The sequence below is a fragment of the Pocillopora verrucosa genome, chromosome 9, assembly GCF_036669915.1.
Source record: "Pocillopora verrucosa isolate sample1 chromosome 9, ASM3666991v2, whole genome shotgun sequence".
In the NCBI taxonomy this organism is placed as follows: domain Eukaryota; kingdom Metazoa; phylum Cnidaria; class Anthozoa; order Scleractinia; family Pocilloporidae; genus Pocillopora; species Pocillopora verrucosa.
In genome coordinates this window covers 6,739,532-6,883,710 of record NC_089320.1, presented here as the reverse complement: position 1 = coordinate 6,883,710, position 144,179 = coordinate 6,739,532, and the positions used below count along the sequence as shown (strand labels likewise).

General features: G+C 37.8%; 6 protein-coding genes and 1 pseudogene across 31 annotated transcripts in view; all 7 read left to right on the top strand.

Moving 5' to 3' along the window:
• Nucleotides 1–766, top strand: part of LOC131777631 (uncharacterized) — a 74,271-nt gene extending 73,505 nt beyond the window's left edge. For all 13 annotated transcript variants that reach the window (XM_066172084.1, XM_066172094.1, XM_066172081.1 and 10 more), the window contains one exon: nt 314–766. In XM_066172084.1, coding sequence (XP_066028181.1) covers nt 314–365 — 52 coding nt within the window. In that variant the 3' untranslated portion in view covers nt 366–766. The remainder of the gene's footprint in view (nt 1–313) is intronic.
• Nucleotides 767–1,181: 415 nt separating this feature from the next.
• LOC131788594 (uncharacterized) lies at nt 1,182–12,582 on the top strand. Of its 4 annotated transcripts, none has more exons than XM_066172137.1 (12): nt 1,182–1,276; nt 1,349–1,404; nt 2,420–2,672; nt 3,923–4,321; nt 5,402–6,768; nt 7,797–7,949; nt 8,337–8,380; nt 8,793–8,850; nt 9,431–9,513; nt 9,793–10,641; nt 10,882–11,035; nt 11,922–12,582. In XM_066172137.1, exons 3-10 carry the CDS (start codon nt 2,420–2,422, stop codon nt 9,836–9,838), a joined length of 2,403 nt encoding a protein of 800 aa, XP_066028234.1. In that variant the 5' UTR covers nt 1,182–1,276; nt 1,349–1,404; the 3' UTR covers nt 9,839–10,641; nt 10,882–11,035; nt 11,922–12,582. The 4 variants fall into 4 exon arrangements, with proteins under 4 accessions (XP_066028234.1, XP_066028231.1, XP_066028233.1 ...); XM_066172134.1 differs by having other exon boundaries at nt 1,183–1,276; nt 8,337–8,392; nt 11,922–12,581; XM_066172136.1 differs by having other exon boundaries at nt 1,206–1,276; nt 1,346–1,404; nt 8,337–8,392; nt 11,922–12,581.
• Nucleotides 12,583–19,687: 7,105 nt separating this feature from the next.
• On the top strand, nt 19,688–34,081 carry LOC136283374 (uncharacterized). Of its 4 annotated transcripts, XR_010718741.1 has the most exons (7): nt 19,719–19,737; nt 21,592–21,646; nt 24,050–24,102; nt 30,328–31,758; nt 32,228–32,348; nt 32,883–32,968; nt 33,493–34,081. XR_010718741.1 is itself a non-coding variant. In XM_066172145.1 (3 exons), the coding sequence occupies exons 1-3, from the start codon at nt 19,722–19,724 to the stop codon at nt 32,275–32,277; spliced, it is 1,497 nt and encodes a 498-aa protein (XP_066028242.1). In that variant the 5' UTR covers nt 19,688–19,721; the 3' UTR covers nt 32,278–32,440. The 4 variants fall into 4 exon arrangements, 1 of the variants encoding a protein (XP_066028242.1); XR_010718740.1 differs by lacking the exon at nt 19,719–19,737 and having other exon boundaries at nt 19,957–21,646; XR_010718739.1 differs by lacking the exons at nt 21,592–21,646; nt 24,050–24,102 and having other exon boundaries at nt 19,688–19,737.
• Nucleotides 34,082–41,743: 7,662 nt separating this feature from the next.
• On the top strand, nt 41,744–49,323 carry LOC136283373 (uncharacterized). Its single transcript, XM_066172144.1, has 7 exons — nt 41,744–41,840; nt 41,934–41,986; nt 42,654–42,888; nt 44,706–45,819; nt 46,267–46,387; nt 46,917–46,999; nt 47,523–49,323. Exons 1-7 carry the CDS (start codon nt 41,780–41,782, stop codon nt 47,578–47,580), a joined length of 1,725 nt encoding a protein of 574 aa, XP_066028241.1. The 5' UTR covers nt 41,744–41,779; the 3' UTR covers nt 47,581–49,323.
• Nucleotides 49,324–63,075: 13,752 nt separating this feature from the next.
• LOC131780480 (uncharacterized) lies at nt 63,076–70,266 on the top strand (annotated as a pseudogene).
• Nucleotides 70,267–81,338: 11,072 nt separating this feature from the next.
• LOC131791907 (uncharacterized) lies at nt 81,339–123,374 on the top strand. 6 transcript variants are annotated; one of them, XM_066172075.1, is made up of 11 exons: nt 81,339–81,480; nt 86,448–86,500; nt 93,599–93,710; nt 112,409–112,551; nt 112,915–115,847; nt 116,899–117,823; nt 118,275–120,826; nt 121,219–121,346; nt 121,654–121,774; nt 122,207–122,289; nt 122,821–123,374. In XM_066172075.1, exons 5-11 carry the CDS (start codon nt 112,956–112,958, stop codon nt 122,870–122,872), a joined length of 6,753 nt encoding a protein of 2,250 aa, XP_066028172.1. In that variant the 5' UTR covers nt 81,339–81,480; nt 86,448–86,500; nt 93,599–93,710; nt 112,409–112,551; nt 112,915–112,955; the 3' UTR covers nt 122,873–123,374. The 6 variants fall into 6 exon arrangements, with proteins under 6 accessions (XP_066028172.1, XP_066028174.1, XP_066028175.1 ...); XM_066172077.1 differs by lacking the exon at nt 93,599–93,710; XM_066172078.1 differs by lacking the exon at nt 81,339–81,480 and having other exon boundaries at nt 86,346–86,500.
• A 474-nt stretch (nt 123,375–123,848) lies between these two features.
• On the top strand, nt 123,849–137,533 carry LOC131791906 (uncharacterized). Of its 3 annotated transcripts, XM_066172105.1 has the most exons (11): nt 123,849–123,916; nt 123,992–124,032; nt 126,068–128,997; nt 129,835–130,765; nt 131,217–132,535; nt 133,436–133,465; nt 133,862–134,038; nt 134,653–134,705; nt 135,586–135,643; nt 136,335–136,417; nt 136,968–137,533. In XM_066172105.1, the coding sequence occupies exons 3-11, from the start codon at nt 126,106–126,108 to the stop codon at nt 137,017–137,019; spliced, it is 5,595 nt and encodes a 1,864-aa protein (XP_066028202.1). In that variant the 5' UTR covers nt 123,849–123,916; nt 123,992–124,032; nt 126,068–126,105; the 3' UTR covers nt 137,020–137,533. The 3 variants fall into 3 exon arrangements, with proteins under 3 accessions (XP_066028202.1, XP_066028201.1, XP_066028200.1); XM_066172104.1 differs by lacking the exons at nt 133,436–133,465; nt 133,862–134,038; nt 134,653–134,705; ... (1 more) ...; nt 136,335–136,417; nt 136,968–137,533 and having other exon boundaries at nt 129,835–130,711; nt 131,217–132,908; XM_066172103.1 differs by lacking the exons at nt 133,436–133,465; nt 133,862–134,038; nt 134,653–134,705; ... (1 more) ...; nt 136,335–136,417; nt 136,968–137,533 and having other exon boundaries at nt 123,859–123,916; nt 123,995–124,032; nt 131,217–132,908.
• Nucleotides 137,534–144,179: the final 6,646 nt, after the last annotated feature.

Sequence of the window (144,179 nt, the reverse complement as noted above, 5' to 3'; positions counted from 1 at the left end):
TCTGAGATTACCCTCCTTTTGAGTTACCACTTAAGGTGGGTAACTAGCCTTGCATTTTATTTGTTTAATTAATTTTCCCTCAGAAAGTAGCAATTGGTCCTCTACTTGGTTGTAATAAGGCTTGTCTGGCTTATGGATGCTCTTCTGTGTTCTTGCAAATGAGGAAACCATTCCACAACTTGCTCTCTTGCATGTAGGGAATCAGGTTTCTGCTGTGTGTGATGTAACTTGTTAGTTAACTACAAGCAGCCAAAAAAAACTATATGTATGTCAGTGATTAGTAATTGTATGTTTCATATTTTTTTTGTTTTAGTCGCACATGCCCAGTGTGCAGACACCCATTATACAGCCCAGCTCCTGAGTGAAAATTGCTGCATTTTATGATGGTGACAATCAGCTGCATGTCATTCAAAAGAAGAAGCACTTTTAAGGGAGATGAAAAATTTTGGCAATTCTAATGTTAAAGTTTATATTTGTACATTGTTTGAGTTAAGGCTATTACTTTGCCATATTGGCAAAATGGATTTCAGTTAGGTTTTGGTAAAATACATGTTCTTTGAATGCTAAATATCTCTGATAAGGGAACAATTTTGTCTGGCTTTGCAAAAAAATTAAGACCATGCTTCTAAAATGGAAAAAAAAGGCACATAGTAGTTAAATAATTATCTTATTTATTGAAGTTCTGGCTTGTTGCTTGAAATTTATCTTTGCATAGTAAGAAGAAGAATTTATAAGAATCTTGTAGTCACATTATATTTTGTTATCAGTTTTATATAAGTTTAATTAAATATGAATATCATAAATTAAGTTGTTCTGGCTTTTATTTGGAGCGGATTTTTTAAATTGCCATCTACTTCTTCAGTTTGTGTGTGTTTTCTAAAGTCTCCACTCAGATTAGTATCAATAGTTTTGTTTACAAATTTTTTCCATATTTGGAACCGGCCCCAAGTATACCCCCCACACACCCCCTTGCCCCCGCACCCTCATGATTTTATAGTGTCTGTAAAGAAGCTTTTCTCGAAAGTCATAAAGTCCACCCAATTTGCTAGTTCGGAAAGAAAGGGAAAAGAAAAAGAGAAAACCCTATCCTTTAAGTTTTACTGTAATTTCCCCCGTAAATTTCATCGCTGCTCTACAGACAAAGGCTATCTTGTATTTTTACTCTTACGTCATCCTTATTGGTCCCAGTCGTCGGCACCAAGCGAAATGGATGGCGGAGAGACGTATACGGGCTCAGAGGAATCGCTTTATACGGGCTTGGAGGACAAAGATACAGGTTGAATTAAAACTGTTCAAATAGGTCTGATTAAACTGTAATGCATGTTAACTGTACGTAATTCGTCAGCAGCTTGAGGCATCAAAAGTTCCGACAAGGAGGATAAGGTCCAAGTTGCATGGCACACGGTAAGCGAAGAAGCCACGTTCTTCTTGCTTTTTCGTTCCATATTGTGAGAAAGACATTTGATGGCAAAATGTCGACCAAATATTGTTTCAATCTCGGCATAAAGGATTTTGTTGCCGGAGAAAGAAGGAAGATTGTCTAAACACGGGTTCGATATATTTGTAAGCATCATACCGAAAATTGCAATTGAATGTAGTGGACTTTGTTCAGGCGAAAGTGTGATCTAACTTCGGCGACAAAGATAATATCTATTATCTGTTAATCCATACAGATTACGACCTAACTTATTCTCGAGAAACCGTGTGACATTCATTCGTCAATCTTAACCTCGTATTGACATGCTTAAGCTCTCATATATTTTTTTTTAAATCCAAGTTTTCGCCGAGTTTTTCTGGACTAAGCGCTAGTAGCTTAAAGACATCTGAGGGAAGAAGAAAGCTATCCAATTAACGTACTGAAAGTTAATTTACCTGCTCGAAAAAGGACCTCTGTTGTCATTATTCGTGAATGTCTCCTTAAGATCCACTGATGAGGATCTATATATATATTTCATTAAGTGTAAATTAAACGTTTCCGAAAGTGGTTTGCTTACCGGTAATCAGATTTGAGACACCAGATGTTAGAACGCTTTGAATATAAGTACACTTGATCATGAGATAGTTGTGATGTCTTTATATAGCATATTGAAAACAATATTGAACCAGATCAAAACACAGTCCTGAGAAATGTAATTTGATATTTGGCAAATCAATTTTTGTATTTTGTTATCTCAATGAAGTCATTTTTGTACAGCAATAATAGTGATATTGAATTCTGATACACACCTGAAATATACAGATTGGTACAGCTCTCAATTTATCTGTACATTACCAGTTCAAAATAATGTGTTACCTACTATAAACAGTTCATTAGTTTCACAATCTTTGAGAATTATAGTAAATAAGGATTGTACATGTGAAATGTGAAAACTTATTAGACAGAATATGTTTTATTCAATTGATGTCATTGATTCCTTAGATGGCATCTAATGTTGAAGAGGAGGTAAAACAATATGCAAGTGCTGGTAGAGAGGAGTCCTCTGAAGAACAAGGAGAGCCAGCAGCAGTGTACAATGTTAGCACAGCTATTCAGAAAAATGCTTTGGAAGCTATGGACATGTTGCAATTGGAGAAACAAAGAGTTAAGGAGGAGAATGAAATATTTAAGGAGTTTTTCAGTAAGATTATGGAATGTGGTGGAGATGAATATCGTCAAATAATAGAGAGAGGAGGTTGGTGATGATTCATTCAACATGATTATATAACATAGTGTTTGGTGTTCTTAATTGAAATATTGATATGGATACCTTTTGATATATGTGTCTTGTAGTATCCATGTACTTCAAACCAGATCTTCTGAATCAAACTAAAAATCTAAATTTTTACAGTGGCTCCCAAACGTATTTATGAGTAAACCCCCTTCACCCTTCAGAGTGAAGGAGAAGGAACCTAGTTAATTTCTCACAAGAGATTTACTAGTTCAACCTATGGTTTAATAAGGCTTCTGTTTTTGGTGTCAATTTTTAGATTAAGTGATGTTACCATGACATCATCATCTCTGATGGAAGGTGGATATATTCTTATTTTGGGCCTAATACTGCAGGATCTTTGTAAAATGTCTTTTGTTCTTTGCCTCATTATGGAAACAATAATGCCTGACCTTTTGAAATGACTAAACTTTTCATTCATACATTTTTGCCATTATTCAGTGTCTAATGTGTCATTTTACTAAATACATTGGATTAATTCTGATAGATTTAAACAAAAACAGGCTATTTGATAGGAATTGTAAGTGGTCATCAATGGAAAGACACTAAGTCTCGCTTGAAAGATCTCCTTTTTCTTACTTGCTTGATATTAAATCATGAAGTAGCTCTTTGCCAAGATGGATATCTGAGCTTGCCTAAACTTTTGAATCTTTTTCTATTTGGCAATCTTTTCCTAGGTGATTTCTTTTCTGTTGACTTCTTTTTCACACAAAGTAGGTCAATGGATAGTATGGGTATGGTTGCTTGAAACCCTAGAGTCTATTAGATGAAAACTGTGTTTTATGCTCTTTTTATACACCTTGCTTGAAAAAAATGAAGCAATTGTATCGAGCTACCATGTTAGTTTTGCTTGATGACAGTTTTAAAGCTAAAGCTATGATTGCATCCAGATCTGATGCAATCAAAGAGTTTGTGGAGCCTCCTTACCTGAGAGCCAGACAATTTTTTTGTTTGGTTCTTGTCATGGTGATGTCTGGTTCTATGAACAGTAATCGGGCTGTATTCAGGCTCTGTCAGGGTCCAAATTTTAGTACAGGAAGATCTCATTGTTTACTTTTCTTTTCTAGTTTTAAACTTCACTGTAAATCAGTTGTGAGAGTTAGTGTTATACTGCAGCTGATCAGGTCATCTTTTGTCATCACATGATGAATGGTGCTGATTTGTGCATATAATGTGTGGAAGGAATTAATCATTTTGATTTATTTCTTTTGCAGGTTTGAATTTACTTCAACATAAAGTGCAGGAGATCATAAATCCAGTTGGTAAAGCTGAAAGAGAGTATGGCCGAGGCACCACCATCAATAGCAACCATACCTGTGAATTGGAAGATGAAGTTGCATTCTACATGTCTCAGTGCTGTGAACAAAGAGAAGAATTAACACAAGTAAAAGAGAAGTTGAAGCTCTTTGAAGAGGAGAATGAAGATCTTCAAGCTGAAGTAGGAAGACAATTGTTTCTACAGGGCAAAGAAAGGCGCCTCAGAAATATTTGTCAGTCCCCCAGTAAATATGCAAGTGGAAAGAGTAAGCCTGGTAGAGCTACAGGTGCTTGGTATAGCTCTTCATGTACAGATGTTAAACTATCTGATGGTGCAGGTCTAATGGAGGAATCAGGTAATGACTTCCTTTATTTAAACTTAGTACCACTTGGAATGTCAGGGTTGTCAAAATAATTAAGCCAGTAACTGGCATTTTTTTTTTGTTTACTCAGAAAAACATGCCAACCATTCCCAGTGTTTGTGGGATAATATTCAGCTTGGAAGAATGATATTGCACTGCCTACTTTGTATTACAAACTGTTACTCAAAATCATATATCTTTCTTCTACTACAAACTTTGCACTTTGAAATACATTACTTAAGTTGCCTTTAAGGTGGCACCGAGGTTAAATTCAGTGAATTTTATCTCAATTTTTGAATGAACTTGACTCAAATGTCTAAAAAGGGGACTCAAGCCTTGATGTTCAAAGTTTTTGAGAATCTAGGATTGAGAATTTGGGAGGAGTTTGAAAGGACTGTCAACTTACTTTTGAGTGGTACTGATGTTTGATTTTACCTTGGTATTGGTCAGCCACTATTTTTTCCATTCCTATCACATTTTCAACAGAATTTTGTGTGAAACTACAGAAATCTTTTGTGTGTTTGTTGGGTTGTTGGTACATGTAGCTAAGTACTAACTAGGCCAGTTTGATCAAGAGAAGGGGTACTGGATACTAATAGCCTTTGAGGCATAAATTTTCATCACAGAACAAGGAAGGCGACCTACTTTACAGCAAATCCATGGCTATAAATGCAAGCTTGTGCCTATGTACAAAAGTGGCTCTTTTAAACTTGCACGAACAATATTTAGGAGTAATGTTAATTTATGCAATAATTATCTTGTCTGAAAGATGATCACCATTAAGCATGCTTGATTGGTAAAGGTCATGGCTTTCTGTCTTTAGCTTTCAATAATGCACCTCAAAAGGGAGATTTTGCGTAGTCTGGAACCTTGTTGTATTGTGATTTAGTCAGTATGTCAAGTTACAACTAAAACTTGGTGCTGTACCTTGAAATTCCTTTACAATAAATAAGATTCTCAAAATTTCACCTTTCTTTGGATAAGTATACATACATGCATTATACCATTCCAAGAAGGTATTGATTTGAATGAGAATAACACTTGCATTTGTAATCCATCGTTTTGATCTTGTAGAGAAACTTGTTGAACCTTTTCACAATGGTGAGGAATCATGTAGACGGGAATGTTGTTCACCTCAAGAAAGTGAACTACTTAATGAAGTGTTGGGAAGTGCTTCTGGTGTCGATAGTAAACAATGTGATGAAGTGGAAGAAGGGAAAGAAATATTTGACAGCACTGAAGTTGATGAAGAGGACAAAGTGTGTGACAATTCCAACATAAACTCAGTTAACAGTGATAGTGAGGGAGCTGCTGTCACTTTTCATACAGAGAATGTGAATGGATCAAATTTTTTTGGTGATGTGGATCTGTCAGAAGAGAGATATGATTCAGCCTCAAGCTTGTCTCAGTCATTTGATGTGCCAAGTATTGGATTGGAATCCCGAGAGAAGTCTTGGTCACCTTCATCTACAGGTGAACAATCTGAAAGTGAAAAGCTGAAAGGAGCATGTGCTGCTAATGGCAAAAGGGACAAAGAAGTTACACATGATTTCTCTTTTCCTGATGGTGCAGAGACACAATTTTATGCTAATCATCACTTAAATGACACTGTAGATGGTGCAGATAATTTACCAGAGAGAGCCCAAGATAGTTTAAAGCAAGAAGACTTAACTAGTGTGAATCGAGATTCACCTCAGAGGCAAAATGTTTCAGGTGCAAGGTTCACTGCTCAAAAGGACACAGCAACAGATCAGTCTGACTCTCATGTGAGCAATCAGTCAAAGAAATGGGAGCATTTAGGGACCAGGCCAAGAGACAGACCTCCTAAAATAGACAGATGTCCAGAACCTTCTTTGCTAAACTCATTGGAAGACTTGGCCCCTCAACAAGGTGCTGGACCTGTGGCTTATGGAGTGGCCAACACATTCTTAGCGAGACACTCAGAAGACAAACATCTTCACGAAAGTTTATATTACACTAATGCAGAGAAGATGTTGACTGAGAATTCTTCATTACAAGGAGCTTCTCATGTAGATAGTGTGATAAACGTGACAGACTCAAATAAAGCTCAACTGTACTTTGGTGAATGTCAAGTTCCTTTCAGGCCAGATCCATATTCTCAAACATATGCATCATTGTTCCCTCAGACTAGTGGAGCATTTATTGGAGGAAATAATAGTTCAAACCATGTCACTGAGTTAGTGGAGTCTCCAAGCAACTGTCTGTATGAAAGGGAACAGCATGCTGATGAAGATTGTGCATTGGTGAAGACAGTGCCTAGGGAGAGAGAAGAAAGGGAAAAGTCTGGCCAAGAGAGACAAGAGCATGAATTCCAACCAGAAAGAGCACCACAGAGACAAAGGGATGAAAGGGAGCCACAGGTAGCCTTTAGGGGGCAAGAGTGTCAAGAGGCATTGGGAAGACCCATCATGTGTCAGGAGGTAAGAGACTGTTCTGAATACAATTGTATGTTATTGTATCAGAGTTGAGTGAGGAGTTGTCAGTCAAGTGTTTTAAGTCAGGTTGGTACCACCGTGTGGAATTAATTTGGAACCAAAGTGTGTACCAAAAGTGTACTTCTTTGTATACTTTTTGTATAGTACCAGTCTTCCTAAGAGGACATTGTGATTTTTACATTCTGTATACAATTTTGCATACTTTTTGCATAGTAATAGTGTTGCTGGAGCAAACCCTGGTGGTTAAATATATTTTGTATGGTATAACTGTGTTGCCCTAATGATAAATATTTTATGTATGCGTTCTCTATACAGAGCATTGTTACTCACCCTGTGTCCTTTTTTGAAAGTCTAAGACTTATTGGCAGCTTTTGACAAGAGGTAGTGGCTGTAGCTGAAGCTGAAATGACTTGCTATTGATTTAGGGGGCTTAAAATGGGGCATCAAATTGAGAAATCAAAGAGCAGCCATTGAGCTCACAGTGAAATGTGGAGGTGAACACAAGAGAAATTTCTTATCTACAAGCAACCATGTATTATTTTGTTTATCATATAAACACAATAGCCCCTTACTGACAAGAAAAGTCAACTTTTTTGATGAATGAATGGCTGTGCTGTTTATTCATCAACCGGACCAAGTGGTGCAAAAAAATATTTTTTCACATGTGCTGTTATATGGCTTTTCTCAGGGCTGGAAATCCTTGTATGGCATGGTGTCTCTTAAATTGCAATGTTTTTGAAAAGGGATATATGTATATATCCATGGAATTAAAGTGGGTTTGTGGTCATCTCTTGAATATTGCATCAAAATTATACTTTTTATCTAAAATTGCAACTTCTGGATTCTTTACTAAAATTTTTGGTAACAGCAAATATGGCCAGATATGCTAGTGTATGGGAGGGCATAGATTTTGATTTTGAGCAAACAGGGTCACTGCCTATTGCAGAATATAGATTTCAGATGTGGATCCCAATTGAAGAGGCTTTGGTTAAAAAATTACTGTTTCCTTACAGGAGAGGTATATTGGGATGCCAACCACCTTAGTTGTAGATGCATTAGACTCCACTCACAACAATGCTCAGGCCTTTGTACAGGGTGTTAGAGATGCAAGCAGGAGGATTTCAGCAGGGAACCCACAGTTCAGAAGATGTTCTGTTCAGGAACATGTAAGCTATTGATGATTCCTGTACAGTTGGATATTAAAATTAAAGGTTCTGTCAGTCATTATGCAACCAAAATTTGCATGGGAGGCTCAGAAAATCATGAATGCCAGAACTGTTTTTGCAATGTTGTCAAGTCTCCAAAGAATAAACCAGTCACAAGAGAACTTAACTGGGTGCTTGGAGATCTCATTCAATAATGTGTATTACTTGTTAAGGGCTCCCTCAAATATTGTCAAGTAGAACAAGGGATTTTTTGTGTAGTCTACCCTGGTGTCCTTAAATGCCAAATGTCAGACAAAAAAAATTTGAAAATGATCAGTCTAGTGTGTTGAAAAAACTAGCTTCTGAAGTAAATTCTGAATTATTTTTTTAATTGTTATCTTATGATAGTATGATCAAGATGCTAGCCCTGCAATCTGTACAACTTGTCACAGGTATCGACATCTGTAAGTATAAATCAGCAGCAAAAAAACATAAGATTTCTATTCTCCCCTGCCCATGTGTACTTTTGAACTTGATTCCATTTTGATACAAAAAGATACACAAAAAACCAGGAAAGAGTAATGGTGGGAGATATAGTGGTATGCTGGTTAACCCTTTAACTCCCAAGATGTCATTAGTAATTCTTCTTACTGTCTGCCAAACTTTCAATTCTCATTCTGTTAGTTTGGAGAATTTGGTGTCAGATCAATTAGTAATCCCATAATTGATATTTTATGGGAATATAGTTGACCCGCTTTGACTCTGTCATGTGCCAATGTTAATGTCATCTGTAAATAACTCATTGGTAAATAAAGGTTTATGTTCATGAATTCATGTGGTATCTTTGATCTATCTTTTCTCCAGTGGACCATGCGGGGTAGGAGTTCAGAGCTGCCATGATGAGTGCTGCATCTGTCAGATGGTAATTTTATTGTTGCTATTAAGCATACAGTGACAATTTGTGAGCTTAGTGGACATACGGTTGAACCTTAGTCTATGAATCACATGGTGTTAACCCGCAATTTTCTCCAATTTTCCAGCCATGCACTATTATGTAACACTACATCCAAATTCCTTCATATCTGTCTGTTCTCGCCCGCCCCCCTGCCCTCTTTCCTCCTTTGTAAGAGGGTTAGCTGTTCCACTCCTGAGATATAGATATCATTTCTCTACACTGTGTGCCCCACAGATCTCTGAACATTTTGGCTTTAAGAATATGGTGTTAAAAAAAAATCAATTTGTTGATGTTCTTCTTTCCCCTTCTACTTGAGAAATAACTTCCTGGAATGTCAGGGTTATTTTCATTAAGTGGAGGTGGAAAGAACTGATCCTTAAAATGTGACAAAGAATAAAATTAAAGTTTTATTCCCCTCTGTTGAGATCGACTAACCAAAAAGATATTAGCTGTTCATCATTCCATTAGTTACTTTTTGCCTGCAACTGAAGATACCTTTTTTACGTGAGAACAACACTCTTTTTAAATTGGACCTCTGTATTTGCAGGATACATCTAGCGGTTTACATATTTTGCAGTGCTCACACAGGGTTCATGTGGAGTGTATTGTTTGGCTGATACAGCACAACATGTAAGTTTGTTACAATTCAGCAAGTTCCAGCAATCCTCCATCATAATTGAATGGCCAAACTGGTACATTCTATTTTGTAGTTATACTTAGGCATTCTCTTTCTTTTGGTCACCATGCAGTCTCTGCAATCATGCTGATCCACTTCATATTCAAATTATAGGAGATGGTTAACCATTGTAAAAATTTTTAAGACCATCTTCACTGTCATTTGCAAATAAAAATTCTCGTGCGTAAGCTGGTAATTTATGTCTGAAAAGTATGTGTGTATTTATTTTTCAGATTAAATTGCCCATCTTGCTTTGGTGCCTTTTTTCCATCAAGTTAATTGTGCTCCAAGGTGTAGTCCAAGGTTGTTTAGGTAGTAGAACTTCTAAAGAGTGAATCACTCACAAAGTTTGGAAAGTTTCTTTTTAGCATCAGTAAGATGTATATGTCTTCGTTACTTATAAAACTTTCATTTGTTTAAACTATGTAATAATTTAAGTAACAATTAATTGACATGTATGATATGAAAGAACATAAGATGTTAATGTAAAATGTTCAGGTAAACAAGTAGTATCGTTATGAAACCAAGGTAAACAATACCCATAGAATCATTCATTCTATGTTGATACTGGACTTCTACTTGGATGGTCATCTGGTTATTTCGAAGCTAATTCTAGGTCAGATAGTGACTTTAATTCATTAACTACTCATTTCTTAACAAGTGACTTTGCACTTAGTATGAGAGAGCTTCAAGTACTAAGATGTGGGCCTCTTCTATCTCTGCAAATTAATTGACTAATCATTCAAGGTTCAGCATTGAGTTCTTACTTGACTGAGATGGTCCCTGAATCTCAAAGATCTGCAACACCTGCCACAAATGCTGGGAGAAATCTTGATAAAGATTATTGCCAATATAGAAGTTCTGAGATGAACAGAAACTATGATAGAAACTCATTGGAGTTGCCTGACATTTTCCTGCTTGAAGTGGAATAGCTAAAAGAGAGGAGATTGAGAAGTGTTTGATTGAAAGAAAGGGTGTGAAATAGCAGCAGAAATTGCAAGAAAGGAGGCAGGGAGCTGGAGAAAGCCAGATGATGGCAACAATGTCCAGAGGTGGTGAGAAGACCCTTGCATTTTTGAAAGGTAAGAGTTCTTGTAAAGTGAAGTGTCTACCATGAAGGCCTTTTGCTTCCATTCTTCAAGGCCTCTATTAGTTTGCAATTGCTACCAAGAGGTTGTGCATTTTAGCAGCAAATTGAAGAAGTTGTTGAGATGTTCCTTAATTACAGGCATAAATTGATTTGTTTTCCTCTAGATAGCTTATAAAGATATAATTCTTCTTGAGGTTTGTTTTAGATAATAACAGTTCTTTTTCCTTACTAGAATTCTCTTAATTCTATGAGCTTCCTGTTGCACAACCAACAGCTCTCACAACCAACAGCTCTTAGGTATTGCTACAAGCAGTATAAAAGAGCAGCATGGATGAGGATTTCAGCAGAGAACCCACAGATCATGGTACAAATGTACTGGTGAAGAGGTAAGCAACTGATATTTACTTAGGAATAAAAAGTTAGCCATTGATATACAGGTTATGTCAGGTCAGGTAGTAACCATGTTCAACAATTGCTTGAAGAGCTGTTACTGTAAAACTCAGAAAACCTATGAACATCACAAATATTTCTGGAATATGTTATAAACTTAAGAAGGACAAACCAATGATGCGAAAGAGAGCTGAACTGTCAGCTTGCAGATCTCATTTTGTTTGTTATATGATTGGTCGATCATTACAGAATAAACAGTGAATATGAACCCTAGGTAGTGGAAGGGAATTGCTAAAGTTGTGTGAGGAAGCTCATATACATTCCGTTTTTAGTTTGATAGAAAATGGATGGTCTCTAGTGAGACCTTGAGCTTTTGTAAAAATTAAGAATTCATTTTCAAGCTTTTGCTGATCCATGGAAACCACTTTATAATTTCACAATGCTACTGAAAAACAACATGAAAAAGTTACTGTTTGTTTTGATTCTGTTTTGTTTTTCTGTGTTAATTTCATGGGGTTTATCCCTTTTTGGTATGGTGAAGTTAAGTCAATATAATTTTTGTTGTTTAAAACAAGGAATTTTTATGTAGTTCTTTTGATCTACAATTGATCCCATGATGTGTTTGGGAATGAGGTTAAGGAGCTTGCTGTTTATCGTATTTGGTAAAGCTTTTACTGATTCAATTACAAAGAAATATTATCAAGCCATATGCCCATATAGTGGACAAAGCATTTTTTGAAAACAAGTAGTTTCATGTTTGAGAGAAAACTAGCTTTTGAAATCTGAATACTTGTTTTAAATGAAAGGTCTCGAGATAAGGGTCTGTTTGTTTTCAACTAATTTATTAATTTTTGTTTGTTTGTTTGTTTGTTTTTTTAATAGCATGACCAAGATGCAAGCCCATTTGGTACAACTTGTTTCAAGTGTATATATTTTCTTTTACGAAGTAAAATGAGAGAAGAAAAGATTATTACGTTTAATATAGTGGAGATCACACCTATACTATAAAACAATCATTATTGTCTAACCTGGTGAATCTCATAGTGTTCTTTAAAAAGCCTTCTATCATTTTTTATTTTATTATTTCATTTGACATATTTTTATTTATTTCCTCCTTAGTTTAAATATATTTAACAAAGAAGAGAACGTGTGATAAATAAGTAGGAATATTATTGTAAAATGTAACACGATGAAGTGGCAGAGGATAATTAAGACTATAGACATGGCCTTGTTTTAAGTTATGTAGGTTCTGAGGTTAAAGTAAAAAGTAGTATTAATGACTTGTATTCTGCTTAATGTCTCTTGATTGGGGTCCCTCCTGATTTTAATTATCTTATATATACTCATAACACTTCCTTTGGCAAGTTTACAGACAAATGGTTAAACTAGATTGTGATTTGCGTAGGTGATTCCATGATATTACTGTGATTCTATTATTTTACAGCCCAGTAATTCGATGATATCACAGCCCAGTCGAACAGAAACCTAAATTAGGGAGGTTGAAAGTGCAGATTATATATGTGTATGCTGTATGCTGTATGCTGTGGGAAAGGGGGTTGGGGGCAGATACAACCTTTAATTTTGGTTCCGTTTAGCTGTAAATCGAAATACCTTATATGATGAAATTTCAATCATAACATAGCTAGTAAATTTGTCTGATTAAATTCAATTGCGCGAGCATGCGTCATATTCCTATTGTGCACGCTCATGACGTCAGCAAACATATCCCTCGAGAAAAATTTTTCCATCGGGTTAAAAATGTTATAAAACAATTGGTTCATACGTCAGCTGTGCGTTCATCGAGATATGAAGCACGCGGGAAGTTTGGAGAGCAACTCTAGCTTCTTGAGTGCTCTCTAAACTTCCCGCGTGCTTCATATCTCGATGAATGCACGCTGACGTATGAACCAATTGTTAATGAGCGTATAAAAATAGTTTAATTCATGGTGAGTTCTTTTTCGTGATACATGATCAGTAAGTACGAACAGACCCAATTTGTAGTTCAAAGTGAAACCTTTTTAGTACGTGGTCCCATCGTTTTCAAAGCAAGAAACAATTTGGAAGCGAAAGAAAAGATACACGTTGCAACCACGTTGCTGTTCTTTGAAATGTCTGCGATAAATAGCATGCATTATTGTGGTGAATCAAGGAGGGAACGGTTATCAGTCCTCCCTTCCCCCCACATTTTTTTGTGAGGAAATTTCTCCGGCGTAGCAAATCATTTTATCGTTTGATCAAGAACGCGCTTCGCGTAGGGATACCTTGCAGGATTTTAGTTTTAAACAGCTCTCTGCTGATGCATTGTCATAAATTCATTGCAAACACATTGGACACTGTCACGATTGCACATTTATTTGCATCACCAGCGAACTATGTAAAAGATATCTAACAAATTTTTTTTAAGGGAGATGCGTCAGACTTGGTGTATGACGAATCCCTCCGCCCTTTTTTTATCCCTTCATGCTTCACCCGAACGGGGGATTCCCATTGAATCATTTTCTCATTTGCAATTGTCCGTGTAAGGTCCATAACAGGTCGGCATACATGATTATAATTTTTTTTTTATGGTTCACAATGTGTTCCATTTCTAAAACGTTAACACGCATCTTCCCTTAGTTACCCATTTTAAAGCACGTTCATCCCCACCTACCCTAAATTAACCATGTTCTACAAAGTAAAACCCCCATTTACCCAAAGTTAACTATGTTCTACCACATTAACCCGCATCTTTCCTAAGTTAACCATGTTTTACCAAGTTGAACCACATTTACCCTAAGTTAACCATGTTCTACTACATTAACCCACATCTTTCCTAAGTTCCTAAGTTAACCATGTTCTACGACATTAACCTTTATTTATACTTATTTAACTAGGTGTACCACATTAACCCACATCTACCCTAGGTTAACCATGATTTATCACGTTAATCCTCATGTGCCCTTAGCTAACCATGGTCTACCACATTAGCCAACATTAATTACCACATTAATTCACATTTACCCTCAGCTAACCACGTCCACATTAATCAACATCTTCCCTAAGTTAACCATGTTCTACCACATTAACCCACATTTTCCCTAAGTTAACCACATTGTACCACGTTTACTCATATCTACCCTAAGTTAACCATGTGAATATGAAAGTGATCTTCGTAGGGAGCTGGTCATTATGTTGGTTCCAAATAAACCCGTGAAATGGTGATAAGCAACTATGAATATATGAAAGTCACATATTTGAACTGCGGATAAAGAAGTGAATATGAAAGCGATCTTCGCAATCTTCCATGTCCACCCTCGTTTACTCTGAGCCATGACAACTGATCAGGGTTTCACTATTGTTTTCTATTGTTTCACTTGCCTGGAACATGAACAGGGATGCTCCTCTTTATGCTCCTATGTGATTTGCGAAAATATGCACAGTGTCCGTTCTCGCCCTTCCTCAAGACCGTCAGGGGTGAAGAGGGAAAGATCACTCGGTATCTACCAAAGGTTGAAGGGCTCTGAGTTCTTATCGTCGGCAGGAATTCCGCAAATACGTGGACCGTGGACGAATTATGAGTCAGTTTTGTCAGGAAGTGTGATGAAAGTTATTACTCTAACAAATGTAGAACCCCCTCCGGAAACATTTCCACAATGCACAATTTCGTTTTAAGTTCTAACAATGATAACAATGTTAACTTGGAGAAGATGGGGTTTAACGTGGTAAAACATGGTTACCTAAGGGTAGATGAGAATTAATTAGGAGTAGATGTCGGGGGTTAATTAAGAGTTGATGTAGGTTAATGCGCTAAAACATGGTTAACTTAGAGTAGATGTGGGTTGATGTAGTGGAACATGATTAACTAAGGGTAAATTTGGGTTAATGTGGTAGAACATGGTTAACTTAGGGTAGATGGGGGTTAATGTGGTAGAACATGGTTAATTTAGGGTAGATGTGAGTTAATATGGTAAATAGAGAATAATACATGGGCGCGCGTAGATATGGAATTTCTCTTCGAGTGTTTAACTCGATAGCTCACGAGTGAGCGCAGCGAACGAATGAGATGTCGAGTTGAACACGAGAAGAGAAATTCCATATCTACAAGCAACCATGTATTATTTTGTTTATCATATAAACACAATAGCCCTTTATTGGGAAGAAAAGCCGACTTCATTAATGAATGAAAATAAATGAATCGGCAATCCTCGAATAATAATCGTATAGTGCGTTGGCGCTGACTCTTCAGATGGAAAAATGCGTTGAATCATGATTACAAAAACAACAATGGTCGTAATTTTGAATTTACAAAATTCTCATTAATTGAATTTGTCCTTACCGACAGAGGAAGTCTTTCAGGTAAACGGCCAAAGTCGGCCAGTAGCAAATCTTCCAGTTGTCGATTTTCATTCTCAGACGAGAGAAATTCTAACACCAAAGCCACTCAATACGCAACTTTCGGTTTTTCTTTTAGTATATTGGTTCTCTTCGCTTTCTAGGAAAGTTTGAACCTCATTGTCTGCCAGCGATACGGATTTTTTAGTGTTTTAGCCGCCATAATTCGAGAAAAACTCCGACAAACAACTTGTATTGAGAATCGTGAAGGCTTTACCGTTCATTCATCAACCTGACCGAGTGGCGCCAAAGGCGAGTAACATGTGAGCAGCTGATTGGCTATATCAACACACGTGAAAAAATACGATATTTTTTCACGTGTGTTATTACGGCTTTTCTCAGGGCCGGAAATCCTTGTATAACACCGCAGTTTATGTGATAAAACATGGTTAACTAAGGGTAAATGGGGGTTAGTGTGGTAGAGCATGGGTAACTAAAGGTATATATAAGTAGAAGTAGAAGATGGTTAACTGAGGATAGATATGGTTTAATGTGGTTAAACATGGTTAAAGAGGGGTCTTTGTGGTTTAATATGGTAGAACATGGTTAACTTAGTGAGGATGTAGGTTAATGTGTTAGAACATGGTTAAATTAGGGTAGATGGGTGTTAATGTGGTAGAACATGGCTTAATTGGAGTAGATGTGGGTTCACGTGGTAGAACATGGTTAACTTAGGGAGAATGTGGGTTAATGTGGTAGAACATAGTTAACGAAGGGAATGTGGGAATTAATATAGTAGAACATTAAGAAATCACTGGTCGAGGCAAAAACCCGCATTTCGGCAATGCAGGAGGAGATTCGTAGTTTGGAGGCTACGGTACATTCGGCCGAAAATATCTTCGGGAACTGTTCTTCACTTTTACTGCTTAAACCGATGTTTGCCAACTTAAAATTTAGCACGCTTAGAATACAAGTTGGCGATTACTTGAAATCCTATGGAAAATTCTGTTTTTCAGTTCTCTGTACCAGATTTTCATGTAGTTAAACCAGGTTTAACAGCTGTGTTTTGCTGGTGTGGATGAGGTATTAGTTTTATTTATTGAAAGTGGGTATAGAAATTTTATTCTGAATATAAATGTTACAGTCCGCACTACAAAAAGTTTAAAAAACACACACATATTTATCCATATTAAATTAATTTATTCAGTCAAGCAAAGTTGTTTGTTTTATATGTCTGTGGAGTTAAGATTTTTAGAGTAAAAAGGTTGATACAAATTAGTAGAAGACAAACAGTCAATTACTATTTTAAATTACTAGTATGTATTTTAAGATACTTGAACATTTTCGGTGACAAGTTTTTGAAGAACTGATATGAATTACTTGTAGCATTGATATGAAGTTTACAACATCTGTTACAGAAGATATTTTACATAGCTGCACGAAGTTATGAGTTATGCCAATTTATCAAATGACCTTTACTGGCATGGATGTGCAATCCCATAGTGGTCAAACTTTGTTGTGACCACTGTGGTGACGAATGTTGTTGTTGATAAGAGTACAGATTACACCAAACCACTTTTGCTACACTTGGTCCATACGTGATGACCTGGAGCCAAATATTTCTCCGTCTGGCCCTGCCACTTAGGTACTTAGTACATACTGTTATATTACATCCATTTTGAATTCAATGGGGATCCTTGCAATCTGATCGATAAAAACTTATTCATTGACGATTAAAATATTTTGAGGTTTTTGAATTTGGGTAGCCTGTCCAGTAACTGTCCAGTATTTTATACTGTGAAGTATTAAATAAGAAATATTTTTTTCTGCCACACTGCCAAATCATTTTTCAACTGTTATTTGTTTCTTAGACTAACCTCTTTGTTAGTCTAACTCTTTTTTCCAGTCGGCGTAATCAGCAAGGTTCTCGGCTCACAACAGGTATTACCTTTGACTATGAATCAAACAGGGGCTCCTGATGTAGAATGATGTTGCGTAAATTATCCCATAAAATAATATTAACTTTCTTTAAGTATGCTTTTCAAAAATAGAAACACAAAACAATTCCAAATTATATATATATTCTTGATAAGGCTCGATATCTTCATTTTCAGTCACATACTTGCTCTGATAAAACATAGATAAATTCTGTACTTAATTCCAGAGTAGAAGCGGTGACTTAATGTGTCAAACGATGTCAGCATCATGATTCTTTTCGACGCCATTTGTTGCCGGTAAAAGCGGAAACTAAGACCGACACGACCAGACCGAGTAATCTTTATTTTCGGTGTGCCAAGTCCTCTTGACGACGAACGACTCAGCATTGTGGTAATCTCCTTTCCCCAAGACACTGACATTTGAAAATAGACTGTGCCATGGACCGAACTTGAAAATAATCAACTCGTAGAGACCAGACAAGTCATGACTCTCAAAAAAACTGAAAATAAGCTCCCTATTTGTGATTGTCTAGCGCGCACCCTTCCTAAGTATGTAATCTAGAGTTGATTTGGTTTTAACACAATTTTGGAATTATTAAGCGTTTTGGTAATCTGAGGAAATATTTGTCAACTATGTTGAAGGCCGAACGGGATAAAATCTTGCTCTCGGTCAGGACGTGCGGACCTCGCCTAAGTGTAGCTGTACCCTTCCCCTCCAAGGGGAAACGGAGGCGGGGATCGTCTACGTAAACCTGACACTAATCATGTTCCGTGACGTCACTCTCTTGCAAGAAAATATCTAATGACTTTTTATTGATTAACCAGTTTTGCTGATTCTTTTTTCAATTCTGATTGGCCAGAGTTGGTAATTTATTTTCATAATAACGAACAAGTTGGTGAACAAAATTCTTACTTTTTAGCCAACGTGTAGCCGTACCTTCCCCTCAAGGTTTCACATTGGGGGGGGGGGGGGAAGGTACGGCTACACGTAGGCTATCAACCTTTTTTTCGAAAACAGCGATCTACGACGAGGTTTTAAGGCAAGTTTCCGGGACTTTTGGGATAGAGACATTTCAAGAAGCACAGCAGAAAGCCATAGATGTATTTTTCGAAGGTAACGATGTCTCCGTTTCGTTACCAACAGGCTATGGAAAATCTTTAGTGCATCAAGCAGCGCTAGTTATCGATCGCCTCTCTTCTCCAGAAGAAACCGGTCACTAAATTTAAAGTGCCGCCCGTTAAAGCTCTCACAGAAGACCAGGTGCACTATCTTCATGTACTTGAGCCAAGAGGGATGTCCGCCTTCAACTTTCGATCTCTTTACGAACGGTGCTGCGAAGCTATATTAAATTAAAGGTAGTTGTTCCTTGCAGCGATTCTTTCGACTGAGAAAAGAGTCGCTGTTTCTTCAAGGTTGCAGCGTAACTATCTCCGAAAGAAATCTGTAAAAACCCTGAGATTCTGTGGCAAATGATCCAACTTTTTACGACGACCGTGGCACTGTTTACAAATGCAAGCGTGGGACGCTGAAACCTAGTTTCGTAAGTGAGATGCTAATCAAACATCGTCCTCCTCTTACTCGATACCAAAATTTGATTGCAATCTTTCCCTATACCCTTGATGCAAAGAACATATTGGAACTCGGACGCTGAATTGTAAATTTACCCGAAATTCACCTCAATGCTGTTGTTTATCTCGATAACCTTCACGCGAACACGTGCCACTTCTCAAAAAGATGTCATCAAGTGACATTATTTTGCATAATTAGAATGACGTCACAGAACACGATTAGTGTATACGTTCTCTCGCCTCTGTTCCACCTGGGGGGGAGGGTACGGCTACACGTGGGCAGGAGGTGCAACGAGGTTTGATTTTTCAAACACATCACGTAATCGTACATGTAGGTTGCAAAAAAACTGTCTAGTATGCGGAACACTTCGTCACACTTTGCAAATACTTTCTGCTTGCTTCGTTCTATAGTAGAACCCCGCCAACTCGAAAAAAATTGACCTTTTTTTTCAGTCATTTACTATCAGGCTACTTGAAGTTTCCGTCAACTCGAACTAGTTTTACTTATACTTTACTTTGGCTAACATTTATCCAGATGAGTCGAACTTTATTGAAGTAACAAATTAGGTCATAAAGCTGATTGACACTTTCTTATCTTTAGTTACGATCGATACCTACGTTATAGCATTCATGAATTAGAAGGATACGATTATACAATAATGTTATCGGTATAATAGCTCAATGATATTAAATCAGAACAAAATATTATTGTGTAAAAGGTCAAGGTACGCCACGTAATTATTTAAAATGCGGAAAATATTTTCATTTGCTTAGTTAGCAATATTTCATGCTGTTACAGCAATTAAAACAGACTTCTGTTACTCGCTGCAACGCACAGATAGTGTAGGAGACGACTGGAAGAGCAATGTCAAGAGGACATGGTAAAGTCATTCTTGTCTTCTTTTTCTATAGCGGGTGATGTCAAGAATTGGAAACGCAAAAACAGAATTTGATAGCTTATTATTTAAAATATAATCCAAGTTTACTTTGGCAAGGGCGTTAAAATTGCTCTTAAACCCATTTAAAGAATAAGATTACATGCTGGAGTGGGTCAGCTGGACTTCCACGAATACATCGCTGAGAAACTGTTTTTCTTATACTCCACTTTCCAACTCAGTTGTGCGCACTGCTCGATATACAGGTGGTCCACGTTTGTAGTACACTGTCATTTCAGCACGGCCATAAATGGTGCATACGTTTGCCGTTTTTTCAAGTGACGCTTAAGTATCGTGACGCTGACGCTCTGACGCTGACGTTCAATTTTTTTTCCACTGAGATAAGTATTTATCACTCAGTCTGGTTCGCTTAGTCAGAGGTCGTTTAATTCATGGGTTGCTTATTACATAAAGCACCGAGTCTCATAAAATCGTATTTCTAGTCATGCATAATGTTGAGTTTGAACACTTAGTGGCAAATTCCTTTCTTTAACCAATGCCAAATCGTGTCAGTTCTTCCTTTAGCGCTGAAATGTGTCGTGGCGGAATGAGGAGCTTCTGTTCATCAAAGATGCTGTCGCTGTCTAGAAAAGAGCTCAGTCTAGCGAGAGTAGTTTATTCATATAGCGGAGATATATCAAACCTCTGTTCTCTGACCTCTGTTCGTAGTAATATTAACTTTGATTTACTATTTATGACGAACCCAACGTCGATTACGAATCTTTCTCAAGACTAAACATAAACTTCCCTTGCGGCTATAGGAACTAAATGGAAAGATTTGCCTTCGCTAGCACGAGGAAGTAAATCGCGATTAAAATACAAATTTGAGTTATTCAAAATGAGGAACTCAAGCATTCCGTTCTCTTAAACTTCCTAAAAGATTAAAACGGCACAGATCGATTTAGAGGCAGTTCAGGCTTCAGTTTAAGTCGCATTCATCTCTATATTTTTATATTTGATTTGAACAGGCTCGTGAAAGGAACTTAGTCTGATTTCTTCAGTTGTTCAGAACTGCGAGTCCAAAATTAGACACTGACTCAGCAATATTCCTATGTTTATAAAGTCTATAAAATGCATATCATAAATTATGAATACAATTCTATCCCGCTTATACATAAACACGTAAAATATAGCGATTTGAACCGACTTTCGGAGTCTTCATGACGCCATTGTCAAGGTAAATGTTTGGATAATGAATTCTGCGAGTGTTAATAACTGCTATAAATTTACGTGATAAAGAATGCGAGATTAAATTACATAAATACTTTAACACGGATTGAGTCGGATTACACGTTCAGAGTTGGTTCTAGTTCTCTGGTGAATAACATCTCGTACAGTAAGCAATCGAGTTTATTTCTGCATTCTTTAGAACATCGAAGCGCCTCAGTAGGTCTTCAGGGACCTTGCCTCGTTTGTCTTGGTAGTGTCTATATATAGAAGATGACCGTTGTTTATGTCCGCCCACACTTACGTGTAAGTGTCCGCGCGTAAAGCCCACATAACCTGCATCAGACAGGTTACATTGAAAACGATAAACAACGCGTTGTTGGTTTACGATCTGTGGCTTTTTCTTTTCAACTTTTAGGTCTTGATTGATTTTACGGCTGGCGAACACAGCTTGGACTGTTGTCTGTACTTTCAGGCTGAGGTCCTTGAGTTGTTTCTTGACATAATTTGTTGATTCTTGGCCCTTTAGCTTTCATCGAGCCATTTAACAAGAGCGAAGTTTTATGTGTGCGTTGCTGATAATATAAGTCACATAGCTAACCGTTCTGTATGGGTTTTTGGTAACCCATATAGGTGTACCAAAGTGGGCTAGTGCTTGGCTGGAAGCTCAATAGGATGGAATCGATTGGTACGTAACCATTAAGACTTTTTGGAAAAGAAATTTACTACAATTGATGATGAACTAGCATGCTATTGTTGATGTTATCGTTCGTGTTAAAGTCTTTAGAAGTGATGCACCATTTTAGAGCAGTTTGAATGATTTCGCTGTGTCACATGTTAATCCAAAAGAAAATTATTATTATCCGTGGTAGCGTTATTGAAATTTTGCACATCAATGTTATTCAGTGTCAATTGATTCTAATGAAGCATTTGAGTTCATTTTTAAGAATAACTATCCTGATTTATTCAATTTTGAACCTGGGGTGTTGCATTTCCAGCCCTCTATGGCTTTACTCCACCTCAGTAATCAGTTCATGTACCATATGACTATAAGTGGAAACTGTAGAGCTTTCTTTTTTCATTCATCTATTTATCTATTCATTTTCTCCCCTCACGGCGGGGAGAAGAGGTGAAGACAAAAAATGAAATATAAACTTGAGATCAACTTTAAAATGTATGTTTTCCTAATATTTCGGTTCGGGAACTGATGAACCCGTCATAAGGGGCTAAAGGAAAAAAATGAATGGTTCATTAGACCGCCAACTGACCATCATGTGTTGAATGGTGTAGCTCAATGGTTCAATTTGACTCTTGCGTGGAAAAAAGGCAACATGTCGAGACCTGTGATCGTGAAATGGGATAACATATCATTGGTCAGTCGATATCTTGCTCTGCAAGTCACATTATCATATAGCTAGCAGCGCACGCGAGCAAGATGAAGTGAATCCTGTGTTCTGATTGGCTACCTGAGCGGGCATGATGGGCCCACCCTCGCCCGTTCGGGATCCCCCGTATTAATCCCACGCAAGAAAACTTACAAAGCTCGTAACTTTTGGACAATGTTTTCAAATATACATAGAAAAAATAAACGACCCTCTTGGGTTTATTGTGCTGCAAACACAGTTGGCTTTCACTATCGGCTCTCGAAATAAACAGGCCATTCTTGATTCTTGTCAAAGCGAAATCTTTTGCTATACAATGAATCCTTTAATGATTAAGCCAAGAGAATATAAACTGTCTGATCCAATGATATAGAGAGAGCTATTAATCAACGTTCTCGTTGCTTCTGCGTCCGTCAATTTGATGCCAAAAGCACATCAGTATTACAATAAGGTTTTGTAGCCAATGCTTCTCAACCTACGTCTTTAACAAATAAAAAGCCGCTGATTAATATCAGTGAGCCCGCAATATCCCATAAATATTGGTCAGAGGATTCTTTGGTGCAACAGCTGTCACTTTAACATCTCAATGTTCGCGCAGTTAAACGATTGCATAGGAGGCTTATTACATTTAGGACAGTTATTACATTTAGGACTTCAACAGGTGTTAACACTTCGATGATCTGCCCTTGGTTTTGAGTCCCTCCAAAGGGAGAACACAAAATTTGCTCGTAACGTTGATGGAAACTTCAGATAATATTCGTACAAACTCGGACTTGTCCATCACCACTGTTCGATTTTGCACTGTGACGAATCTCTTTCTAACTATTTTTGAAAAAATAGGCAGTCCGGGTTTAACAAATTTAGCTTCTCTTTTCGTCATAGGTCGCTTATTTAAAAGGTAATATGCTCTCTCTTCGAATAAAATTTTCTTCCTTGAAGTTTCCACTATGTGCAGATCACACCTATTTAGATATTTCTGCAGCGAAAAGTTATTATGCGCCAGAGACGTCTTTCGTAGTGTCACGGCAAATACTGCAAAAATTATATCTTCGGAACTTCTCGGCATACTTCGCTTATTCAAACGGTAAAAATTTCTATCCTTAAAGAAAAACACCTTTCCTCTAAGTTTTCATGATGCATTGATCATTCCTTTTGAGTCTATTAAGAGCTAATGTCAGCATGCATCAAACAAACAGCGGCAAGTCACCCAAAATTTGCTTTCACTCCTACTTTCATATTTTGTAGCCAAATATGTTCTAATAATTGTGGTGTAGTTTTTTTTATAAAAATTTATTTCAGTTTTCGAGAAATAATTTTTTCGTTCGACCGCTCAAATATGCAAATTTTCACTATGAACATTACCCGAGTTGTGTGACCTTATGTGACGAATATACCAGACCTACGGTATTTCTGTGAACATAATACTTTGTTTTATCATCTAAACTTAATCTCCTGTCATTATTGAAGCTGGCAAAGAAATATTCTATTCTATTCTTAGGCTCACAGAGTTATTGGTCCTTGGAGAAGAAAGTCAAGAAAGGGGAAAGGATGGACCAATGAGCTTTCTTTAACATACGGTCAAAACTTTTTCCGACTGATACTGTGATACTGATAAGTGTTAGCGTTAATACGGAACTTCTAAATTGATGAAGAATTCGGTTGGAATTCATCAGAAACACGATTGCTAATTCTAATATTTTGGCCGGCAGATCACAAGGCAACGATAAGGACTGCATTACAGACTATATGTGAGTTTCTAGAGGTGAGTAGAAGCTTTGTACGTCCTCTTTAATGGACCTTTTGAGCTTCAAACGTCATCGATTGGACACTTGCTCTCGACTTGGTCTGTAATAGATAAACAACAGTCGTGACTAGAATGAACTATTGCTTGGCGTGAAGAATGGTTCACTACTATTGCGCTTATAACTGCTACAATGTTTCCACAAATTCGGATTTTTCTTTTCATAAATACCCTAAGGAACTCAAGCTTCAGAAGTTAAATATCCATGCTATATTTCTTCACCTGCCAGTAACGAATTCGCGTTTTAAGTTTGCATGAATAAATAACCCGGGCCCAGTTGTTCAGAGGGCGGTTAACGCTATCCAACGGATACATCCCTATCCAGTGGATAAGTGTTAACAACATGTGCTATCCAACGATTAGAGATTTATCCAGTGGATAGCGTTATCTACCCTTCCAACCACCGGGGCCAGAAAAATATTTTCGTCTTGTCTCGTCTCGATTTTTAAATGTAATGGTTGTTTTTCAGTTTATCTTTAAAAATGTTGGCTTTAATGATAAAAAAGATCCAAATAAAGCCTCGAGAGTAACCTCCAGTACCAAAGTGTGCTCTGAACAGTTCCAAAGTATGTGACGAGTTCGGTGCTCTCCACTTTTAGCACTAAAAATACATTTATATGGTTCAGAGCCTCCTAGCCTTAAGTTATAAAAACATTGAGGTGACTCTGTACATGATCTACATATTTTGTACAAAGCTATCAAGAAGATGAAGCTGGATATGCTAACGTTGATAAAAAATAGACAGTTTAAATGATAATAAAGATTCGGCGGTGGAGGACGTATATGCAATAAAAATTTGTGCTAAAATTATTATATAAAATTAGTTAATAATTTGATACCCATGATGTGACATACTAATTTCATAAGAAACGTTGTTTCACGTGATCAAGTCGAAGATTTTAAAACGTGTAGATTAAATTTGACGGACACCGCGAGATTGGCTGCGTTTCTGGGGACAGTTCGAAAGTCAAATTAATGAATCCAGTGCCCCTCAAGTCGCGAAGTTTTCTTATTTGAAATCATAAGTTGATTTGGAGGTGCGAAATCTCATCGATGGTTTTTTGGGACTCTTTTTCTGGTTTCTTTAACCGTACAAACAAGGAAAAGAAAACAAAAAACACTCGAAAAAACTTTTTGTGTATGCTTCTTTGATAGCAAAAGAATATAACCAGTTTTGCCAGAAAATCCGCCGCATACGTTGGGTTGAGGAACCGAACATCCCTCTTGCCGTAAATATTATTAGACGTTTTGGTGAGTAGTATTGCTGAGTATGAGTATGAATCACACTGATAAAGAGCGATTCGCAGCCGCGTCGTCTTGCATCGCGACAGAAATCTTAACTTTACTTTTCCCGCGTAAACGACGGCGTTGTAGTCCCAGTCCTTTATCAGCCACCGCGTTCTAGAAGCCGTCGCGTCTCGGATCTTAAAGTCCCTAATAGTGTTGTAAAGCCGGAATGTGAACAGTATACTTCGCTAAATAAAATGTTAAGTATTTTTTTCAAAAGTGTTGATGGCACATATATCTTTTACTGCTGTATTAAACAATAAAGGCATCGGTGGCATTCGGAAAAGCACCAAGAAAAAATAATATTTACGTTTTGTAACTTACAAAAAACCAATCGTGTTGTAAAGCCAAAATGTTACCAGGTTATACTTCGCTACTTACAAAGTTAAGCAATTTTCCAAACGTTTTGAGTGGAACAATATTTTTACTGCTATATTAACCAACGGAAGCACTGGGAAAGGCATCGGTGACACCGGGAAAGGCATCAAGAAGAATGATATTTACGATAAGTAACTTGTTGTATGACGAAAAAAGTATCTTGACTTGTTTAAGGCGTTAATCACAGTTGGTTTGCTTTTCACTTGAATTTTGCGATCTCGACTTTCGATTCCGGAAAAATGAAAAGCTAAGCAACTCTAGAAAAATTTCACTCCCGATTTTTATATTTTTAGAGTCATTAATAAGTTTGTATCCACAGCCTTGAGATAAGAAATTTAAAATTTCCATCAGCTGTAGTTCTTTTAGTGTTTACTATATATATTCAATCGCCTCATTTCACGTGAAAAAGGCATGTAGGAAAACACTGAGCTTCGAGAAACAGCCAAGTTAAGGCTAATGTGTTTACCATGCTTAAATATTTATAATCAGGGCTACTCGTTTAGGAAACCTTTTTTCAAAGATCCAGACGTTGAAATAGTTCTGTTTCCCGTTCGAAGGGTTTATTTTCCTATTTAATGTATCAAATGAACTCGGGATGAAAACTTAACTTTCGAACCGAAGGGCAGGTGAAATGTTGTGTTGGTGTCTCTGTCCCCCCCCCCCCCCCCAAGTCTTTGCGAAAGGTATATCCAGACAACCTGCACGGAAAAACTGACCACAGCTATAGCTATAGTATAGCCTGAGAGTATGCATTAAGTTTAATACGCCACAAGTACATTTATTGTAAATTTACTGCTCTTGGGGCACTAGTGGTTTCTAACCGCTGTGTGGATTCTTTGTGCGGTAAGAGCTTGAACTATTTCACACCACTGATGGTTAACAAAGAAAAACTGTGAAATTATGATGACTTGTTTACAAGTCCTTTTCTGTCACGTGATCCGAAACGACTATCAGTCGTGATCACGACAGATTTGACTGCAAAGCACAAACAATCGATCGCCGAGCCTAAAGCTGCCAAAACATTTCCTAAAATTCGTATTTGTATTTTCTTATATATGCTAAGGATCCTAAGCTTCAGAAGTTAAGTATCCATGCCATATTTCAGCAACAAACTAGCCCCACGATTGTGTTTTAATCTGCACGAGTAATTAGTTAGAAAAAATAATTTCGTCGTGTCTCGATGTCTAAGCGTTGTGGTTGTTTTTCAGTTTCTTTTAAAACAGATATGGACTTTTAGAATTTAAAAAAACAAAAGAAAACATATGATTAAATGCAACATTTAGTGCCAAAGTGTATTCTGAACATTTCGAAGACGACGATTTTGAGTTTACAGACAGCCGAGCTAGGAGATTGAAAGATGGCACCTGTCAACCAGAGGTTATTTCAGTAGGAATTAGTGTTTCGTTTCCGGCACGATAATATTAGGAACGGCTGTCACAGTTTCAGGAAAAGTCTGAGAATAATAGATTAATTTAAAGCAAGGAAAAGTCTGGGAATTCCACTTTAAAATTTACATCTTTAAGAGAAGACTGGGAAAAGTGAAATTTCAAGTAAATATGATGTTGTTCATCTTGTCTTGGCCATTTCCATGATGAAAGATGGTAACACTTTCCTTTATGATGTTGATTATGTACATTGTTTAGAACGGTTGACAGCTTCCTGACCATAATATCCTTCCCCTTTGTAATGCAAGTTGAATTTGGTTTGTGAATGTAATCATACATTTACTTTTTCTTCTGTACATTTCATGGACATGAATGGGTAAATAAGCTGATGTTGAGCTTTTTAAGGAAATCAGTCAATTTTTCCCATGTTACCTTGAGGAATTATGAATTCACGTACACTACATTTAACTTGCAGAAAGTTTTAATTTATGGATAGAAAGGGTGGCTGTCGGGGGGGATGTTTGAGGTTATTATCAGGATTCGTTCTTGAAATTGTTAATTCAATTGGTCAGAGCAATTTACATTTGTCAGGGAAAGTCAGGGAATTTAAAAAACTCAGAACTGTGGCAACCATTATGGTAGGGGGTACTTTTTTATCAACCTGTATACTGTGCCATCTAGTTGCTTTTCGTGTATCTCCTTTAACATGTGAAGAAGCCCAGTGTAAACTGAGCATCAAACATGAGATTTATAAATCTCCTCAGGATTGACTAACAGTTCCTCATTAGCAGATAGTGTTTGGGTTGTATAGGTTCTCCATGTTTCTGAAGATGGTTACTAAACTCTGAGATTGCTGTTCATCTAGTTATTTAAAAACCATGGCAGGTAGTGAACCTCACACATTTTAAAGTGTCAACATCCATGGCTCTATATTCTGTAAAGGCATAAATCAAGCATTTTAAATGAGAATTATAAATCCCCTTGATATCACTTAGCAGTTCCTCATCAACATATAAGATCTCTTGATTGGTCGAATTTTCAGAAAAATGTCAGATTGCTTGTCATTTGGTGGTTTGAAAACTTTGACCACCTCCCAGTAACATAACCAGAGAATAAAATTAACATGAAACAAAAAAATAACAGCTTTTGATAAGATGTAGCTTCATTCTCTCCCTAAATCACAAAATCATTATGAAAGTACTTTTTGTGATCAATTTGCTTCCCTTTTTCGCCCATTTCAAGTATTTTTGTGATCGTTAAAGATCTTGTGCCTGAGAGTTTGGTTTTTCAGCTCAAGGTGTTTATAATCTCAGTTACAAACTCCATTTCTTTTGTTTCCTATTTCTGTATCACCATAGTCTTTAAAGTGCTGAGTTATCAGTGAATATAAAAATTTCAGCAAGTGAAGAAGCAGTTTCACCTATATGATGTCTTCTGAAGTAGAACTTGAGTAGCCATTTTGAATTCTTGTTTATCCATTTCAAACCATGTGACCACACAGCGAAAAAGGTCCATTGTCCATGACTTTCTTTTTTTTCTATTTTTTTTTTTGAGGGTTGACATTAAGGAACAACATGAAAGATGTTATTGAGCGGTAATTTTGGAACGAATTGAGTCGCGAACGCTTGAATGCCATGAAAGCCTTGAATGCCTTGTATGCTTAGTATGCCAATGTCTTAGTTGAAAAACGTTCACTTGTTGTAAAAAGCAAAATCTGAAATCTGAAACCAAACTGTATATACTCTATGCAATCTATTTAACAACGCTACTACCGTGAGACTGAAGAACATAACTATAATGGATGCAAACTGCTTGTGAAGAAAGACGACATGTTGGATTCACTTGATGGCAAGGAACGTAGCTACGATAACAGTACGAATGGTATTAATTTCACGATCAGAAAGGTGAATCTTACGTTTGTTTTCATTGTAGTTGTATGGATATTCTTTTTTAATAAATACGTGATCCAAAACCCTGTGCTTTTTTGTGTATAATGTTATTATGTTAAATATTGTTTATGCAATTGTCTTGTCACAGGCGGCCCAAGCTCACGTCTCGAGAAAAAGTCAACGATTAATCCATGAACGCGTCACACGTTGTGTGACTCGGTGTTAAGTTACGGGAGGAACTGCACGTTATAAGGAATAGTACAGGGAACGAAGTATGGTCGATTTACAACGATACATATTTCGAAATATGAACATTTTTCTCGTAAAATCAATAAAACTTACTCATACCCTGTGTATCCGTTGTATTTTCTGGCGATTTCTACCGTTTTAAGCTTGCTTTACCATCACTGTTATTCACGTAATCTACTTTTATTACGTTGGTAAAATCTGTACAGACATCACACCAACCAACTCGCGCGCCAAGTAAGAAGACTATATTGAAGGCTTGAAATAATATTGTGATCGATTTTCAACAAGAAATGGGCCAGGAATACTCCACAATAGTGCAAATAATCGTGAAGGCGGATCGCAGAAAAGCGATTGCGTGACGCTCGGTAAGCTGTAAGATGACATGTTATTATTTACCAGACGTAAAAACTCTTCAGATTCTTAGTCTGCATTTTGTACCCACTCTGCAGTCTGCAGTCTATATTTTGTATCCGGTCTGCAGTCTGCTGTCTGCATTTTTTACTAACAGGTATCCGTGACAACAATACAGTTTATTTTTGGTTACATTTATTCGCAAAACACACATAATCTACCACAAAATACCTGTGAGTGAGGTAATTCGGCATTTTTGTTCTTTCCCACATTAATATTCTTCTCTCCTTTTGTAAGAATGTAGACATCACTCACAATGTTTCAAGTAATCTACCCACCCTACAAAAAAGTAATTCTTGCATGCATAGCATGCCTATGTTTTGAAATAGGTCTATGCCCTTGGCCAGACTTGAGCGCACTATTTCAGTATACTAGTCCGACACCCATAGTATCACTACACTTGATTCCAAGGATCCAGTACCACCCAGGTATCCCAGTTACCCTGCTCACAGGGTCTAGTTCTTTACCAAGATCAAAACTTACCATCTCTCTCATTCTATTTAAAAAAGTATGAAGTAGATTATTTCCAAATATTACCTGCCCCCTATAAAAAGGTACATTAAGACGTTCATTTTTACCATCACTAGTCTTGGGAGAATCACAAGCCCTGGTGGCAGGACTGTCCGAGCATACACCTGGAATTTCCCCACAGTTTTTGGCACGGCATTCAACAGACCAGTCTCTCTTTGGTGGTACAGGGAGAAACGATGCAGCCCCAAGCAACGACCAGACAAGAAAAACAAACCCACGGATATCAGGCACAAGATCTCAAATGAGGCCAGCTGTGGACAGTCAAAACCTTTTTCTTGTTGGTGACACATACCCGAATCATAGAAACATGCCGACAGAGCAAGATGACACAGGTCACAGGGAGAACGACAAGGACGCAAAGCCTGGGAGAATCAGGTCACGAGATGATATGCGAAACACTATAGATAAAAAAGAATCAAATTTCTTTGGTATAAAGCCTTGCTTCCTTGCTCGTCACTCAGAAGACAGTAGCATTACCACTCCTACCGATGACAAAGGGAATGCAGCGGAAAACGTCAATGGAAGTTCTTCCAACACCTTCTCAAGGTATCAATGGTCATCTTGTTTCACTACTGAGCAAGGCTATCAAGTAACTTACCCCTTCCAAGCACCATCGTTTCATTCTGAAAGTTCAAAGGTATCTGTTAACGCACAAGGTCCAAATCTTCATGGCTCCTTCGATCCTAACCCTGCGGTTTGGGATCAACCAGTGCCTGCTCGTCCTCTACTTTCTCTTCCCTGCAACGGATCGGAGCATCTCCAAACCCTTTCCTGCGATGACCTGCGAATTATAGCGATAGCTCCGCATGCTTTGATCAATGGTGACTCGCCGTTGGCGCAAACACCCCTTTTACCACAACAAAGAAAAGTCAAGGATCAACCTACTGATCCTGAAGTACAACGGGAGAGAAACTCTGACTTTGAAGTGATAAATGGAAATCCTGCATGTTTATCGGATACCACTGCAGTTGCACAAGGCCTGATCTCCCCTGAAATGGAAATCTCCGCTCTACCACAAGCAGCCATGAACACAAATCTAATATGGGAAACAGGAACACATGCAGATCAGGACACTGCTTACCAAAAGGCACTGGGTGTCTTAAATGATGATTCCTTAGCTGACCCAGAGCTACGAGTGGCTGAGGCTTCTTTCCCTGTCGAAACAACCTTGAAAGAAAGGGAAGTAAGAGAAAAGGCAATGAAGGAAGAAGAGCGAAAAAAAAAGGAAGAGCGGACCAGGAAAGAACAACAAGCACGTGAAAGAGGAGAAAGAGAGGTAACGGAAGCAAGAGGAATGGAACACGGTAATTTAACAGAAGAAGGAAGCTCGACTATCAATGGAGATGAAGCACTCGAGCAAATGATGATGCTAGGGACCTCTCGTTTGGAAAGAAAGTATAGAGAAAGGGAAAAAGAATGGATGAAAAAATGGGCTGGGCCCCAAAAGAGCGATCTCAAGACAGACAAACACAGTGTTGTAAGTGCTGGTAAGTTTAAAAATATTTATGACAAACTTTTTTTTTCCCTTTTGTTTCGATGGTACGTTTGTTCTCCAAAAGAATAGGGATCAGAGATGTATTGGCCTGCTTCACTACCAAGTGTTACTGTGGTAATGAAGAATACTGACGCTAACTTAAGGGCGAGAGCAGACTTTAAAAGGAGAGAGAAACTCTAATATATACGCGCATGAAGCTATCTAATGCTAATGGTTTTTAGCTCATTTGCCTTAGTGGAATCGTCTCCAAAAGATACGCGTATAACAGTGGATACGAATTATGGTTTCTCAACGCGTATCAAGCTCCCTTTCAGTAGGTTCCTCAGTCTATTCGAGTGGAAATACAACGTTTATCAGTATGAGTTCGAAATATATTTTCTCAACGAGTCATATTTTCGACCTGCGAAGTGCAGTTTCGACCTGTGTTCGACCTGCGAAGTGCCGTTTCTATTTTCGTTTAGCATCCTCAAGGACGACTCCTCCCACTGTGATGAGTGTAACTTCTGTATAAACAAGGGGCTGGAAGGGAGGCATAACCGCAGACCGAATTCAGGACCTGATGAGTGCTGTATCTGTTTGGAGGTAATGACTTACTCCTCACATTAACACTCCGTTGCTGCAAAACTACCAGAGAAGGGGATTTCTCTGTCTTGTTCGTTTCGCATCGTTTCTTGTTTCTTGGATTTCGTCATCGGTTGTACTGTATAATTAATATTTTGTGTTCTCGTGGTGTCTCATCGTATCATTTATACATTGGAACGTCTTCCTTTCTGCTATTGTAAGAGTATGGATTTCAAAAACTGTCTAGAGACATTCGTGACAGTGGTTGCGAACAAAATCGGCTCTGCAAGAGTAAATATTGGCCAATAGAATTTTCCCTTTTGTTGTAGTTATATCCTTGTTAGCGACAATGAAAGTGAAATCTGGTAAATTCAATGTTTGAGCGATAAATTTAGCAACATACTAAGAGAGCACTTGAGTTCTTCTTAGCTAGGTTCTGAGTGCAAAGGGAAGCGTTCAATAGGATTATTGGAAAAAATAATTGTAAAAGTTAAACTGATAGATAATACCTGTAAATCCTTTTGGTTAATGGACGTTAAGAACATTTATTTTCAGGACATGTTCGACGACGATGTTCGAATCCAGCCATGCTTACACAAGTTTCATAGAGAGTGTATCATTAAATTGAAACAGAGTGGCGAGTAAGTATGCTAAAAAACACATGATCTTTTCTGAATTAACTAAAAAAATGAAGAACGTGTTAGTGTTCCCCTCCATTTGATGGTATCTAGTTAATATTCTGAATCGTATTTGTACGTGAAGTTGTGGTGGAGGCTGTAGGGGTCAGTTGCCTGACTCTCTCGACTTCTGGCTGCGTGAACTGGAGTGCCAAAATCAATCATTTCTTTTTTGCGTCTTCTTTCCCTTGAAGGAACTTTTCTTTGTTTCAATTGCATCTCTCATTGGTTTGTGATGTTAACTTCTGACTAGCTGTTGTGAGTAACTGGGTTTTGGTTTAATGAAACTGAGATAGAGGCTCTCTTTGCATGCAGCCTTGGAACAGTTCTGAATCCACAGCAATGCTAGGTCGATTGTGAGCTTTACAGTTTCCTTTCCTTCCTAGTTTTACCCGTGATTTTACGGTGATCTTGTATTGAATATTCTCGCGTTTAATTCAAACAAGTTTACGTTGCATTTACCTGAAATATTTCCTTTAAATTTGTAGTCACAGATGTCCACTTTGTCGCCTCCATCTATACAGTCAGACAAATGACAGTGAATGACAACGTCCATCCCAGGCCCTTCTATTCTCGCCTCTTTGATAAAACCGAGAGGACCCTTGGAATGGAGCTGAAAGGATGAATTTTTTCTGTCCTTTTGATAACTGTTAGGTGTTTAGTTTCTTTAGACTTCTAGCGTAAATTCAGTAACGGCAGTTTAGTACTTAAGAGAGGATGTCAGCATCCATCGAACAAATTTGAAATTTTGTGGCAAGTGGCCCAAAATTCGTTTTCTCTGCTACTTTCATATTTTGTAGCCCAATATGTTCTAATAATTGTGGTGTAGTCTTTTTGTGAAAATATATTTAGTTTTCGAGAAATGACTTTTTTCGTTCGACCGCTCAAATATGCAAATTTTCACCGTGAATATTACCCGAGTTGTGTGACCTCATGTAACGAATGTACTAGGCCTACGGTATTTCTGTGAACATAATCCTTTGTTTTATCATCTAAACTTAATCCCCTGTCGTTATTGAAGCTGGCAAAGAAATATTTATTTTTTAGTGAATATTTTTGTCTGACATACTTTTCCTATGTCGAAAAGTAGCATCAAAACAAAGACAGTTTTAACAATGACCGATATGACAGAATCTACTGAGCTTCAAGCTTTTAAAAGACCAAAGGATGGTTGTAAAGTTACTGTAAAAATTTCCTTGTGCAACTACAATGAAAACAAACATAAGATTTACCTTTCTGATCGTGAAATTAATACCATTCGTACTGTTATCGTAGCTACATTCCAAGGATCCGGTACCATCCAGGTATCCCAGTTACCCTGCTCACAGTCTCTAGTATAATTTTATAGCGGTCGTTTTTCGCAATTCCAGGCGCGTAGCCCCGCCCTCTTATGTAAAGGGTCCCCCAGAGATGCTGATACGTGCAGCACTTGACATTTAGTAAGGACAAATTCTGATGTTATTTTTGGCGAAGAGAAACAAGTTCTGTCAGAGAAGATACATAAACTGGAACTCAAATCTGGCTAGAATGTGGTAGAGCATAATTAACGTGATCATCGACACAGCTAATAAAATCATTAATAAACACGATAAGATTGTTATGTTAGATTTTTTGCAAATTGTAGTGATTTATTCCAGTTAACGGTGGCGACAAGTAGGCGCACCATGTATATTCCATAGTCGCTATCAAGTAAATTTTGCCGGACTTTGAGTTCGTCTCAAGATAGAACAACACAAATACACAAGGAAATTTTTACAGTAACTTTATAACCATCCTTTGGTCTTTTAAAAGCTTGAAGCTCAGTAGATTGTGTCATATCTGTCATTGTTAAAACTGTCTTTGTTTTGATGCTACTTTTCTTTTCTTTGCTACTTTGAAAATAGGAGTCAAAACAAGTTTGGGTGACTTGCCGCTGTTTGTTTGATGCTTGCTGACATTAGCTCCTAAATTCAATGGAGTTATCCGATCGTCCGGTTACGAAGGCACCACCTACTTCTCAGGCCTAGAAGATCGACTACGCAATCAAATCTTACTCCGAGTTTAATTTATACACTGTATTACCTTTTTTAGAACGTAAAATTTTGCATTGACCTTCATATGACTTCGCGTCCTTTGGATGTTGTCGGACCACACTCGGCTTGATTAAATCGATTCATTATGTATGGCATAAAATTATGAATAACGAATGATCTAGTGAATTAGCTTCATGTAGAATACAGCATGCTTTTCAGTTAGTTTCTTGTTCATTATTTTGTTTAAAAGGCTGTAATCTCAAATAAATTTGCGAGTTCCTCGAAATTTATATCTCAATCCTTCGAAGCTCTAAACTAGCTCTGAGAGTTAACAAATAGAAATTAGAGAGCTCATGAGTTAAATCTTCGCTTTATCATTGGGCCACATAGACTGTAAGCTTAGTCAGGCACTTACTAAGCTTATATGTGACACACATCCCGCAAACTGCTGGGATCAGCAGTGTCGAAAGCTTCGTGTAATGGGCATGAGTTAATAGAGTAAGAAAGATGGTGAGTCCTATTTTTTTTCTTTGTTCCACGCTCGTAACACTGGAGGCGAAAACCATCTTTCTTCATTTTACTGCCGAGCTGAAGATTCATCATTTTTTTATTCTGCACATGAGGTTTTCGACATTGTTGATCCTAGCAGCGTGCAGTAGTGACTTAGCTCACCTTGGAGTCTTTGTGGCTCAGTTGCAGAGCATGAGGGCGCTAAGGTCTGAGGTTCGACTCTTTATGACTCTGCATTTTTTCTTTGTTCCATACTTGTGACCGGATTAAAGAAGAATAAAACTTTCTTCATATGTTTATCCAAACAAACAAACAGAAGGAGATTACCACTCTCTTAAGATTAAGAGGGAACAGAATACTGCAACAACCCATTGGTTTATGCATTTCTTTATTTTCTGATATCAATATAATTTTTGAGGAACTCTTTTTCTGGTTACTTTAACCGTGCAAACAAAGAAATACATCCATACTGAAATATCAAGCTTGTTGGTTAATGTTGGGGTGAAAATCATGCGCTTTTGGATGTTAATTATTTGTGGTGAGTGGCCTCTTATAAAGTCCGTAACCATTATGCTATCATCTGTGTAAGTAATTAAATGAGTAAGTAAGCAGGCAAATAAGCACGTAAGTGACTTAAAAATTAAGGAAGTAAATAAGAAGAAAGTGTGCAACTTTACAGAAGCTTTTGAAGCAATCTTAAGAGTGAGACTGAAAACTTTTCAGGAATTACTATTAACGCATTGTCTCCCTAAATTCAAATTCTTCATCGGTGGAGGAAAGCGGAGGGATAAAAGCGCCATTAAGACGAGAAATGGATTATTACCGTTAAGTCGATTAGAATTACTTCAGCAACCATTTCTATGAACTTTCGATTTCTTCCTTCATTCCCTATTTTCCTTTTAAAACGCAAGGCCTTGTATCCTTGAATGAAGTGAACTGTAACTGGGAAAACGGTGGTACCGAAAATGAATATGAAGTGTCCTTAGAACACACTCGAAAATTAGGCCTAACACAACACATGTCAAAGAAAAAAAAAAGGCAGAGGAAAAAAAAGAAAAAGAAATCAGTTTAAATAGGTATGAATAAAAGATCACGACAGGGGAAAATTGGTTTCTCAACCGAACGCATTCGGCGGATTTTCCGGGAAAGTTGGTCGTTTTCTTGCGTTATCAAAGAAGTATGCAACAAGAATTTTTGTCAATTTATTTTAGGTGTTCGACACAAAAATAGGTCTTTTAGATGTTGAGCGCTTTCGTAGAGAACGTGAATGTAAATAATCAGAATATGTCACAAGGCTTCTCGCGGAAATTTACGTAATGATCAGGAATGGACCTTCATAATGCAGAAAGGGAACACAAGTATGTAACGAGTTCGGTGCTCTCCACTTTTAGCACTAAAAGTGCATTTATATGGTTCAGAGCCTCCTAGCCTTAAGTTATAAAAACATTGAGGTGGCTCTGTACATGATCTACTGATTTTGTACAAAGCTATCAAGAGGATGAATCTGGATATGCTAACGTTGATAAAAAATAAATAGTTTAAATGATAATAAATATTCGGCGGTGGAGGGTGTATATGTAATAAAAATTTGAGCTAAAATTATTGTATAAAATTAGTTAATAATTTGATACCCATGATGTGACATGCTAATTTAATAATAATAATAATAATAATAATAATAATAATATACAGTATTTAAAGAGCGCTAATTCCCAATGGTCCAAAAGCGCTTTACATAATAAAAATAACAAAATCCTAAACCGACAAAACTACATTGTCATTCTATAAAAATTCCCAATGGTCCAAAAGCGCTTTACATTATAAAAATAAGAACAAAATCCTAAACCTACAAAACTACAAAACTACATTGTCATCCTATAAAAACATCGTCATTCTATACAACATCATAACCAATTTTAAAAAGCCACGTCTTGAGCTTAGATTTAAAAGAAGAAAGGGAATTACAAGATCTAAGTTCGAATGGAAGTGCATTCCAAACAGAAGGTGCGGCAATAGTAAAAGACCGGCCACCATAAGTTTTAAGATTAAATTTAGATGTAGAAAATAAAAATTGATTGGAGGATCTAAGAAGTCTACCAGGTGTATAAGGCTTGATGAGATCAGTGATATAGCGTATAAGGCTTGATGAGATCAGTGATATAGCTAGGTTCAGCACCATGAAGCACCTTAAATGTAATTACTGCAATTTTAAAAGTTATTCTTTGTTCAATTGGTAGCCAATGAAGTTGAATAAGCAACGGCGTAACATGCTCATATCTACTAGTAAGGTGAATAAGCCTAGCAGCACTATTTAGGACACTCTGTAAACGTTTCAAGATACATTTAGGCTGACCGTAGAGCAGTGAGTTACAATAGTCGATCCTTGCAGTAACAAAAGCATGAATAAGAGTTTTACATGTATCGTAAGAAAGAAACTTGCGAATCTTAAAAATATTGCGTAAATGAAAAAACGAAGACTTGCAAACAGCAGTAACGTGCGGCAATATCGATAGAGAGTTATTAAAAATAACTCCAATATTTTTAGCAGTAGTTGAACAGTCAACAGTGTCAGAGGCAATCACCAGGTTTGTTAACGCAGGACGTGGGCGATAGGAGGATGAAAAAACTATAATTTCTGTCTTCCCACTGTTCAGCTTCAGCTTGTTATTTAACATCCAAAGGTCAATATCTTTAACACAATCTTCAAGAACAGATGTACATGTTGACATATCCTCAGGCGATGACGTTTCAAAAGATAAATAAAGCTGTGTATCATCAGCATAAAAGTGATAAGATAGACCATGAGATTTTGCAATATCACCTAAAGGGGAAGTGTACAAAGAATACAATAAGGGGCCCAAAACGGAACCCTGAGGTACACCATAAGGTAAGGCATGCACATCAGAAGAGACATCTTGGATTCTGACATACTGAGTGCGATCAGATAGATATGAACGAAACCAGTCCAGTGCCTGGTCACAAATGCCAAAACGGGTAGATAGTCTAGCAAGGAGAAGAGAATGATCAACTGTATCAAAAGCAGCAGACAGGTCCAGTAGAACCAAAAAAACAGATTTTTGATTGTCAATGGACATAGCAATGTCATTGTAGACTCTAAGAAGAGCCGTTTCGGTGCTATGGTGAGCACGGTAGGCAGACTGAAAGACTTCACACAGACCATTGTTGTCAATGTAGTCAACAAGCTGCAAAGCCACTACTTTCTCAATGATTTTGGACAAGAAGGTGAGGTTAGAGATCGGCCGAAAGTTCTTAAATTCTTGATAATCAAGACTCGGCTTTTTCAACAAAGGACGAATTACAGCTTGTTTAAGTTCAGTGGGCATGACAGAGGTCTCCAAAGACAGCTTAACAATTTTCCAGATCACAGGGCAAAGGAGATCAAGACAACCAAGGAGTATTCTAGAGGGGACAGGGTCAAGTTCACAAGACTTTGATGCCAAAGGGTGCACAATCTGAAGTAAGGTCGAATATGAAGGACAGCTCAAACGATGGAGTCTAGTTGTTGCTACTGTGGCTTCATTAAATAAATAAGTTACCTGCATAGGGTTCGATTCCAGTTCATGTCGAATAGTAATAATCTTCTCACCAAAAAACCCAATGAATCTATTTGCAAGATCCGCCACGGAAGAGCAAGATGGATACTGCGGTGCAGGACTCCGATGTAACAACTTACCGACAATGCCAAACAGTTTCCTCTGATTAAGGCAATTATCATCAATAAGTTTGGTGTAATATTGTGAGCGGACAGAGACTAATAGCTCGTTGACAATACGATTTTGTTCAATAAGACGCAGACGATCTTCGGGCAATCTAGTCCTACGCCATCTCCTTTCCAGTCGGCGACGAACTCTTCTCTCCAGTTTAATCTCCTCACTAAACCATGGAGCAGCGGGACGAATGGTAACCATGCGCGATTTTAATGGCGCATGCTTATCCAAAACACTAGATAACTCCGAATTATACAAGTGAAGCAGCGTAAGTAAATCATTGGATGATTCAGACAAAAGAGGAGACATTGCAACATCTTGTCGAAAATGCTCCAAGCTGATGGCTTTTAATTTCCGACCACAAATACGCTTCCTTTCCCAATTAGGCTTCACAAAACGAAGATCAGCACAAACAGTGTAATGATCCGATATCTCTGAGGAATTATCAACTGAAATAGCATTTAAAATAGCATTTATAGTTTTAAGAAGAAACGTTGTTTCACGTGATCCAGTCGAAGATTTTAAAACGTGTAGATTAAATTTGACGGACACTGCGAGATGGGCTGCGTTTTTGGGGACAGTTCGAAAGTCAAATTAATGAATCCGGTGCCCCTTAAGTCGCGAAGTTTTCTTATTTGAAATAATACTGAAGTGGATTTGGAGGTGCGAAATCTCATCGATGGTTAGTTTTTGGGACTCTTTTTCTGGTTTCTTTAACTGTGCAAACAAAGAAAAGAAAACAGAAAACACTCAAAAAAAACTATTTGTGTATGCTTCTTTGATAGCGAAAGAATATAATCAGTTTTGCCGGAAAATCCCCCGCATGCGTTGGGTTGAGGAACCGAACATCCCTCTTGCCGTAAATATTATTAGACGTTTTGGCGAGTAGTATTGCTGAGTATGAGTATGAATCACACTGATAAAGAGCGATTCGCAGCCGCGTCGCAGCCGCGTCGCGTAAACGACGGCGTTCTAGTCCCAGTCCTTTATCAACCACCGCGTTCTAGAAGCCGTCGCGTCTCGGATCTTAAAGTCCCTAATAGTGTTGTAAGGCCGAAATGTGAACAGTATACTTCGCTAAATAAAATGTTAAGCATTTTTTTCAAAAGTGTTGATGGCACATATATCTTTTACTGCTGTATTAAACAATAAAGGCATCGGTGGCATTCGGAAAAGCACCAAGAAAAAATAATATTTACGTTTTGTAACTTGCAAAAACCAATCGTGTTGTAAAGCCAAAATGTTATCAGGTTATACTTCGCTATTTAAAAAGTTAAGCAATTTTCCAAACGTTTTGAATGGAACAATATTTTTACTGCTATATTAACCAACGGAGGCATTGGGAAAGGCATCGGTGACACCGGGAAAGGCATCAAGAAGAATGATATTTACGATAAGTAACTTGTTGACTTGTTTAAGGCGTTAATCACAGTTGGTTTGCTTTTCACTTGAATTTTGCAATCTCGACTTTCGATTCCGGAAAAATGAAAAGCTAAGCAGCTCTAGAAAAATTTCGCTCCAGATTTTTATATTTTTAGAGTCATTAATAAGTTTGTATCCACAGCCTTGAGATAAGAAATTTAAAATTTCCATCAGCTGTAGTTCTTTTAGTGTTTACTATATATATTCAATCGCCTCATTTCACGTGAAAAAGGCATGTAGGAAAACACTGAGCTTCGAGAAACAGCCAAGTTAAGGCTAATGTGTTTACCATGCTTAAATATTTATAATCAGGGCTACTCGTTTAGGAAACCTTTTTTCAAAGATCCAGACGTTGAAATAATTCTGTTTTCCGTTCGACGTGTTTTTTTTCCTATTTAAACTCGGGATGAAAACTTAACTTTCGAACAGAAGGGCTGGTGAAATGTTGTGTTGGTGTCTCTGTCCCCCTCGCACCAAATTTTAAAAAAAAATCTTTAAAACTAAACTGGTGAGCAGCACTCTGCGAACAGTAGTTGTAAAATTTCTTTATTCTCCGACGCGTTTCGTCTAACTGCCGTAGACTTCTTCGGGGAGTTTTACAATTTAACACTAAACACCTGCATTTATAAGCCCTAGTTAGCGGCTATACAGGAGACCAAAGACCATAAAGGCTTGGCCGGACCTACGAATAGGAACAGGTGAAGTTGCGAAAAATTTGAAAATTTTTTGGGGCAAGGTGGGAAAATTCATTTGGGGACCACGGTTTTGGTTTTCTTTTTTCGTCACGCAGCAAGTTACAAAACGTAAATATAATTCTTCTTGGTGCCTTTCCGTATGCCACCGATGCCTTTTCCGATGCCTCCATTGTTTATTACAGCATTAAAAGATATATATAGTGCCATCAACACTTTTGAAAAATTGCTTAACATATTATTCAGCGAAGTGTACTGTAAACATTTCGGCTTTACAATACTATTGTTTTCCGCAACTATAACTGGTATGTCTTCATATGAATTATTAAATTTGTTTTCCCGCTGACCACTCGTATTTCGGTCCATGATGAATAACTCCCGTCTTGATCGAGTCGTGAAGTTTGATTGAAAATGGCCGCGAAAGATTCATTTGAAATTAGCGACGGTGAATCGCCAAAAGAGTCAACTGAAGGTGAGAATGGTTGATACCTTTCCTTTCTTTTTAATTTTTTATCAAGAAACTAGATTTAAATTGATGGCACGCTTAATTATTCGAATTTGACAGTGACCTGTGGGCTTGATGAGTTCGAAGTAAATGTTGAAGGTCTTGGTGGACAGGTAAGCTGGAGTTTACATTTAATGTCATAATTTAATACCGGGCCATCCTAAATTTTGAAGGGAACTGGTGGTTTCTCTGTTATGGCCATACCTTTTTTAGACCATAAAAGCTTAATATCAGGTGCAATTGTTTTTAAATGTTCAAGTGAAACTTCAAAGATGCATTACACTTCATGGTTTCATTTTGTAGTTTGTGGCTTTTATCATTGTTGTGGAGGTGGCTTTGACTTTTATTTGAAGCAAAAAGAATTTAGTTTTGCTACTCTTTGAGCTGATGTTGAGAGTCTTGGGAATGAATGGTTATGAGTTTTATAAAATCTAAGCTTATGAAATATTTGTGGATATGGGGAGGAAGAAATTGCTAATCAGGAGACATTCTGGTAGATTGTTAAAACTAAGTATTTCACTTAAAATTCTTTAAAGTTTTTTCTAAATTAAGCAGCATCTTTCTGTACTCTAGCCATAGAGCAGCCAGCAGTCATTAAAGGAAAATGCCACTCTATGTTATCATGAATCCTAATGGTGTTTATAGTTAAAAATGAATCTCTACCTTCTCACTGGTGTTACATGATATATACAAGATTAATTAGTCCAGGGTTTGAAGGGTGAGAAGTGCACTTGCAGTTTAGTTTTAAGAGGAGTTTACATGTTCTGTTGTGGTTAACAGCCTCCAAGTGTGGGAGAACTATCTACAAGGAATGAGACAGAAACAGAGCAGCCAGGGAAGCAAGGACTGTCTTTTGGAACTTTTCGGCAAGCTTGTCCTGAATGGATGCCGAAGCATGCATCTCTCTCTGCATCGTCTCTGTCAACGAGGTATGAAATTCACACAAGTCAACAAAAGTATGGAGACAAAATGCATCTGTTATATGACGAATCAACCAGGAAGTTCCAAAAGCTAGGTAAGCTTAGGTTTTTCTGAAAATATTCATTTTTTAGTTGAAAATGTAAATACGTTTTTTCCTTTTTTTCTTTTTCTAATTTTTAAATTTCTCTAGAACTGAAAAAATTAATTCTCTGAACTCAAGTGTCCTTTTCCAACACAAGTATTTAATACTGTATGAATTTGTTCTTTTTCCCTTTTTTTTGGGGGGGGGGGGGGAGGAGATGAAATGAGCAGGGTGTATGAGTTACTGACCTAGATGGCTTGATATTAGCCAAGTTCTCTTCTTGTGTTTTGTCAACAAAGATGAAATCAAGGTCCATAAAAATGCAAAATCAAAGAATGCCTATGACCGTCAATATGTGGATAAAGAAACTTAAAAATCAAACATTTTAATTTGGGAACTTGTAACCAGTAGTCTTGCAACAGTCTGCTTCGGGTGCTGAGCCAAGCCTTGTAACTGAAGCTTTGCTTAACTCAACTGAAAGTAGTGAAATTGCCCCTGATGTTCATAGCACTACCCAAATGCCAGGTAAGCTTAGCTTGGTCAAGAAACAGTCTTTATACACACTTTTGCATCAGAATGCACATACTCTGAAATGATAGAAAACACTGTTTTTAAAAGAGTGTGGTTAAAAGCTTTGGGTCTTTTTTCATTTTTGTGAAAGTTGTTCAAAGTAATGGAATAGTTCCTGTTCAATTTTAATTTTTTCTGACCAATGAAAAGTGAAGCCTTCTGTGAAATTTTCTCTTTTTTCAATTTGATGTATTGACTTTGGAAAATGGAAATACTTAAAATCTAAATCCCATTTTACTCAGGATTTCAGTGTTCTCCTTTCCAGATGGTAACCAGTAAACTTAACTGCTTGTAGTGCCTCTTATTACTGCCTAAAATCACTCAAAATTCTAGAAATGTCAGCAGATAAAAAGATTACTCTACCAGTTTGACACTTTCTTTTACTTGTGTTGCTTAACATAAGGGAGAACTTTAATTTGGAGTCCATCTAAGGACAGTCATATTAGGATGTCATATTAGACGACATCATCATAAACAACTTTGCTTCTTCATTTCCTTTTAAAACAAATAAATTCTATGTCACTGTGCATCTCCTCAGTAATAGATAACAGAAGACACTTAGCTGCACCTTGTGTCTCATATTCTTGTGTTTACTACATTTTGATGTCATCTGTGATCTATTGCTTCTTTTTCTATCCTTTAAAATTTATACATTTCTTTATAACTGAGATAACCAAACTATGGGAAGCAATAATTATTTTAGCAATAATTGAAGAGGTGTGTGGAAAAAAAAAGCCCCTAGTGACATCTGAATGACCGCAGGAATCTCCTATTAGCATTTAACCCCTAAGTTCTGATTGCAAATTCTCCCATCAAGCAGCTACACATCTTGTAAATTAGTTATCAGAAATTGGTGTTGGATCAATATAACGACAACTACCTGATAAGTTTGAGTATTCCCATTACCTGTTTGCAGGATAATGTATGGATATTATAGGGAGAAGTTACATGTTGATCACTTCTGGGAGTTAAAGGTTCTGTCTTGTACTTCTTTTTGATACTAATGGAGAAGGTGATGTTGTATCAGAAGTCACCTAGGACTGTATTTCATGCACTCCCTTCAATTAGTTTGTGTTTTGCTGGCATTGAAATATTCCAGGTCTGTGACAAGACAAAAAACCTCTTTCTCTATTTCTTTCCAAGCTCAAAACTTACCATCTCTTTTATTCTATTTAAAAAAGTATGAAGTAGATTATTTCCAAATATTACCTGCCTTCTATAAAAAGGTACATAAAGATGTTCCTTTTTACCATCACTAGTATTGGGAGAATCACAGGCCCGAGTGGCAGGACTGCCCCAGCATACACTTGGAATTTCCCCACAATTTTTGGCACGGCATTCAACAGACCAGTCTCTCTTTGGTGGTACAGGGAGAAACGATGCAGCCCCAAGCAACGACCAGACAAGAACAACAAACCCACAGATATCAGACACAAGATCTCAAATGAGGCCAGCTGTGGACGGTCAAAACCTTTTTCTTGTTGGTGACACTTACCCGAATCATAGAAACATGCTAACAGAGCAAGATGACACAGGTCACAGGGAGAACGATAAGGACGCAAAGCTTGAGGTTAGACCACGAGATGATATTGGTATTGAGCCTTGCTTCCTTGCTCGTCACTCAGAAGACAGTAGCATTACCACTCCTATCGATGACATGAGGAATGCAGAGGAAAAAGATGACCCGCGAATTATAGCGATAGCTCCGCATGCTTTGATCAATGGTGACTCGCCGTTGGCGCAAGCACCCCTTTTACCACAACAGAGAAAAGTCAAGGATCAACCTACTGATCCTGAAGTACAACGGGAGAGAAACTCTGATTTTGAAGTGATAAATGGAAATCCTGCATGTTTATCGGATACCACTGCAGTTGCACAAGGCCTGATCTCCCCTGAAATGGAAATCTCCGCTCTACCACAAGCAGCCATGAACACAAATCTAATATGGGAAACAGGAACACACGCAGATCAGGACACTGCTTACCAAAAGCCACTGGGTGTCTTAAATGATGATTCCTTAGCTGACCCAGAGCGACGAGTGGCTGAGGCTTCTTTCCCTGTCGAAACAACCTTGAAAGAAAGGGAAGTAAGAGAAAAGGCAATGAAGGAAGAAGAGCGGACCAGAAAAGAACAACAAGCACGTGAGAGAGGAGAAAGGGAGGCAACGGAAGCAAGAGGAATCGAACACAATAATTTAACAGAAGAAGGAAGCTCGACTAGCAGCGGAGAAGAAACACTCGAGCAATTAATAATTCAAGGGACCTCTCGTTTGGAAAGAAAGTGGAGAGAAAGGGAAAAAGAATGGATGGAAAAAAAAGGCTGGACCCGAAAAGAACGATCTCAAGACAGACAAACAAAGTGTTGTAACTGCCGGTAAGTTAAAAAAGATTCATAACAAACTTTTTTTTCCTTTTGTTTCGATGGTACGTTTGTTCTCCAAAAGAATAAGGATCAGAGAATTATTGGCCTGCTTCACTACCATGTGTTACCGTGGTGATGAAGAATGCTGACACTAGCTTAAGGGCGAGAGCAGACTTTAAAAAGAGAGAGAAACCCTAATATATACGCGCATGAAGCTATCTACTGCTAGTGGTTTTTAGCTCATTTGCCTAAGCGGAATCGTCTCCAAAAGATACGCGTGTAACAGGGGATACGAATTATGGTTTCTCAACGCGTATCAAGCTCCCTTTCAGTAGGTTCCTCAGTCGATTTGAGTGGAAATACAACGTTTATCAGTATGAGTTCTAAATATATTTTCTCGACGAGTCATATTTTGCTCGACTGTTTGACCTGCGAAGAGCCGTTCCTATTTTCGTTTAGCGTCCTCAAGGACCACTCCTCCCACTGTGATCAGTGTAACGTCTGTATAAACAATGGGCTGGAAGGGAGGCATAACCGCAGACCGAATTCAGGACATGATGTGTGCTGTATCTGTTTGGAGGTAATGACTTACTCCTCGTATTAACACTGTAGCTGCAAAACTTCCAGAGAAGGGGATTTCTCTGTCTTGTTCATTTCGCATCGTTTCTTGTTTCTTGGATTTCGTCACCAGTTTTACTGTATAATTAATATTTTGTGTTCTCATGGTGTCTCTTCGTATCATTTATACGTTGGAACGTTTTCCTTTCTGCTATTGTAAGAGTATGGATTTCAAAAAACTGTCCAGAGACACTCGCGGTAGTGGTTGCACACAAAATCGGCTCTGCAAGAGGAAATATTGTCCAATAGAATTTCCCCTTTATATCCTTGTTGGCGACAATGAACGTGAAATATAAATAAAGTAAATTCAACGTTTGAGCGACAAATCTAGCAACATACCAAGAGAGCACTTGAGTTCTTCTTAGCAAGGTTCTGAGTACAAAGGGAAGCATTCAATAGGATTATTGGAAAAAATAATTGTAAAAGTTAAACTGATAGATAATACCTGTAAATCCTTTTGTTTAATGGACGCTAGGAACATTTATTTTCAGAACATGTTCGGCGACTGTCAAATCTTGTCATGCTTACACAAGGTTCATAGAGAGTGTGCCATTGCAATGACACAGAATGAAGTGTAAGTATGTTCACAAAGTCAAGATTTTTATGAATTAACTAACATAACGAGTAACGCGTTGATGCTCCCCTTCATTTGACGTTATCTAGTTAAAATTCTGAATTGGATTTGTATGTGGAGTTGTGGCGGAGGCTGTAGGGGTCACTTACTTGACTCTGTCTATCTCTCGACTTCCGGCGGCGTGAACTGGAGTGTCAAATAAATCATTGTTTTTTGCGTCTTCTTTCCTTTGAGAGAACTTGTCTTTGAATCTTATGAATCTCTCATAGGTTTGTAATGTTAACTTCTGATTTGCTGTTGTGACTAGCTGTGTCTTGGTCTAACGACACTCGAGAGAAAAGTTCACTTTGCATGCAGCTTTGGAACAGTTCTGAATTCACAGCAATGCTAGGTCGATTGTGAGCTTTGCGGTCTCCTTTAGTTTTACCCGTGATTTTACGGTGATGTTGTCTTGAATATTCTCGCGTTTAATTCAAACAAGTTTAGGTTGCATTTACCTGAAATATTTCCTTTAAATTTGCAGTCACAGCTGCCCAATTTGTCGCCGCCCTCTATGCAGTCAGACAAATGGCAATGAGTGAATGACAACGGCCCAGGCTCTTCTCTTCTCGCCTCGTTGATAAAACCGAGAGGAACCTGTGAATGGAGCTGAAAGGATGATTTTTTTTATTTCCTTTTGATTATTTTTAGGTGTCTAGTTTCTTAGACTTTTAACGTAAATTCAGTAACAACAGTTTAGTACTTAAATTCAATGGATTTATCCGATCGTCCGGGTACGAAGGCACCACCTACTCAGGACTTCTCAGGCCCAGACGATCGACTACACAATCAAATCTTGCTCCGAGTTCAAATTATCTACGGTATTACCCTTTTCAGTTTGATTGATCGGTACGTTTTTATATTAATTTGACATTTCAAATTCGAACAAATGTAGTAGGTTTAGGTGTGTTAGGGGCAAGTGATATGTGGGTCTCCATAACCAAACTATCAAAACGTTATCACTAGTTGTCAAATATTGAGTTTTTCACCAACAACCCAGAATTTAGAGAGGCAAAAGTAAACAACTCGTCGATGATGATCTTAAACTTTGCGTAAAGAATGCCTGGTTTAAGATTTCCTTAGGCATATGTGTCCAGGACATTGAGTTGCTTTGGTAGTTAACGATACTCCAGAAAAAACCAAACAAACAAACAAACAACGACGAACAGGGACTAACGTCATCGAATGTTCTAAGCGCATTACTTTAAGATCTTAATCTAAGGAATAGCGTAGCGGGTATTCGCTCAAAACCCAACCCGTTCTGTTTCGTTTTCTTAAATTTTCTATAGTTTGAATTTTAAAGCCATTGATGTCTGAAAAACAGCATTTTCGGACCAATGATTACAGGAACTTTAAATAAATGGGCTCCTAAGCAATCAAAAAGATTTAATTTGTAAACTAGAACGTAAAGTTTTGACTATATGACTTCGCGTCCTTTGGATGTTGTCGGACCACACTCCGCTTGATTAAACCGATTCATTATGTATGGCATAAAATTATGAATAACGAATGATCTAGTGAATTAGCTTCATGTAGAATATAGCATGCTTTTCAGTTAGTTTCTTGTTAAATATTTTGTTTCAAAGGCTGTAATCTCAAATAAATTCGCGAGTTCCTCGAAATTTATATCTCAATCTTTCGAAGCTTTAAACTAGCTCTGAGAGTTGAAAAATAGAAACTAGAGAGCTCATGAGTTAAATCCTCGCTTTATCACTGCGCCAGATAGACTGTAAGCTTAGTCAGGCTCTTACGAAGCTCATATGTGACACACACCACGCAAACTGATGGGATCAGCAGTGTCGAATGCCTCGTGTAATGGGCGTGAGTTAATAGAGTAAGAAAGATGGTGAGTCCTATTTTTTTTCTTCGTTCCACGCTCGTAACACTGGAGGCGAAAACATCTTTCTTCATTTTACCACCGAGCTGAAGATTCGTCATTTTTTTATTCTGCACATGAGGTTTTGGACATTGTTGATCCTAGCAGTATGCAGTAATGACTTAGCTCACCTTGGAGTCTTTGTGGCTCGGTTGGAGAGCATGAGGGCGCGAAGGTCTGAGGTTCGACTCTTTATGACTCGGCATTTTTTCTTTGTTCCATACTTGTGACTGGATTAAAGAAGAATAAAACTTTATTCATGTGTTTATCCAAAATAAATAAACAGCAGGAGATTACCACTTTTTTAAGATTAAGAGGGTATAGAATATTGCAACAACCCATTGGTTTATGCATTTCTTTATTTTCTGATATCAATATAATTTTGAGGAACTCTTTTTCTGGTTACTTTAACCGTGCAAATAAAGAAATACATCCATACTGAAATATCAAGCTTGTTGGTTAATGTTGGGGTGAAAATCATGCGCTTTTGGATGTTAATTATTTGTGGTGACTGGCCTATTAGAAAGCTCGTAACCATTATGCTATCATGTGTGTAAGTAATTAAATTAGTAGGTAAGCAAGCAAATAAGCACGTAAGTAACTAAAAAATTAAGGAAGTAAATAGGAAGAAAGTGTGCAACTTTTCAGAAGCTTTTGAAGCAATCTTAAGAGTGAGACCCAAAACTTCAGGAATTACTATTACCGCGTTGTCTCCCTAAATTCAAATTCTTTATCGGTGGAGGAAAGCGGAGGGATAAAAGCGCCATTAAGACGATAAATAGATTATTACCGTTAAGTCGATTAGAATTACTTCGGTAACCATTTCTATGAACTTTCGATTTCTTCCTTCATTCCCTAATTTTCTTATAAAACGCAAGGCCTTGTATCCTTGAATGAAGTGAACTGTAACTGGGAAAACGGTGGTACCAAAAATGAATATGAAGTGTCCTTCGAAAACACTCGAAAATTAGGCCAAGCATAATACATAACAAAGAAAAAAAAAACGCCGAGAAAAAAACAGAAAATGAAATCAATCAATCGGCGGATTTTCCGGGAAAGTTGGTCGTTTTCTTGCGTTATTAAAGAAGCATACAACAAGAATTTTTGTTGATTTGTTCGACACAAAAAAAGGTTTTTAGATGTTGAGCGCTTTCGTAGAGAACGTGAATGTGAATGATAAGAATATGTCACGAGGCTACCCGCGGAAATTTACGTAATGATCAGGAATGGACCTTCACTAAGCAGAGGGGGAACACAAGTATCTAAGTTCGGTGCTCTCCACTTTTAGCACTAAATATATATTCATATGGTTCAGAGCCTCCTATCCTTAAATTATAAAAACATTGAGGTAGCTCTGCAGATGATCTACAGATTTTGTACAAAGTTATCAGTAAGATGAATCTGGATATGCTAACATTGATAAATAATAAATAGTTTAAATGATAATAAAGATTCGGCGGTGGAGGATGTATATGTAATAAAAATTTGTGCTAAAACTATTGTATAAAATTACTTAGTAATTTGATACCCATGATGTGACATGCTAATTTAAAAAGAAACGTTGTTTCACGTGATCAAGTCGTAGATTTTAGAACGTGTGGATCAAATTTGACGGACAACGTGAGATTGGCTGCGTTTCTGGGGACAGTTCGAAAGTCAAATGAATGAATCCGGTGCCCCTCAAGTCACGAAGTTTTCTCTTTTGAAATAATAAGTGGATTTGGAGGTGCGAAATCTCATCGATGGTTTTTTTTGGGACTCATTTTCTGGTTTCTTTAACCGTGCAAACAAAGAAATTGCGGTGCACACTGCGGTAACCATTTCTGTAAACGTTTGATTTCGTTCTTCATTCCATATAATTTTTTTAAAACCACATCGCCTTGTATCCTTCAATGAAGTGAACTATAACTGAAAAAACACTGGTGACGTTTGCTTGAACGTTGGAAACAAAGAACTTGCGGTGCACACTGCGCTAAACATTTCTGAAAACGGCTTTTGATTGTTCTTCACAAAGCCTTGTTTCCTCAGATGAAGTGAACTGTAACTGGGAAAACAATGGTTACTAAAGTTCATACCAAGTCACTGTAGAAAACACTCGAAAAAATTGTTTGTGTAGCTTCTTTGATAGCGAAAGAATATAACCAGTTTTCCCGGAAAATCCGCCGCATAAGTTGGGTTGAGGAACCGAACATCCCTCTTGCTGTAAATATTATTAGACGTTTTGGTGAGTAGTATTGCTGAGTATTTTGACGAGCTCCGCAGGGCACGTAAAAATATAAACAAATTATATAGAGTAATTCTAAATATGCCTGCACGTGTCTTGGCTCATCGATTAATACAGAACTAATAGGCTTAATCCGGACAACACCCTTTGCACTGGTGTCAATTATTGTTTGCGGAGGTCTCAAAACAATTTCCTGTTTATATAATTGAAAATTAATGCATCATTACCTTTTGCTGTAATGAAACAGCAAAATGCCATAGAAGTTGCATTGCGCATAGAAATGTTATTTATTATGGTATGGGAAGAACAGGTCGGATGCTGTACGCAAAAATTTACAATACCATATGATCGATACGTGGCAAATTTCGGGCTAGGCTTAAGTGATTCAGAAGGTCACGCTCGACAACGTCCACGTTCGTTTCCCTTTTGAGCGCGTACGCAGCCACATAGTAAAAGACATTCATGGAAAGTGCACCGACGCTGAAATGTATAGAATGTTGTCTGTTGTTGATGAGAACGTCCTTTGTCTTTAATTTTTTTTTAAGTCAAGTGAAAACAAAGAACATAGAAGACATTGCACGTGTCAAATCTGCAGTCTCTCCCAATGGAGGTAAAAGTTCATGCTTAATAACCACATGACAAAGAACGATGAAAGTGCCTCCGTGTTGTTTTTAATGGCTTTGAGAGAATTTTTATGAAACTTAATATGTATTTCATGGGTCATTGATTTATCGATAAATTTAAAAACAATGTTTGTGTAGAACTTACGACAGATTCGTGTAGAACTGAGAGGTCGCACATGACTGAAACCCTGAAACTGCACTTAACACACGAAAACTGATCAAGTAAGTACTTTATAGGCAACAAGATGTTAAACAGTTACGGTCAGTTAGTAAATATTTTTTCAAAATATGTGAATTGAGTGAATCGTTCTGAGAATAATTTAGTCCTGCTAACTTCGAATCTACAGATACTTACTGATATACAAAATAACTACTTCACTCATACATAAAGGGACGATTGTCTGAATGTGGAATAGGAACAATTTTACCACATCATCGGGATCGGGATTGGTTGGTATAAACCGCCGGGTTTACGGGATTGTGGAAAATTTTTGTCGGGATCGCGGGATTGAAGAATCCTATTGGGACCCTCGTTAGACTGTGGCTCCAAACTACTAACATTCAACGGCGATTAGCGACTTTTGATCGATTATTTTTATGTTTGCATTATTAGCTTGATTTTCAACTTCTTTAAAATGATTGAATCTCGATCGAAAATCGTTCGATTGTAAATGGTGGAACTTGGCTCATGAGTGTAGTGAATGTAGCCGGAAAACTACATCCAGTCACTTTTAAGTTTTCCTACTCTACTTTTTGTTTCCACAACATTGGTTTCCTTAAGTTGCAAATACATATATCATGGAAAACGAAGCTAACGGTTTGACAGACTCCTTCGTGGCCAGACTCACTACAGACCGTACCTTACGCTTGGAACTAATTTCTCGTAATCAAAATGGCTTACGCCATGACCAAGGCACAGGGATGGGGGCAGAGATAAGAAACATTGAATACAGTATAGCCTTAAAAATAAAGAGAGGGGAACTGATGGTGCCTGTCTGAGACTACGTGGCCGGCCGACTAGGGGAAGGAGGGCGTTGTAAGAGCAATTCACCAAAATAGAAGCTGAGATCACAGCTTTTATTTACTGCGACACAAACACTGGAGCTATGAGGCCGAATGATCTAGAAACTTTGATCGCAGAGGCTTAGTCAAAAATTGATTCGGAGAATTACAAAATAAACTCTCGAAGATCGTTGTTGTTTCCCGGTTGCGACTGCCCCCTGTAGGTACTTTGCGATATCTTTACAAAAAAAAAATTTTGTCAGTTTTTATTTAAATAAAACGAAAACATCTCATAGATTTATAAGGCATCAAAACGAGCATTCCAAGGGAGTAAAATGATTTTAAATCGCCCGCTCGCAGAGTTTGCCATATAATAAACATTTTTGCAAATTATCTTATTTTGTTTCGTTTCTTTAGATTGTCGGGTCAAACAACACTGCTATCGATTCGTCTGCAGCTGGTTTCCTTTCGACCGAAGTCTTCCCAACGAACACTCAAGCTTCAACTTTGTTTGCATTGTCTACCCATAAGACCTTGGAATGTTGAGTCGTTAGAGTCCACGAACAACAGTAATCTTGCATTGGAGCAAGGAGAAGCCAGAGCAAAGGTTCAAATGAACAAGAGAATGCGGGAAAGAGAACAGCGTGACTTGGAGCGGGAACAACTTCAAAGGAACCAGGACAGAGATTGGAATGAAAAGAAATAGAGAAATGATAGAAAGAGAGAGAAAAGAGGAAGAAGTTCTAGTGGATGGAGAGAATGGCAAGAGGCAAAAGAATAATGCAATAAGAGGAGGGATTTACCAGGTACAAGAAACCTTGTTTTATACAATATTCCTATTGTTTTAGAAATTTTTGTACAAATGTAGTTAACATACATTTTCCCGCAAGATACTGGTCTCTGTAAACACCTAAAAATTTAATCGAAGAATTAGATCTTCCGCTCTGTAATACCCGCAAAAACATCCGCAAGGCATTCCCACTTAAAATGTGAATGGCTAATTAATCGTGGCGTCAACATGAACCGAACTCAATCCCCTGCAAGAAAAACCGAGTGGGTTTTTCAATTCTTTTTCAAAATTATTCGTAGCCCACTCTCCACATTGCTTGTTTACCTAGATTTAGCAGATGTAACTCCAAGTTTGTATGTATATGGCTCAGGCACAAACACTTTTCGCCTTTTTTGTTTTATTTCTTAAAAGATTCATCGTCTCTTTACTTTGATAAAGCAAACAAAGCTTACTGAATTGCTCAGTCCTTGGGTATTTATAATTAATTTTAACAGCCAAATATTAATTTATCGTAGACATAGATTCCATTTTTAGAGACCGTCTCCTAAAGAGAGTGTATTTGTAAATTGTCTCGCATACAGAAAGCGCTTTCGGTTTTTCTTCCGTTTTCTCTCTAGTCATAATCAAGAGGATTTTATCTCACCACATCATCTTCATTTTTGGTGTTAAATCTACAAAATTGTATCTGCTTTCATGTGAGTGGCTGTGAGAAGACGAGTGGCTGTGAGGCGAGGCGTCATGGCTGACGGTCACTCATTTCGACTCTCCGGTTTTCTTTGTTTTATTCTCAGTTTAATTCTTCTATATCGCGGAAAAACGACTGATCAGGGCCAATCTCAAATGTTCCCGCGTTTAGCTGACGATTTCTTCTTGGTTCTACAAGATGATTTTGTAGTTTCAATGAACTTAAATATCTTCACAGCGTCCTGGACTAGGCGACATATTGTTTTGCCAATCCTTCGAAGAGGTTTTTCTTCGTCAAGAATCAGTTATTATCCTAACTCTGTTGCAAGTTACCAAACTATTCTTCTCCAGTTGAGCGGCGACGTAAACCCAAATCCTGGTCCAAATGGAGCCGAGCGGCACAATTTTACGGAACAGCAAAAGTCCTCTCGTCTTCTAACCTTTTATGCTAATGCACGAAGCATCGTCAACAAATCAAGCAAATTGGATTTAGCCATTGCCGCTCTGGGCTATGATATAATTGTTTTAACTGAAACTCATCTGGACAGCTCCATCCCTGACGGTGAAATCTTTCCTAGTAACTACTCGGTATTTAGGCGGGACCGAAAGCTCAATGGACGTCATGGAGGCGGGGTATTGATTGCTACGCGAGAACACATCAAAGCGGTTCCCCGTGATACTACACAGAACGATTCAGAGTTCATCTTCGTCGATCTTCTTTTCTCATACAATCGCAAAGTCACCTTGGGAGTTTTCTATCGTCCTCCCAATAACGATCCTAAGCCTTTAGAGGACTTACAAGCTGTTTTGCAAGAGTTTTCGACGAACGAGTTGATTCTTGTTGGCGATTTCAATCTTCCGGAGATTGATTGGTTGAATAACAGATTCTTGCGTCAATCTGATATTTACACACTCATGATGGACATCGTCCAAGACAATTTTTTGACACAGTTGATAAATGAACCTACCAGAGACTCGAACATCCTAGACTTAGTTCTCACTACTTCGCCCGACCTCGTAAACCATTTGGTTGTTGGAGAACCCTTTTCAGATCACAATTCTATCTCCTTCTCGTTATCTGGTATACCTTACGTCCAGCGTAAATCACAGAAGTTGTTGTATTGCTATGGTAAAGCCGACTGGGATCACTTAAGATCGCTGTTATCTTATATTCCATGGCATTGCGCCTTCTTCGACAGCGATATTAATCATAATTGGGCTTGCTGGAAAGACTTGTTATTTACAGCAGTGGATGAGTGCATTCCCAAACGCAAGAATAAAAAGAGATCCAGTGCCCCCTGGATTACACAGGAACTTATTGTTTTGTGCAAAAAGAAGAAATTATTGTATAATAGAGCTCGCAGAAAAAACAATTCAACTATTTGGGAAAAATATCGGCAACTCAACAATTCTGTTAAGAGACTTTGTAACACAGCTAGATGGTCGTATATAGAGAAACTTGCACTTGATCTACAGGAAAATGAAAACCCGAAACCTTTCTGGAATTTTGTTAAGTCCAAGAGAAGAGGCACTAATAATCTCATCTCTATAAGCGTCGATGGATGTGCTCTGACTGACGACTTCAGTATTGCTCAGAGTATGAACTCATATTTCTCTTCGGTGTTTACTACCGAAGATTATGCAAATTTTCCCACTCAAGACTGCACTGTTGACAAGAAACTTGCGAAAATTGATTGTTCTGTCAATGAGGTCAAACGCCATCTTCTGAAACTCAAGCCCAACAAGTCTCCTGGGCCTGACCATATCGCGCCGTGCATTTTTAAGTCGTGTGCTTCGGAATTAGCACCTTCGTTAACGTATATGATAAACAAATCGTTGTCTCTTGGCCTTTTGCCTGAGGAATGGAAACATGCCGACATTACTCCTCTACATAAGAAGGGTTCCAAATCTTCGAGAGAAAATTACCGCCCAATTTCCCTTACTTCAATTGCTTGTAAGATCTGTGAAAAAATTGTTTTTGATAGGATGATTAAGTTCTGGCGCGAAATCGACTTTATCAATAGCAACCAATTTGGCTTTTTACGAGGAAGATCTACTACAACTCAAATGTTATCAACGTTTAATGACTGGGCGAAATCCCGTAATTCATCCACTCCTACCGATGTTGTTTTTCTGGATCTTGCCAAAGCCTTTGACAGCGTTCCTCATGAGCGACTGCTTTTAAAATTGAAATGTAGCGGCATCGACGAATGTTTACTCAACTGGCTGAGACATTTTTTGGTGGGGCGCAAACAACGTGTAGTCGTTAGGGGATCTTATTCTGATTGGTCGTGCGTTACCTCCGGAACTCCACAGGGAACCATTCTCGGGCCCCTATTGTTTTTATTGTATATTAATGACATATCTGAATTCCTATCATCTACAGTAAAACTATATGCAGACGACACGAAGATCTACAGAGAGATAATTGACCCTATAAAAGATAGTCAGCTTCTTCAGGATGATCTTAATAATCTTAGTGCATGGGCTCGTAAGTGGCAGCTACGTTTCAACGCAGACAAATGCGAATCTATGCGAATTACGCATTTACGCGATAAGTCGGTAACTAATTATTTCTTAGAAAAGCCCCTGAAAGATGTGACTAATTTTAAAGATCTCGGTGTCACACTAACTAGAGATCTTTCATGGGGCCATCACATAAGTATCACTGTCAATAAAGCGAACAAAGTTTTAGGTTCCATTAAACGCTCAGTAGGCACCGCTAACACAAATGTTTTTTCTATGCTGTACATGTCTCTGGTACGGCCAATCTTGGAATATGCGGTACCTGTTTGGTGTCCTTACCTTGTTAAGGACATCCATGCCCTTGAAAATGTACAGCGAAGAGCCTCAAGACTCGCTTTAAATCAACGCAAAGGAGAAATGTCCTATGAAGACCGATGCAAACTGCTAAAATGGCCCACTCTCTCTGACCGTAGAACTTACTTATCTTTAGTCGAATGTTATAAGATAGTTTTTGGTTTTTATCATTTAAATTTTGAAGACTTCTTTGATATTGCCACGATTCGGTCTACGAGAGCAAATCATCAATACAAACTCTATATTAAACCAGCTAGACTTAATTGTTACAAAAATTCTTTTTTTATTAGGATTGTCAAATTATGGAACGAGTTACCGGGTGATATAGTGGAAGCTGACAGCTTTCAGCATTTTAAATCTAAACTTAAATCGTACTTAAATATTTGATTGTAATGATTTTGATTTATATTTTGTCTTTTCTTTTAAGGGAGTTTTTACACAGGGATAACCTCTTAACTTCCTTTTCTAGAAGTATTTTCTTTTTAGTTTTATTTGTATATAATAGTTATCATCTGCTTCTGGAATAAATAAAGTATGTATGTATGTATGTATGTATGTGCAATCAGTAACCGATTTACTTTTACAGTTACAGTCGACTCCTGATGACTCGAACCTTCCCTAACTTGACATCGCGCGAACTCGAACCAAAATTGATCATGAAAGAAAGCATTCCCTAACACGTAGCCACTCTGACAGGGCAGACAAATGCCTTAGCATCGTCAAACACGACACAGCTGGTATACCAAATTTATCAGTTACACCGAGAACTCATAATTCCACTGTAGAATGACATTGCTTTTATTATCCCTTTATAAAGACTTAAGCGCTAAGGAAACTTGAGGAGTCACTTTTCTTCTCTCAGTGATTTTATTAATAGACTGTTGGCGGATTCCCATCTTTGTGGCGCTGAAATCAAGGTTCTTTTGTTGATAATACCTTTCAGACGTGACTTGAAATTGGATTTTGTCTCGGCGCCCAACATGATCTCCTCGGCAATTTCCAAAGCGGATGCCGGCTTTTTTCCCTCTGCATAACAAGTGATCGGTTTTTTACAGGACTTATTAACTTACGTATTGACCTCAGGAAGTTAAAACCCCTGAGACGTTATTGATCTCAAACATCCTGTTGAGAGAATCATTACTTTTTGTTGAGCCTGATTTTCTCTAGTGACGCAAGCACAAACGCAAGCATCACAACATTTATTTCATCGTTAAAAAGGCCCGATGCAAGCGTGAACACAAACGCAAGAATCAAAATGCTTCCTTTTCGTTGTGCTTGTATCTGTGCTAGTCGACGTTCGTTTTCACTCGGTGTAATTACCTAGCGCTTGAGCTTGCGCACTAATGAAAAGCAGGCTTAAAAGATCATATATGCTCCAAAAGCTTAACTGGTTTGACCATAACTTAAGCCAGTTCTTTCTTTTGAACTGCTGACACCCCTTGATTCACTCGACCATGGGTAACGCAAATTAAAATTACAAATCAAATTTGTGAGAAACGTCTACTTGAATCCTTTGGAGCGAGTCCATTATGACTGAAATGTATGAACTTCCTTGTGACCGGATCTTTTTGGCCAGTTGCGGAGAAAAATGATTGAATCGTTTGGCCTCCGAAGTCGTTGTATCCAAGGGCCTTCTTGGTTTTGAAAGTATCATCATTTTTAGTACGACAAGCCCCTTTGATTGCATCGATTGTGTCTTTATTTTGACGTGTTGAGAGGAGGTCAATCTTTGGACGTTAATTAGCCTGATCCGGTAACATGGGCTGATAGATAAAAGAAATTGGGGATTCCCCTTCTTTCAAGCGCAGTTTTATTTTTGTTTTCAAGATTTCGAGAATATTCGGGGTTGCGTAAATCAACGTCAAGTGTAGGTTATCGACAAACAAAAACTGATGATATTTCGAACGGAAAAACAATTTTAAAAAAAGCAGATGTAGATAAGATGGAAAAACCAGTCCCAGACACCCAACAGAAGGAAGGAAGGGACTAATCATAAAGTTTTTGCAGCTTAATTATTCATGACCAGATTAAATTTGAATCTTAAATTTTATCGTTTCTAAGAACTTATGAGCGTGTTATTTCGCCTTGTTTCGTGCTAATTCTGTTTTCGAAGTCCTACGTCACTAGACTTATTTTTGGAAATCTTTCCATTTTTGCGCTAGTTATCTTTAATTATCGGATATTTGTTTGGTTGGCTGGTCAACAGAGCGGTTACCATCATAACAGTTAGACAAGCCTTTTAAACTATTTTACTGATCTTTGTGCCATGGTAAGTGAAGAATAAATGGTAAGACGATTTTTTAACTTTTCGTTTAAACTCTGAAATTCCTTTTTTTCTTAATATTGTGTGGCCCTTTATCTGGCAAACGGCTTGTACGAAACATCTTGAGAATCTTTGCATACGTTGCAGTTAGCCTATATAATACCTGTTAGTTGGTCTTTGTACATTGACCGTAAGACGGTTTTTGGAATCTGCTTCCGAGAGTGAAAGTCACATGTAAACGATGGAATGATTATTCTTCCAACTCAGGAACTTCGATATTGACGAGGTCCCGTAAATCCAGCAAACGTGTAGTAGCAAGACCTTATTTAAATACAGTATGTATGTAGGTACTGATGTCTTTGAGTAGATTTTATACTTTGGGTAGGCTTATTTACTTCGATCTAACATCACAATTGTCAGAGTCATATGATTTGATACGGTGATATGAAAACTTGATTTAAAAGCTGAGTTTTCCGCTGGTATCTTAAAACAAGTTGGCAGAAGCCATAAGCGCTTAACAGACCCCAGTCATAACATATGAAAAAAAATACCCCCATCTGGCTAATAGGGAGAGCGAGTTTCTCCGAAATGTAAATCAATGATGTTAAATCTCTAAATTATCGCGACCGGCAGACAACCAAACACATAACACAGCTTAAAAAGGTTGTGTTTATACAGTAATGGTTTGAACCCGGGGGTAACATGTAATAGTGTAGTTTGATCGTCCGACTGAGTGTAGTCCCGAGAAGGACTGTTGTCGGTAGTGGTGACTGACGTTTCGACAACCTGAGCGGAAGTCATCATCGGAGTCAAGAGTTGACTCTGATGATGACTTCCGCTCAGATTGTCGAAACGTCAGTCACCACTACCGACAACAGTCCTTCTCAGGACTACACTCACACGGACGATCAAACTACACCATGACAAGGTTATGTTTATGTTAATCCGGTAACCAGATTGAACCGGCTCCTATAACTTTTATGTTCTTAGCAGGGGTGTCCAATTGTGATTCTATTGTTTTTTTTGTTTTAAATACTGTTCTGTACAAAAAATTAAGCTAAGTTACCGTGTTGGGCAAAATGTATGACCTTTCAAGTTTTCATTCCAGCCTGAGTATTTATTCGGGAGAATGTCTAGCCCGGATATAGAGACATTCACCTTCTTATATTGAACAGAATGAAACAGAGAAATGAATGATTTGGCGAAACCTCGGAAACCAAAACTGGAAGTCTTGGGAGATAATTGATTGAATCAAACATGATTTGCTAGTCAAAAGTAAAAAAACATGCAAAGTACAAAAATCCAATGTACGCACTCTCGTATCATAAAAGTGAGGTATCATTTATCGTTTTCTTTGAAATTCGCAATTATAATAAGTTATTGCAAAACTATTTTAATTACAATGCATGAAGAACTTTCAGCAACGGACTTGGAATGTAACAGAAAGATTGTTTGTCAGGGCCATTCCACGAAACGTTACGCAAAGGCTCATTTCCTCTTTCCTTTCTGCATGAGATCTGCGGACTGCATGAAACGGATGTGTACGGTGTGAGTTAAAGGCACACTACTATATGTGAAGTTTTCTGGGCAATAATCTTATCTCGAGAGCAATTTGGAATGGGTAAGCTCGAATTAATTTTTAAAAGATTAATAAAGCTCGCGATCCTCGAAGAATTCATGGGTCACGGCGGAAAAACGATTTTGTAAAGAGACATGTGGACTCGAGTGCGTAATAAACTCTTTCACCTTTTTGATTCACCGCCATTCGTCAATTACCAGATAGTAAGCAGTAAGCTTCTCTAGTGAACAGAAACCTAAGTATTTGGCTGGATGCCCAGGGAATGTTAACTACTTACGTAGCTACAAGCTACTATTTTAAGTACATCACGCAATGAATTTCAAATTTCGGCGCGAAAGTCGTTACCTTGTTCTAATACATTACAGGTTCTAGAGTCTGCGCCAGCATGTCGTACGATGGCCACTTCTTCCTAGCTGATGATTTCTCTATGGTAGATATCAATGATGATTTCTTAAGCTTTGTATTTGTAAAATTTGTATCTTATTTGCGTTGATATTTCACAAAGTACATCTTCAAACACATGCTTACATGTATAGGAGTGTAACACATTTGGCGCCAATTTACCCTTGGTTTTACATTGGAACATGTGCTGTAGATTTTTTAACAAACTTTTGCTGTGTGATCTTTCTTAATTAGTGAGATGTACCTGTACTGGGCTGGAAGCCGCTGATGAGTTTTGAGAAAACGGATAAAACGAGGTAATAGACTTTTAAAAATCTGCAACAGACACTTACAATAGTGTTTAGTAATTTTTTCTGACTTATCATTCTGCGTATGTTTCCGTGATTGCTTTCGTAAAACATGTTATGAGAAAGTTCACTTATAAGTATTTTACAAGCGAGTGATCATCTTCAGTTTTATGTCCGCTCGTGAACCTTGCATGTGGTGTAAGTAATTCTGTAATTTGCACTTGTGTGGATTTAATGAATCAATGTATCGGCTAAGTGAAAGAAAAATTGCGCCTTTAAGCGATAAAATCCAAACCTGTTATTTAAAAAATGATCCAGCGCTGAAGCTGTGCTGTTTTAATCGTCAATTTACGGAGTGAAATGCATGACATGACACTCAACTTTAAGCGTGACTTGAGTGTATCTTACAGGGTGAAACTGTGTATCTGAAAAGAAATTAAAGAAGATGCTCTGTACGATTGTCCAAAAAATACCCTAAATAGTCCATCAGTCCAGGGGTCCAATGGTCCAGTCTATATTTTACCTATGCTGTGGAGGCATAGATTAAATCATAAAATGATTGATTAGCGTAATAATTGTTCACGATCCACAGCCCATTGATCAGACTCAGTGACTTGATTAAATAAAGACACAATTAGTAAATCGCATAATTACGTCCGATCTAAGTAGGAATCAGCGGGCTTATGTTCTTAAACTTTATAGTACTCTGTGAGGGGTTCTCTTTCCTTCTCAAACAAGAACATCTGAGAGCTTTTCGCTCGGTTTCTAGTTATGTCCTGTCAACTGATCTAAATGCAAACAAACTCAGGAGTGATGGTTGACATGGGGTGACGGAATGTACATAAGAGTAATAATGTTGCCCAGACATCTATATCCATTTCACTTCCACAACCAACGGGCTCGTTACCAACGTCACGTAACAACTGACTAGTGGGAGTCAAATCGTGGACGGGCTCGAACAAAGAAACTTGCCCATGTGTTTGTTCGTCAAATACGAGTTCAATCAACTCTAACTCTTTCGTAAAAACATGTCGTTTTCCTAGCGGCTTGAACAGAAAATTATTTCTCCTTCAGGCCTTTTTTGTTTTTTTCATTTAACGGGGGAGACAACTTGACCAAAGGCCACCCGAAATGTTATTCTGAAGTCGTGGATTTGTGGAACGTTCGTTTAAGGACCTCTCAGTATTAATCACGGGGGTGGGGGGGGGGGGGGGAGGTTGGTTGATTGGCAATCAATTTTCTAAAGTCCTCCTTTATACTCCGTTTTAACAACTAATCTCTCAATGACTATTCTCCTAATACATAGAAAGGAAAAAGATCATAGCGGACTCTGTCAAGGATCGGTTTACTTCATGTTTTCATTTTTGTCCGACTGTTTAAAACAAGAATGAATGTTATATTATGGTGAAGCAAAGTAATCTGTAGATAAACTTTACAGACATTGATATCATCGTCACCGTCATTTAAGTTAAAGAAACTTTCTCCGAATGAACCAGCTGTTTTCTCTATCCTATCTATCCTTCTATTTACAAAATGATCTCCTTTCTATTGTAAGCCGCTTTGCTATTCAACCAAGAATCACTACAGTTGTTGATTAAAATAAAGCCCTAACCTCTTTGGACAACAGAAATCTTAGAAAAGCTTTGGACGAACTTGAGAATTTAAAAGCATTTTGTGAAACAAAATTACACCAAAACTAGGGACTGTTAACCTGCATTTTTTTGAAAATCCGTTTAGTTTGTTCGATGCTTGAAGTCTCTAATGGGACCACGATATTTATTGATAGTAAGATTTCGACCTTGCAAGGGCTGAAGGAACTTGTTGATATTAGTACAAACTTTTCGTTAGACTTCTCAGTCACAATTGTGGAGACTGTGGCCGACATTCACCCTTATCAACCCTGAAGGTAATCTTGACCTTGTCTGCAGCTATTTCTCCTAGCTTGTGCCGATTGTTCGCGAAAGATGTGGTACAGATCACCCAACATTTGCTTCTTATTCTGTCAAAACAAGGCCTTTTTTTCCTCCACTTGGAAAACTTCGCACGTTCCAGGTAATGTTTTACCGATGCATTAGAGATTTTTACCGGAACTTTTGGTGCTATTCACCCCGATGTTCTTCAATGCAATGCAAGTCTTGCGAGGCTAGAATGGCTCGATGGATGTGAATGAAAATCTTTAGCGCACGGCCAGACAGTTCTGGAAAATGTGGAAAGGATTTGCCAAGTCTCATTTGAGTGCCAATTAAAGCCAAAATTCATTAAATTGTCTTCACAAAGTGGAAGAACACCAAGAAACCCGATGTTGATCATAAAGAACAAGTAAAACTTGAAACTCTGGTTTCTGAGTTTGCTATAGAAATAACCAGGGTTCTCAACCAGCATCAACCGACTGATCTCCGGAATTGTCCGGGAACACTCTTAGAAAGTGATGATTTTGTGGATTCTTCCATCTCCAAGGACTTATATGGAAAGCTGAGCTTTAACTAGTTCAAAGCTGGTCTTTGTTTGTTTAACGTTAGAGTGGATCAAAGTGTCGCTTTTCTCTTTCTCTCGTGTGCAAGTATGTTTTATGATCATTTGGATTGTTCTGAAGTCCTTTTACTGAAAGTGATTTTTGTTGTGTGTCATCTCAAATCTAAGACGTGTCAAACCTTCCCCAAAGTTCAAAAGAGATTAAAAAATGAATTCGGACGTTTGAAGAACTTCATTGAGGATAAAGCGAAGAGATTTGATAAACCGGAAAGCAAAACTATATTTTTGACGAAAATACAAACTTGATGATTGCTCTGGCAGTAATCCTTCAGTCGTTTTTAGAAATGGAAGTGTATGAGATGATAGCTGATGTCCATAGTTTATTTTCTTTCCTGTCAAACCAACAGTCTCCACAGGTAACTTATGTAGTTCTCGTTGAAGAGCTTCAGTTTGCGTTTTTTAGTTCAAACATACAATGTCTTGGCAAACAAGTTATGCACGACCTGATTTTTTCGACGCCTCTTAGGGTGATGAACAATCGAAAAGTCATTAACGAAAATGATGCAGATATTCCCTGTAACTCTCAAAGTAAGGAGCTTACAAAATCTTTACATATAGATGACAACTTTGGAAAAAGGAAATCGAGGCAAATTTTCAAAACTTTGGCACTCAAAACTGATAATACGCAGTGGAAAGGATCTAGAGTGGAGTGTCAAATATCTCGTGGAGTTGATATTTCAGCACTAAATGAAATAAAGATGTGGAGTATAAATGCAGTAGAAGACAATCTGCCTCACTTGATCTTATGCAGCCATCAGAGCATAGAATTGAAAACACAATATTTAATAGAACGGGAACTCCTAGCTTCTGCGGAAAGCATTCTTTCTTCGATTTCTGGTGATTTTCCCTTTTGCCATTCGTGCTATCGGCAGCTAAGAATGGTTCAGAATCTGAGACTCAATCTCCGGTTCTCGTCAAGACAAAAAACACTTGTGAAGGAAGCCAAGCGTTTACCTTCCAAGACAAAGTAATTGCGAATTTTCTATTCGCAAAGCTTCTAAAGCAAATTTTAACCAATGAAGACGAGCTTGGTGCAGTTGTGAACGTGGTAGTCAAAGACAGCAAGCTCGTGTTGAAAATCCAAGGTCCACCCATAGTGCAAATAATAATTCAGTGCCATGAAGACACCATCAAAGTGAAAACCCACTTGATTCACTATTCTCAAAGCCGTAGAAAAGTTGAGATTGTCCGAGAAGAAGTTCCACCGTGCAATTGTTCTCTTATTGAGACAGTCATCGCTGAAAAAATGGAAAAGTATGCTCGTAGTTTTGGCATTCATTTCGAGACAAAAAATGATAATGCCTGGTGTATTGCGCCACATCTGAGAGGAAACGCAAGGGGTATTTCAAAGAGAGTAAGTGTTTTGAAAGTTGTATGCATCACTGTGGGCATGAAACTTGTTCTTCAACCATGATGATGAATCCTTATTATGCAACGATTCATCTACTAAATGCAAAGTCCAGCTTACAAATATAACAAAATAAAAAATATGACAAAGTCAGAGTGAGAATTTTTCTAAGCTAACTTCAGGGATTTATGCATTACATTGAAGAAATCTAAAATCTGGTTGTCTTTCAAATTAAAGAACAGCTTCATTTAGCCTTAAATCCCATAGCTGGATCAGAAGTTAATTTTTGGCTATCGTTATAGTTTTTTATTCGTTCTGTTCTTAGGAGCATCAGCCGCTATAAATGCAGATTAAAGCCGACCGTCCAGGCCGTATTTCTCCTACAACCTTGCTTTCCAGACAGTCGTTCCTGTCGGAATCATCGACACAAACAGATTCCTTGAGTATTCCCTCAACATGTGATTTTAGTACTCAAACAGAGCTCAGTGACTCTGATGAGTCTGAAAATCTGGTGGAGCCTCATCATCCAGTGAAGTAAGTGCATCACCATTATTACCTCCATCGTCATCGTCATCGTCATCATCATCTTCATCATCGTCATTTTCATCTTCATCTTCATCATCATCATCCTCCGGTGAAGAAGGTACTGATGAGGTCTCCAGAAGGTCAAGGTCAGAGCCAGCAGAGAAAGGTAAATCATCAATGAATTCCGTCTATTCGTGTGGTTTAGAATTGAAGAAAGGCGAGAGAGAAGTTCCAAACCTTACCAATTCAGAGGAAGAAAGATCTAGCATGGCTTATCTCAGTGTTTCAGAGTTCAACTAAAGTGGCAACGATGTAGAGGAAGGACAGACAAATCAACCGACGCTCGTTCCGCCATTAACCTTGAAGGCTCAGACGGATGGAAAATTACGCGAGAATAAAGAAAACCTTGAGAACTGTATTCAAATCAATGATTGGCCAAGGCATTCTACGGATGATGAAGTTGATGGTGCGATGAAAAATGTTTCGTGTGAAGGTTCTGCACTCCAAAATTGTCATCCTTGTTATTCCTCAACGGGATCTGCTGAACCAACTTTTCAAGGGGAAGGTGGTGTAACGGACAACCTTCCACGAATTACAGACCAGATGGAGCGTCATGGTGGTGTCGCTGCCTCAATCCGTTGGTGCAATGACGCCACGGATGAAAACCGAAGGAATAGGGAACGTAAAGTCGATTCGAAACCACTAAAAGTTTCTCAAGAGAGGAAAAACAAGAATCAAGAGTATCTATCAGAAAGAAGTCACAACAGAAGGCCTGAGGAATTTCTAGGCTTAAAGGGTGGAGGACAAGATCCATCTTTCTCTAACAGGGGCTGAGGTTACGAGAATCGCGAATCGGTCACTTACTGGAACGACAAGGACGCAAGGCCTGAGATTAGACCACTAGATGACATGCGAAACACCATAGATAAAAAAGAATCAAATTTCTTTAGTATAAGGTCTTGCTTCCTTGCTCGTCACTCAGATGACAGTAGCATTACCACTCCTATCGACGACATGGGGATTATAGCGAAAAACGCCAATGGAGGGCCCTCTAACACTTTTTCAAGGCATCAAAAATCATCTTGTTTCACTAATGAGCAAGGCTATGGAGCCACTTATTCCTTTCGAGCCCCATCGTTTCGTTTCGTTCTGAAAGTTCAAAAGTATCCGCTAAAGCACAAGGTCCAAACCCTTATGGCTCCTTCGATCCTAACCCTACAGTTTGGGATCTACCAGTGCTTGTTCGTCCTCTACTTTCTCTTCCCTGCAACGGATCGGAGCATCTCCAAACCCTTGCCTGCGATGAACCGCGAATTGCAGTGATACCTCTGCATGCTTTGATCAATGGTGGCACGCCTTTGGTGCAAACACACCCTTCACCACAACAGAGAAAAGTCAAGGATCAACGTACTGATCCTGAAGTACAACGGAAGAGAAACTATAATTTTAAAGAGACGAATGACTTCACAGGTGGTGTAACGGACAACCACTTCAATTACACAAGGCCTGGTCTTCCCTGAAATGGAAATATCCGCTCTACCACAAGCAGCCATGAACAGAAATCTAACATGGGAAACAAGAACACTTGCAGATCAGGACACTGCTAACCAAGGGCCACTAGGTGTCTTGAACGAAACTTCGTCTCTGTCAAATGATGATTCCTTAGCTGACCTAGAGTGACGAGTGGCCGAAACTTGTTCTCTTGTCGAAAAAACCTTGAAAAAAAAAGGGAAGTAAAAGAAAAGGCAATGAAGGAAAAAGAACGAAGAAAAAAAGAAGAGCGGACCAGGAAAGAACTACAAGCACTTGAAAGAAGAGAAAGGGAGGCAAGTGAAACAAGACAAACGGAACGCAAGAATGATAGAGAAGAAGTCAGCGACCCGATGAGTGGTGGAGAAGAAACACCTACGCAAATCTCAACTGGTGCCGAGGGTCGACAATGGCTCTGTGAACATTATAAGCGGCTCTGCCGTGTCAAGTTCCCATGCTGTGGAAAGTTCTTTCCCTGTCATCGTTGTCATAGCAACTTTGGGTGTCCAAATAATAATTCCAAAGCAAGAGAGGCGTGTTATGTTGAGTGCTCGGTTTGTAGCCGTCAACAAGAGGTATTTAGGCCTATCATTTATTTAAAATTTCATAAATGTGAAAATGGAGAAGTTACATTTAGACTATATGCGATTTGCTTTTAATGCTTTCTTAATTTTTAAGATCAACCACGACGCCCAAACCTGTGCTAGATGTAAAACAAAGTGCTCGGCATATTTCTGCTCTAAGTGTAAACACTTCACGGGCACAGACAAAAATCCATTTCACTGCACAAAATGTGGTATCTGCCGGTAGGTGAAACAATATTCACGACGAAATTCCTTGGTTTTTTTGTTTGTTTCATAATGTTCCTGTTTTCCAAAAAGTAAGGAAGTAATTGGCCCACTTCAATGCCAATTGTTACCGTATGAATGGAAAAAAAATTCTGGCGCTAGCCTCACGCGAGAGCAACGCTTAATAGGAGAAAGAGACGCTCTGATCGTACGCACATGAAAGATACCACTTCCAGCGTTTTTTCATCCGTCTTTGGGAAATCATGATGAAAAAATATTGAGCAGTGCTGAAAGCTAGTTTTTGTTTCCTCATAGGCATCAGGTGTCCTTTCATTAGATTGAATCGAGTAGAAATGTAGGGTTTTCACTTTGCATTAGAAATTCATTTTTTTACGAGTCATCTTAAGGTTTGCTCGAGTACTTACCTGCGAAGTGATGTTCCTGTTTTCGTTTCAGAATCTTCAAAGACCGCTCCTTCCACTGTGATGTGTGTAACGTCTGTCTGGACAAACGACTGGAAGGAAGACATTCTTGCCGAGAAAATTCAGGACATGATGAGTGCTGCATCTGTTTGGAGGTAATGACTTACTCTTCGCACTAACACGGCGTTGCTGCAAAACTTCCAGAGGAAGGGATTTCTCTGTCTTGTTCGTTTCGCTTCGTTTCTTGTTTGTCGCGTCTACTTGTTAGATGATTGTTGGTGTTTGTGGATTTCGTCATCCGTTGTACTGTATAATTAATATTTTGTGTTCTGATATCGTTGTGAAACATTGCGTCATTTTTTTGTGTTCTATCGATAAATTTAGCTATGTAGGTCATTGTTTATGCTCGATTAATATAAAGCAGCTGCATAGTTTTCACAGCCGTTAAGTCTGTATTCCAATAAGTTAAATGTCTTATCGTATCATTTATATATATATTGGAACGTTTTCCTATCTGCTGGAGTAGGAGTATGGATTTCAAAAAAGCTGTCTAAAGGCACCCGTGACACTGGTTTCACAATAAATCAGCTCTGCAAGAGGAAATATTAGCCAATAGCTTTTCCCCTTTTGTTGTAATTATAGCCTTGTTATCGACAATGAATGTAAAATCTTGTAAATGCAATGTTTGAGTCACAAATCTAGCGACAGACTAATTAAGACAGCACTTGAGGTTTTCTTAGCAAGGTTCTGTGTACAAAAGAAAGTGTTTTAATAGAATTATTGGAAAAATAAATAATTGTAAAAAAGTTAAACTGACAGATAACACCTATTAATACTTCTACTTAATGGACGTGTGAAACATTTATTTTCAGGACGTGTTCAGCGGTTGTCAAATCCTGCCATGCTCACATAAGGTTTATAGAGAGTGTGCCATTGCAATGATTCCGAATGGCGTGTAAATATGCTCAAAAAGACATGATTTTTTATGAGTTAACTAACATAACGAAGAACGCTTTAATGCTTCCCCCTTTTGACGGTATCTAGTCAAAATTCTGAATTGGATTTGAATGTGGAGTTGTGGCGGTGGCTGTAGGGGTCATTTGCCTGACTCTGTCTCTCTCGACTTCTGGCTGCGTGAACTGGAGTGTCAAAATCAATCATTGTTTTTTGCGTCTTCTTTCCTTTGAAGGAACTTGTCTTTGTTTCAAATGAATCCCACATTGGTTTGTGATGTTAACTTCTGACTGCTGATGTGAGTAGCTGGGTTTTGGTCTAATGACACTGAGAGAAAAGCTCTCTTTGCATGCAGCCTAGGAACACTTCTAAATCCACAGCAATGCTAGGTCGATTGTGAGCTTTGCAGTTTCCTTTAGTTTTACTCGTGATTTTACGGTGATCTTGACTTGAATATTCTCGTGCTTAATTAAAACAAGTTTACGTTGCATTTACCTGAATTATTCCCTTTACATTTGCAGTCGCAGCTGCCCAATTTGTCGCCATCCTCTATACAGTCAGACAAATGGCAGTGAGTGAATGACAACATCCATCCCAGGCCCTTCTCTTCTCGCCTCGTTGATGGAATGGAGAGGACCCTGGGGATGGAGTCTAAAGGAAGACTTTTTATTTCCTTTTGATAATTTTTAGGTGTTCAGATTTTTGAGACTTTAAGCATAAATTCTATAACAGCTTTAGTAGTAAAATTCCTTGGAGTTGTCTGATCGTCTGGGCACTACCCACTCAGGACTTTTCAGCCTAGACGATCAGACTACACAATCAAATTAATCTTGCTCTGAGTTTTAATTATTTCCTGTTTTACCCTCAGTTTTAGTGTGATTGATCGGTACGTTTTTGTATTAGACTGAAATTTCCAATTCGAACAAAATTAATGTAGTAGGTTTAGGTGTGTTATGCATGTGCGGGTGATATGTGGGTCTCCATAACCAAACTATCAAAACGTTATCACTAGTTGTCAAATATTTAGTTTTTTACCAATAACCCAGAATTTAGAGTGGTAAAATTAAATAACTCGTCGATGATGATCTTAAACTTCACGTAAAGAACGCCTGGTTTAAGATTTCTTAGACATATGTATTCAGGACATTGAGTTGCTTTGGTAATGAACGATACCGCCAACTCGAAGAAAATCGACCACATCTTTTCTGTCATTTACTATCAGGCTACTTGAAGTTCCGTCAATTCGAACAAGTTTTACTTATACTTTACCTTGGCTAACATTTATCCTGATGAGTCGAACTTTATTGAAGTAACAAATTAGGTCAATAAAGCTGATCGACACTTTCTTATCTTTAGTTGCGATCATGAAAAATGTTTCATGACAATTTTTTTTGCCATTCGACATTTTCCATCTTCTTCAAAGAGATAGAATGAAATTCTGTGTCCGCGGAACATGTGAATTAGGCCTCCTTCGGTAGCCAGGGTACACTGATAATTGGTAACACAGTCTTTGTCTTCGGAGAAAAACTAAAATGTTATAGAGTGATACGATTCTACCATAATGTTATCGGTGCAATAGCTCAATGATATTACATCAGAACAAAGTATTCTTGTGTTAAAAGTTAAGGTACGCCACGCAATCATTTGAAATGCGGAAAATGTTTTCATTTGCTTAGTTAGCAATATTTCTGGCTGTTATAGCAATTAAAACGCAAACGCACAGATAGTGTAGGAGACGACTAAAAGAGCAATGTCAAGAAGACATGGTAAAGTCATTCTTGTCTTTTGTTTTTCTATAGCAGGTGATGTCAAGAATTGGAAACGCAAAAAAAGAATTTGATAGCTTATTATTTAAAACATAATCCAAGTTTACTTTGGCAAGTGCGTTCAAATTGCTCTTCAACCCATTAAAGAATAAGATTACATGCTGGAGTGAGTCAGCTGAACTTCCATTAATACTTTGCTGAGAGAATGTTTTTCTTATAATCCACTTTCCAACTCAGTTGTGCGCACTGCTCGATATATAGGCGGTCCACGTTTGTGGTACACTGTCATTTCAGCACGGCCATAAATGCTGCATATGGTTGCCATAATTATTTTCAAGTGACGCTTAAGTACCGTAACGTGGAAAAAGATGACGTTCAATTTTTTTTTCTACTAAGGTAAGTATATATCACTCAGTCTGGTTCGCCTAGTCAGAGGTCGTTGAATTCATGGGTTGCTTACAAAAGCAGCGAGTCTCATAAAATCGTATTTATAGTCAAGCATAATGTTGAGTTTGAACACTTAGTGGCACAGTCCTTTCTTTAACCAACGCCAAAATAATAGCTTTAAGGCACGAGTTCAGCGCAAACTTTTTCATTCAAATAAAGTACTAGAGAGCAAGTTAGAATCTGTGCGATTTTAGGGGATTCAAACCAAGCACATGCTGACATGCATGCTGACATGCTGATTTTCTTTTGGGTAAGAAAAGGAGGAAGAGGGCAGAAGGGACTGAGATTTTAGTTTTCATTACCACTCGAAAGTTAGGTTTTTTTTTAATTGAATTGAATTTTTGTATTCCATTTCTCTTCCCCCAAATGTTGTAACCTGAAACCGATCAGAAATCACGAAGGACTACTCTCAACGGTTGTGTCTATTTCCACGACGGAGGAACGAAAAGTCATTTAAGGAGGTTCCATAGGGTTCTTTCTCAATGTTGGCGCGCGCGCCAGCGTGATTTTTCTAGAAAAATTTTATGTTTCCGCTTTTCAAGGTCACTGAAAGCCTTCAAAAGGCAATGAGCAAGGTTCGCTCTATCGTTCGCTGTAGTAAATATCATCAAAATGATTTTCGCTATTAAACTAAGGCTCGACGAAGGGAGGCGCTCACCAGTGATAATTTGGCTTTGCCTTTGATTTTCTTCAATTTGCTTCGGTGACATCTCTCAAAATTTTCACAATTTGTGAATATTGTCCTACCGGTCATTTAAAAGCCGAAAAAAATAATGGTTATGTCACGTTGCTGTACAAAGAATGCTTTAGAACATTGTATGACCTTTTGTTTTCTTAAAATGTAGCCTTGTTTCGTTTTGATTGTGTGATTATAAGATATACTTTTTTGGCAAGCCGCTCAAAGAGTTATTTCAGTTTAGTTTCCTTTACGTCATAGAAGTGTATTAGGCCTTTTTTCACGCGAACATCTTAGTTTTAAGGAGCTGTCTCTGGGGCAAAGATTAGTCTTAAAGGAGTCTTTCGGAGTCTTTTTTTACAACTTTGAGTTTTCTCATCCCCGGAGCCAAGATCAGAAGTAAGTCACGATCGTTAGTTGTGTTATCTGTCGTCAGATTTGCAGTTTAGCTCGTTTCCTTAGCTTAGACAGATCGTGCATTCCTTTTTAGTTTCACCGCAAGTGTTGTAACAAGTCGTCTAGCCTGATTACATGATTTAGTCCAATAAACGTGTGTAAATTCTGCTGTTCGTCCCGTACTTCACCGTGGTTGACCTGGCGGACCCAATTACGCTGCACCCCGTTTCTGCCGTGCTGGGAACGCGACAGTTACAATGGCAGTTTCCTTGCTATATGCAATTTTGTGTTTTCTTCCTCTATCTCAATTTTATCAACAGGCACTAGGAAGAGCACAAATATGTTTGACAGTCCTGCAAAGCTTAGGAAATTCCACCAAAGGAAACGCGATGAATCGTGCTCGAAAGATCCCTGTTTTCTTTATAACAAAACATTACGTAATGGAACAGATCTTCGCCATGAGCATGCTTAGACCTTCTTAGTCTGAGCATGCTTAGACTTTCGAATCTGTCGCCTTTCGGCAAACTTTCCGCGGTGTTTTCTTTTCTATTGACCTCTTTTTCAGGCGTAGCTAGAGGGCCTATGAATATTACGGGTGCAGTTGCTGGAAACCCTAGATTCCATCCTATAAAAACTGTATTGTGTTAAAATGTTTTTAACATACCTTTTCAGATAACAATCGTGCAATCGTATCGAGCCGCCATGTTTGTTTTATAAGTTGACATTCTTTTTGCTCTTGTTATGTTCGCACCCGGATCTCGCGCGGTCAAACAACACTATGGAGCCTCCTTATATCAAAAAAGCTGCTTTTGCTTATGACGGTAATCTCTTCGGTGGTTGCGCATATGTAACGCTTCAACGCGTTTGAGATCGTGGAAAGAGTGAAAGAAGCTGAAGAAGACCTTGATAAATGCTTTGTTGTCTACCGTTGGTAAATTAAAATAATTCGAATAATTGGAAAGTCAGTTTGCCTACGAGATGAACGGTTTTGATACCCATTCCTCAGCTTATGAACTGAATCACTCACAGATCAAATTCATTTCCTTGTCTTCATAGTCTCGAATAAGATCGTGTCAATCGTGTCAGTTCTTCCTTTAGTGCTGAAATGTGTCGTGGCGGAATGAGGAGCTTCTGTTCATCAAAGATGCTGTCGCTGTCTAGCAAAGAACTCAGTCTAGCGATAATAGCTTTTTCAAATCACGAAGGTATATCAAACACATCTCCTTTATTTCGAGAAAACCTAGAGTGGCCCATTTTCCTCAGGTAAGCGGAATTTATCACGTTAAAGATGCAGCCACTGCCGAATTACCGTCAGTTTACAACTGAAAGTGCTTGTTATAGCCAAATTTAAACTTATTCAACTAAAATGAAAAATTCCTTCGTGCAATATCGTAAAATCATAACAGTGGTTGTCACAGCAAACATCAGAATATTGCGCGTATTAAATATGAAGAGCAAACTGTCACAGCAAACGAACAGTGGAAGAATGTGATTGTTTTTAAAGTTTCAGTGTTGTGACCTCTGTTCGTAGTAATATTAACCTTGATTTACTATTTACGACGAACCCAACGTTGATTACGAATCTTCCTCAAGACTAAACATAAACGACTTAACCAATACTTCCCCTTGCGGCGACAGGAACTAAGTAGAAAGATTTGCCTCATTTCACTAACACAAGGAAGTAAATCGCGATTAAAATGCAAATTTGAGTTATTCAAAATGAGGAACTCAAGCATTCCGTTGTCTTAAACTTCCTAAAAGATTAAAACGGCACAGATCGATTTAGAGGCAGTTCAGGCTTTAAGTCGCATTCATCACTATATTTTTATATTTGATTTGAACAGGCTCGTGAAAGGAACTTAGTCTGATTTCTTCTGTTGTTCAGAACTGCGAGTCCAAAAGTAGACACTGACTCAGTAATATTCCTATGTTTATAAGGCCTTTAAAATGCACATCATAAATCATGAACACCTCTCTATCCCGCTTATTCATAAACGCGTAAAATATAGCGATTTGAACCGACGTTTCGGAGTCTTCATGACGCCATTGTCAAGGTAAATGTTTGGATAATGAATTCTGCGAGTATTAATAACTGCTATAAATTTACGTGATAAAGAATGCGAGATTAAATTACAGAAATACTTTAACACGGATTGAGTCGGATTGCACGTTCAGTGTTGGTTTTAGTTCTCTGATGAATAACATCTCGTGCAGGAAGCAATCGAGTTTATTTCTGCATTCTTTAGAACATCGAAGTGCCTCAGCAGGTCTTCAGGGACCTCGCCTTGTTTGTCTTGGTAGTGTCTATATATCGAAGATGACCGTTGTTTATGTCCGCCCACACTTACGTGTAAGTGTCCGCGCGTATAACCCACATAACTTACATCACACAGGTTACATTGAAAACGATAAACAACGCGTTGTTGGTTTACGATCTGTGGCTTTTTCTCTTCAACTTAGGTCTTGATTGATTTTACGGCTTACGAACACAGGTTGGACTGTTGTCTGTACTTTCAGGCTGAGGTCCTTGAGTTGTTTCTTGACATAATTTGCTGATTCTTGGCCCTTCAGCTTTCATCGAGCCATTTAACAAGAGCGAAGTTTTATGTGTGCGTTGCTGGTAATATAAGACACATAGCTAACCGTTCTGTATGGGTTTTGATGGAAACTTTAGATAATATTCGTACAAACTCGGACTTGTCCATCACCACTGTTCGATGTTGCACTGTGACGAATCTCTTTCTAACTATTTTTGGAAAAATAGGCAGTCTGGGTTTAACAAATTTAGCTTCTCTTTTCGTCGTAGGTCGCTTATTTAAAAGATAATATGCTCTCTCTTCGAATAAAATTCTCTTCCTTGAAGTTTCCACTATGTGCAGATCACACCTATTTAGATATTTCTGCAGCGAAAAGTTATTATGCGCCGGAGACGCCTTTCGTAGTGTCACGGCAAATACTGCAAAATTATATCTTCAGAACTTCTTGGCATACTTCGCTGATTTAAACGGTAAAAATTTCTTACCTTAAAGAAAAACAAAAACATCTTTCCTCTGATGCATTGATCATTCCTTTTGAGTCTATTAAGAGCTAATGTCAGCATCAAACAAACAGCGGCAAGTCACCCAAAATTTGTTTTCACTCCTATTTTCATAGTTTGTAGCCCTATATGTTCTAATAATTGTGGTGTAGTTTTTTAATAAAAATATATTTCAGTTTTCGTCTTTGTGTTGTTCTATTGTCTCACGATAGAACAACACAAATACACAAGGAAATTTTTATAGTAACTTTATAACCATCCTTTTGTCTTTTAAAAGCTTGAACTCAGTAGATTCTGTCTTATCGGTCATTGTTAAAACTGTCTTTGTTTTGATGCTACTTTTCGACATAGAAAAAGTATGTCGAACAAAAACATTCACCAAAAAATAAATATTTCTTTGCCAGCTTCAATAATGACAAGGGATTAAATTTAGATGATAAAACAAAGGATTGTGTTGACAGAAATGCCGGAGGTCAAGTGGAATCGTTACATGAGGTCACACAACTCGGGTAATATTCACGGTGAAAATTTGCATGTTTGAGCAGTCGAACTAAAAAGTCATTTCTCGAAAACTATAATATATTTTCCCAAAAAAACTACACCACAATTATTAGAACATATTAGGCTGCAAAATATAAAAGTAGGAGTGAAGACAAATTTTGGACGACTTGCCACAATATTTCAAATTTGTTCGATGGATGCTGACATACTCTCTTAAGATATTTCTGCAAGGAAAAGTTTTGTTTTTTTAATCACGCCGCCATTCTGAAATGATTGTGAGATGTTTATCGTCTTCTTTAGTGTCACGGCAAGAGGTAAAAAAATTAAATCTTTCGTTTTTCAGGAACAAAGTAATTTGTTTCAAATTCATCCTTGTCTCTCTAGTGTATACTGCGCCCAATAATCTTTAGTGCGAATGTCGATCAACGAAGATACTTCGAAATAAACAATAAGTGACAACGAGTCAAAATTGAATGAAGTTCGGTATTCTACTGTTACCGTCACTCACTCATTACCTCATTCGATCATTTCGATAACATATGTGGTTTATGTTATCGACATGATCTTGGCCCATAGAAACGAGGAATGGATCGATCGTGGCCCGTAGAAAAGAGGAATGGCAGAAGACAGACTCGTTGACCTTCAAACGAAGTCTCAAGTCTTAGGTTCATCAGTTCCAAGTACATTTACTAAAATGGAGGAAGGTGATCCAATGACAAATAACATCTGTGAACTTTGTTTTACACACCGAGAGGATGTTTTAGTAGTTTGCCCTTGCTAAGTAAGCATTTTCAGAAATGTTTGTGGAAAACGAAATTAACGCACCTCGAGGACTGCCTCAAGTTATCCTACTTGTTTCCCCAAGAAATTGTTGAGATGTGTCGACATGCTAGTATAACTTTAAAACGAGGTAGTAGTTTGTTCTGACGACGATTTTCATCTTTTTTCATCGTATCTTTTTAAAATTTAAAAATCAGCCATATCTGTTCAAAAATTTATAGTATGATCAATTTAAGGTTTTATTAAATCAAAGAAACACTTTTACAGACATCACTTCTTGCTTCTAAGAAAACACCTTAATGGTGGCCGCATTTTACTAGTTTGAGAACTATACCTGAAACGGAAAAGCGGATGTCTTCAGACGACAAATTTGATTGCTGTTCGCAAATCAGGTTCTTTTGTTAGACATACTTAATTCGTATTTGAATTAAATCTACTGAAAGTCAAAATGTTTCTGAACACACCATCCTGTTTTATGTTTAATATCCATGACAAACAATGCTCTCAGCTCATTACTTGGCGTTGTTTGTCTTTTCCATCGACAGTGCAGTTACGGATCTGTGTAAATATTTTGTTCGGCGCAGCTTTTCAACTGAGCTTAGCAGGAAACTAAAAACTGCAATTTATCATTGAGAAAGAGTTTTCAGACAATGGATGCTGGTCTGGCTCTGATTCAAAAGAAAAATGATCTCTACGACCATACACATCCTCGGTTCCTACTTCATTTCCATCCTAATATAGCTGAGTAATTAATGGCAACCTGCTTCAACTCAGTATAGATTTGGTAAAATTGCTGATGTTTCTTTTTATTACAGAAAATTTATAACGTCATAATCCGAACAAGTCATTCTGTCTGCCAGGTTGACTTCATCTTTGAAAAAATTTGGCATCATAGAAGCTGGGAGCCAGACAGTGTAAACAAGAAAGAGAGCCAAGGTAACTTACCGTTGATAATTTTTGCCCATCGCCATGAAAGACTTAAAAATGAGGTAAACTTGAAGCCTGTCGCCAACAGCTTTGAGGTTCCTTTCCGTTGCCCATCGATGATTTGTTGCTAGAAAAGCTAATGAGCTCGACTTGTGCGTAAGCTCATTGAGAAATCAGTAAATGCTATGGCTTTTGCAGACCGATTTAAGTTTGCCGTATTGTTTCCACTATTTCTCAGATTTCACCGATCCGTGAGCAAATTATCAAAGTGAAAACTCGCCTCTGATGTTTGTCTTGCACAGCTAGCCACTGCCCAAATTCCGGTATCGCAGCTGTAAAAGTGAAATTGATGAGGGAATTGTTTTGTAAACGCGTCCAATCTTTCTTAAAAATTCCAAAAATTGATCAAGATTTCTCGAATGAAAAGTTATCGGTACAATCACCATACTGAAAGCATACGGTCAAAACTCATATTTTCCAGATGGTTCCTAAAAATAATTAGATTCTATTTTTATCATGACATTTTCAGTACGTTTGAAGGGAAAAATCCATATTGAACCAAACTAGCCAAAGTAGGTCTCTTTCAACATCACAATCATAAAACTTGTTTTCTTCCAAACCCGAAAAGTGTCAGCAGGTGAGCCTTTGTGAAAACAGAGCATATGATTTCTCGTATCCGTTTGAACTCTTACTGAGCAAATGACGGAAGACCAGCTGCTCGTCTTAGTTTGAGGTTTTCGAAAACAGCGGAAAACAATGGTGCGGGCGTGCAGGCGAACGAAGACTCATGGAAAAAATTATGAAATATCTGTGTGTTCGTGCAAATTTTATGGTGAGGCCCGCTGAATTCGAGCGTGCGAGCCATAAATCCGAGGGAAAAAATCTCGGTCCGTAACTTACTGGACGGACTGAGGACATACCGAATAAATTAAGTTAGCAGTACACCAACTTCATAGTTAAGAGATGGAATTCAGATCATAATAACAGCTGCTCGTGTTGTCTGGGGTAAGCGTTTCCCTCAAAGCATTAATTTTCTCAGAATTCATCGATATCAAATAGTGGTCTGACAATGTGAAATTGTTTTCAGTGGGTTAACTTTGCCAAAAGATGTCGAAGAAACTCCTAAGGAGGGCCTCTGTTAGCCACAGTCGTTACATTTTCGGCTCTAATTTTGTGCGTATAATAGACGTGAATTGGTCTCAGGAAATGGAGAAGTGAATCGTTTGTCAGAATTGTTGGTCAATTTTGAAGTACTTTTTCGTAAGCCTGATCTGGACGCAAGTGTTCATTAATCTAAAGTACAAAATTTGAAGCCAATTCGTCCGCCACGATTCGAACAACATGATAAATATTATGAATAAGCCAAGGTAATGACGTACTCGAACAGGGTGTAGCAAGAGGGTTTCTGGGTTGCCCATGACTGCCTATTCATGACATTATTTTTTTAAGTTAGTAACATACAAATGTGTACTTCAGGTCAGCGAAAACGCGCGAATCCGAAGAGTCTACAAGGCATAAATCGCTTCCAGTGCCTGCTTTAGTTGCCCATGAGTTTATATGTACCTACTTGCTCTATACTTCAATTTAATTATCCTGTGATATACCCTCACCGAACAATTCAACAAATACTTCTTATCATGTTTTGTAACTTTATTTAATCTTACCCTCTTCGTTAAATTACATGTAATCATAAACTGCACCCGACTTACTGACGGTTTTGTATTGTCAATTTCCGATAGTGTGAAGTTAATAATATTAAATTTGCCTCAGCTAAGCGTTTTCCTGTGTTTTAGATATCTTTCAGTTTTACAAAACATTGCCAGGTACGAAAATGTTAGCGACAAACACAAAGTTGCATGTCTGGTGGGGATCAAGATCAAAGACGCCATTTTGAATATGCCATAACTTAAACCCAGACTTCCGCGAAAACCAATATTTAACACAAATACCACCTGTAAAAATGATAGACTCTGAAGCTTCTCAACGGCATCATATGTACAACTATTTCATTTACACAAAACAATGCCCAATGAATAAAGTAGTTGAGTTGTGTTCTTTTTTAATTATGTTCTTTGATCCGGCTTAATTTTTTAAATCTTTATGAGCATTCAAATTCGGCACTTGAGTCAAGATGTCTGAAAACTCAAAAAATGTAAAAACATCACATATTAGTATCACTATACTTAATAAACTAAGAGTAAAGTGCCAGTACAGTTCGAGCCACGCTTATTTTGTGCAGCAGAAAGTAAAGGCAAATTTAACATATAATTAAGAGCACCAAGAAGACAAAAATGGATGTTTTTTTGAGTAGTGCACTTATATGTGTAGGCTTTTCTAACGGGCAACCAAGGATTCATCAGGGCAACCAAATTCACGGGTTTGGTTGCCCGGCTTTTGAAATAGAGACAACCTGGATTTTTTTAATTTCGAGCACTGTAAATAGATCTGTTACCAAAGAAAACCTTGGATCACCCAGTTTGCAGAAGAGCATTCTCTCTAAAGGAGTTAACAGAGAGTGTCTTAATGAAAGAGATTCTTACTTAATGTTAATATTTTACTAAGAATAAAGTTTCATTTTTGTTTCTGATTCCTTGATTTGTAGCTCGAATCTTTGTGTTTCAAATCGGAGAATATTCTCTTTAATCAGTGTATGCTGGTCAAGACAACGTAAATTCATCAAACAAACACCGGTTTAAACCGTTAGCGCTCATACAGAAGTTGAATTTTGAAGCAATTATGAATTTTTAATTCATTTATGAAGCAATTTAGTGTTTCACTTCAATGCTGACGCAGCGCCATTGTTTCCAGCGGTCTGTCGGGACTAACTTTGCCCTGAAGCCATTTTTGTCCCCATAGCCTTTATTGCTACTCTTAGCCGGCGAAAACTTGGCATGAGAAATGAAGGGGTCTGGGGCCATGGGATTTTTTAATTAATTGGAATTTTTTAATTGGCTGTTTACGAGAAAGAATTCTTGAACGGAAGTCAAAAACGCAACAACTCCTCATACATTCTTTTGAAACATTTATCACTGCATACATGAAGACTGGAATCTAGAATCTAGCCTCAGAGCCCTAAGAGAAACGAAAAGGGCTATGCTCGCTCCAGTTTACCCGCCAACACGGTCTATCGTTTACTAGTTTTTAGTTTCCGTGAAAACAGCCTGAGAATGTCGGCTCAGAAGAAAGTAAAAGCAAGGAGACACGTATATTAAGATGTGTAATTCACTTTACAACTTGAAGTAATGCGGAAAACTTTAATCCAGGTAAAGAAGCTGAAATTTGATGATTTCCTCTAAAAAAAAACCAGTCTTAGTTTTCTGGGTCTTAGTTTTCCGGGTCTTAGGTCTTAGATCTTAGCTTTCCGGACACCCTTGAATTCGCTCCGGAGCAACCCGGCCCCTAGTCACTATATTCTTGAATAGTCTTTCTTTTTTGGAACAGGATAATGGTAAATGATGATTTATCTTATTGTATTTGTGATCATATTCCTCATCGAGTATCAGGCAAATGACAAAAATTTGCCTCGATCACGACATGTGGTTTCGAAGCTCGTTTGACAATGGCACTTGGAAGCACAGGGTCGAAACCTGTCGAAGACTGAACATTTTCGGGTTTTTTTGGCCAATTTTTTCAGTCGCAGTTCTCCTGTGCCGATCAGTTCATTATTTCTTATCAACTACAGGAGAAAATACTTGAAATATTTATTTCATTTATTTGAGAATGCAGAGGTCAAATTCAAAGTGTGTCGTCGGCGCAAAGGAAAATGTCGTCGTGAACACCTTTTGCTGTTTGTAAAATCCTAGAAACTGAAGCTATTATCAGCCATTAGCTACAATAGTAGAGAAAGCTCGGATGGAGCTTTTACAAAAAAAATAATTGGAATTACAAGCGAAAAACAAAACTTTTTCCGTTTTCCTTCTTTAGTATTTTGCATTGCTTAGGCGGATGTCTTCTCTAGCCAGTCCGCTCTGTTGTGGCTTTTTTTCCTCCTACACAATTCTTCGTATCGCTGTAATTCACGAATAACTCGCTTCTAGGTTACCACGTTTAATTCAGCAGACGCCTCAGTTTGATTGAATCAGATTTAACCAATTTAAGCATTTCAACCACGATGACTGTCCAATGTTTATTTTCTAGTCGATGTCATTCGGCCATGACAAAAAAACAGTCCCCTGTGAGGAGATGAGCTTAGCGGTAATAAACGGTAAATCGAATAACAGGTAATTTAATGTTAACAACTGAGTTGAAAACGTAAATTGGCCGTAAACTGGACAGTTCGAAGACGACTTTGTAAACGCCACATTGATCATAAAAGTGGCTATTTTTTAATCGGAATGTTAACAATTGACAAAATTCTAACAATTTTTCACATAATTAGACATATATCTTTCTAATACTTGCGACTATTTGACTAATCATGCGACCTATGGCCGCCATCTGACGCGATTTGAAGCTTACTATGCGAAATTGCGCCATCGCCTCAAATTAGAATCCTTGCACATTATAACATTTGGTAGAAGAAGAGGAAAAAAGAGGGAAAAAACTTTCGAAGTACAATGAAAAAACTATCACTTCACCTAGAGGTATCGAACCAGCGACCCTCAGCTTCCGAACCAACTCTGGCATGCGAAGCTCAGCAACATCGAGCACTTTATTTCCTGGCGCATTCTCTCATCACACTCGCCGTACAACAGCTCAAGTAAAAGATGTAATCTCTGCCTCAAAGAAAAATTCCTAATCATCTGCTGACCCGAACTATCAACTCTAAACAAACAAATTAAGGTTTCGAGTACCAGCTAGCTGAGTTATAGTTTGAGTTTTATCAAGTCCATTACTTTGTTTAATTTAGAGTTACCTAAGTTTGAGTTTTATCAAGTCCGTTACTTTGTCTTATTTAGAGTTACCTTATCTTGAGAGAGGGAAATTGAGGAGCTGTAATATACTTATCATCAATTAGGGACCACAAAGAAAAATTTGTTTATAGAGACTTTAGAGGAGAGGGTAAGAGTTGTGACAAGCTGGCAGACATATAGATGAACTTTACTGCTAAATGGGTTACAATCTAAAGTGCTCAGTATTTGGATCAGCTATGGCTCAAATTAAACTTTGCTATGGCTTCAAGTTTAATTCTTAGTGGTTTCCTTTCTCTGTGTTTATTTTTTAAGTTATGTTACTCAAAAGAACACAAAAATGATAAAGAATGCTTTTGAATATTAAGAGCCTGGCATGAGCAAGAAACCAAACTACATGGTATACAATGGTTTGATTCACCAATGTGGCAAAGGCCTTTCACTGTCTTTCCATAAAAGGGGAAGTATTTTGTAAAATGTAAGCCATTCTACAGCTTGAGTGTATACTTATTCATCCATGTGAAATTAAAGGTTACTTGTAGTAAATGCGAAAGATTTGTAAGATTTTCAAATCCCTAATAACAATTACTGATGTGCTGATTTGTAGTACTTAAAGGTAATGACTTAAGAGGAAATAGTGGAAGAAATTTCTGGATCTGGAATTTTGTTGCAAATGTCTGTTACGTGAGTTAAAAACTCTCTCTTATCCTTTTTCAAGAGTACATAGTTGCTACACCAGAACCTTTTGCATTCTATATAATGCACCATGTCATGACTATGGTTTCAATAATAAAAGGCGCTGACTTGAGAACTTTGCAAAAATTTATCTCTGAACAAAGAAATAGATTGTGGTTATGTACTCCAAAAAGCAGGTCAAACCAGTCTTCAGTGACGGAAGTAGCAGAAATTGCCATTGTGATCTTGGTGGATGGAGAGAAACATCCTCCAAAACCACTTTATTTTATATGTTATGAGTTATGATTTCATTATGAACGTTTGGTCGGTCAGCGATCGTGCATTATAAAAAATAATTAGCCAGAGCGCTAACTGCTAATGCTTTAGGGAATATATAGCTTTTGCCTCCCTGACGATCCAACAGTGATTATAGATAAAATAAAAGAAAATGTTGTTGATGGATTTGGTCAGTGTTTTGGTGGATGTCCACTCCTGACATCCACCAAAACTACCTAATACCCTAGCACCTTTTAAATATATGAAATATCTGCAAAACTTGCGCGAAATGTTTTATAATACTACAATCGAACAAGAAAATAATACTTACCATTTCTTAGGTAAAAAGTTTTGACGCAATTTCCCAAACAAATAACACACTCAGCAGCTGGTCATCAGGATAGATCGGCATGTTTCCGTAGCGTCAAAATTTTCTTGTGGTATAACATGTCATGAGGTGTCCACCATTCCATCTCAGTCCCTCTCGACCGAGGTGGTTTTGGTGGATGGAATCTAAGGCAATGTCTGTATGGGCGCTATGCTATCCGACATTGCGCTAAGCCGTCTCACGCAACGCTACACCGTATGCGTGTTCACTGTACCATTCGACACTACGCCGAGCCATTTGACGCAACGCTACACCGTTTGTGTACTGCGTTGCAAATGAGTGCTGAGCTAATCGCAATTGAACCAGTACATTTCACAATTTCATATTCCAACTCGACATTAATTAGACCGTTTATCATTTGGCTAAACTATTCATGTTCAGGGTGTTCTGTTTCATGAAGGAAAACTAAACTATCTATAATTTGGCCATGACATTCCTTTATTAGCTATGCTATCCTGCAACTGATCCTTAGACCGGCTTTGTATTTGCTGATCTATTTGACATCCTTGTATTTTTGGTAGTGATGGCCGCCCATACCAACTGCTTTTTTTCTTTCTTTTCATTTCTCATAAGGTAGGAAAAGCAAAGCGGATAGAGAAGCGTAGCGCGCAGCCGCCCGGTTAAACAGGTTTTTTACAGTAAAAAACAACCAACTGTCCAAATAACCGTACAATTGTTGCGTTTTCACTAGGCCGATTAACTAGCTGCACATTCTTTCGAGGTGTTTGTTTACAGACCAACGTTTGCTAGTAAAACGTAACATCTGTTTTCGCCGGAAAAAATTTGACCCAGAATTTAACCTGCTGACTCAGACGATTCAAATTACAAAAGTGCGCACATTTCAGGCAGGAGACGAATCGTTCTTGATGACCTCTCTTGTGCTGATTTTCGCGATATCTATGCGAAGGAGAAGGCAATTCTTGCCGAGAATGCATTTGATGTCTCTTCAGACGAGGAGAATTCGACGGAATATGGCAATCCTGTCAATTCAAACTGATTGGCTATATTGGCTGAACTGGTTCTGTACGCCAGCGCCATGAAATAAGTATAGTCTTGGCCGAGGAACTGGCGAATCCAACTGCGGCGGGGGAAGGATAAATCGGTAGAAACGGGAAGCATCATTGAGGTCATCAGCTATTTTCTGAACTTCAATAAACCACGAGGCAAACTGAGTCACGATACGAGCGTCTGGTAAATAACTGCCATAGTATTTAACACGCATCTACGCGCGATGCGATTGGCTGCGGCATTTATCAGGACAAGAGATACCATCTCGCGATGTAGTATAACTTGGCGTGAGTTTCCGGTCATATAGGCTACATAATCGCTTGTTTTTCTGGTGACCGGCTGAACTCAAGACGAACTGTTTTCACTGAATTTCCGGACTTTTCCGACTTCATCTAGCCAAAATTGTCCTAGTGGAAACACAACCAATATCGCAAGATATTTGTACTCTATTCGCGCGTTATTTGTACTCTTCTTTTTGCAGTTGGGTAATAATTCGGAGTTAACAAAATTTTCTGCCAATCCACGATTCATGTTCGCAAATAAAATGAATTGGCGCCCCTGTAATGGTGGCAAACACTGCACCGTGGATTGACCTCTGGAACTGAGCCTGAAAAACGTAGAACAACAAGCCAAGAATTTCACCGAATAAACATTGTGACCCCATATCTAGTTGGTATTAGCACATTCGCCACGATAGCCCGAAAAAGTTTTTCAGGCTAAATCTTAGGCTCACAGAGTTATTGGTCCTTGGAGAAGGAAGTCAAGAAAGGGGAAAGGATGGACCAAAGAGCGTGCTTTAACATGCGGTGAAAACTTTTTCCAACTGATACCGCGCCAAGAAAATATCTCCTCGGCCACATACGTGCCAAGTTATGTTAAAAATAATAGATATTCGAAGGCTGATATTGAAACCTTTTATTCATGCAGTGAAATGATCTAAGTGTTAGCATAATACGGAACTTCTAAATTGATGAAGAATTCGGTTGGAATTCATCAGAAACACGATTGCTGATTCTAATATTTTGGTCGGCAGATCACAAGGCAACGATAAGGACTGCATTACAGACTATATGTGAGTTTCTAGAGGTGAGTAGAAGCTTTGTACGTACTCTTTAATGGACCTTTTGAGCTTCAAATGTCATCGATTGGACACTTGCTCTCGACGTGGTCTGTTATAGATAAACAACAGTCGTGACTAGAATGATTTATTGCTTGGCGTGAAGAATGGTTCACTACTGTTGCGTTTTTATCTGCTACAATGTTTCCTCAAATTCGGATTTTTCTTTTCATAAATACCCTATAGAACTTAAGCTTCAGAAGTTAAATATTCATGCTATATTTCTTCACCTGCTAGTCACGAATTCGCGCTTTAAGTTTGCGTGAATAAATAGCCAGGGCCCAGTTGTTCAGAGGGCGGTTAACGCTATCCAACGGATACATCCCTATCCAGTAGATAAGTGTTAACAACATGTGCTATCCAACGGTTAGAGATTTATTCAGTGGATAGCGTTATCTACCGTTCCAACCACCGGGGCCAGAAAAATATTTTCGTCTCGTCTCGATTTTTAAATGTAGTGATTGTTTTTCAGTTTATCTTTAAAAATGTTGACTTTAATTATAAAAAAGATCCAAATAAAGCCTTAAGAATAACCTCCAGTACCAAAGTGTGCTCTGAACAGTTCCAAGACAACGATGTTAAGTTTGTAGACAGCCGAACTTGGAAAATTGAAAGATAGCGCCTGTCTTTCATTGTTTTTATGATCAGGAAGGAAATGTCTCGTAAAGAAATAGTGTTTCGTTTCCTGCAAGTTATTGAAGGTATGATTGTCACAGGTCAGGAAAAATCAGGGAAAAACGAATTACCTTAAGGCCAAGGAAAAGTGAGGGAATTTCACTTTGAATCAGGGAAAAAGTATGTCTTCGAAAGAACTGAGTCATTGGATGTGAAATTCACGTAAAAATGAAATTGTTTACCTATTCTTGGCCCTATTCATGATGAAAGGTAGTGACACTTTTTTCTTTTTCTTTTTTTAAAATGAAAAAAAAAAACTTTATGTTAAGAGTGAAGAGTGGTATGTTGCTCGCACCGATAAGATCGCAGCGTGAGGGTACCAATCAGACGCCGCATTAGGGTACGTATCTCGCACCAATCATATCACAGCATTTGGATATCTTGCACCAATCACAGCGCTTAGGGTATGAATCTCGCACCTATCATATCACAGCTCTCTTGCAAATGATGTCAGGAAATCAGGTGGCTGTGCACAAAGAATGACATATACCATATATTTTGGGCTAATTTTGATAAGTGTAATAGTTTGTGGCCTTCGCGAGGGCCTCGTCGATTAAGGTCTAAATTTATCGGGATATGAAAGGTTCGCATTTAGCTTTTTGTATTATTTTTAGGTTAAAACGTGTTTTTTTCACTCCTTTACTCACACGCGGATATGCTCACTAAAAACTTTATTCTGTGCGTCATCATGCAGAGATAAACATATTCACGACGACACGAATTAAAATTCGTTGTACTGGGAAGGTACATTTGGTTTCTATCTGAGATCAAACTCAAGATTGAACTTACTCGAGTGGTAAATGCTTATTTGTGAAAGGCAACCTTGAGGAATACGAGGCTTTAGGAATACGAGGCTTTAGGAACTCTTTAAAGCACGGGATATTCAGAGCATGTCCTTTAAAAACCGAAGTGAAAAAAAAAGGAAACCACTAAACCACTAATCATTTAGTGTTTCAGCATTAAAATTGATGTAAACTTACATTTTACAGATTCTTCAATCTTTTTTCGAGGCAATGTAGCAAACGTCTAGCAGAGGATAATGCATTTATTGTTGGTTTCATTCTCGTGTGTAGTCAAAAAGTGTCAGATAGTTTGGTACTGCAGAACTTTTCCCTTATTTCTACGCCTCGTGAATGTAATTTCTGACGTTTGAGTGACAGTAAAATAATAAAACAGTCAAAACAGACACAGCGGCAAAATGAGTGCGCATGCTCAGCGGATTTCAGCGTCGACACAGCGGTAAAATGAGTGCGCATGCTTAGCGGATTTGGCGCTTTGTTATTCCAGCGTAGATGAATTTCCTCTGGGAACGAACAGAACATCGTTTTGTATAGGCTACGTGTAGCCGTACCCTCCCTTCGCAAGGTGAAACGGAGGACAGGTTTCACCTTGGGGGGAAGGGTACGGCTACACGTAGGCTACGTTTTACACTTTTTGGACTGATGTTGACGTGATCCGAGGAGAAATTTAATGGATTTTGTTCTGATGGAAAAGTTGAAGGGTAAAGAGAATTCTTTTAGTTATAGTTCATCTAAAGTTGATTTAAATTTATCCAGACAGCTCGTTACGTGTTCCCGTTCCATTCAGCAATTCTATTTACAGAAGACATTTCATCATCGGTATTGTTTACAAGCTTTAAACTTCAGAAGCTTTTCAAAGTAACCGCTTTTGGTATTCAAAGGTGTTTTACAGTTGAAATTAGTTTTGTATCTGTCGCTAGTAATTACAAACTTGCCGCTCGGTCTACTTCTTGATAAAATATGTGAACATTCTTTTGATCGATAACAGCTTTCAAATGTGACAGTATAACCAGCCCGATTATTCCACAAAACCACTTAAATGTAATAAATGTCATAACATTAATACTTGAAACATATCTGTAACCTTTGCGTCTGGAAATATGTTGATATCACTTCATGTTCAACCACCGTTCTTTAACGTTTACGTGCATTTCCTACTACAAAGTGTAACTCGAAGTTGATGAAAGTAACCGTACACAAATTTACGGTCGCAGATAGCTTTACCCTCAGCCAATGCAATAGTTCTTCGATTTCACTGCGTTGAGACAGTGCGAGTAAGGTGCCTTTGGGTAAGTGGAAATGGCTGTCCATTAATTAAAATGATGTTGCCATGCGCATCGCTTACAAATGTAATAATTAAACCATTAATCATTGTAAAAGCAGCATTTGTGTTGGCAAGTCTTCTACTGAGGTGAAAACGCAGAGCAGATTTCTAACTTAAAAAAAAACAAACAGTCATAGCTCAAACTACCCAGGCTGCTTCTGACATGAGGTACGGTTTCAACAACACCAAGATATGATGGTGACTGCATGAAACTGTCATATGCCTGATTTCCCCCTATTATACATGACACGAAGGCAAGAATCCAGCTTGGAGTCAGTGATTATTCAGCTGAAGTAAGGAATTGTTTGTTGAGTACGTCTTTGCTAATAACAAAGAAATAGCTGTACGAGCGTTGCTGCGTTGCCTCCCTATCTCTGACTGAGATAAGAAGACTGGTAGTTCTCAGAATGTGACTGATTGTGAAGTTGAAGATGGAACATGTATTGAGGTGAATTGTGGTGGTACACTTGAGTTAGGAAACTGTTGTTGAGCTACTGATGGTGTTTGGTGTCAAGATTGATTGCATGAACCTCAAGACTTTTGGTGACCAGGTTGCCCGCAGTTGAAGAGTGGTTTTGGCGTGAATTTTCTACAGAAGCAGGCCTCTCTGTGGTCCTCTTTCTTTAGTTGTTCTTTGTGTAACACTTGGTTGTTATATAATTAGCTGTTCCAGATTTCTAGTTATCGTCTTCCCCCAGTCATGGAACATGTAAAAGTCTGAATTCCTGGATGTACGTATTTCTGGCTGTCTTTCGGGCTGCTTATGACTACTGTGGCTGTCTGCAATGTTGCTATTTGTATCATGCTCTATAATACCTTTATTGAAGGAACTACTTAACTCATTTACTCTTGTTAGACAAGGATCATTGCTCCATCAACTGGATGGGCAACTGCTATGGCTGGGAGACTTGATGCCGTATGGATTGCTGAGCTGGCTTTGTCGGTTGGTTTAGTAAGCACATTCATAACTTAAAAATCATCAATTAATTGGATAACAAGTTTTTGAGCCTGAAAAAAAAATTAAAATCAATTGATCTGTTGCTTATGCTTTTCAAAAATGTTTATCTTTATTGTCCATTGTATTGTTCTGCTTTCTCTTGAAGGCTGTCTGCACAGTTTTCACAATTTCCTTATGGTTGTTTCGCCAGCTGCTCTTTAAACTTGTCATTCAGACATATTTCACTGCTAAAGCCCAAGACTCTCCCAGCAGTCTGTGCAGACCTGGTTAACCTTGCATATCAAGGAACATTTTAGCCTACTTTTGGAGATGTGATGTTTTCTGGGATCTGAGGGAAATTGCATGTTATTCCTGTTATCATACTTAACAACAAATGATATTTTGCACCAGTGACTGCTGACATTGTCAGAATAAAGCTGAGATGGAAATGTTGTAAATCAATAAAATATCATAATTGTTTATTCTATGAATGGCTAAACTTTAAGCAGGTACATTGTAGTTTGAAGTAAATACTTAAAGTAAGCCAACATGTGAAGTATTGGAACAATTCTTTGCTGCTGTAAATGTGAATGCCTCTTACTTGTGGCATGTCCATCTGCATGCACTATTGTTCTGAGGAGGATGTAAAAGAGATGCAATGCATGAGTCTCACAAAATGCCTGCATATTAATGGATCTGTATAGAGATTGACCCCCACTCTCAGTGCCAGTACAAGGCTAACTGAAAATTTTCTACCAGGTCTGCAAAATTATGTAATAATGTGTTAGACCAGACTCTAGTGAATTGCATAGAAATATTTTCAACAATGAACATGTGTTTGCTTGTGAAATATGAGCACAGTGCAGAACCTTTATCAGTGCTATATTGTTACTTGATTGATTTTGTCCAGGAGATGGTTGACCTTCCTTGTGCAGTCATACCATAACTATGATTATAACATAGCTAGTGAATTTGTCTAATCAAATTCAATTGCGTGAGTTTGCTTCATATTCCTACTGTGCACGCTCATGATGTCAGCAAACAAATCCCTTGAGAAAAAAATTTTTGTGGCAATTTAAGTAAAACATAGAAAGTTGTGAGTCAGCTGATGAGGAAGAACTGCCTACTTTTTCTTTGGGAATGGAGTTTCTAACTCCCCAAAAAGAATGAAAAGAAAAAGAAAACAAATAACAAGCATGGCCAGTGTCATCCTGTTTCGCATACCATCGGGTTGAAAATGTTATAAAACAATTGGTTCATATGTTAGCTGTGCATTCATCGAGATATGAAGCATGTGGGAAGTTTGGAGAGCACTCAAGAAGCTAGAGTTGCTTCTAACCCTAAGCAATCAAGTAACAATATAGCACTGATAAAGGTCCTGCACTGTGCTCATATTTCACAAGCAAACATGTTTATTGATGAATATCAAGGAACATTTCAGCTTATTTTTAGAGATGTGATGTTTTCTGGGATCAGAAGGAAATTGCATTTATTCCTGATATCATGCTCAAGAACAAAGGTTTTGCGCAAGTGACTGCTGACGTTCTGAAAATAAAGCTGACAAGGAAATCTTTTAATATGACATGTGATAATTTTTTATTCTTCAAATGGCAAAAGTTTAGGCAGGTACATTGTAATTTGAAGTAAATACCTAAAGTAAGGCACCATGTGAAGTAGTGCAACTATTCTTTGCTGTTGTAAAAATGTGGTTGTCCACACAGGACAACTAAAGAAAGATGATATACCACAGAAAGGCCTGCTTCTGTTGCAAATTCATGCTAAAACCACTTTTCAACTGTGGTAACCTAGCCACCAAAAATCTCGAGGTTCTCACCTTACCTGCCCTTACCTCTTACAATCACACAATCAATCTTGACAACAAACACCATCAGTAGCTCAACAACAGTTTTCTAACTCAAGTGCACCAACACAATCCACTTAAATGCATGTTCCATGTCAACTACACAATCTCACAAAATGCCTGCATATTAATGGATCTGTATAGAGATTGACCCCCACTCTACACATCTACACATGTTTGCATGTCAACTACACAATCAGTCACATTCTGGGAATTGCCAGTCTTCCTATCTCAGTCATCAATAGGGGGTCATCAAGGCAGCAATGCTTGTACAGTTATTTCTTTGTTGTTAGCAAAGACACACATAACAAACAAATCCTTACTTCAACTGAATAACCACCAATCACTGACTCCAAGCTGGATTCTAGCCTTCATATCATGTATTATGGGGGGGAAATCAGACATATGACAGTTTCACACAGTCACAATCACATCTTGGCATTGTCAAAGCCATAGGCAGTTTGAGCTGTGAAGAAGAGTTACCTGTTTGTTTTGTCAAGGAGCCTAATTCAAATGATGAATCCGCTCTGAGTTTTCACCTCAGTAGAAGACTTAAAGACACAAATGCTGCTTTTACTATAATTAATGGTTTAACTATTACATTTGTGAGGGATGCAAATGACAGTATCATTTTAATGGATAGCCCTCTCCACTTACCAAAAGGCGCCTTACTCGCAGTCTCAAGGCAGTGACATTGAAGGACTATTAAACTGGCTTAAGTTAAAGCTATCTGCGACGGTGAATTTGTGTACGGTTGCTTTCATCAACTTCAGGTAACAAGTGTAGTAAGACATGCATGTAAACGTCAAACAACGGCGGTTGATCGTTAAGTGATATCGACATGTTTCCAGACGCAAAGAAGGTTAAGATGTGCGTCAAGTGTTAATGTTATTGCAATTATTACGTTTGAGTTGTGTTGGGGAAGCAATTGGGCGGTATGGCTTAGTAAACTGTTACATTAAGCTTATGTCGATCAACGGAACGTTCACTTCTAGCAAAACGGCTGAGCGACAAGTTTGTAATTACTATCTACAGATTCAAAACTAATTTCGATTGTAAAACAGCTTTTACTACCAAAAGAGGTTACACCAAAAAGCTTTTCAAGTTCAAAGCTAGTACTGAACAAATACCGACGACGAAATGCATTTTGTAAATAAGATTGGTGAATAGAACGGGAACACGTAACGAGCTGTCTGGATAAATTTAAATCAGCTTCAGTTGAACTATAACTAAAATAATCCTACTTACCCTTCAGAATTTTCCATAAGAACAAACTCCATTAAATTTTCTGGTCGAATCACATCAATATCTGTCCAAAAAAGTGTAAAACGATGTTCAGTTCGTTCTTCAACGAAATTCATCCAGGCTGGAATTACATGTGCCAAATTCACCGAGCATGCGCACTCTTTTTGCCGTTGAGTGGTCCAAACAGTGTCATGGTAACAGTGTTTTCCTTCTTTTTTCACCAAGCGAACAGGAAAATTGTCTTGAATGCGAGTTAAAGACTGGCAATTCGTTAGAGCCTATATTTTACTGACTTTGAGAAGCTGTCTGTGGCAAGCGCGGCGGAGCTGAATAAGAGGTATTTTACATGCCATCGTCACTTGTCGTTACAATCGTTTGACGTTCTTAGTTGTGGAAATATTTTTATTTTGCAGATTTCAGGGCATGTACTAAAACTCGAAACAGCGAAACGATCGAAACGAAACGACCGAAACGAAACAACCGAAAAAAGCGAAACAACCGAAACGATTAAAACGAAGCGAGCGAAACGAAACGAACGTAATGATCACAACGAAACGACCGTAACGACCAAAACAAACCACTACAGGGAGAAGAGCGGACTATGAAATGCGGAGGAAGATGTAGATTTCAGATAATTTCTCGCATTTAAAGCCTTTAAATGTTAAGGAGGCTCGAGAGGGTTTTTCGTTGTTGCAGTGTTTGTCAAACGATGGAAGATTACCAAGAAGGATATTTAATGGAAGGGCAAACTATGTGTCTCCTTGCAACTCTATTGGGAGTTACTACATCACGGGCGACGAGCGGGGAAAGAAGTAAAAACCGAAATACGGGTGGTCAGCGGGGAAACGAATTTAATAATTCATATAGAGACATATTAGTTGTAGTTGCAGAAAACAATAGTGTTGTAAAGCCGAAGTGTTAACCAGTATCCTTCGCTAAATAAAATGTTAAGCAATTTTTCAAAAGTGTTGATGGCAGATATATCTTTTGCTGCTGTATCAAACAATGGAGGCATCGGAAAAGGCATCGGTGGCATTCGGAAAGGCACCAAGAAAAATTATATTTACGTTTTGTAACTTGCAAAAAACAATCGTGTTGTAAAGCCAAAATGTTACAGGTTATACTTCGCTACTCAAAAAGTTAAGCAATTTTCCAAACGTTTTGACTGGAACAATATTTTTACTGCTATATTAACCAACTGAGGCATCGGGAAAGGCATCGCGATCGGTGACACCGGGAAAGGCATCAAGAAGAATGATATTTACGATATATAACTTGTTGTAGGACGAAAAAAAGTATCTTGACTTGTTTAAGGCGTTACTCACAGTTGGTTTGCTTTTCACTTGAATTTTGCAATCTCGACTTTCGATTCCGGAAAACTCAAGCTAAGCAACTCTAAAAAAATTTCGTTCAAGATTTTTATATTTTTAGAGTCATTGATAAGTTTGTATCCACAGCCTTCAGATAAGAAATTTAAAATTTCCATCAGCTGTAGTTCTTTTAGTGTTTATTATATGTATTCAATCGCCTCATTACACGTGAAAAAGGTATGTAAGAAAACACTGAGCTTCGAGAAACAGCCAAGTGAAGGCTAATGTGTTTACCATGCTTAAATATTTATAATCAAATGAACTCAGGATGAAAACCGAACGGCAGGTGAAATGTTGTGTTGGTGTCTCTGTCCCCCCACGTCTCTGCGAAAGGTATATCCAGACAACCTGCATGGAAAAACTGACCACAGATATCGCACCAAATTTTTGAAAAAATCTTTAAAACTAGACTGGTGAGCAGCGCTCTACGAACAGCAGTTGTAAAATTTCTTTATCCTCCGGCGCGTTTCGTCTAACTATAGTAGACTTCTTCGGGGAGTTTTACATTTATAAGCCATAGTTAGCGGCTATACGAGGGCCAATGACCATAAAGGCTTGGCCGGACCTACGAATAGGAACAGGAGAAGTTGCAAAATTTTTGAAAATTTTTTGGGGTAAGGTGGGAGAATTCATTTGGGGTCCACGGTTTTGGTTTTCTTTTTTCGCCACGTGCGTCACGCAGAAAGTTACAAAACGTAAATATAATTCTTCTTGGTGCCTTTCCGTATGCCACCGATGCCTTTTTTGATGCCTCTATTGTTTATTACAGCCGTAACAGACAAATGTGCCATCAACACTATTGAAAAATTGCCTAACATTTTATCTAGCGAAGTATACTGTTAACATTTCGGCTTTACGATACTATTGTTTTCTGCAACTACAACTGATATGGTCTATATGAGGTATTAAATTTGTTTCCCCGCTGACCACTCGTATTTCGGTCTTTTCTTCTTCCCCCACTCGTCGCCCGTGATGTAGTAACTCCCAACTCTATTGCTGGGCTATACTTTGAGGGTACTTGTGACGTCATCTAGTTGTGGCGTGTGTAGATTTTGCGCGCGCATGCATCTAAAAACCCTTTGCAGCCTCCTTAGGCCGTCTCACGAAACTGAATTTTTTTCCGCCACGCGTGCAGTTGAAATTACAATTTGACACTAATATATAGATTTAGGCAAGCCTAAAAGCGGAGCTCGCATTTTTTTTCCCGCACGTCTCTCCAACAAAACTAAAGCCCCTACTATGGATAAAGTGCGTGGTAATATTAATGGATTTTCATTCGCAAGTTCTCCGTGTCCGTGTAGAGGACTGCCCGCGGTATACATGGTTGGCCGCGCATGCTAAAAGTAGCACCTTGTACGGTCGGTTGTACGGTCGTACATCCAAATTTTTTTCGGCTTGATGAATTACTACTATTTTGTGTAGTTATGGGGCTATGCTCTGCGAGTTCCACTAATATGTAGTTTCCAGGACGGAGCGCCATATCGAATCAGTACCAAAGCATGTACGGAAAGGAGAGCATGGGAGAAACAGATAAGGGTGTTCATTGAAAACTTCTATGTCCGTGACTTTCTTATTGATTTTTTTAAATCAAGGCTTCCTCGACGCCTTATGATTTCGGTCAGGGTTCATCTTGCGGAAGTTTGTTTCCGGGAATGACGGGAGGAATGACATAAAGTACATCTAACAATCAGGTCTGCCTGACAATCAAACGCAACGATATTTAATTAGATTTTAGCTTTGATAATCTTAAAACTTGTTATTTTAGGAATTTGCTGTAGCTCAAGATGCATTATTTCTAAGAACAAAGTGCATATATAGTCAACGTGAACGCATATAACTTAGATATGATGACGGAAGTGCGGACCCATGATATTTTGGGGGTGGGAGAAACCATACATTAAAGGTAAAGGAGCAACTCATGTTATCAACCTTTTTACAATAGATTATGTAGGGGAAAATGGTCAATCAAATTGCTGCTATCAGAATACTGTCATTAAATGCTGAAGTAAAAACTGTTTTCTCTTTCAGTTGCTTTTGGCAGCAACAAAAACAAACCGTATATATTTCATCATTAAAACCTTAAACTGACAATTGCTAACCCCATTTACCCAACCTGTGCACATCGTACCAGAAGTTTCTGTTTTCGATGAAACATTGCTAAGAAATTTGTCTAACAGATCGGTTGAGCGTGCACGGTTAAACACAGGTTACATCAATTTGCTTCTCCTTAAGATGAGTAATGGTCTACGTTTTAGGCGTTCGGCTATCGGCGTTCGATATGCTAAGTCGTTATCTAATTACCAAGATGTAAACCATTAGTAAAACTGAAATATGTAGGGTGAAATGCGAGTTTTCTAAACGGTAAAAAGAGTAACACAATTCCCCTAAACCTCATACAACTACATAAACACCTTGTAATCATTGAAACGGCGTCTCCATAGACTAACGTAACGAGTTTATCCATAATCGAAACCAGACGGATATGACAGCTGACCCGACACTTCTGGACATTCATTTTCCTATCACTGACTGTTTTTTTTGTTTTGTTTTTTTTTTTAACGCTAATTTTTGGTCCTTACGGTGGTTTCGTTTCGATTGTTTCGTTTTGGTCGTTTCGTTGGTTTTACTTGTTTCAGTTGTTTCGTTTCGGTCGTTTCGTTTCGCTGTTTCGGGTTTTAGTACATGCCAGATTTCGGTAATTAAATAACGGCGTAATATGAGACTAACACAGTCTAAGACTATACGATTTTACGTCACTATCTGCGTCGGTGTACACACTAAGATTTTAAGCCGTCAACTAACGGCCTAAAATCTCTCAGTATAATGATAAATAATAATAATAATTTACATTTTTAAAGCGCTTTACAAAATATTCTATGAAAATATTAAAACGATTAAACGATAAAATATGAAAAATATTAAAAATATTAAAATGTTAAAACTATTAAAAATGTTAAAACAAATTGTGAGCCAGCTTGAACAGATGTGTCTTAAGCTTGGACTTAAAATGGCTACACTCTGACTGTTTCGAATTTCAAGCGGCAGTTTGTTCCACAGAAGTGGCCCGGAACGGGCAAAGGCGCGATCACCAAAGGTCTTAAAATTAGTTCGTGAAATCTTAAGAAGGCCCTGGTCAAAGGAACGTAGATGATGACCAGAAATGGAGTGTGGCTGCAGATATTCTTCAATGAATTGTGGACCTTGATTGTTAAGAGATTTATAAACTAAGAGTAACAACTTAAAATGAACGCGATAAGTCACAGGAAACCAGTGGAGATGAGATAAGGCGGACGAAGTGCGATCAAACTTTGGAATCCTAAAGATTAATCGAGCAGCGGCGTTAAGCACCTTCTGAAGACGATCTGTCTGGTACTTGGGGACGCCAAAGAGAAGAGAGTTACAGTAGTCCAAATGTGAAGTCACAAATGCGCGAACAAGAGTCTTCGTGAACTCAGGACTAAGGACTGAGGAATTTCCCAATTTGGCGAATTTTATACAAGCCATGAAAAGCCTTGCTTCAGATTTTACCGATGTGAATGGACATAGACATATTGGAGTCAAACCAGGAACCCAAGTTTCGAACACTGTCGAAGGGCTGGATGGTAGAATCACCGACGGTGATGGAATCCATTGATAATTACTAGCGGGAACTAACAACTAAGAACACAGTTTTCGAATCGTTGGTTAACAGGCGGTTATAAATCAACCATGAGCAGACATCTGAGATGCAGGCCTCCACAGAAGCTATGGCGTGGTCTTGCGAAGATCTGCCATTAGGTCTAAACGACAGATAAAGTTGTGTATCATCGGCATATCCATGAGCAGAGGGAAGATGGTTAGCTATCACATGATATAGTTGAGATATTTATAATATAAATAAAATAGGTCCCATACTGCTGCCTTGTGGAGCACCGCAGCTTAAGTGGAAGTCATTAGATGTGCGATCGTTAGTGAGAACACGTTGTTTTCGGCCAGATTGGTAGGACGCAAACCATTTATGGGCAGAGCCAATAATTCCAAAGTCGTTTTCAAGCACGTTAAGGAGAATCTGATGATCGATTGTATCAAAAGCAGCGCTCAGATCCAGTAGCACAAGAAGCGTAATTTCCTAACGGTCCATTGACATAAGGATATCAATTTGAACCTTAAGCAAGGCAATTTCAGTTGAGTGAAATCTTCGGAACCCTGATTGTAAATTCGGCAGAGTTACATTGCCTTCACAGTGCTTAAACAATTGAGAAAGAACTGCCTTTTCGACGATCTTGGAGAAAAATGGTAGATTACTTACGGGACGAGAATTTTTATAGGTTAATTCAAGGCCAGATTTCTTTAGCAGAGGTTTCACAATTGCGGTTTTCCAATCATCGGGAACGTAGGCGTGGCGAATAGAAAAATTAAACATGTGAGTAATAAAGGGCGCAAGGACGTCAAGACAAGACTTCTCAAGCCATGTAGGGATCGGATCCAAGGTGCATGAGGCATTAGACGATGTACTGATTGTATTACTAGCATCTTCAACTGATAAAGGCGAAAAACTGCTAAGTTTTACAGCTGGAACAGCGGTATGGGAACATGGAGGATTAACTTAAATATTATTGATGGAGTCCTTGATAAGTTCAACTTTTTAAACAAAGAATTCCCCAAATTTATTCGCAAGTAGAACTGGATGTATATATACCGACTAGAAAAATTTACGCCTTTAGTAAGTGGCGTAAAATCTTACGTAGAAGAATTTAGATCGTTACGGTTACTGGCGTAAAATCTTACATTTATACACTACTAGAAGAAATTACGCCATTAGTTGCACATATACACTACCGACTTGAGGAAATTACGCCGTTAGAACCGACTTGAGGAAATTACGCCGTTAGCTGCTGGCGTAAAATCTTCCATATACACACTACAGACTGGAGGAAATTACGCCGTTAGTTACTGGCGTAAAATCTTACATAGATACAATACCGACTGCAAAAGATTGCGCCTTTAGTTACCGGCGTAAAATCTTACATGTATACATTTCCGACTGGAAGAAATTACGCCGTTAGTTACTGTTGTAAAATCTTACAGTACAAACAATACCGACTGGAAGAAATTACGCCGTTAGTTACTGGCGTAAAATCTTACATATATACATTACCGACCGGAAGAAATTACGCCGTTAGTTACTAGCCTAAAATCTTACATAAATGCATTACCGACTGGAAGAAATTACGCCGCTAGTCATTGGCGTAAAATCTTTTGCGTTCAATATTTGCTCTTCTTCGCATGTAGCTATTGTCGTGAGCAATATGTAAGCTGGATTAAATGATTCCTATCACTGCACAGGAAGTGTACAACCGTTTGCATTTTGAGCGTTTATTTTCAGCTCTGGTAGAGCATTATTGTACATTACTGTGCGGCTGGTAATCACATCATATAACGATTCAGATTTCTTCGAGAAGTTGAAATATTCTTTAAATCTCTGCTGAAAGGTTGGAACGTTGTACATATATACAATTACAGAAACAAGGTCTTGTACGGACTGATTTTTCGATGCTACACCTAAAATAATGAGGCCGATCAACAAAGAACATTTGACGACATTTCACTTGATTCTTTAGTCGCTTTGGTCTTCTGTAAAGGGGGAATAAAGAAAGAAATAGCAAGAAATAGCAAACAATTAGCAGTAGTAATAATAATGATAATAATTATGACGATTTTTTGGGTCTGAGAGCCCGTGTCACCTCTGTATAAAGAACTGATCACAGAGAACAGGTGGGCAATTCTTTGAAATTAGACCTTCATAATGAGGACTCCCAAAGAGTACTTTTACTTTGGATCAGAGAACACACACCTTGAGTCCTCTCAAAAAAAGTGAGAAAAAAAAACTGGAAAAATTTCTTTTTTCCATAAAGCACCGTAAGAGGTGCTTATAAAAAGGCCAGTAAGATACTTACATAAAAGAATAAAGTTTTTACAAAGTAAAACTAATATAACTTAGACACAGTGTGTGTCTGCATTACACACAGTGCGTAAACGTTATGAAGAATGGTAGTTTGTAAACCGCTAAGAGATTATTTATTCGTTAATCTAGGTACCTCAGATTATAAAGTTTTCTCTGGCACTTCTGAATTTGCTTCCTATACTACCAGCTATAGGTGCAGCTCGCATATTTAGACGACTAATTTATTTATTTATTTAATTGCTTTTACCATGATCACAATGCTACAATAAGACTAGGAAGAAGAAATACATTTGAAGAGGTCATAAGAACGAGAGACGAAGGTGCAGGACACAAAACAGAGTGAGGCTCCAAATTAAGCGCGCCCAAATTTTGCTTTGGTTTTCTCAACATTTGACTTTTCTACACTCCAAATTGGTCTTATACTCACTTTTTTCATGAATACATTTACATTTATCTTTTTTTATTTGGTACCTCTAGCTGGTAGGATCTTAGGAGCTTTAGGAAATACTAGAGGTACAGCTTGCATATTTAATTGACTTAGCTTAATTTTTATAAGAGTCTGCTTTGAATTTTACTCTTGGGCTTTCCATTTAGTCTTACACTACATTAGAATCACTTTTTTCGTGAATATCCTCTTTTTCCTCAGTCGAGTACCTCTTAGGTGGCTTAAGAAATACTAAAGGCTAGAGGCACTTCGTGCATATAAAGTGAATTTAGCTCATTTCATTTACTTTTTGATTTATAGAAAAACCTTTCTACATTCCATGTTAGTCTTGTACCATTGTGGAGTCACTCCATATGTACGTTTTCATGTTTTGCAATCTTGTTCATTTGGCTAGTAGGATCTTCGATTACTCAAAAGACGCTACTAGCCAGAAGGGCAGCTTATGTATGTGAAGTTAGCTTGAAATCATTTAAATTGTTATGTTATAAATGAATTTCAGGTAAATAAATTCTAAACTAGTCTGATTTTTTTTTTGGTTGTAGATTTATTCCAATACAATTCAAACCAGTTTTAAATGAATTTGACTAAAAAATTCATTTTAGACTTGAACATTTCAACCAGATTTACTGAAGTTTGTGGTGCAATACTCTGCATAAGTATATAAGTGAAATTTCTCAGAAAGGAACAGCCTCTATTTTCATGATATTTGCGTTTGATTAGAAGTACTATTGACAAGGCAAACCCTTGATTACTAAAACTAAGACTAAGACTTAAATGGAATGCCAAATAGTGAAATGCAAAGCAGGCTGTAATAAAAATTGGGCAAAGTTGATTAAATATGCAAGCTCATTGTACTTCAAGTATTTTCTAAGTCTCCTAAGATTCTACCAGCTAGAGGTTTAAGACTAAACAAGAAAGAACAAAATGTCAATGTATTCATAAAAAAGTGATTCAAAGGAGTGTAAGACTAATTTGGAGTGCAGAAAAGTCGAATGTGGAGCAAACCGCTGTAAAAATTGAGCAAAGTTGACTAAATATGCAAACTGTGCCTCGAGCTGGTAGTCTTTTCTAATCCTCTTGAGATCCTACTGGCCAGAGGTACAAGACCAAATGAAAATAAATTAATGTATTCTTTAAAAAAATGATTCCAAGGAGAGTAAGATTACAATTTGGAGTGTAGAAAGGTAAAATGTGGAGCAAACCGTGATGAAAGTTGGGCAAAGTCAAGTATGCAAGCTGTACCTCTAGACGGAAGTATTTTCTAAGCCCCTTTTAAGATCCTACCAACTAGAGGCACAAGACCACATAATAATAGATAAATGTGTACGTATTCTTGTAGAAGTGATTCAAAATAGTGTAAGACTAATTTGGAGTACAGCAAAGTAAAATGTGAAGCAAACCGTTGAAAAAGTTGGACAAAGTCGACTTAATATGCAAGCTGTACCTCTAGCCGTTAGTACTTTATAAGCCTCTTAGGATCCAACCAGCAAGAGGTACAAGACCAAATTAAAAAAATAAATGTAAACGTACTCTTGTAAAAAGTGATTCCAAGGAGTGCAAGACTAATTTGGAGTACAGAAAAGGTTTACGCTGGACTCAGAAGACGAAACCATGTTTTGTGACACTTAGAACTTTTTTCAGCTCGACTGCCGGTCATTTAGTGTTTTCAACACCTTGACCGGTTACCGGCCATATAGCCACCAAGAAACACAGCCATACAAAATTTGGCGAAATTTCCTTGAATTAAACTTAGCAATATATTCTTCACATATAAAGCATGTAAAAATGTTCGTGTTTGGTTCAATCACGTCCCTTTATTGTTGGTAAATCGTAAGTGGTGTTACTATAACAGTCCGCCATAGTAGTCTGACCTAGCGACCTCACTTGGGAACTCGTCGCCAGTGCTCCTCGGGTGTACCTCGTAGTCGTTCGGCGTAACGTTCGACCCTCTCTGTTTGAACAATGAAACAGATTGTGCATCGATTCTATCTGGTAACATGAAAAATTGGACCCTTCTTTGGGTTTAGAGGTGAGAAGAATATGTTTGTATTATAGCCAGACGTTTTCCGTTATTGTACGTCATGCCATGTGGTTTGGGCCAAAAAGCATTGTTTATTCACTTAAATTCAATCGCTTTGACGTTGAGCTAAAGCTCCAAACGTCAGCTTTTTAACTATTTACGGTGGCCAAGTCACGCCATCGACTCAGTTTATGTTACGTAATGACCCTGTTGCTATTTGTTATTTTGAGACAGAAGCCCAAAGCTTGGTAAATGTACTTCTCAGCGCTTTCAGGTATTTCTGATTGTTAGTCAGCCTACTGTGGGCAATAACTATTACTTTAGCAAGGCTGATTATTCAGCAGAAATTATTGTTGGGCTTTCAATAGATATTTAAAAGCTATTTTGAGGGTTGTGTTATAATAGTGTTGTGTTATGCTCTATATCAATAGTGAGTTATTTGCTTACATAGCAAAAAAACTTGATTATCATGTCAAAGCAAGGAAACCACACATCCATATTATTTGTGAAATGTTAGATATTAAGGAAAAAGGGATTCAGGCATGAGAGAGTTTATTGCTTTGTGGCTTTGGAGAGATAATAAAAGCTATCATGTTGTGACTAATCTCTACTTTAAGATTAGAGGTGAGCAGACTGGAAATTGAATTGGACAGGATGTTGCTGATTTTATCAATGGATCAGTCATTATGTTTATGTATTAAATGTCTCCTTTGTCAAGGTGTCAAAATTCCTTCACACTAGGTACAGCTCCCTCATGCAACAAAATACACAATTGCCTAGATTCATAAGTCTGTTTCTTGTATCTCGTAAGCGCCTTTGCAATCTGAGGGAACTCTTTCTCAAAGATAGATTTATTATCATTTTAATAGTATTTGCTTTCATTGCAAAATCTTCTCTGTGTAGATGTGTTCTGTAAATGGAGCATTGAGATTTTTGGTTTTGCAGTTTTGGCTTTCTTTTCTGATCTGTTCTTCAGTTTTGATTGATCTTACTGTGGTTTTGGATGTTAGATTTTTGAGTGTGGTAGTTTTTTTAGAATCAGACACTTTAGGAACAATTCTTGAATCTCAAGATCTACCTTCACAGGTTACTGCATACTGGTAACCTGTTTCTACTTGCATTTGTCTATTTGTTGACATTTCATCTCTGTAAGTTATCACATGGATTGTTTTTTTTCATCCTTCTCATTACTTGGTACCCAAATAAGAATGGTCAGTGTTACTTGAGTAAACACAGAATTACATACTTGTTTTTGCTTGTGTCTATGGTCTAAACCCGCTGTGTATACCGAGCACAATATTTTAATGGTAAAACACACCTAACTTAGACCCATTCATATACTGGGTGAGCTTTTGCTAGTTAAATACATGTAGTACAGACTGCACACATATAAATACATATGTTACATACTAAATACATGTAGTGTTTAAACTGTTTAGGGTTTCTATGTATATTGGCAGATCTGGATGGTGTTTTGTTAATCTCTTTAACTTACAGGCGACATTATGAGTAAATCCACCTTCTTCTCCTTTTGATCATAGTATATCTTAACATTGAAGCTGAATATAGTTAGCCAAGTTTGGTGAAACCACGTACAACCAAAGTTCAATATCATTCTTAAAAGTTCTGAATTGACTTAATAAAGCCATGCTGTAAATGCTACTGATCTTATTGTGAAACTAGCTGAACTGGACTTTGCTTTTTCTAAGTGACCCTTTGACCCAGTGCACTCTTTAGTTTGACAGTAGAGCTTTGTTTTGTAGAAATAATTGTAATACTATGTATGGCATGCTTGGCTGTTTGCAATTCCTGCCAAAAGAAGAGATATCGCTTAGGGTTGCAAGTGGGAATTACTCAAAAGTGAAAGGCACTGAACATATACCCTTTTATGAGCTACAATCATGACATACGTAGGATTAGAATTATTTCTGCAAAACAAAGCTCTATTGACTTGCTCTATTTGTTCATTTTCTAACAATTGCGGTACCTTTGAAGAGAGTCAAGAATAGACCAATTTGACACCTAGGGAAAGATGAGTGCATTTTTTCTTATTGTAATTCTGCTACTAAAGCAGCTTTAGGGCATAATTTATTTTCATTGAGCGATTTAATGCCAAAGTAAACAGAGCATGAGGCCTTTAGAAAATGCTTACAATTAGTTTTCCCTGCTGAAATGTTTTGAGTTTCAATTACAGTGACATGCATATTCATGTAAAATTATGTGTGGTTCCAATAAACAACAATTATGAATGAAAAAGTTTAGTTTAGATAGCCTTTCTCTCAGCAGTTTTTACTTTACCTTTACTTTGTCTACATTGCTGTTATTAGTTTGGTGCAAAAGAGTGACATGGTTGAATTTTAGTTCGTATTGGTTCAATCTCAATTAAGATAAATCGGTAGACCATGGTTCAAGTATAGCATATTCAACAACCGTGCTGTCTCGTTTTTCTGTTATATTTTTTTTTTTTTTGGGGGGGGGGGGGGGCAATCTTAATTACTACTTATTTTCCAAACAGTGTCACATATTTTTTCCTTTTTCTTTTCCACTGTGATTTGTCATAAATCTGACATTTACTTAACCAGTAATTCCTTAGTAAACTGAAACAAACTGCATGTTGTTTCAAGTTTATATCATGAAAGCAAGGGACGTCGCTTTCTATCAGTTTACCAGCATGATAATTTTTTTAGTATGCACTTTTGAAGAGTAGTCTGTTGGATAGATATTCTGTGTATGTCATGATTGAATATCTACTCACCAAGCCATTGTAGATCTTTAATGACTTCCAGTGAATGCAGTAGATTTGAACCAAGGTCTACTGATTTATCTTTTCAATGACGTACGCTTATAAATTTTGTCACCCCCTTGGAGCTCTTTTATTTGTGTGCGTGCAAAGAACATCCATTTTTGCTTTTTTCGCTTTCTTCAAGTCTTTGCAGGCCTCACTGGGTTCTTAAGTGTACGTTTGATCAAGATTAAAAACTGTGGTTATTTCCGCCATATTGTTTGAAGCACATGGCATATTAATGACAGAGACTGTGTATTCAAGAATTTCTAGGCCAGCGGTAAAGCTCATTATGATAATGGAATGGTGACTAAAACAGAGGGTTACTTACCTTCAGCTCTACCCACCACAGTTTTGTTAAAGTTTTTAACAATGTTTAGGACTTTTTTTGTATTTAAATTCTAAAAGCTGATATATACAACACTGACATTTGCTTATTAACACATAACAAGTTAAAGTGGGTTCTATGTTTTAAATTTTTCCTGTCAGTGGTTTAGTACAAATAGGTACTTAAACAAATTATCAAAACATACTTTGTAGTGAAAGCAGAGATATAAATTGTTGATATATTTTTCTTGTACTCATTACTTAAAGGAATGCCTACATAGAATTTTCTCTGTATATTTTTGACCACAGTTCCATAGACTGATATGGCAGTCTTTAATAAATCAATCCAGAAACTTTTAAGGTTCAATTTTAAAAATGTTAACAATGTTAAGGCCTTTTTTGTATTTAAATTCTAAAAGCTGATATATAGAACACTGACACTTGCTTACTAATCACATAACAAGTTAAAGTAGGTTCTATGTTTTAAATTTTTCTTGTTAGTGGTTTAATACAAGTGAAAGCAGAGATATAAATTATTGGTATTTTTTTCTTGTATTCATTACTTAAAGGTATACCTGCCTACATAGAATTTTCTTGGTTTTTCTCTTGACCACAGTTCCATAGACAGATATGGCAGACTTTAATAAATCAATCTAGAAACTTTAAAGGCTCAATTTTAAAAATGTTAGTGGTACCCTTGTTGTCATGCATATACGCTGTTAAACTTGATATGACTCTAGAACTATGAGGGCATAACGTTGTATCGGATGCCTTCAAACCTTTCATGGAAAATGAATCCACTTATTCTTAAATTGTACAGTACAGTTGCAAACTCCATTGGCTCAGTAGTGTTGAGTACATCCAAATCATAGATGCAGTAGTAAAAGGATTCTGTGATCTGCAATACTTAATAGACACTCTAGGCATCAGAAGCTAGTTGTTGTAATTTGCTGGAGCAGTTAGGAAACTGAAGTGGACACGATAGTTTCCTAGTTTTCTGTGAAAGTTTTCTACACAAATGAATGGCCAATTAGAGGTGCCCACTGTCAAAGTTTCTCATTTTCATTCCATTTCTATATTGAAAGAAGTCAACGGTTAATTTTATTTTGATTTCTCAGTGGACTTTCATTTGATTTCTTGATGATGTAAGATTCCAGCCTGAGATCATGATGGCTTTGTTCTAAGAATTTGGAATCACTATAGAATGATGCAACTCAATCAAGAAGTTGGCTATACCTTGACAGTTTACTTTCATTCGGCACTATAATGTATTCAGTTTTCTCTAATAATAATTGTTTCATATAATTCATTTCATGTTTTGACTGTGTTTGGCTTTGTGCTAGATTTTTGGGTCATGGAGAACTTAAATATGTAAATCAATCCCGTTTTCAAATTTGTTACTTGTAATCACTGACCTTGTGCTGGAGAAGGTGTTCATAATACCATCACAGTGTGCTTAGATCAAGGTGACAGACTTAAATACAAAGCCACATTGAAAAGACTATGGGAAACAGCTCTCTGGTGTATGGGAGAGCTGACAAGCCCTGGTTGAATTACCAGTGGACTGCAAACTGGGCTTGTTTTCACTGGGCTGGTTAGAACTGAGTGGGCAAATGGCAATATTCAATCACCATGCTGTCTCATTTTTCTGTTATGTTTTTTTTTTTGGGAGGGGGGGGGGGGGCAATCTTAATTATTACTTATTATCTAAACAGTGCCACATATTTTTTTCCTTTTTCTTTTCCACCATAATTTTGTCATAAACCTGACATTTACTTAACCAGTAATTCCTTAGTAAACTGAAACAAACTGCATGTTGTTTCAAGTTTATATCATGAAAGCAAGAGACCTTGCTTTTTATCAGTTTACCAGCATGATAATTTTTGTAGTATGCACTTTTCAAGAGTAGTCTGTTGGTTAGATATTCTATGTACGTCAGGATTAAATATCTACTCACCAAGCCATTGTAGATCTTTAATGACTTCCAGTGAATGTGGTAGATTTGAACCAAGGTCTACTGATTTACCTTTGTCACTCTCTTGGAGCTCTTTTATTTTTGTGTGTGCAAAGAACATCCGTTTTTGCTTTTTTCGCTTTCTTCAAGTCTTTGCAGGTCTCACTGGGTCCTAAAGTGTATGTTTGATTAAGATTCAAAAACTGTAGTTATATCTGTCATAGTGTTTGAAGCACATGGCATATTAATGACAGAGATTGTGTATTCAAGAATTTCTAGGCCAGCGGTAAAGCTCACAATGGAATGGTGACTAAAACAAAGGGTTACTTATCTTCAGCTCTACCCACCACAGTTTTGTTGAAGTTTTCAACAATGTTTAGGATTTTTTTGTATTTAAATGCTAATAGCTGATATGTAGAAAATTGACATTTGCTTACTAATCACATAACAAGTTAAAGTGGGTTCTATGTTTTAAATTTTCCTGTCAGTGGTTTTAGTGCAAATAGGTACTTATTATAGACAAATTATTTAAACATAATTTGTAGTGAAAGCAGAGATATAAATTGTTAATATTTTTTTCTTGTATTCATTACTTAAAAGGTATGCATACCTACATAGAATTTTCTCTGTATATTTTTGACCACAGTTCTGTAGACTGATATGGTAGTCTTCAATGAATCAATCCAGAAACTTTGAAGGTTCAATTTTAAAAATGTAAGTGATACCCTTGTTGTCATGCATATGCACAGTTAAACTTGATGAGACTTTGGAGCTTCTTGGGCATAACATTGTATTGGATGCCTTCAAACTTTTCATAGAAATTGAATCCAATTATTCTTAAATTGTACAATGCAGTTGCAAACTCCATTGGCTCAGTAGTGTTGAACAAGTCCAAATCATAGATACAGTAGTAATATAATTCTACGGTATACAATACTTAATAGACACTCCAGACATCAGAAGCTAGTTGTTGTAATTTGCTGGAGCAGTTAGGAAACTGAAGTGGACATGACAGTTTCCCTAGTTTTCTGTGTTAGTTTTTTACACAAACGAGTGGCCAATCAGAGGTGCCTACTGTCAAAGTTTCTCATTTTCATTCCATTACTATATTGAAAGAAGTCAGCTTTATTTTTATTTTGATTTCTCAGTGGACTTTCATTTGATCTCTTGAGATGTAAGATTCCAGCCTGAGATCATGATGGCATTGTCCTAAGAATTTGGAATCACTGTAGAATGATGCAACTCAATCAAGAAGTTGGCTATACCAACAGTTTACTTTCATTCAGTACTAAAATGTATTCAGTTTTCTCTAAAAATAATTATTTCATATAATTCACTTCATGTTTTGACTGTCTTTGGCTTTGTGATAGATTTTTGGGTCATGGAGAACTTTAATACACAAATCAACCCAGTTTTCAAATTTGTGACTTGTAATCATTGACTTTACGTTGGAGAAGGTGTTCATACTACCATCGCAGTGTGCTTAGATCAAGGTGAGGAGTTTCTGGTGACTGACCTGAATGGGTCTCCTGGTGCTACAAAGAATGGCAGTTAGATTGTGTATCCTCAAGAATTTTTCCAAGGGTCTCTTTGATCTTTGCTGCATCTTCCTTCATGACAGGCTGTTTGGGTACAAAGCCACATTTAAAAGACTATGGGAAACAACTCTCTGGTGTATGGGAGAGCTGACAAGCCCTGGTTGAATTACCAGTGGACTGCAAACTGGGCATGTATTCACTGGGCTGGTTAGAACTGAGTGGGCAAGTGGCAATAATGGATTGGGGAAATAGGCATAGAAGTACTGATGAAGATGACAATGCATCAACAGAATGCACTGATGGTGGTTCTGTCAGTGAAGGTACAGCTGGTCTGGTTGCTAAGTGTGAAGCAGGTTCTGTTAGTGAAGTTAAATTTTGGCCTGTTTTGTGGAAGATACTGCTGGTTCTGTGGAAGGTACTGCAGGTGCTGTTTGAGGTGTATATATTGAGATGACAGTAGCCTTGTAAGCATTGAAGATAATTAGCCTCTTCATACTTTCAACTTAAACGAAGAGATAATAATCAGCATCAACATTACTTTTTGAGGTTGCCTTTTTCATGACTTCTGATATTGTCAATTGAGTGCTCTAAAACAAGCAAGTCTTCTCTGCTGTCTTTGATATCACAATTGTGGACAAAAGAAAAACAAATTACACTGTATGATGGCCATTATTGTTGTCAGTAAGAGTACTGTCCAGACAAAACTATACCTCAGTTGATTTGAAGTGCATCTGCTGTCAAAACCCTGGTCACAGCCTTAAGAGTTTAATTGAATTATGTAAATATCCAACTGATGATGTAGCCAGTAATTTGTCATCAAAACAAAATGGTTCATGATTCATGTTTAATTAGACTGATAACCATAGTGAAACTACAATAATAGAACAATGGGCACTTGATATCTGTTTCCCTACAAATAAAATGCTGTGGCATACACTAACAATTTAAATGGAACAACTTTAAATGAACTGGCAGTCAAGTTGCCCACAGATCGACTCTCCAACACTTAGAATTAGTTTTCTATTGCCTTGAAGTTTTCTTATTCCACTTTTCAAGTATACTTTAACCCTTTCACTCCCAAGATCTTATGAGTAATTCTCCTTACTGTCTGCCAAATGATTCTCATCATCTTAGTTCGGAAAATTTTATGTCAGATCAATTAGTTATCTGATAGTTAATATTTTTCTTTATTCTCATCACTTGTCTGCATGATAATGTATAGATACAGTAAGGAGAAATTCTGTCTTGGTCACTCACTGGAGTTAAAGGGTTGAGCTAAAGAATCAGAGCATTTGTTGGGGGATTTAAATCTCAACATCTAAGTGTTTGATTTAACAGTATGTAATGCAATGGCATAAAGTTAATGAATTGTTGTTGAAACTTCAATTATTTCATTTTTTAATGTGCTTTTTCGCATGCAACTTGGACCAAGTACCTCTGAGCTGTACTGTATTTTAACTTAAACTTCATATTGTTCTTTTGGGTGAGGTTAACTGGCAAGCCTTTTAACAAGTGAGCCAGAAAAATTTTAACTTCATTCATTTTGTAAGGCAGTGAGTAGAACTGTGGTGGATATGGACTTTTGGAACTATGTAGAAACTCACAAGTGTTAGACACCTTGTCATACATCTAATCTTTCTGCTGAAGTGAGGCCTTAGCATTGGAAATTCTTGTCCATGTTCCCTATCTTCTCTGTTGATTTTGAAATCAATTGTCCTTTCATCAAAGAAGCCAGAAAGCTTGGTGTTCTGGATTTTCTCCCCTACTGTGTAAACCTTCCCACCTTGTTCCTTTATACACACCAGTGAGTACTGCTATGGCCCTCTTTGTTTACAAACCATGCAGCACTCTTTATGCTTTTTAGCTCATGATTCATAGCTCTAGCTAGTTCAGTACATTTACAAAGCACTGCAGCTTTTGTCTAGTTTGAGATGTATAATGAAAAATCAAGCTTAAAACTTTTTCTATACCTGCTCTTTCAATAGGTACACAAAATATCTCTTAAACACCATATCTTCAACCTTGAACTTTTGCTCAATTCAAGTGCAACCTTTTGCTGTAAATGCAAAATAAAATTTTGTATAAATTTTTAGATGGTATGAATGTGAGATTCTATATTTGTCTAGGAATTTCAAAATCCTACACTGTGGTGACCATGTTTACTTTGTCCTTTAACTAATTTGAAGCAGTTAATGATAATCAGTACTTGTAGGTTAAAGATTTTTTGTCATCCTTTCTAATGAATTTTGCTAGTTGCTATGGATTCAGCTGTTTCTCAGTTCTGTGTCAGTGAAATGAAAGTCAACAAAAAGCTTACAGAGTTTTCTTCATCAGTAGTGTGACTTGTTTTGTTTGGCCTGTCTTTTCTTTCAACAATTTCCAATTGAAAATGTTTCAAGTTGTGCAAAAGGACTTTTTAAAACTTATGAGATTTATCTTTTGCTAGTAACTTAGGCAGTTTGTCTTAACTTTGTTTTCTCTTTCACATTGTGCTGTACATGTAATTGTGGTGCTCTTTATTTATCTTTTTTTAGTTCTTGTCTCACCATATCATTCTTAGCTGCAACAGTTGATTTTTGAAGGGCATCATATTCTAATGAAACTGTTAAAAGAGGAGTTATTGAAAGGTTACATTTATTACCTTTTTTTCTGCAGGTATTTTTCCCTGCAATGTGCGGTTGATACGATTGTGTGGCAAACTACTGAGAGCAATATTCAGAGGAAAAAAAGTCTGTTTTAAGCTATTACAACATCTAAAGTTAGAAATACCAAGATGTAAACCAAGCTCTATACCCCAGGTTTGGTGCATTTATATCATGATGAAGCTAATGCTAAGATTAAAGAATGTTACAACTTGCTTTACGGTGACTAAAGTTTACTAGTTCCCAATTGTGAAAGTTAAGTTGCAATAATTTTCTTTTCTAGTGGCCATGGTGACCAAAACAGTCACAGCTTGGAGTGTAATAGATGCAATTGGCTATACTTTTTGCATTATGACATTAGGTGAATGTGTAATGCTGATGCATACAGTTGAACATACACAGCATAGACATGGGTTTTAATTTTTTTCCCTTTTAATGATATATACTGTTGGTCTTATATTAAAGGACATTATTTTCTTTAGAAGCTTGATATGTTTCTTGTCATCTTACTTTATTTAGGAAGAAAAAGAAAAACTCTGATCTGCAAGTCTTCATTCATCATGTGCGATAAAGCTGCATGTGACAGGCAAAGCAAGTGCTCTTATCTTCTTAGGAAGTTGCAAGATTTCTTTCACCATGATAAGATTGTGGATGGAGGTGACAGTATTAAGCAGTTGACTCAAATCATTGGTGTGGTCAGTGGCTGTGATGAAGGTCAAGCCTATTTTAAAGCTGTACAACAATATGTTGTGCAAACTATGATAGGGCTATTAGAAGGTTCTGGAGACCACTTTATCTTTCTACCTCCTGAAAGTGATTTGTTTAATGAATCAAATGCTCTTTATCTTTTAAGTCTCCTGGCTTTTCAAGCTGGGGACACTGCTTGTTTGGAGGAAATTGCAAGCTTCCCTCAAAGTTATCCTAATGATGGTTATTTGATGATCAGTGTGGGAGTGATGTTAAGTCAGAGGATGAAGTATAAGCTTGGTGAAAAATGTTTTCTGAGTGCATTGAGTTACTTTGAACATAAACAGAATCATCTGGGCACTGTTGTTACCACTGTGAACTTGGCAGCCTTTCATAAGATTTGTGGAGACCATCAGAAAGCTAAGTCTTATTGTAATGCTGCAGTTGGGTTTTGCTGGGATTTCACAAGGACCCCAGCAACTGATGTTCATTTGAAAGTAGTCTTTAGACTTGTTACCCTATCTCAAGAACTCACAGACTACAAAAGTTATCATGATATTCTGAGTGTTGCTGCGAAATTTGACATTGGCCAGATTAGAGATACTTTTGCAGTGCAGCACATGAAGCAGCTGATGACTTTGCAACTGAAAGAACATGAAGGTGAACAGATTAAACATGACGAACTGGAAGAACTTGCCTTACAACTGTTTGTTGCAGATACATTCATACAAGCACAACCACTGACGGCTGACTTCATAGCAATTGTTATGACATTGGCAGAGATGTACTGCACCACTAAGCGCTTTAATGAAGCTAGGCAGTTGATTGACAAGTTGGAGTCAACATTCCTGCATTTTAACGGTGGAAATTGCCCAGTTTTTGGCTTTTTACAGTACCAAATTGGCCACTTTAAATTTAAGTATGGAGAGGCTAGCGACGCACAGAGTAGTCTCCTAAAAGCTGAGCAAATATACATCCACTTCTTTGGGATAGAGCATCACATGGTTGGATTATGCAAGAGTCTACAGGGTGCCTGTACCTTGCAGAAAGGAAACCGTAAGGCGGCCTGTTATTTGCTAAAGGAGGCTCGCATTATTTTTGAGAAAATAAATCACCACCACCAAAAAGTGGGCACAATTCTTTTGAAGTTAGCTGATCTGGAGAGTGAGGCTGGAAATTTTGAGAATGCCAAATTAACCATTGAAGAAGCATTGGAAATGTTCATGTTGTCTTGTGGTAAGGTCTCCCTTCAGACAGCACTTGCTTATCTTCAAGGTGCATCTATTCTGCAAAGGAAAGGAAAATTCATGCGTTCAGCTTTGGACAAAGTGAAAAAAGCCAAGGACATCTTTATATACCATGGCTTGGGCCATGATCATCCAGATGTTGCCTTCTGCCACTGTTTGCAAGGCCGGTTACTGCACTCCCTGGGTCAAGTCAAAGAAGCAGAAGAGGAGTTTCTCTTTGTACATCATCAGCTATCATCACAAGATGACTTGTCTATGAAGACCAAGGTTATTACCCCTGAACTTTTTCGAATGTTCTTTTTGGTAGATGCTGATGGTCTTGCCCTCAAGGGTTCTCTCTTTTCCCACTTTCTTTCTCTTGTCAGTCTGGTTCATATGAAAACAAGGGATGAAAAAACTGGTCATATGAGAGAAATTTTCAGCTGTTTGGAAGAGCTAGACTCCGAGTTCCTGACAGTTTCAAATAATGTGGGCAAACATGTGCACTGTGCATTGCAGAGAATTTTGGAGGCTGATATCCAGGTTTATTGCATCTTCATTCCTGATTCTGCTACACCACTAGAAGAGGATGAGTCCTTTTCATCATCATACAGTGACAAGGAAAAGAGGCCATCAGGAGATTTTGACAATGTGTTCTTGATGTCATCATGCAGTGGCAATGGAAAGAGGCCACGATTTCTTCTCTTCTGGAAGACATCTGATGTCTTGGAAACAGGAGACTTGGGCTGTGTTACCTCTTCCTTCCGTGAAAGTGTTAAACTACTGTGTCTACAGCCTAAGTTTAGAAAAACTTTCCATGAGAAACAAGAGTTTTTCATGAAGCTGCCAATTCAAGAGCAATCACCTGCTGTACCTTCCCTCTCTTCCCGAATTGACTCTCTTCCACTTCTAGTTGATTTAGAGTTATCAAAATTGCACAACCAGTGTGACAGCATAGATAGTTCTCCCACTGCATCTACTCTTTGGCCTTTGGCTCATGTGTCTTACTTTTCCTTTAGATTTTCTTCCTCTGATAAGGCATTGCTTGTTTTTTTCAAGTGGATTTCTAGTTTAAGTAGAAAACTGGAATTGTCTGAGGTGCTCAGCATTTCAACTCCAAAGATCCCCTTGGCTTTACATAGGAATTGTGCAGTCCACTTTACTTTTTTGGACCCTATCTGTGCCTCCTTGTCACTTGCTGTTGAGGAAGGATCTGTTTATGTAAAGTGTCGAGCTGTAAAAGAAAGTGGGTCAACTTGTATTTGTTCCTCTGTGAAGTGTGCTTTGGAGAGCATCATGGAGTCTCTTGAGTCTGATTTTCAAGGATCAGGCTTTGAACAAACTCAGTGTTTGCCATGTGTGGAGGATGGTGGTGAAAATGCTGAGGAGTCAACAAAATGTTATTGTCACGGTAAGGACTTTCAAGACAAATCTTCCTGCAATTCTGACCAAAAGTTGGATTTACATGCACAAACCAACTGGGAACCAGATTCTGATGTGCTAAAGATAGGAATGTCTGTTGACCTGTCACAGACTGAGGTAATTAAAATTTTTACTTTGTGATTGAAATCACTAAAACAAGTAGGTTCATAGGTTAAAACTTCTCCAGATAAATATTTGTTTTGGCATGATGTAAATGTATACGTACTTGTACAAGGTGTAATCTTATTTCTTTCTCTTTCTACCTTTAAAGAAGGCAAGGGAGGGGGCTATTTAGTGTAGGAGTCAAAAATTTTTTATCCTCATTATTTTGAGAAGGTTAATTATTTTTACTCAAACAGTGTAGTGGTTGAAGTAGAATCTTGCAGTCACTGTCTCAAGATATTTTTGAATCAGCATATATCTTTTAGAACTTTGGGTCATCTGTCATTCTGAAAAATTCCCTAAGATGCACTGATAGAATTGGAAAAGATGGTGAATTTTCCAAGATGTTTAGACCATTTTTATCGAAGTTTTTGTCGTTTGCATTGCCATGAGTTTCCTGTGTGATTGATAAAGAGGGTAATTAAAATGTTTCTAAGTTTAGGGTTAAAATGAAGGAACGTATTGGACTCTGGATCAAGAATTCCAAATTCTAGCTTTTGCTGGAGTCACTAGGCTTTGTTCTCAGTCACTCTTTAACTCTTTAACTCTCAAGATATGATTGTTAATTCTACCCTCTAGCCGCTACAAATTTCCTTGTAAACAAGTTATGTGAATTTGGTGTTAGATCAAAATGACAACTTCTGCCTGATGCATTTGAGTACTCTCATTACCTGCTTGCTGGATAGTGAATAGATGGATGTTGTAGGGAGAAGTCACTTGTTAATCACTTGTTAAAGACTTGAAAGTCATTGATTTAGAATTCATAAAGGATAGAATTTCTAGTATAAAATAAGTCCATTTTCGGCAGGATCTTGTTTATTGAAATTGTTCTCTTTTGGATTGTAAAACATTATAACTAAAAGAAAGAGTGAATATCAATCATTGTAGATTTACCCATAACTGGGAGATGTCATCATGAAATTATTAATGAAAAGATTAATATTACAATGACTTAATGTATTATTTTTATTTGCTTTAAATTGACTATGGTTTTTTTATTTGATAGGATACTGAAAGCTTATCATTCACTGCCCACTCTGGAGACAAGATTGGTACTGATGTTTGTGTAAACCTTTTGGAGTGTATTTTGAGAAACAGACAGTTATCTTTAGAAATACAACTTTCAGGCAACAGCAATGGATTATATACTACTGATGGTACAGAAGAACATGTTAACTCTCTTTTAACTCCTGTGTCAGCCTCATCACTGAACAGTTTGCCCTTGGGTCAGTATGATGCCACAAATGAAAACCCAGAGTTTATGCAGAAAGCTTTGCCATCTTTGAAGAATGTCTGTGGAGAAACATATTCAGGAAAAGAGACAGGTAATGTCTCAAACACGTCATCAACTTCACAGGGAATCTTTGTCAGCAGTCACTACCATGAGAGTGCAGCAGTGAAGTCAAATTGTGAAGAAGGTTGGATTGCAAAGTATCATCCTAGCTCAGAAACCAAAGACAATTTGCCACCAAATGAAAGTCCTCAGGAGAATTGCAGTGTTCAAAGCACTGAAGCATGCTCTAACAAAGAGGAGTCAAAGGAGGATCACAGAATGGAATTTGATCAGTGTCCTGGACTTCCATTGACCACAGAGAATGGCAAAGGCACCATTCTCAATGGCAACCTGATCTGTGAATTGCAAGATGAAGTTGTGTTCTACCAGGATCAGTGCCATGAACTAAGAGAAAAATTGATAAAATTGAAAGAAAAATTGAAGCTCTGTGAAGAGGAGAAACAAGGTCTTCAAGCTGAAGTAGGAAGACAGTTGTTTCTTGAAAGCAAAGAAAGACGATGCAGCAAAAAGGTTTATCAACCCCCCAGCAAACATGCCAGTGGGACAAGTGAGCCTGTTGGAGTTAGAGGTGCATCCCATGACTTTTCAGGTACAGATGCTAAGCTGCTTGGTGGTGCAGGTCCTTTAGAAAAAGCAGGTAAATACTTTTTGGAATAGTTACTGTGGCTATTGTGCTCCCGATAGGATTCATATTAACTGTATGTTACTTCTACTACAAATTTGCACAATTGGCATACATTACTTATCATGTCCTAAAGATGATCATCAGAAAGCATGCTCGATTGGTAGAGATCATGGCTTTCTGTCTTCGTCTTTCAATAAGGCACCTCAGAAGGTAGATGTTGCACAATCTGAAACTGTGTTGTATAGCCATTAAGTCAGTATGTTGAGTTATAACTGAAAATTAATACTGTACCTTTATTTAGAAATTCCATTACATTAATGAAGGTTTCAAAATTTCACCTTTCTTGGGATAAGTATGCATGCATGCATTATACTATTCCAAGACGGTATTATTATGAATGAGAAAAAAAACTGCATTTCTAAGAGTTACCTCACATTTATCTTGTTTGTGTTTCCTTTTGCAGGTATCTTGCTTCAACAAAGACTCCGGGAGATCTCACTTTCCCTTTCAGAATCGGAACTAAGCAGGATCAAGAAGCTTGTTCGACCCATGTTGGATAGCTTTAGACTTGCCAGGATCAGGGAGGGTTCAGAGTTGTTTGAGGAATTAGAAAGAAGAGGGAAGTTTTCCTTTTCCTTTGTTAAAGATCTTCTGGAAAGAATCCATCGTTTTGATCTTGTAGAGAAACTTGCTGAACCTTTTCATAATGGTGGAGAATCATGTAGAAGGGAATCTTTTTCACCTCAAGAGAGCAAACAACTGGTTGACATGTCTGAAAGTGTTTCTGGTGTCAATGGTAAACAATGCGATGAAATGGAAGAAAGGAAAGAAATATTTGACAACACTGAAGTTGATGAAGAGGATGAAGTTTGCAACTATTCCAATGTAAACTCACTTAATGGTGATAAAGAGGGGGCTGCTCTTACTTTTCATGCAGAGAATGTGAATGGATCAAGGTTTTTTGGAGATGTGGATTTGTCACAGGAGAGATACGATTCAGCCTCAGGTTTGTCTCAGTCATTTGATGCGTCAAGTATTGGATTGGACTCCCGAGAGAAGTCTTGGTCACCTTCATTTACAGTTGAACAATTTGAAAGTGAAAAGCTGAAAGGAGCATGTGCTGCTAATGGCAAAAGGGACAAAGAAGTTACACATGGTTTCTCTTTTCCTGATGGTGCAGAGACACAATCTTATTCTAATCATCACTTTAATGACACTGTAGATGGTGCAGCTAATTTACCAGATAGAGCCCAAGATAGTTTAAAGCAAGAAGACTTAACTAGTGTGAATCAAGATTCTCTTCCAAATGGAGACACAAATCAGAGGCAAAATGTTTCAGGTGCAAGGTTCACTGCTCAAAAGGACACAGCAACAGATCTTTCTGACTCTCATGTGAGCAGTCAGTCAAAGAAATGGGAGCATTTAGGGGCCAGGCCAAGAGACAGACCCCTTAAAACAGACAGATGTCCAGAACCTTCTTTGCTAAACTCATTGGAAGACTTGGTACCTCCACAAGTTGCTGGACCTGTGGCTCATGGAGTGGCCAACACATTCTTAGAAAGACACTCAGAAGACAAACATCTTCATGAAAGTTTATATTACACTAACGTTGAGAAGATGTTGACTGAGAATTCTTCATTACAAGGAGCTTCTCATGTAGACAGCATGGTAAACTTGACTGAGTCAAATAAAGCTCAACTGTACTTTGGTGAGTGTCAAGTTCCTTTCAGGCCAGATCCATATTCTCAAATACATGTGTCATTGTTCCCTCAGACTAGTGGAGCATGTATTGGAGGAAATAACAGTTCAAACACTGGCTTCAACTTATTGAATCCTAATGTAGCCAACAACTTTGTGCCTTTTACAGGACTGCAAGATGGGACTTTTCCATCTTTACAAAGAGATGAAGTTTTTCATTCAGGGTTCACTGGTTCAGGATTGACCTCTGATTTCATGCAGCCCACAGGATCTCAAATAGGTGCCTTTAACGCATTGAATTCCAATTCATCATTTAATGAGTATGCTCTTGGTACAAGAGAGCCTCAAATACCTCCGGATGGGCATTTTACAAGTTTGCAAATTAATCAACCAATTCACCTAGGGTTACATGGTTCAGGCTTCACTTCTGACTTGACAGGGTCCACAAGGCCTGAAATGACACATTCTGCAACTGGTACACAGAGAAACAGTGACTTCAGAGGCAGTGCATCAATGTTACCTTCAACAAGAAATTCTGGATTATTAGGAAGTTCATCAGTTAACAAGCAAACCTATGGTTTCCCTCCAGATGCTTCCCCAACTTCATCTTCAGGTGCAAGGGTTAATGGATCTGACAGCAGGCTTTTTTCAGAATCAGAGTCAAGTAGAGTTAGTCAGTTATTGCCAGTCACAACAGGCAGTGATGGTTTGAATACATCTGAAGAGGTTAACTCTAGTAGCAATGCAATGAATGCATCTGGTGATCATTTGGCTTCTGGACATTATAGAGAAGGAAGCAGGGCCTATAATTCTTCAAGCTCTCACATGATATCTGGTACTGATACAGGGGAGAGTCAATCTGGCGAAACTGAAGATTCAGTCACAAACAGAAACTATGGCACAGAGTCAGTGGAGTCTACGGATAACTCCCTACTTGAATTGGAACAGCGTGTTGAAGAGGCTTGTGCAATGGTGGAAAGAGTGCTTAGGGAGAGAGAAGAAAGAGAAGAGTTTGGTCGGGAAATTGAAAGAAAAGAGCGTGAAATTCGAGCAGAAAGAGCACGAAAGAAGAGAGAAAGAGAAGCAAGGGAGCTAGAGGAAGCCAGAGGATGGCCTCAACAGCAGGAACCAGTTACTGGACAGTCTTTGTGGCTTTGTGAGCATTACCAACGTCATTGTAGAGTACGTTTCCCTTGCTGTAACAACTTCTATTCATGCCACCGTTGCCATAATAATTCCAAAGAATGTGACAATGAGGAAGCTAAAGCAAGTCATGCTACTCACCTTAAATGCAGCTACTGTCATCATGAACAAGAGGTGATGAAAGGTTTTTAGTTATGTTGTAAATTATAGTTATAAGAATTGCCATATTTTTTATTGGGAGTGGTAGAAAACATACAGGGAGGAGATTTATGTCCTTTTTTCCAGTAATATTTGTTAACTGTTTTGGTGACTTATTAATTATAATACACTCTCTACTGTTGCAAACTCACTTTGCACATGTTTGCAAAATTTTAGTTGCCATTTAAATAAAAATTAAGCAAAACAAATCTCACTGCAAATTCAGATACCAAAATGTTATCCCCTTTCCATGGCAACCACACTGGTTGATGAATGAGACAATCTATGTTAAGAACTTTGTGATCATAATTCCCACTAACTTAGAGTGTGAGACTTTGAGTGTGATTTTCCAAATCATTTCCTTTCAGATTGGTGAAGACAGTGGCAAGTGTCGTAGTTGTGGAGCAAAGATGTCAGCATACTTCTGTGCTATTTGTAAACACTTCACCAGCATTGACAAAAATCCATACCACTGTGAAAAATGTGGAATATGCCGGTAACTGACCTGACAGAGTTTTCAGTTAATAAAGAACTTTTCTGTTGTGTTTTCCAAAGCTTTTTATGTTTTGAAGCCACATGAGCTTTTTCAAGGGTTCAAAGTGTAACTTTTCTTGTAAGTCATCTGTTTGGCAACCTATATGTGTAGAAACATAGAATAGTAACCAGAAAGTAAACACTTAAACAGCTCACATTTTGCCTAAATCTTTCTTTTCTCAATCCTACCTTGAAGCCAGCTTTACAAATTTGATTTTTCTACCTTTTAAAGCAGGGCACTGGTCTTATTATGCCATGTTTTCTTGTAGCATACATAAAGACAAATCGTTCCACTGTGATGTATGCAATGTCTGTCTCGACAAACGGCTTCAAGGAAAGCACAAGTGTAGGCCAGACTCTGGCCATGATGAATGCTGTATCTGTTTAGAGGTGAGCTGGTAACTTTCAAAATAATTTTGGTTTCTTAATCGTTTTTATTATTATTATTGTTACTGTTGTTGATATATTTTTTATTAATTTACCTTTCTACTTCTTTTCCCATGAGAAAATTGTCCCACCCTGTATGTGTAACACTGTGTTCTTTCCAAACTATTATATCAAAAGTCACTTTCACATGAGCCATGTTCTCCAACCACTTTTACACCTTCAGACATTTTGTGGTTATTTGCTTAGAAGATATATAAATGTAACACTAATTTTAAATTCTGACATACTTTGTACAATTTTTCTAACCCACTACATGTGTATATATTAGAAAACTTGTTTATACCTTCCTTTTATCCCTTATTTCTTGACTATATAAAAGCACTTCTTTAATCATGACTTCAGCATAATAACTTTTCATTTTTGTTTTACTTGTAGGATGCTTTCAGTGGATGTCAGATTTTACCCTGCTCACACAAGGTTCATCGAGAATGTGCAATAGCTATGATACAGAATGGAATGTAAGCACTTAATTCTTCAATATTCCTTCGTCACTTCTTTGCCTTGTTTGTTTATTTGTATTTTGTTGTGCTAGACTACACACTTTCCACTTGATAGTCAGAGAAAACAAGAAGTATATTCAAAGTTAAAAACTCTTCTGAGCAACTACCTCTGATACATTACTGTGACCAGACTATTTTTTGTTACTGGAAATTCTCAGAACTACTGGAGTAAACCTCCTTTTGTGCAATAACTTAAGGTAATGCAAGCTCACTAAGAAGTGTCAGTTGGGTAACAAGCCTTGCATTTTATTTGTTTAACTTTTCCCTCAGTCCTCTACCTGGGTGCAACAAGGCTTGTCTGGCTTATGGATACTTTTCTGTGTTTTATTGCAAGTGAGGAACCCATTCCACTACTTCCTCACTCACATGTAAGGAAATCAGATTTCTGCCGTAGGTCATTTAACCTGTTAGTTAACTACAGGTAGCCAAAAAAATATATTTGTATGCCAATTATTAGTAATTGTATGTTTCTTATGTTTCTTATTAAAGCCGCACATGCCCAGTATGCAGACACCCATTATACAGCCCAGCTCCTGAGTGAAAATTGCTGCATTTCATGTTGGTGACTGTCAGCTGCTCAAGGCATGTCTTTCAGAAGGAAAAGCATGTCAAAAAGAGAAGAAAATGTTTTACAATTCTGATATTAAAGTGTATATTAAATAGGTATGCATTATGAAGCAAACAAATTTCAGACAGTATTTGTATATTGTTTGAGTTAAAGCCATGACTTAACCACATTACTTTAAGAAAAATGGCTTTCAGTTAGGTTTTGCTGAAAGACATGTTCTTTGAATGCTAAATATCTCTGACAAGGAAACAATTTTGTTCCACTTTGAAAAAAATTGAGAACATGGTATTAAAATGAAAAAAAGGCACATGATTATTAAAGAATTATCTTGTTTGTTAAAGTTGTTTAAGATAGTTGCTTGAGATTTATTGTCCCATGATTTTGAAAAATTCAGCTGTTACATATCTATTGTGATCGATTTCATGTATGTTCAGTTTAATATAAATATTATTGATCGAGTTGGTCTGCCTTTTATGTGGAGTTGATTCGTTAAATTGCAATAAACTTTTGTGCAATGAAAAGTCTTTAACAGTGTGACCGCTTGTGCTATGAAAAGTCTTTAACAGTGTGGCCGCCTGCAACCACACCCCCTACACACACCCTTGCCCTACCTCCCCACACACCCTTGTCCTACCCCCTACACACACCCTTGCCCTACCCTCTACACACACCCCTGCTCTACCCCCTAAACACACCCTTGTCGTGTCCCCCTATACACACTTTTGCCCTACCTCCTTCTCCACCCCTCGTATGTTTAAAGCGAAGCTTTTCATGAAAGTAATAAGGCGTACCAAAACTGGTATTTCGGTAAGAAAAGAAAAAAGGAGGCTACCTATTCTTGGGGTTTCACTGTTCTTCCCTCAGTGAAGTTCCTCGCTTCGACGACATTATTTTCTTATTTTTGACCCTGACGTCATTTTCTCTTACCTTTTATGGAGGAACGGAGTAGAAAAGATGGTAAAGGCACAGGAAATATATGATTGAGTAATCTAACGGGCTCAGGGGACGAGAATCCAGGTAGAAACCCCAGGTTTCATCGCTTACTTTGTTTTGAACAACAGTTATTAATGTTGATCGTACTTTATTCGTTAGCAGCTTCGAATAAGTCTCAAGTTGACGATCATAGCGCCGAGGTAGGTGTGGATGTTATTGTTTTTCGTTCCGTGTTTAGGGCATTCGATACTAAAATGTCGATTAAGTATCGTTTTAATCACTTCGTAAAAGGTTTCGTAACCGAAAGAGTAATAAAGATCGTAAAACCGAGGTTATTGATTAAAACACTCTTTTCATTTTTGGACTTTGACTCGGCTGAAATGAGTGCCCCACTTCACATCCTCGTGACACCATTTAACTCATGTTCGCTTGCCTTAACCTCATATTGAAATGCATAAGCGCACAAAGATATCTATTTTTATATTCAGCCGCCTTGTCCGTGCTACAAATAAACAGAAGAGAGGAACAGAATCCTAACCAATTCTTATGCTGAAAAGTGTATTATCTTGCGATTATAAGTACCTCGATTATCTCTATTCTTAAATATTTCCTTAAGATTTACCGATGAGGAGCCAAATATATTTCATTGATTGTAAATTAAATGTTTTGGAAAGGGCCGAGTTTACCAGAAATTAAATCAAGACATGCTGATGTTGAAACTTGTTTCACGCTTTCTTCATATAAGGAGGGTCTATGTTGACTGTTTTAAATCATAACAAAGACATAAGGAAATAACAAAGACATAATGAAATAAGAAAGACATAATGAAATAACAAAGACAAAGAGTCGGTAAGATAAAAACTTTAAGTGATTTTCCGCATGAGTACGGAAAAAATACTTTAAGATTTGATGTGAAATCAGAGTAATTGGTCGGTCACGAGAGAGGTCCGATGTCTTGATACAGCATTTTGATTTATAATATTGGACGAACTGATGGCTAAAAATCCTAAGAGATCTAGCTTGTTTGATAAATGAATTTGGTATTTTGTTAACTCATTAAGTCATTTTTGAGCTGATAATGGTGCTATTGAATTCTGGTGACAAGTCGCATGAAGATCAAGTCTAGCAACCTGCTATTTACTGGTACTGGTATCTGGTCAATTCGCCACTACTAAAAACTCACCACCACAAAACTCACTAAAGAATCGTTGATGAAACTTCAATTATTTCATTTTTTAACATGCTTTTTGTGTGCAACTTAGGCCAAACACCTCTGAGCTGTATTTTACATTAACTTAAACTTCATATTGTTCTTAAGGCTTTGGGTAACGTTAACTGGCAAGCCTTTTAACAAGTGAGCCAGAAATATTTAAACTTTATGCATTTTGTAAGGCAGTGAGTAGAACTGTAGTGGATATGGAATTTTTGCTCAAAGTAGAAACTCGCAAGTGTTAGACACCTTGTCAAACATCTAATATTTCTTCTGAAGTGAGGCCTTTGTGTTGGAAATTCTTGTTTCCCATCTTCCCTACTGAGTTTGACATCAGTGGTCCTTTCATCAAAGTAGCCAGCAAGCCTGCTCTAATCTAAAAATGATGTGGTGTTCTTGAATTTCTTTCCTGCAGTGTAAACCTTTTCTCCTTATTCCTTTATACATACCAGTGAGTACTGCTATGGCCCTCTTTGGTTACAAACCATGCAGCACTCTTTATGGTCTTTAACTTATGATTCATAGCTCTAACTAGTTTAGCACATTTAAAAAGGGGTGCAGCTTTTTGCCCAGGTTGAGATGTATAATGAAAAGTTGTGCTTAAAACTTTTGCCATACCTGCTCTTTCAATTTGGGTATAAAATATCTCTTAAACACCATCTTCAACCTTGAACTTTTTCTCAATTCAAGCAAACTTTTGGTGTAAATGTAAAATAAAATTTTGTGTAAATTTTTAGGAGGTATGCAAGTGAGATTCTACATTTAAAAATCCTATGTCGCAGCAACCATGTCTACTTTATCTTTAGACTAATTTTTAAGCAGATAAGGATAATTAGTGCTTATAAATTGAAAAATTTTGTTATCCTTGCTAATGAATGCTGTTGCTATGGATTCAAAGTAAGTTTAACATTCGCAGGCATTTCTCATATTTTCCCTTTTAATGATATATACTGTTGGTCATATTATTATAAGACATTATTTTCTTTAGAAGCTTAATATGTTTCTTGTCATCTTACTTTATTTAGGAAGACAAAGAAAAAATTTTTACAAGTCTTCATTCATCATGAGTGATAAAGCTGCATGTGACAGGCAAAGCAAGTGCTCTTATCTTCTTAAGAAGTTGCAAAATTTCTTTCACCATGACAAGATTGTGGATGGAGGTGACAGTATCAAGCAGTTGACTCAAATCATTAGTGTGGTCAGTGGCTGTGATGAAGGCCAAGCCTATTTTAAAGCTATACAACAATGTGTTGTGCAAGCAATGATAGGGCTATTAGAAGGCTCTGGAGACCACTTCATCCTTCTACCTCCTGAAGGTGATTTGTTTGATGAATTAAATGCTCTCCATGTCTTAAGTCTCCTGGCTTTTCAAACTGAGGACATTGCTTGTTTGGAGGAAATTGCAAGCTGCTCTCAGGGTTATCCTGGTGATGGTTATTTGATGATCAGTGTGGGAGTGATGTTAATTCAGAGGATGAAGTATAGGCCGAGTGAAAAATGTTTTTTGAGTGCATTGAGTTACTTTGAACATAAACAGAATCATCTGGGCGCTGTTGTTGCCACTGTGAATTTGGCAGTCTTTCATAAGATCTGTGGAGACTATCGGAAAGCTCAGTTTTATTGTAATGCTGCGGTTAGGTTGTGCTTGGATTTCACAAGAACCCCAGCAACTGATGTTCATTTGAAAGTAGTCTTCAGACTTGCTATCTTGTCTCAAGAACTCAAAGACTACAATAGTAATCATGATATTCTGAGAGTTGCTGTGAAATTTGACATTGACCAGATTAGAGATACTTTTGCAGTGCAGCACATGAAGCAGCTGATGACTTTGCAACTGAAAGAACATGAAGGTGAACAGATTAAACATGACGAACTGGAAGAACTTGCCTTACAACTGTTTGTTGCAGATACATTCATACAAGCACAACCACTGACTGCTGACTTCATAGCAATTGTTATGACATTGGCAGAGATGTACTGCACCACTAAGTGCTTTAATGAAGCTAGGCAGTTGATTGACAAGTTGGAGTCAACATTCCTGCATTTTAATGGTGGAAATTGCCCACGTTTTGGCTTTTTACAGTACCAAATTGGCCACTTCAAATTTAAGTATGGAGAGGCTATCGACGCACAGAGTAGTCTCCTAAAAGCTGAGCAAATATACATCCACTTCTTTGGGATAGAGCATCACATGGTTGGATCATGCAAGAGTCTACAGGGTGCCTGTGCCTTGCAGAAAGGAAACCAAAAGGAGGCCTGTCACTATCTAAAGGAGGCTCGCATTATTTTTGAGAAAATAAATCACCACCACCAAAAAGTAGGCACAATTCTTTTGAAGTTAGCTGATCTGGAGAGTGAGGCTGGAAATTTTGAGAATGTCAAATTAACCATTGAAGAAGCATTGGAAATGTTCATATTGTCTTGTGGTAAGGTCTCCCTTCAAACAGCCCTTGCTTATCTTCAAGGTGCATCTATTCTGCAAAAGAAAGGAAAATTCATGCATGCAGCTTTGGACAAAGTGAAAAAAGCCAAGGACATCTTTATATACCATGGCTTGCGCCATGATCATCCAGATGTTGCCTTCTGCCACTGTTTGCAAGGCTGGTTACTGCACTCCCTGGGTCAAGTCAAAGAAGCAGAAGAGGAGTTTCTCTTTGTACATCATCAGCTATCATCACAAGATGACTTGTCTATGAAGACCAAGGTTATTACCCCTGAACTTTTTCGAATGTTCTTTTTGGTAGATGCTGATGGTCTTGCCTTCAAGGGTTCTCTCTTTTCCCACTTTCTTTCTCTTGTCAGTCTGGTTCATATGAAAACAAGGGATGAAAAAACTGGTCATACGAGAGAAATGTTCAGCTGTTTGGAAGAGCTAGACTCCGAGTTCCTGACAGTTTCAAATTATGCGGGCAAACATGTGCACTGTGCATTGCAGAGAATTTTGGAGGCTGATATCCAGGTTTATTGCATCTTCATTCCTGATTCTGCTACACCACTAGAAGAGGATGAGTCCTTTTCATCACCATACAGTGACAAGGAAAAGAGGCCATCAGGAGATTTTGACAATGTGTACTTGATGTCATCATGCAGTGGCAATGGAAAGAGGCCACAATTTCTTCTCTTCTGGAAGACATCTGATGTCTTAGAAACAGGAGACTTGTGCTGTGTTACCTCTTCCTTCTGTGAAAGTGTTAAACTACTGTGTCTACAGCCTAAGTTTAGAAAAACTTTCCATGAGAAACAAGAGTTTTTCATGAAGCTGCCAATTCAAGAGCAATCACCTGCTGTACCTTCCCTCTCTTCCCGAATTGACTCTCTTCCACTTATAGTTGATTTAGAGTTATCAAAATTGCACAACCAGTGTGACAGCATAGATAGTTCTCCCACTGCATCTACTCTTTGGCCTTTGGCTCATGTGTCTTACTTTTCCTTTAGATTTTCTTCCTCTGATAAGGCACTGCTTGTTTTTTTCAAGTGGATTTCTAGTTTAAGTAGAAAACTGGAATTGTCTGAGGTGCTCAGCATTTCAACTCCAAAGATCCCCTTGGCTTTACATAGGAATTGTGCAGTCCACTTTACTTTTTTGGACCCTATCTGTGCCTCCTTGTCACTTGCTGTTGAGGAAGGATCTGTTTATGTAAAGTGTCGAGCAGTAAAAGAAAGTGGGTCAACTTGTATTTGTTCCTCTGTGAAGAGTGCTTTGGAGAGCATCATGGAGTCTCTTGAGTCTGATTTTCGAGGATCAGGCTTTGAACAAACTCAGTGTTTGCCATGTGTGGAAGATGGTGGTGAAAATGCTAAGGAGCTAACAAAATGTTATTGTCACTGTAAGGACTTTCAAGACAAATCTTCCTGCAATTCTGACCAAAAGTTGGATTTAAATGCACAAACCAACTGGGAACCGGATTCTGATGTGCTAAAGATAGGACCATCTTTTGACCTGTCACAGACTGAGGTAATTAAAATTTTTACTTTGTGATTGAAATCACTAAAACAAGTAGGTTCATAGGTTAAAACTTCTCCAGATAAATATTTGTTTTGGCATGATGTAAATGTATACATTCATCTGTCATTCTGAAAAATTCCCCAAGATGCACTGATAGAATTGGAAAAGATGGTGAATTTTCCAAGATGTTTAGCCCATTTATCAAAGTTTTTGTCGTTTGCATTGCCATGAGTTTCCTGTGTGATTGATAAAGAGGGTAATTAAAATGTTTCTAAGTTTAGGGTTAAAATGAAGGAACGTATTGGACTCTGGATCAAGAATTCCAAATTCTAGCTTTTGCTGGAGTCACAAGGCTTTGTTCTCGGTCACTCTTAAACTCTTTAACTCTCAAGATATGATTGTTAATTCTCCCCTCTAGCTGCTACAAATTTCCTTGTAAACAAGTTATGAGAATTTGGTGTTAGATCAAGATAACAGCTTCTACCTGATACATTTGAGTATTCTCATTACCTGCTTGCTGGATAGTGAATGTATGGATGTTGTAGGGAGAAGTCACTTGTTAATCACTTGTTAAAGACTTGAAAGTTGTTGATTTAGAATTCATAAAGGATAGAATTTCTAGTATAAAATAAGTCCATTTTTGGCAGGATCCTGTTTATTGAAATTGTTCTCTTTTTGGTTGTAAAACATTATAACTAAAAGAAAGAGTGAATATCAATCATTGTAGATTTACCCATAACTGGGAGATGTCATCATGAAATTATTTATGAAAAGATTAATATTACAATGACTTAATGTATTATGTTTTATTTGCTTTAAATTGACTATGGTTTTTTTATTTGATAGGATACTGAAAGCTTATCATTCACTGCCCACTCTGGAGACAAGATTGGCACCGATGTTTGTGTAAACCTTTTAGAGTGTATTTTGAGAAACAGACAGTTATCTTTAGAAATACAACTTTCAGGCAACAACAATGGATTATATACTACTGATGGTACAGAAGAACATGTTAACTTTCTTTTAACTCCTGTGTCAGCCTCATCACTGAACAGTTTGCCCTTGAGTCAGTATGATGCCACAAATGAAAACCCAGAGTTTATGCAGAAAGCTTTGCCATCTTTGAAGAATGTCTGTGGAGAAACATATTCAGGAAAAGAGAAAGGTAATGTCTCAAACACATCATCACCTTCACAGGGAATCTTTGTCAGCAGTCACTACCATGAGAGTGTAGCAGTGAAGTCAAATTGTGAAGAGGGTTGGATTGCAAAGTATCATCCTAGCTCAGATACCAAAGACAATTTGCCACCAAATGAAAGTCCTCAGGAGACTTGCAGTGTTCAAAGCACTGAAGCATGCTCTAACAAAGAGGAGTCAAAGGAGGATCACAGAATGGAATTTGATCAGCGTCCTGGACTTCCATTGACCACAGAGAATGGCAAAGGCACCATTCTCAATGGCAACCTGATCTGTGAATTGCAAGATGAAGTTGTGTTCCACCAGGATCAATGCCATGAACTAAGAGAAAAATTAATAAAATTGAAAGATAAATTGAAGCTCTGTGAAGAGGAGAAACAAGGTCTTCAAGCTGAAGTAGGAAGACAGTTTTTTCTTGAAAGCAAAGAAAGACGATGCAGCAAAAAGGTTTATCAACCCCCCAGCAAACATGCCAGTGGGACAAGTGAGCCTGTTGGAGTTAGAGGTGCATCCCATGACTTTTCAGGTACAGATGCTAAGCTGCTTGGTGGTGCAGGTCCTTTAGAGAAAGCACTGCCAGGTAAATACTTTTTGAATAGTTACTGTGGCTATTGTGCTCCTGATAGGATTCATATTAACTGTATGTTACTTCTACTACAAATTTGCACTATTGGCATACATTATTCATCATGTCCTAAAGATGATCACCAGAAAGCATGCTCGATTGGTAAAGATCATGGCTTTCTGTCTTCGTCTTTCAATAATGCACCTCAAAAGGCAGATGTTGCACAGTCTGAAAGCATGTTGTATAGCTATTTAGTCAGTATGTCGAGTTATAACTGAAAATTAATACTGTACCTTTATTTAGAAACTTCATTACATTAATGAAGGCTTTCAAAATTTCACCTTTCTTGGGATAAGTATGCATGCATGCATTTTACTATTCCAAGACGGTATTAATATGAATGAGAAAAATAACTGCATTTCTAAGAGTTACCTCACATTTATCTTGTTTGTGTTTCCTTTTGCAGGTATCTTGCTTCAACAAAGACTCAGGGAGATCTCACTTTCCCTTTCAGAATCGGAACTAAGCAGGATCAAGAAGCTTGTTCAACCCATGTTGGATAGCTTTAGACTTGCCAGGATCAGGGAGGGTTCAGAGTTGTTTGAGGAATTAGAAAGAAGAGGGGAGTTTTCCTTTTCCTTTGTTAAAGATCTTCTGGAAAGAATCCATCGTTTTGATCTTGTAGAGAAACTTGCTGAACCTTTTCATAATGGTGGAGAATCATGTAGAAGGGAATCTTTTTCACCTCAAGAGAGAAAACAACTGGTTGACATGTCTGAAAGTGTTTCTGGTGTCAATGGTAAACAATGCGATGAAATGGAAGAAAGGAAAGAAATATTTGACAACACTGAAGTTGATGAAGAGGACGAAGTTTGCAACAATTCCAATGTAAACTCACTTAATGGTGATAAAGAGGGGGCTGCTCTTACTTTTCATGCAGAGAATGTGAATGGATCAAGGTTTTTTGGAGATGTGGATTTGTCAGAGGAGAGATACGATTCAGCCTCAGGTTTGCCTCAGTCATTTGATGTGTCAAGTATTGGATTGGACTCCCGAGAGAAGTCTTGGTCGCCTTCATTTACAAGTGAACAATTTGAAAGTGAAAAGCTGAAAGGAGCATGTGCTGCTAATGGCAAAAGGGACAAAGAAGTTACACATGGTTTCTCTTTTCCTGATGGTGCAGAGACACAATCTTATTCTAATCATCACTTTAATGACACTGTAGATGGTGCAGCTAATTTACCAGAAAGAGCCCAAGATAGTTTAAAGCAAGAAGACTTAACTAGTGTGAATCAAGATTCTCTTCCAAATGGAGACACAACTCAGAAGCAAAATGTTTCAGGTGCAAGGTTCACTGCTCAAAAGGACACCGCAATAGATCTTTCTGACTCTCATGTGAGCAGTCAGTCAAAGAAATGGGAGTATTTAGGGGCCAGGCCAAGAGACAGACCTCCTAAAACAGACAGATGCCCAGAACCTTCTTTGCTAAACTCATTGGAAGACTTGGTACCTCAACAAGTTGCTAGACCTGTGGCTCATGGAGTGGCCAACACATTCTTAGCAAGACACTCAGAAGACAAACATCTTCATGAAAGTTTATATTACACTAATGCTGAGAAGATGTTGACTGAGAATTCTTCATTACAAGGAGCTTCTCGTGTAGACAGCATGGTAAACTTGACTGAGTCAAATAAAGCTCAACTGTACTTTGGTGACTGTCAAGTTCCTTTCAGGCCAGATCCATATTCTCAAACACATGTGTCATTGTTCCCTCAGACTAGTGGAGCATGTATTGGAGGAAATGATAGTTCAAACACTGGCTTCAACTTATTAAATCCTAATGTAGCCAACAACTTTGTGCCTTTTACAGGACTGCAAGATGGGACTTTTCCATCTTTACAAAGAGATGAAGTTTTTCATTCAGGGTTCACTGGTTCAGGATTGACCTCTGATTTCGTGCAGCCCACAGGATCTCAAATAGGTGCCTTTAACGCGTTGAATTCCAATTTATCATGAAATGAGTATGCTCTTGGTACAAGAGAGCCTCAAATACCACCGGATGGGCATTTTACAAGTTTGCAAATTAATCAATCAATTCACCTAGGGTTACATGGTTCAGGCTTCACTTCTGACTTGACAGGGTCCATAGGGCCTAAAATGACACATTCTGCAACTGGTACACATAGAAACAGTGACTTCAGAGGCAGTGCTTCAATGTTACCTTCAACAAGAAATTCTGAATTATTGAATCCTAATGTAGCCAACAACTTTGTGCCTTTTACAAGGCTGCAAGGTGGGACTTTTCCATCTTTACAAAGAGATGAAGTTTTTCGTTCAGGGTTCACTGGTTCAGTATTAACCTCTGATTTGATGACCACAGGACTTCAAACATCTGTTATGTCTGGTGCTGATCAACACTTTGGCCAACTTGGAGGTTCTATGATGAATACAAATAGTGTCACTGAGTTAGTGAATTCCCCAAACAACACTCTGCATGAATTGGAACAGTGTGCTGATGAGGGTTGTGTATTGGTGGAAATAGTGCCTAGAGAGAGAGAAGAAAGGGAACAGTTTGGCCAGGAAATTGAAAGACCAGAGTGTGAAATCGGAGCAGAAAGAGCACAGCAGAGAGAAAGGGATGAAAGGGAGCTACGGGTAGCCATTAGGGAGCAACAGTGTCAGGAGGCAATGAGAAGACCCTCCTTGTGTCAGGAGGTAAGAGACTGTTACTGTTTACAATTGTGTGTTATTAGTTGAAAAGTATTTGAAAAGAAAGGTCTAATCAAACATCTTGTTGGAAAAGGTAACAGTGAAAGCTAAAATTTTCATTTTGGTAAAGTTTTTAGATTGTTGTGATGACAGTAGTCCTAAGATTTATTTTAAAATTGTATGAAATAATGAGGTGCAATATTTTAGAAGGGTTACCAGTTTGATGATGTAAGATTTAGCAAATACCAGTACATGTGTGGGGCAGACCATAAGAAATGAGTGGATAAACCTTAATTTGGATTTGCAGTCATTTGCAATCAAGGGCAATGCTTTTTGCAGGAATGATTTTAGGTGAATTGAGGGAGGTTTGGGTTAATAATTAAATTCATGTTTCCTTTACAGGAGAGGGAAATTGGTGCAGAGGGAGTGCAGCAAACAACAGTTTGTGTTGTGAGGTCTTTGAATGCCAATAACAACAGCTGTCAGGCTTTGGCAGAGGATATTGAAGCTGCAACAGCAAGAATTCAAGCCAGGTGGCCATGGTTTGGAAGATGGTGGTGTACATGTGCAGGTGGATTGGTGAGCAACTAAATTATTGTCTTTTTTACAAATACTTAGTCATCAAATGACAGGGTCTATCAGTCATTTTGGTAGCAATGATAAAAAATTGCATGGAAGGCTTTTGCTTTGAAACTCAGTAAATGATGAACACCAGAAGTACCTCTGGAACCTAATTGAAGTGAGGAGCACAAATCCATCAAGCGTGAGAAAACTATCTACTGTGCCTAAAAACTCTAATTCCTTTGTGGTTTTTTTGTTTTGTGGTTTGCTTGATTCGGTGTTTAGGGTTCTCCAAAATTGTCAAAAAGAGCAAGAGATTGATGTATTATTAGTCTACATTGGATCTCATCAAATAGCTGTGTTGGAGGATGTTGTCAAGAAACTTTGCTGTGTGATCTTTTTGACAAAGAATTTGTTTATATATAAATAAGGTGATCTTTTACGAATAGAACAGGAAGCAAAATGGTGGATAAAATGGTTTTTAAAAAAATTGGCAGAAGGATAATTAAGAGAAAATTAGTGTCAAAAATTAAATGTTTGAAAAATGTTTATTTTCAATGAAAGGTCTTATTGTAAAGGTATTTTTCTGTTTAATTTTTATGTCAACAATTGGTAATTTTTTGTTTTGGTAGCGTGACCATAATTTTGGTGCAATTTGTTCAAATTGTTTCAAGTACAAATACTGGTAAGTTTTCAGTTGTAAAAAGGGAATAAAAAATAGAAAAAATTGATATGTATTAAATTAGCTAGCTTGCTAGACCTCATCTGAAGAGGTCTTATTTTGCGCCCCCACCTAGGTCATTAGATTATGTTCTTAGGATCGGTACTTAGTCCTACAGTGCCTTTCTGCATGCAAGATTTTGAATGAGTACTGGAGAACTCACACTAAAACCTGGCAAATAGACTAACATCTCATCTGGGAGGGGAAGCAGGACTCCCAACTCAATTCATGCTATTGGACACCCCAGTAAGCTTCTCTGGTGTGGGACGATTGACAGCAACTTTTCTGTTGCTAAAATATAAGTATTTCTGTTGTTATTTCTCTGAGATTGTTAATTTGATAGATCTACCTTGCAAATTTCAAAAGGAGGGCTAGTGACCTTAGCCGAAAAAAGTGACAAACTGTATAGTTATTGACAGAGCCTATTAGATTTTGGACTCCTTTTCCCTTATTAAAACAAGGGAAGGGCATTTTGGCGATCCAAAATCATTTCATTTCAATAGACACTTATGGATAAAATCTCATCCTTGTCAGACTTCTACATAAACAAAAGAGCTGGTCTCTTAGTTGGTGCATAATGTGCACATGCCAGTCGGAGAATGAAAACGTGAAACAGCTTTGCATCATGCATTATGGTTTCAAAACTTGATTACAACCACGACCAACATATTAAGAGTTTAAAATTTTATTCATTTACAGACAATATGACAGGCTTCAATTTGTAACAATACAAATTACTTGAGTGCAACCGCAGATAGTAACTTTGATTTCTTCTTCCATTTATTCACCTGATTTTACGTTTCTCAGTCGTATTTTAACTTTATTTTATTTTTCTTCCTTCTAGTGGACCTTGCAGAGTTAGACCACAAAGTGACCAGGATGAGTGTTGCATATGCCTGGAGGTAATTCTTAGTTGTCAATAAGCATAGATGAATGACTTTTGAGCCGAGAGGACATATTAGATCCTTGCTCTCTGACTCTCTCAACCCCAAGTACTGTAATTTACTATCTAGTACTGTGTAATTTCACCTTCAAAGTCCTTGGTATCTCTTTTTTGTCCCCTCCCTGCTGTTGGAGTAGGCATGGTTCAACTTTATCTATTATCTAATCATCCATCTTAGTTTCAGGATGAAGCAGTTTCACTCCTAAGATCAAAATATAAATTATCTACACTGTCTACCACAGAACTCTGTAAATATAAGCTTTGAGTTAATGTTATGTTGGATAAAAAAATTTATTTGTTGATGTTCTACTTTCCCCTTCCCACCTTGTACGTGTAACAGTACAAGGTGAACTGTAACACTGTGTTCTTTCCAAAGCAATGTATCGAAATCACTTTTGCACAGGCTGTGTTCTCTGACCACTTTTACACCTTCTGACGTTTTGTTTTTATTTGCCTAGAAGACATGTAAACGTAACACTCAAGATTCTAAAATACTTTGTGCAACTTTTCTACCCCCCCCCCCCCCACATGTATATATACCAGAAAACTTGTTTATACTTTACTTTTATCTCTTATTTCTTGAGTATCTGATGACACTGATTCAATCCAAACTTCAGCATAATAACTTTTCATTTTTGGTTTACTTGTAGGATGTTTCCAGTGGATGTATGATTTTACCCTGCTCACACAAGGTTCATCGAGAATGTGCAATAGCTATGATACAAAATGGAATGTAAGCACTTAATTCTTCAATATTCCTTCTTCACTGCTTTGTCTTGTTTGTTTATTTTTGTTATTGTGCTAGACTCTACTTGTTAGTCATCACTTTCCCAGAGAAAACAACATGTACATGAATATCCAAAGTTGAAAACTCTGAGAAGCATCTACCTCTCACACAGTACTTTGACTAGACTATTTGTTGTCTTTGGAAATTCTCAGAACTACTAGTATAAACCTCCTTTTGCGTAACCACTTAAGGTAATGCAAGCTCACTAAGAAGAGTCAGTTGGGTAACAAGCCTTGCCTTTTGCTTGTTACACTTTTCCCTCAGGAAGTGGCAATCGGTCCTCTACCTGGTTGTATTAAGGCTTTTCTGGCTTCTGATTGCATTTCTGTGTTGTTGCTAGTGAGGAACCCATTCCACAAGTTGCTCCCTTGCACATGTAGGGAATCAGGTTTCTGCTATAGGTTGTATAATTTGTTAGTTAACTACAGGTAGCAAAAAAAATCTGTATGTATGTCAATGATTAGTAATTATATGTTTCTCAAATTTTTTGTTTTAGTCGCACGTGTCCAGTGTGCAGATACCCATTATACAGCCCGGCTCCTGAGTGAAAATTGCTTCATTTTACGATGTTGCGATTTAGACATAAGTGAAGATCCACTGAACAAGAGAAAAGGATAAGATTTTAAAGAGGGCTCCTTGATTGGTTGTTGCCTATCTGGACCTTTTTTCCAGGTTTTTTTCCCAAGGAATTAACACGCAATTGGTTTAAGTCCAAGGAAGCTTAAAGCGAATCTTACTCTTAGAAAAAGTCAAAACGCGAGAGAATTGAATTCACTATCAGTAGCATTTTAGCGTTTTCAGTATGGTTTGACAGTGTGGCTAGAGTACGTGATAAAATGCAGGTTGTTTACAAGGAAATGAAGCGTAATGGAGCGAAGACGGTTAAGGCAAAATGAAATTTGATAGGTGGAATTCTATTCAAGCACGTGAAAAATTTCCTAATGTTCATGTAGTGCATTGATTAGTTATGTTGTGATTGGACCTTGGACGTTATCTTCATGGTACATGATGGAATGTAAGTTGTTTGGCGTGTGCGTTCTGAGTAAAGGAAAAAAAGTTCAGTGCGAACCTTTGTGCACAGCCCCCTGATTCCATGACATCATTTGAAAGGAAACAACACCCCAACACTGTGATTGCCTTAAGATATTTAAATGCTGTGATATGCTTGGCACGAGATACATACCCTAATGCGGCAATCTGATTGGCGCGAGATACATACCCCAATGCGGTGATCTAATGGGTACGAGATACTTACCCTAATGTGGCAATCCGATAGGTACGAGAACATACACTAATGCGGCAATGTGATGGGCGCGGGATACATACCCTAATGCGGTAATCTGATTGGCGCGACATACATACCCTTATGCAGCGATCTGATGGGTACGACATACCTACCCTAATGCGACAATCTGATGGGTACGAGAAACCTACCCTAATGCGACAATCTGATGGGTGCGAGATACATACCCTAATGCGACGATCTGATTGGTGCGAGATACATACCCTAATGCGGCAATCTGATTGGCACGAGATAGATACCCTAATGCGGCGATCTGATGGGTACGAGATACATACCCTTATGTGGCAATCTGATTGTCGCGAGATACATACCCTAATGTGGCAATCTGATGGGTACGAGACACATACCCTAATGCGGCAATCTGAGTGGCGCGAGATAATGCCCTAACGTGGCAATCTGACGGGTACGACATACATACCCTAATGCAGCAATCTAATGGGTACGAGTTACATAGCCTAATGCAGCAATCTGATTGGCGCGAGATACATACCCTATTGTGGCAATCTGATGGGTGCGAGATACATACCCTAATGTGACAATCTGATTGACGCGAGATACATACCCTAATGCGGCGATCTGATGGGTGCGAGATACATACCCTTATGCAGCAACCTGATTCGCGCGAGATACATACCCTATTGTGGCAATCTGATGGGTGCGAGATACATACCCTAATGTGACAATCTGATTGACGCGAGATACATACCCTAATACGGCGATCTGATGGGTGCGAGATACATACCCTTATGCAGCAACCTGATTCGCGCGAGATACATACCCTATTGTGGCAATCTGATGGGTGCGAGATACATACCCTAATGCGGCAATCTGATTCGCGCGAGATACATACCCTGATGCGGCTATCTGATTGGTCCGAGATCCATACACTGATGAGGTGATCTGATGGGTACGAGGTATATACATACCCTAATGTGGCGATCTAATTGGTGCGAGAAGCAAACCACTTTTTAAAGAAATGATTAAAAAATGGCTTTCTGTTAAGTTTTGGTAAAATACATGTTCCGTTCCTAATGCTAAATAATTCTGACAAGGAAACAGTTTTGTCCAGCTTTGAAAAAAATTAAGACCAAAAAGGCACACAATAGTTAAATAATTATCTTGTTTATTGAAGTTCTTGTTCGTTGCTTGAAATTTATCTTTACATAGTAATTTTGAAGAATTTAGTAGTCACATTGTATTTTGTTATCAGTTCTATACATGTTCAGTTAAATATAAACACCATTAATTAAGTTGTTCTGGCTTTTATATGGAGTGGATTTGTTAAATTGCTGTCTACGTCTTTAGCTTGTGTGTGCTTTCGAAAGTCCTCACTCAGATAAGTACCAATAGTGTTGTTTACAAATTTTCGTCTTTATATTATAACCGCCCCCAAGTATACCCCCCCACACACCCCCATTTGCCCCACCCCCTGATGATTTTACAATGTTTATGAAGAATCTTTTCTCGAAAGTCATGAAGTCCACCTAAATTGGTACTTCGGAAAGGAACGGGAAAAGGAAAAGAAAACTTACCCCTTGAGTTTTATTGTAATTTCCTCGGTAACTTTCCTCGCTGCGCTTTTGACAAGGGCTATCTTTTCTTCTGTTACGTCATCCAAATCTTCGGCAAGTGAAATAGAAGGCGCAGAGATGCACATTGGCTCGGAGGGAAAAGAAGAAGCCACGTTCTTGTTGTTTTTTCGTTTCATATCGTGAGAAAGGCATTTGATGGTAAAATGTCGACCAAATATTGTTTCAATCTTAGCATAAAGGGTTTTATTACCGGAAAAAGAGGGAAGATTATCTAAACACGCGTTCGATTTATTTGTAAACATAATACCGGAAATCGTAATTGATTCTGTAGTAGACTTTGTTCCCGCCGAAGTATAATCGAACTTCGGAGACAAAGTTAGTATTGATTATCTGTTAATCCATACAGATTAGGACATAACTTTTAGTTCTTCTCGTGACACCATTTGACATTCATTTGACAATCTTAACCTCGTATGGAAAGCGCATATATATATATATATATTTTTTTTTTTAAATCCGAGCTTTCGCCGTGTTTTTCAAGACTATTAAGCGCTAAGCGCTGGAAGACATCTGAGGGAAAGAGAAAGCTAACCAGTTAACGTACTGAAGGTTGATTTATCTACCCGAAAAAGGACCTCTGTTGTCATTATTCGTAAATGTTTCCCTAAGATCCACTGATGAGGATCTAAATTTATTTCATTAGGTGTAAATGAAACGTTTCCGAAAGTGCTTTTCTTACCGGTAATCAGATTAATGAGACAACCAGATGTTGGAATGCTTTGATCTTATGTTCACTTGATCACGAGAGAGTTGTGGTGTCTTGATATAGCATATTGCGAAAAAATATTGAACAAGATAAAGACAAAGTCCTGAGAAATGTTATCTGATATTGGGTAAATTAACCAAGTCATTTATGAACAGTAATAATGGTGATTTTGAATTCTGATGCACACCTGAAATATATAGATTGGTAGGGCTCTCAATTTAGATATCCAATGTCTGTGTGGCTTTTCCCCCAAACATAATAATATTAATACTCACAAAATATGTATTTGTTCTTTATGGTTTTCTGAGTTACACATTTAAGGATGAAAAAACCTTAAAGGGAATTAAATTAGAATTTTTCTCTTGGGTTTCTAGAAATCTATGTGTCAATCAATCTTAAGCTTCAACGTCCCTTCTTTCCCTCTTAAGGTAATCGATCTATTGAAGATTGGCTTGTGGGGCAAAGGTGCTTTCAAATTCCCCAGCCAATGATCCAAGATTCTTTGTGTGATTAACAATTGTTGTAGAAATTAGCAAAGTCACATGTTAGCGCTGCCTCACCCCACCCAGGCAAGGTTCAAATTCCCTATTCCCCTGAGCACAGCCAACAGTCAAATGCCCTTGGGTTTCCCAGGGTGGGGGGACTACTACTAGTTTCAGTAGTGTTCTTAGCTGCGAGGATCTTTTAATTTCATCTTTCCACCGCAGTGCAAATATGTGAATTTTCATATATCTAAATCTTCATTCGTGGGGGGAATTGTTGAAACTTCAAAAATATCTGTATAATACCAATTCAAAGTAATGTGTTACCTATTACATACAGATTAATAGTTTCACAATTTTTAAGAATTACAGTAAATAAGTATTGTACATGTGAAATGTGAAAAACGTATTAGACAGAATATATTTTATTCAATTGATGTTGTTGATTGTTGGTGTCCCCAAATTAGTAAGGGATTTGTTCCCTGGCTAGACGGTTTTTGTTTACACTTTAATAAAGTTTCTATTCTATTCTATTCTATTCTATTCCTTAGATGGCATCTGCTGTTGAAGAGGAGGGAAAACAATATGCAAGTAATGATAGAGAGGAGTCCTCTGAAGAACAGAGAGAGCCAGCAGCAGTGTACAATGTTAGCACAGCTATTCAGAAATATGCTCTTAAAGCGATGGACATGTTGCAGTTGGAGATACAAAGAGTTGAGGAGGAGACTAAAATACTAAAGGTGTTTGTCTGTAGGATTATGGAATATGCTGGAGTTAAGAGTTAAGGACTAAAATACTAAAGGTGTTTGTCTGTAAGATTATGGAATATGCTGGAGATAAATATCGTCAAATAATGGAGAAAGGAAGTTGGTGATGATTCATTCAACATAATTATATAACATGGTGTTTGGTGTTCTTAATTTTGATATTTATATGGACACTTTTGATGCATATGTCTTGTGGTATCCATGTACTTCAAGCCAGATTTGCTTGATTGAACTAAAGTAAAAACTAAATTTTTACAGTGGCTCAGTCCCAAGAGTATTTATGAATTAACCCCCCTTCACCCAGAGTACAAATCCTGAAAGGAATTAACTAGTTAATTTTGCACTTGAGATTTACCAGTTCAGCTAATGTTTTAATAAGGCTTCTGTTTTTTTGGTGTGGATTTTTAGGTTAGAGTGTTGTTACCATGGCATCATCATCTCTAATGGAAGGCAGATATATTCTAATTTTGGGCCTAATACTGTAGAATCTTTGTAAAATGTCTTCGTTCTTTGTCACATTATGGAAATGATAATGGCTGACCTTTTGAAATGATAAAAACTTGATGTTGTGCAAACATTTTTGCCAATATTCAGTGTCTAGTGAGTCATCTCTAAATATATTAGATTATAGCTCCAACAGATTTAAACATAAACAGGCAATTTGATAGGAACTGTACGTGGTCATCGAAGGAAAGGCACTAAGATGTCATGGCTATGTCTGGTTCTATGAACAGTAATCAGGCTGTATTCAGGCTCTGTCAAGCTCCAAATTTTTGTATGGGAAGATCTAATTTTACTTTTCTTGTCTAGTTTTAAACATCACTGTAAATCACTAGTGAGAGTTAGTGTTACACTGCAGCTGATCAGGTCATCTTTTGTCATCACATGTCAGATGGATCTTTAAAAAGGTGCTGAACTGTGTGTATAATGTGTGGAAGGAATCAATCATTTCCTATGCAGGTTTGACCTGAACTCCAACATAAAGTGCAGATCTTAAAACCATTTGGTAAAGCTGAAAGAGAGTATGGCAAAGGCACCACTGATTATCAATAGCAACCTTTTCTGTGAATTGCAAGATGAAGTTGAATTCCATAAGGTCTAATGGAGAATCAGATAACGACTTTGTTTATTAATCGACTCACTGGTAGTACCACTTGGAATGTCAGGGTTGGCAAAATAATTAACCCAGCAACTGGCACTTTTCTTTGTTTACTCTGAAAAACATGCTGACCATTCCTAATGTTTGTGGGTCAATTTTCAGCTTGGAAGAATGACATTGCTCCGCCTACTATGTATCACAAACCAGTTTTTTCAAAATCTTTTTTACAACCCTGTGTATACATCTATGCATGTATATAACTAGTAACCTATTTGGCTCCTGTGACTATTGCACTGTAGATAGGAGTCACAATAATTATACATCTTTCTTCTAATACAAACTTTGCACTTTTGAAATACATTACTTGTGTTGCTGTTAAGGTGGCACAAATATGAACTCAATGAATTTTGTCTCAATTTGTGAATAAACTTGGCTCAAATGTCTAAAACGCTGACTCAAGCCTCGATCTTCAAAGTTTTTGAGAATCTAGGATTGAGAATTTAGGATCAAGTTTGGAGGGACTGTGGACTTACTTTTGAGTGGTACTGATGTTTGATTTTACCTTGGTATTGGTCAGCCAGTATTTTTTTTTCATTTATGTCAGATTTTCAACAGAATTTTGTGTGAAAATACAGAGATCTTTTGTGTGTTTGTTGGGTTGTTGGTAGCTAAGCACTAATCAGGTCAGTTTGATCAGGAGAAGGGGTACTGGATACTGCTAGCTTTTGAGGCATTTAAATTTTTATTATAGTACAAGGAAGGTGACCTACTTTACAGCCAAAACATGGCCTTAACTGGAAGAATCCATCATTTTTATCTTGTCGAGAAACTTGCTGGACCTTTTCACAATGGTGAAGAATCGTGTAGAAGGGAAACTTGTTCACCTCAAGAGAGCATACAACTGGATGAAGTGTCTGAAAGTGTTTCTGGTGTCAGTGGTAAACAATGCGATGAAGTGGAAGAAAGGAAAGAAATATTTGACAACACTGAAGTTGATGAAGAGGATGAAGTTTGCAACAATTCCAGTGTAGGCTCATTTATCAGTGATAGCGAGGGAGCTGCTCTTACTTTTCATGCAGAGAATGTCAATGATTCTAGTTCTGTTAGAGATGTGGATTTGTCAAAGGAGAGATGTGATTCAGCCTCAAGCTTGTCTCAATCATTTGATGTGCCAAGTATTGAATTGGAATCCTGAGAGAGGTCTTGGTCACCTTCATTTACAGGTGAACAAGTTGAGAGTGAGAAGCTGAAAGGGAGCACACATGGAAAAAGTGACAAAGAAGGCGCACATGATTGTTCTTTTCCTGATGGTGCAGAGACACAATTATATTCTAATCATCACTTTAATGACACTGTAGATGGTGCAGTTAATTTACCATATAGAGCCTAAGATAGCTTAAAGCAAGAACCAATGGAGACACAACTCACAAGCAAAATGTTTCAGGTGCAAGGTTCACTGCTCAGAAGGACACAGAAACAGATCAGTCAGGCTCTCATGTGAGCAATCAGTCCAATAAATGGGAGCATGTAGGGGGCCAGACCGAGTGACAGACCTCCTTAAGCGGACAGATGCCCAGAACCTTCTTCACTTTACTCTTGGGAAGACTTTATTGGTACCTCAACAAGTTGCTGGCCTGTGGCCCATGGAGTGGCCAACACATTCCTAGCAAGATGCTCAGAAGACAAACATCTTCATGAAAGTTTATATTACACTAATGCTGAGAAGATGTTGACCAAGAATTCTGCATTATAAGGAGCT

What these genes read in the sequence shown, in the direction of transcription:
- LOC131788594 (XM_066172134.1), top strand. Translation starts at nt 2,420, where the DNA reads ATGGCATCTAATGTTGAAGAGGAGGTAAAACAATATGCAAGTGCTGGT. An exon ending in AGGTCTAATGGAGGAATCAG is followed by an intron (nt 4,322 to 5,401) that starts GTAATGACTTCC and finishes TTGATCTTGTAG; the next exon opens with AGAAACTTGTTGAACCTTTT. An exon ending in GACCCATCATGTGTCAGGAG is followed by an intron (nt 6,769 to 7,796) that starts GTAAGAGACTGT and finishes GTTTCCTTACAG; the next exon opens with GAGAGGTATATTGGGATGCC.
- LOC136283374 (XM_066172145.1), top strand. An exon ending in ACACAGTGTTGTAAGTGCTG is followed by an intron (nt 31,759 to 32,227) that starts GTAAGTTTAAAA and finishes ATTTTCGTTTAG; the next exon opens with CATCCTCAAGGACGACTCCT.
- LOC136283373 (XM_066172144.1), top strand. Translation starts at nt 41,780, where the DNA reads ATGGCCGCGAAAGATTCATTTGAAATTAGCGACGGTGAATCGCCAAAA. An exon ending in TTGAAGGTCTTGGTGGACAG is followed by an intron (nt 41,987 to 42,653) that starts GTAAGCTGGAGT and finishes TGTGGTTAACAG; the next exon opens with CCTCCAAGTGTGGGAGAACT. An exon ending in ACAAAGTGTTGTAACTGCCG is followed by an intron (nt 45,820 to 46,266) that starts GTAAGTTAAAAA and finishes ATTTTCGTTTAG; the next exon opens with CGTCCTCAAGGACCACTCCT.
- LOC131791907 (XM_066172077.1), top strand. Translation starts at nt 112,956, where the DNA reads ATGTGCGATAAAGCTGCATGTGACAGGCAAAGCAAGTGCTCTTATCTT. An exon ending in TTGACCTGTCACAGACTGAG is followed by an intron (nt 115,848 to 116,898) that starts GTAATTAAAATT and finishes TTTATTTGATAG; the next exon opens with GATACTGAAAGCTTATCATT. An exon ending in GAAAAATGTGGAATATGCCG is followed by an intron (nt 121,347 to 121,653) that starts GTAACTGACCTG and finishes GTTTTCTTGTAG; the next exon opens with CATACATAAAGACAAATCGT.
- LOC131791906 (XM_066172105.1), top strand. Translation starts at nt 126,106, where the DNA reads ATGAGTGATAAAGCTGCATGTGACAGGCAAAGCAAGTGCTCTTATCTT. An exon ending in TTGACCTGTCACAGACTGAG is followed by an intron (nt 128,998 to 129,834) that starts GTAATTAAAATT and finishes TTTATTTGATAG; the next exon opens with GATACTGAAAGCTTATCATT. An exon ending in GCTATGATACAAAATGGAAT is followed by an intron (nt 136,418 to 136,967) that starts GTAAGCACTTAA and finishes TTTTTGTTTTAG; the next exon opens with TCGCACGTGTCCAGTGTGCA.